Source organism: Eschrichtius robustus, chromosome 2 (genome assembly GCF_028021215.1).
Source record: "Eschrichtius robustus isolate mEscRob2 chromosome 2, mEscRob2.pri, whole genome shotgun sequence".
Classification (NCBI taxonomy): Eukaryota; Metazoa; Chordata; class Mammalia; order Artiodactyla; family Eschrichtiidae; genus Eschrichtius; species Eschrichtius robustus.
Genome location: NC_090825.1, coordinates 47,293,839 through 47,415,734, shown reverse-complemented (window position 1 = coordinate 47,415,734; position 121,896 = coordinate 47,293,839). Strand labels below are relative to the sequence as shown.

Below are 121,896 nucleotides of genomic sequence, written 5' to 3'. Positions count from 1 at the left end.
ATGGGGCTCTTTTCCAGCTCTTTTTTTTTTTTTTCCAGCTCTTTATTGTTCTTACACGCTGTCGACACTCCCTGTGGCCAAGGGCTCTTATCTAGTTTTTACAAGTCCCTCCACTTGAGGAGGCTGTCCCCTCGCTTCCTTTCACTACCCACTTCTCCCAATCTTCGCCGCACCACCAGGTTCACGGTGCACTTGGAAGGGCGGACAGGGATTTGCCTCTCCAGTCCAACCGGCTTTCGGTCACTGAATTACACACGTTCATCGACCCTTCTGCGGAGACTGCTTGCGTGTGCGCGGGGTGGGCGAGGGTGGGCGGCGGACTCTACCCCTGGTGGTTGTGAGCCCATTGCCGCTCCGCAGCAGGAGCTCTCGGAGGAGACGCCCACCGGCCCCTCCCTGGGGCCCCGGCGGCCCCGCCCCGCAGTTCCCGTCACGTGCCGCCGCACCGCCCAATCAGCGCCTGCAGCGCGTGGGCTCGGGATTCAAACTGCGGCGCCTCGGACTCTCCGGGATCTGCGCTGGTGTGGCCGCGGCTGCCGCTGCGTGCGGGCCATGGAGCACCGCATCGTGGGGCCGGGGCCATACCGGGCCACCAAGCTGGTGAGTGTGCATGCGGGGATCCGGACGAAGCGAGGCCCCGGCCTGAGTGCCGACCGCGTATTCGTCAGTCCTCGCTTCTCCAGGGCAGGCCGGGCCCGGGTCTGGAGGCGGGACGTGTTTCGGGTCGGGCGGCGGTATTCTGGACGACGCTCAAAGAAATGTTAACCGGGCCTGGGGCCCAGCCCGTCCAGGGTGGGAGCAGCTTCGATCCCGAGACGTTGGCTGGGTTCTCGCCAGTCAACGGCGCCTCCCTTTTTAAAGCGCCCGGAAGACCAGGGTGACACCCCTCTCTCCTAACCTGTCCTCCGGAATCCAACGCCCCAGTCCGTAACTTTAGGGCCACCCGCCGCCTGGAGCGTGTCTCTGTCCCGAGTGTCACTTGTGGTGACACTTGAGGTTCTTTCTAACGGTGCCCAGAACAGAGGTGGATCGCCCTGACTCCGTTTCCGGCTCCTGACGTTTCTTTTTCTGTGAGCACCGACCTAAATAAGGAGGGTGGGCCCGGACTTATGGTTTGAAAGAGCCTTTGCAGACCCTGGTCCAGGGTGCTGCCTGTTTTCCTGGGAGAAGAGCTTTGGTAATCAGAGTTCTAAGGCGTACTTGATTTCTTTGTGACCTGGAGCAAGTGATTTTAGCGATTTCATAATGGAGTAAGTGGCGATAATTTGGTAATGTCTAGAGCAAGTTTTAGACGACTTTCTATGAAAGCTTAAAGGTGATTTGGGAGGAAAGGACTGCTCCCCTTGGTCTGTCAACACTTCTGGCCACAGCTAACTTGGGAATTAGGCTCATTGTTCTATGCACCCCAAGGGATATCCAGGAAAAGATGAGAACAGGATGGAAGGAGTTACTGTACTCATCTTTGCAAACAATGCACTACAGACACCCATAATGATTCATTCATTGAAAAAAAATTCAACACATATAAATTTAGGTTTTCCTTTGGACCTGCCTCTAAGAGGTATGGATGCTGGTAGCAGGGAACAAATAGGATTTTAAAAAACCTCTTTTCATATCTGCTTCCACTTCACAATTGCCTCTACCACTTGAAACCATCTGGGGTCAAGGCTATTGGTAGGTCCATCTTTAAGGATGAGATACAGGTTGTGCTTTATCAGGGACTTTCAAAAACTTTACTATTCTTTGTGGAGGGAAAATAACACTCCCCTACTGCCAGTTTATTCACAGCACTAATGCAGGGGAAATAGAGAGAGACTCTGGATCTTGGGGTAACCAGTTCTCATTCTTCCAGCTTTAGACTAAAAAAATAAATTACATGATAATTGGAACTGTTTTTTAATCTCATTCACAGAATTGTGTGAAGTACCACTTTTTAGAGATGCAGAGCGCCTATGTGAAAGGCATTCTTGATTCTGAGTCACATTAAAATATTATCAAAGGAATTTACAAGGAAAAGTACCCTGTTCTTCAGAAGTCTTCAGCCTCCAAGAAGTGATATTCAAGTCAGATTTAGCCAAGACTGATCAAGTTAAGTAGGAAATTAAATTATGTGAATAATTAATGAAAATACCTAAATATCACCAGAATTTCCTAGGTAGTCAATTCAGTTCTCAACTTTATTCTATTTGAGAATCTTGATCGTAAACTAAGATTTTTGAAAACACAGAAAACAATAGCCATTTTTTTTTTAAGTGAGTATTACTGATTTATCAATGATCTCCGTAGTCTTTACAGGTACTTTCCCCTCATTGTAAAATCTCTGTTTCCCTGAGCATAATTCTGTTGTGCTTTACAGCTTTCATCAGTTAAATCATAAAGTTTGTGATTAGTCCTCTCTTTATTTACCTGCCCCAGCTCGCCTTTCCTCCCTGGCTCCCAGCTTAGCATTTCCATCTTCTCCCAACATCATCCTGAACCTAATCTTCAGGAAAAGCTTGGGAAAATCCTATTGGTACACAAAGAGCAGGCGTTTACTTCCTCCTTTCATGGCTCACTATACTTTCTCAAACCATGTACAGCTCCATTTTCTAAGGCACCAAAGTCTTATCTGAAAATAGCATTTTATGGACTAGGTAAATTTCTATGGCCAAAATAAAATGACAGACTCTGTAAGTCAATTCATGGTGAATATGGAAGCTAATTAGCAACTTATTCATCTTCACTGAAATAGCTTTCATTTTAACCCACATATTAAATAGTTCATTAGTTAAAAAGAAATAATGAGAGGGCTTCCCTGGTGGTGCAGTGGTTAAGAATCCGCCTGCCAATGCAGGGGACACGGGTTCGAGCCCTGGCCTGGAAAGATCCCACATGCCGTGGAGCAACTAAGCCCCTGTGCCACAACTACTGAGCCTGAGCTCTAGAGCCCGCGAGCCACAACTACTGAGCCCACATGCCACAACTACTGAAGCCCATGCGCCTAGAGCCCCTGCGCTGCAACAAGAGAAACCACGACAATGAGAAGCCCTCGCACTGCAACGAAGAGTAGCCCCTGCTCACCGCAACTAGAGAAAGCCGCGCACAGCAATGAAGACCCAACACAACCAAAAATAAATAAATAAATAAGTTAAAAAAAAAAAAAAGAAATAATGAGGAGAAAGAAAATTGCTTTTTCTGAAAACTGCTTAAATCTACTGATACTTTCTTTGAACTTAATTCTGAGTTGTCTGTATCTTCTGATGCAACTAGTGAACTTTAAAAGACTTACAGCCATCACTGAATCTGAGAGTTTGAATGGACTCTAAAGATTATCTAGTCCAATTCCCTCATTTTATTGAGGCATAAAGGGGTGAACTGACTTGATCAAGTTCACACTGCCAGTATGTGGCCAGTACATCTAGATCTAGCGTTTGTTTGCCTCTGAAGTCCCTGGCCAGGTGCTATATTATAGCACTACTATCATAATATTTTTGATATTAAGAAGTAAAGGAATGGAATAAATATTCAAGAGAAAAGAATAGGAAGCACATTTCAACACTCAGTATTTGTCATGTTGTTAAGCAAAAACAGTTGTATGATTTTTTTTAATATAAATTTATTTATTTTTATTTATTTTTATCCTTGGCTGTGTTGAGTCTTTGTTGCTGCATGCCGGCTTTCTCTAGTTGCGGCGAGCGGGGGCTACTCTTCCTTGTAGTGTGCGGGCTTCTCATTCTCTTGTTGTGGAGCACGGGCTCTAGGCACGCGGGCTTCAGTAGTTGTGGCATGTGGGCTTGGCAGTTGTGGCTTGCGGGCTCTAGAGCTCAGGCTCAGTAGTTGTGGAGCACGGGCTTAGTTGCTCCGTGGCATGTGGGATCTTCCTGCACCAGGGCTTGAACCCATGTCCCCTGCATTGGCAGGTGGATTCTTTTTTTTTTTTTTTATTTATTTTATTTTATTTTTTTAAAGGAATTCCTGTGTTATTATTATCATTTTTTATTTATTTATTTTATTTTATTTTTGGCTGTGTTGAGTCTTCGTTTCTGTGCAAGGGCTTTCTCTAGTTGCGGCAAGCGGGGACCACTCTTCATCGCGGTGCGCGGGCCTCTCACGATTGCGGCCTCTCTTGTTGCGGAGCACAGGCTCCAGACACGCAGGCTCAGTAGTTGTGGCTCACGGGCCTAGTTGCTCCGCGGCATGTGGGATCTTCCCAGACCGGGGCTCGAACCCGTGTCCCCTGCATTGGCAGGCAGATTCTCAACCACTGCGCCACCAGGGAAGCCCGGCAGGTGGATTCTTAACCACTCCGCCACCAGGGAAGCCCCAGTTGTATGATTCTTTATGCCTTAAACTAGGGGTTTGAAATAAACAAAAAATGTTTTTTAATCACAAAACAAACCTGTTTTGTCCCCTTTGCTATAAAGATTCTCTCGTAATATGTCATTGAAACAATCACATTCTCAAGCTTTATCTAGTTCTTTGTTGACGAAGGATATTTTCTTTCTAAATGTTACTGAGGATAGTGAGTTATTTTAAAGACAACTTTTTCCTTCTTGGCAGAGTAGCCAAATAGCCACTGAATTATATTTGGAAATACGTGGGAGCAGAGATCACGGTCCTTGCTAGGTTTTGAAAATCTAAAGTGTCTCATGGATTGAGTAAATATCCTAATGTTAAATGCTATTAAAAATCAAAATAAATAAATTCAAAATTCTTTTTATGAATTTTTCTAAAAAAGAGATATGAGTCTTTGATAAACATGTCTTCTTAGAAAATTTCTAGTGTAAAATGAAAACTAGCTATCACCAGATTAGCTAAAAAACCAATCAGAATCCTAATAGATTTTTTTTCCCCCTGTGTGGGGGTGCATTGAGTAGAAAGCTCATACAGAAGAGTAAAAGTGGAGGAATTAAAAGGTTTTAAAAAAGATGAGTATAGGTGACTTTGACCTACCAGAAATCTAAATTTAGTATTAATAGACTGTAATCACACCAGTGTAGTATTGTTCAGGAATAGACAAATAGCTCAGTGGGATTAAAGAAAAAAAGAGTTCAGAAACAGAATCAAGGACTTCCCTGGTGGTGCAGTGGTTAAGAATTAGCCTGCCAGTGCAGGCGAGCCTGGGTTCGAGCCCTGGTCCGGGAAGATACCACATGCCGCGGAGCAACTAAGCCCGTGAGCCACAACTACTGAGCCTGCGCTCTAGACCTCATGAGCCACAGCTACTGAGCCTGTGTGCCACAACTACTGAAGCCCGCGCACCTAGAGCCTGTGCTCCGCAACAAGAGAAGCCACCGCAATGAGAAGCCCACGCACCGCAACAAAGAGTAGCCCCTGCTCGCCACAACTAGAGAAAGCCCGTGTGCAACAACGAAGACCCAATGCAGCCAAAATAAATAAATAAATAAAAATTAATTAAAAAAACAAACAAAAAAAAACCAAAATAAAAAGTTAAAAAGTTAAAAAAAAATAAAGTAAAACATTAACAGTTTCAAAGTTCTTTCATAGCTGTCTATTAAAAAAAAAAGAAAGAAACAATCAAGAAAGGTAGTATGTAAGGTAGTTTACTATTTCAGTTTAGTGAGACAAGGGAGCATAATTGACTCTCCATTTGGGAGAAAATAAAGTTGGAGATCTCCTCCCTCCTACCATAAAAAATTTCAGTTGAAGATTCAAATATTAAAATCCCTGTAAAATATTAAAAGAAAAATTTGATAAATATTTTTAATATCTCAGGATAGGGAAACTTTCCTAATTGAGGGAGTAAACCCTGAAGCTATAAAGATAAGAAGATATATTTGTTTTCTTAAAACAATATAATCATCAGCGAAACCTTTATATAGCTAGACGCCAAATAAACAAATTGATAAGTCAGGAGAAAACATTTCTAATATATTTGAAAAAGGATTAATATTCCCTATTTATATTCATTCAATACATACTTATTAAATACATGTACTGTATGTCAGGCACTGTCCTCAGTTGTGGGGATACTGAACTGAGCAAAATAGAGTAACTTTCCTGACTTCTATGCACTTAGATTCAAATTCTAGATTTAAACAGTTCTTAAAATTAAGTGAAAGAGAAAGACAACCCAGAAGAAAAATGGCAAGTCTCAAATGAAGAAATAAAAATGACTGAAGATAAAGGCAGAAAAATACAAACAAAATATAAAGATACCATTTCTTGTATATAGATTGGCAGACACAAGAATGATAATATCTAGGAATGGCCAGAGATAAGACAGTAGGCTCATACAGCATTGGTGGGAGTGTGAATTGCTACAACTGGTTTAAATAAGCTGATACCCTTTAGAAATGTGTTCTATCAAAAATAAATAAATAAAAGGATTGATACGTTAGGTTATGTAAACAAGGATATACTTGTGAAACAACAAACTGGAAACAGCTTCATGCCCATTAGTTGGAAAATGGTTGAATAAATTATGGAACTCATTCATCATAAAATGGGCTGTATCTATAGGTACTGACACAAATATATCCTGGTATGTTTAATGCAAAAGCAAGTTGTAGGATAACATGTACAATATGGTTGATCTCATTTCTTCAAAAAGGAAGCAAACAGCGACAGTGGTAATAAACAATACATACATACAAAGGGAAGGATTCTATATATGTGTGTGTATGATTAATAGATATGTGGGATTGGAGAGAGACAGGGCAGACTCTTTTGTATATATTTCTGCATTTAATTTGTTACAGTGTGCATTATTCTGTAATTAAAGTGACAGTAGAGGAACTGCTAACCAGCTTGAGTCAAATAACAGGCATATTTACTTATATTTTGAAATATTGGGTCCCAGAGAGCCGTATCTTCATTCTTTTATTAAGTAATGCATAAAGTACTATGCATTAAGTTTATCAATCAACCTAAAATAAATAAAACTCTTTTTTATTAACTCTTCTTGCCTCCCCATCTCCCAACATATATTAATCAGGACTGAAATGCAAGCTTGGTGTCAGCAGAGAACTGAAAAAAAGACCCAAACAACCAATGTTTAAAAATATGTGGAAATGGGGGCTTCCCTGGTGGCGCAGTGGTTGAGAATCTGCCTGCCAATTCAGGGCACATGGGTTCGAGCCCTGGTCTGGGAAGATCCCACATGCCGCGGAGCAACTAGGCCCGTGAGCCACAACTACTGAGCCTGCGCATCTGGAGCCTGTGCTCCGCAACAAGAGGGGCCGCGATAGTGAGAGGCCCGCACACCGCAATGAAGAATGGCCCCCACTTGCCACAACTAGAGAAAGCCCTCGCACAGAAACGAAGACCCAAAACAGCCATAAATAAATAAATAAAGGAGTTCCTTTAAAAAAAGAAATGTGGAAATTGTTTAAAGCTATGTTGAAGTTCATAGGTTCTTGTTATAATGAAATGACCACTCGAGAAGGAGAGCATAGAGCAGGTTTCCAGATCTTATTATGAGGCTAAATACCTGAGTGACATGTGCCAACTTGCCTGTCCTCTTTGGATCTTGATTTTGCCCCACAGTTTTCTTCTAGCTCCAGAATAGATTGAACCTGTAATTTGTTTTAAGAGATTATCCTGGGAATTTTATATATTATCCTTACGCTTGAGGAATGCCTTATCTTTCACAGAGGGCTTTCGTAAGCATGATCTCATGAGACGTCACAGTAACCTGGTGAGGGAGGTGGGCAGAGAGTGAACTTAAATCAACGTTCATGGGCTCTTCCTGGGCTCTCTTTCTGCTGTTCATTATTTCATTCTAGCCAGTTTGCCCTGCTTCTCCTCTGTTTACATTCAAGTCCCTCTTTCATCCACTCACTTCGTTTCTTCTTCAGCTACCCTTCTGAATCTCTTCCACATTCAGTGTACCAGTACAATCAGCTAGTTCATATTTATCAACTTTCAGGTTGGTAATTTAAAATTGTGGATTGCTCTCAAGGAGGATTTTAATATATGAGCATGTGTGTGTATGTGTATGTATATGTGTGTTTTGTTTTTAGCCCTTTATTCTGCTTAACACGTACAGAAAAGCACACAAATTATAGGCGTACAACTCAGTGCATTTTTACAATGTGAGCGCCCCATTTAACCAATGCCCAGAGCCCAGATCAAGAAATATGACATTACCAGCAGCCCAGATGTCCCTCTGCCCCTCCTAGTCTCTACCTCCATACAAATTAACCACTACTTTGATTTCTAATACCAGGGATTAGCTTTTGTCTGCTTTTAAACTTTATGTAAATACAATCATATAGTACTTTTCATATCTGGCCTTCTTATATCAATTATATTTTATCTATGTTATTCATCTATGTTATTGCATGTAGCAATAGTTCATTCTCATTGCTGTGCAGCATTCCATTGCATGAATAAATCAATTTGTTTATCTGTTCTTATGTTGATGGATATTTGGGTTGTTTTTGTCTATTAAGATAGTGCTATTATGAACAGGGTGGCTTTTGGTGAACATATTTCTGTGGCATATATACTTAAGAATGGAATTGCGGGGTTATACAGTGTGCATATAATTTCCAGTTGTTCCACGTTCCCTTGATAACACTTAGTATTGCCTGTCTTTTTCATTTTAGCCATTCTGTAGGCATGTAGTGGTATTGCATTATAGATTTCTTTTGCATTTCACTGCTAATTAATGAGATTGAATATCTGCATATGTTATGGTAAATTTGGAGATTCTTTTATGTGAAGTGCCTGTTTAAGTGTTTTTCCATGGGCTCTAGGCGTGCAGGATTCAGTAGTTGTGGCTTGTGGGCTCTAGAGCGCGGGCTCAGTAGTTGTGGTGCATGGGCTTAGTTGCTCCATGGCATGTGGGATCTTCCCCGACCAGGGCTCGAACCTGTGTCCCCTGCATTGGCAGGCGGATTCTTAACCATTGCGCTACCAGGGAAGTCCCCTTAAGGCAGTCTTTTACGGAAAAACTGCATTCATTGTCTTAAATATTTGGGACGTAATAACCTTGTAAAAAACTCAATCGATCACTAAATGCATTCCTCTCTTTTTGCCCCTAGTGGAATGAAACAGTTGAGCTTTTTCGCACCAAGATGCCGTTACGGAAACATCGCTGTCGTTTCAAAAGTTATGAACGTTGCTTCACGGCGGCCGAAGCTGTGGATTGGCTACACGAGCTGTTGAGGCGCAGCCAAAACTTTGGTCCCGAAGTGACCCGCAAACAGACGGTCCAGCTGCTAAAAAAATTCCTGAAGAATCACGTTATTGAAGACATCAAGGGAAAATGGGGCCAGGAAGACTTTGAAGACAACCGTCACTTGTACAGGTAATGGCAACAAGTCAGCTCCGAAAGGGAGGAGTTTGGGGAGGACCAGTGGATCTGGTCAGTCTATTGAAACTTCCTCATGTGAAAGAACTTACTTGTCCGTGGGCGTGATGCTTCTACTTGTGATTTGTTGGGTGGAGAACTGAATCTGCTGCTACAGTAAAATTGATTGCAGTTTTTCTTGGTGCTCTTTTCTTCATAGAGCACCCCTTAAGTAGTCTTTTGTTGCAGTGGCTTTTCAGTAAGGAAGCCTTTTTGTGCCTTTTGCACGCTGGGAGGATGGCTATAGTAGCTTAGTACCTCTCCTGGGGAACCTGAAATGGTGAAACAGTAGTTCTGGCTTGCACTTTTCTGAGCAGTGTGAAGGTGTGTGTTCAGGGAGTTAGTGGCAGAGGCGTCTGATCTTTAAGCAAAGCTCAGGCCTATAATGAAGAGTTGTACTAGAATTCCCCGATGTCTTAGATTAACCCTGCAGTGCGTGTCTGCTTTTCCCTAAACATTTTTGCTCATGTTTTAGTGCTGTTTTATGATTGCTCACTTACTACCACCCAATAATCTGAGGGCAAGGATGTCTCTCTGCTGACACTTCTGTCCTCACTGCATGCTAGACTGTTCTATTGCTGGAGGTGGAGGAGAGCTGCCTAGGATTCAGGGAATGGGAGAACACTAAAGAGGAATGAAGTCACACGAGTCCAGAAAGAGGAATTGTTGAGCTATCTACAGAGAGGGCTACCAAAGTACTAAGAACCTGAGAGGTATTAAATGAAGAAACGAAGATATTTGCTGCCTTTTACTGCAACAGAAGAATAAGGAATGCTCTTACAGCACATTCAGTGAGGCATTTTGGGGTCACTGGGACAGCTGGGTTTGAGCAGAGAAAACGTGACTGTCTCCTACCTGAGTCATTTCTTTGGTCCTTTGGGGACTAGGAGCTGAGAAAGGCCGCAGAGCAAGGTGAGGGTGGTCACCAGACCAAGGCGAAGGCCAGACAACTTCGTATGTCTAGGATCTAACTTCATCACGGAATTTCATCAGCAGTCTCCCTCTTCTAGATGTCAAGATTGTCAGCTGGGCAATTAATTGTCTCTCCATTTGGCAGTTACTTCTGGCTTGCTGATCCAACTTTTAATTAGAATCTTGGGTGATTTTAGCCTGTTCTGAGACCATAGTGCTTATTAGTATCAGGCAGTGGAAACTCTATCCTTGGTTCCACATGCCATACTTCATTGGGGATTCTTTTTTTTTTTTTTAAATTGCCTATGTTTTTTTAATTGAAGTATAAGTTGATTTACAATATTATATTAGTTTCAGATGTACAGCATCTTACTAAGTTCTTACTTAGAACTTTCTTAGACCTTAGTTCTAAGGTCTAAGAAAGGAACTGATACCAACACCACCGGTGATGTGCCAGACTCATTGCATAGTCGTCATTGAACTCAGCACATGTAGATGTTGGTGGTATTATCTTGATCTTAAAGATTAGGAAATTAATGAGGCCAAAGTTACTGACTTGTCCAAAGTCACTCAGGTAGTAGTAAGAGTCAGGATTTAAACTGAGGTCTCTATCTCTGAAGCCTGTGTTCTTGTGGCGTGTCAGACTGCCTCCATTGCCACGGCATGAGGTTGACTAGCTTATTAAATAAACTAATAACTGAATGAGTAAACAGAATCATAAACAAGAAACATTTAGTGTAGTCAACACACGTTCATATATTCACAGAATTCCAGTAATGTATTAAGTACTATGTAATACATATTAAGTGATCAGCTGTCTTCTCAAGTAAAGGAGGTAAGGTAAACATAATCAGCTTAAACACTTACATAAATATAGCAGGGGATAGGTGGTTTCCTGGGTCTGTGAATTACAGAAAGGCATAGTTAGAGAAAGCAACATGAAATATAAAGACTCTTAAGAGTATTTTTTAAAGACAGAAATTACATACACACACACACCACAGGAGAATTTTATAACAGAAATGATGAGTGAAGCTTTTATTTTGGAATGTGTCAAATCTTATTTTTAGTTTAAAAACATGTCATATTTGCTGTGTGACTGCATTTACATTTGTTAACTATGATTTTATTTTTCAAGAATCCAAGAGTTAAGTATAGAAATTAGGGGGAAATAGTGAATTTTTGTGTGTAAGAAAGGAAAGTAAGATCCTAATATCTGAATGTCCCTAACAGAGGAGATTTTGCAGAGAAGGGCCCAGAGCTATTTACTGAACCACTCTTTGCTGTTAGTAACGTGGGTGACTAGAAAGAGAGCTGGACTGGCTGCCAGAGGAGACAATTTTAGATTTCACTAAAGGGTCCTCATAGTCGAGCCATATGCTGTCATCTGTGTCTTACAAAGCTTCGTGGCCCCAGACTTTGGATGAAGAGAACCAGTGACACTACCTTGTATTTTTATAAGAAATTTCAGTTTATGAAGCAATTCTTTATGATCTCATTTGATCTTTGTGACAACCCCGTATGGTAGACAGGGTGGATAGTTCATCCTCAGAGAACTAGACAGTTGTCTCTTTGAAACCTCTAAACAAAACATCAGTAAATTCCATGGTGATCATTGAATCGGCCCATTTATGTATGGGAACAGACAGTTCCATAGGATTATTTAAACCTAATGAAGTGGGTTATATAGAAATAGAAGTGTGCATTATGATCATTGCTTGTTTTGGACTATTAAATGAGGAAAGTGTTTGGCCTATTTTAGATCTGTAGCAGGATGGGTCCTTGGTCTGGAGCCGCCACCGGGCCCTTGCCCTGTTCTTACTACTGATGCTAGCTCTGGTATGCAGTTGTAACCAAGGTGTTCATGGCTTACAGATAGAAATTCACTGGCTCGGGTGTAGTGCTTGTGATCAAATGTGCAGGGAACCATTTTCTTTTTATTTTCCTACTTCTTCCTGTTCCTTTTTTTCTTTCCTTCTCTTTTTCTTTCTCTGTTTATACCACTTAATGTGTATGACTGGCATGTTCCCACTTCTTTCCCCTTTTCTTTTTCTTCTACTTCATTTCTCTCTCCTTTTCTTTCTGTCTTTTCCCTCATATTTGCTTTTTTTCTGGCTTATTTCCAAAATGTTTAATTTGAACCTAAAATTTGTTACGTAGATTTTGTCAGCTTTCTTGAACGTGACTTTCACTGTTCTTTATTTAAAAAGCAGGAGTCGTGCTACCCAGTTTTAAAACTTACTCTATAAAATCACAGTAATGAAGACTGGTGTTGGTGAAGGGCTGGATGGACGCTTGGGTCAGTGGAACAGAACAGAGTCCAGAAACATACACAAACATGGCCAGTTGATTTTTGACGAAGATGTAAAGGTAACTTAAAGGAAAAAAATTAGTCTTTTCGGCAAATGATGTTGGAACAATTGGAAGGCAGCTATGCTTACCAATATACCACCAACGCTCACAATGTTGGGACAGTTGGACATCTATTCATCTACATGCAAAAAAATGAACCTCAACCTAAACCTAATTTTTTTAATACAGAAATTCATTCATAGAATTCAACGTAAAACTAAAAAAATTTTAGAAAAACAGGAGAAAATCTTTATGCCCTGGGGTTAGGCAAGGAGATTTTAGACATGACACCAAAAGCATGATTTATAAAAGAAAAAACATGATAAATTGGACTTCATCAAAATTGAAAACTTTTGCTGTGTGAAAGGCACTGTTAAGAGGATGAGAGGACAAGCGAATGTTGGGGAGAAAATATTTGTAAACCGCATATATGACAGTGAACTGGTATCAAGAATATATAAAGAATTCACAAAACTCAACTGTAAGAAAACAAACAACTCAACAAATAATAGATTTGAAAAGACACTTCATCAAAGATATAAAGATGCTTCATCAAAGATATACAGACAGCAAGTAAGCACTTGAAAAGATGTTTAACATCATTAGCACTAGGGAAATGCAAATTAAAACCATGGTGAGATACCACTACATATCTAGTAGGATGGCTAAAATAAGAATACTAATAACTCCAAAATCAAGAGAGGATGCAGAGCAATTGGAAATCTCCTCCATTGATGGTGGGAAGCCTAGATTGATAGTCACTTTGGAAAACAGTTTGGCAGTCTCTTTTAAAGTTAAACCTGTACTTATATATGACTTCGTATTCCTGCTCCTGGGCATTTACCCTGGAGAAATGAAAACTTATGTTCACACAAAAACTTGTATGTGAATATTTTTTTTTTAAACATCTTTATTGGAGTATAATTGCTTTACAATGTTGTGTTAGTTTCTGTTGTATAACAAAGTGAATCAGCTATATGTATACATAAAGGCCCATATCCCCTCCCTCTTGCGTCTCCCTCCCACCCTCCCTATCCCACCCCTCTAGGTGGTCACAAAGCACCGAGCTGATCTCCCTGTGCTATGCGGCTGCTTCCCACTAGCTATCTATTTTACATTTGGTAGTGTATATATGTCAATGCTATCGTCTCACTTCGTCCCAGCTTACCCTTCCATATGTGAATATTTATAGCAGCTCTGTTAATTCAAATGTTCCTATGGGTGAATGGATAAACACTGAACATCTATATGGAACGCTTCTGTGCATATCCAGTGCAGTGGGAGGTGTGACTAAGTCAGAGCAGGAGGGAGGTTTTTTGTGAATAATTGAACTGTTCTGTTTGCTGATTGTGATGGTGGTTTTACAAAGTGTATATGTGTGTTAAAATTGATAGAGCAGTACACACACACACAAAAGAAAGAAAGAATCAATTTTACTATATGCTAATAACATTTTTTTAATGCTGGAGATTTGAAAAGTCTCTATTTGTACCTCTAGTGAAAGAAATCCGAATTTACATTGGTTGAGGTATATGGCCCTTTAGTCATTTTCTGTGGCTCTGGGAAAAAGTCTTTATTTTTACCCTGTAGGTCTTTTGAAGGGGCCAATAGGAACTTCTTCAAGTTAATGGACTATTGGCTCCCTCTAGTGGACACCTTCTGTTTTTATAGTAAAGCTTAAAATTGTGAGTTTTGTTTTTCTTTTGTTTTTATTCATTTCCTCAAGTCCTGAGTTTTTATCCTGTGATAGTTGGATAAATTTTGTACATTTCCTATGCATCAGTTTTTTTCATCTATAAAATGACAGGGCTGGACTAGATCTTTAAGGTCTTTTTCCATTCTAAACTTTTATGGTTCCAAATATTGATGTACTTATCATAGGTGTTTTCCAAGTCCTAGGCGATGAAGAAGATAAGAAAGAAATGTAACATTCTTTTCCTCCCTAATTTTGCAATCTCTTTTGAGAGAGAGTATGCATATATAAAAAAGATATGTAGCAGAACCAAGGCAGTATTGAATTAATTAACCAAAACGAACCTGTAACAAAAGCTTAGAGGTACTACACTGGCAGTCCTTGGGTTGACACAGCTGTTTGTTTAACTGGCATTGTGTTTTTAATCATTGAAATTTTTTTCTCATTTTTGTTTTTCAATTTTGTGTATTTTGTGAAGGTAATACATTCATGTGTTTCAAAATTTACGAAGTACAAAAGAGTATATTATATACAATAAAAATTTCCCTTCTACCTTGCTCCCCCAAGTGGGGTTCAGGCCTTGAACTTGCATTGAAGCTTTCTTATTTTTATTATTTATTCTCAAGGTGTATTGTTTTTTTTATACCTTAAATGCTAGTTTGTCCTGGATGAGAAGAAGCTAAATAACTTTCAGATGCACAATAGAAATAGAGTGGGGGGTAGAGGGGGGAGAGCAGGATAGAAAATAGTTTATTCTTACTTTTTCCCATGTAAAGGCTTAAGCAAAAAAATATAGAAAAGTCACAATGTTAACAGTAGTTATTTCTGGATAGAGGGCTTAAAGACAGCATAAATTATTTTATCTCTTCTTAATTTTACACATTGAGTACATATTGCTTTTATTTTCCATTTTTAAAATCATTCCAGTAAAAGAGTAATCAATACATTGTATTGTTTGGAAGTTTACAATGATAGGATGAGTTCTTTTAGGCACCTCTGCTCCATACCAGTATCCCACTTGCTTCTGGATACTGTGGACTAAGAATGCTGCCTGCCATTATCAGTAAACAAAGGATGTTGCAGCCATCAAGAGATCAGCCACTGCAGCCACCCCCAAAGTTGCACCCCAAGGGGACTCAGGATGGGAGAGCACAGGATACTGGCCCCAGATAGCTAAGGTGCATGTCAAAGGGATGATTTCAGTGAGCCCAGACTCTTGCATCTCCCCATGCATATAAAAGCGCTAAGTTAATTAACTTGAGATATGTGGTTTTCTTTAATTAATCTTTTGATGTTCCCACTATCTGGACTTCGTTACCAAACTCCTATATATCTTGGCTCTCCCCTTACCTCTTCAGAGCAGTTTCTCAGAGCTATCTGAGAGGCTGCCTTCCAGGCTTGAAGTCCTGAGAAAGTTCGCCAAATAATACATGAGTCTGAAGTTTTAGGTCATCCATTTTTTTCAGTCGACAGTAATAAAAATTCATCTGGAAGAGAGAAGGCACAAAAGTAGCCAAAAAAATCTTGGGCAACGAGACCTTTTGCTTTATCAGAAACTAAAATGCCATAGGGCTAAACAGTGTGATAATAGACCTGGAATAAATAAATATGGAACTGACTAGAGTAGAGAAAAAACAAACTCTCCACCCAGTTCCCTTCCCCACAGGCACCTAATGTTATTAGCTTGTAACACAGCATCCTAAAAAATTGTGAACCTGCAGGTCTTTAATTGGAGCAAATTCCCCCCTGTTGCCGCCCTTCCCACCACTTCACTACATCATACCAGACTGTATCATGGTAATGTTGTCTGTCTTGGTCAGTGCAGGAATTGTGTTTGTGACCCAGTCGGTGTGGACTGGAGTTTTGTGAGATCTCCTGGAGGAGGGAGGTGGAGGACGTCCGTCTGGGTCCTGAGAATGGGATAGGGTCTGGATGATCAGATGGGATGGGAAGGGGGAGCATATTTCAGGTGACAGGACCACGGCTCTCAGTCAGATATACCTAAGTCAGCTTCACTGGGAGAAGAGGGAGGAGACTAACCTGGCTGGAGAAGAAGTTTTAGGTCAGGAAGTCATAGGGCTAAATTTGGTGGTGTTTCTTAAATACCTGGCTATGGAGTTGACATTTATGTAAAAGGAAAAGGCAGCCAAGGTCCGTGTTTTGAGTAGGAATGAAGTCTGTGTTCTAGAATAAAGTTAATTGGACTTCCCTGGTGGTCCAGTGGTTAAGGCTCTGTGCTTCCACTGTGGGGGGGCATGGGTTCGATCTCTGGTCAGGGAACCAAGATCCCACATGCCACGCCATGTGGCCAAAAAAAAAAAAAAAAAAAGAAAAAGGAATAGAATAGAGTTAATTGAATAGTAGTAGTAGAATAGATTTTTTTTTTTGGCTGTGTTGGGTCTTTGTTGCTGTGTGTGGGCTTTCTCTAGCTGTGGCAATGGTGGCTTCTCTTGTTGCAGAGCACGGGCTCTGGGTGCGCGGGCTTCAGTAGTTGTGGCACGCAGGCTTCAGTAGTTGTGGCTCTCGGGCTCTAGAGTGCAGGCTCAGTAGTTGTGGCGCATGGGCTTAGTTTCTCCGCGGCATGTGGGATCTTCCCGGACCAGGTCTCGAACCCATGTGCCCTGCATTGGCAGGTGGATTCTTAACCACTGTGTCACCAGGGAAGTCCTAGAATAGATTTTTTTTTTTTTTATAATTTTTTTTTTTAATGAATTTATCTATTTATTTTTGGCTGCGTTGGCCTTTGTTGCTGCGCACAGGCTTTCTCTAGTTGCAGTGAGCGGGGGCTACTCTTCGTTGTGGTGTGTGGGCTTCTCATTGCAGTGGCTTCTCTTGTTGCGGAGCACGGGCTGTAGGGGTGCGGGCTCTAGAGCACAGGCTCAGTAGTTGTGGCGCACAGGCTTAGTTGCTCCGCGGCATGTGGGATCTTCCTGGAGCAGGGCTCGAACCCGTGTCCCCTGCCTTAGCAGGCGGATTCTTAACCACTGCGCCACTAGGGAAGCCTAGAATAGATTTTTAAGGCAGTGAAACTGGTGAGGTTTTTAAGGTAACTGGCGGGGGTGATGTTGCCTGGATGAGAATGCCAGCCATGGGGCTGAAAAAGAAGGAAGGGCCCACATTTTATAGCCAAATTCCAGGCTAGACCCTAACTGCTCCATAGGCCTTCAGGTTTGCCTGAAGTCTGACATTTTTTTAAATGTATATTCATTAGTCTGAAATTGCTATTTTCATTTAGAATCTTTGTTGATGTTTGGCATTTTCTTTTATTGAGGCCTGGAATGTAACTCAAGTCTTTTTCAAGGCGACTGTCAATCCATAATACCTTGCAGTTCTTCAGACACATCTACAGTGTTTAGTGGGTGTTTAAATCTTCGGAATGGCTTTGTTCCTATTTAATGTCTCAAGGAGTTTGGAGCCTCCGGAGCTGGAGCTGGGTGAGTGTCTCAGAGTCTCTGTCCCCATACCTCCCACAAAGGTCAAGAATGAATGTCCAGGTCACAGTGTCATAGCTGTGGGATAACAATGGAAAAATATATAGTAGAGGGGGCTTCCCTGGTGGCGCGGTGGTTAAGAATCCGCCTGCCAATGCAGGGGACACGGGTTTGATCTCTGGTCCGGGAAGATCCCACATGCCGCGGAGCAACTAAGCCCGTGCGCCACAACTACTGAGCCCACGCGCCGCAACTACTGAAGCCTGTGCGCTCTAGGGCCCGTGTGCCGTAACTACTGAGCCCGCGTGCTGCAACTACTGGAGCCTGTGTGCCTAGAGCCCGTGCTCCGCAACAAGAGAAGCCACTGCAATGAGAAGCCCGCGCACTGCCACGAAGAGCAGCCCCCACTCGCCACAACTAGAGAAAGCCCATGCGCAGCAGTGAAGACCCAACGCAGCCAAAAAAAAAAAGAAAGAAAAAAAAATATATAGTAGATGTTTGGCTTTTATTTGCTGCCACACCTTCTAGACTCCTTTTCTAGTTTGTGGGATCCCTTGTTGGTGTGAGCCTTGGTGGGAAGCAGGGCCCCCCCCCAGTGGAAGCCTAGGCAGATGAGACGATCTCTCCCTGCCCCTGAGCAGTTACGGTGCAGGCACACGTCCTACCCTTGGCTGTTGGTATGTTCCTACCTAGGACTTTGGACAGCTTAGAGTTTGTTGCGATAGCAGTGGTGGCCTGCAGGAGCAAGGACAAGCAGCCCTGGTGCCAGCAGTGGCTTTCACACTAGCCTGTCACCTGTGGTTCCTGCTGTGTGTGCTGTGGGGCTTCCTTTTGTCCCAGCTTTTTTTTTTTTTTTTTTTTTTTTAACTTTCTGATCCTGGTTTTCCAGCTCTCCTATTGATTTTGTGACCTACTAGGATATCTTCAAACCTCCTTTCTGGTTATATTAGCCAGAATTGGTTTCTGCAACCGAGAACTCAGACTGATATAACAAGCAATGCCTATAGAGGTTGCAAAACTGGGGCAGCTCTTTGGGCCTAGGAAGTAGTGCCACAATTTCTGTGTGTATTGGGACTGCCTGAGAGCTAAGCACCAGATCAGATTGGCCTGTAGCAATCAGAGAAAAGGAGATGGAGCTCAGGATCCCTGAGGCACAGGAATGGAGTCTACTAAGAATAATGGCTACACATGGCGGGGGGCTGAAAGTTCTGTACTGGGCTGTTTAGTCTAACTGATTCTAACTGAGGTTGCATTGTAACTGCTGTCTTTGGATGTAGAAGATGCCAGTATGGTGCGTTAAATAGAAGGTTGAAGTAGATTGCCGTCACTCACAAAAGGCAACTCCTGGTAACTGATAAACTTTTGTTTTGTAACATCCTTTCTTAGGCTTTTTGGTGATTAACTTGTGAAAATTTCAAACTTGTGATTTATCTATCTTGGTCTTTCATTTGTGGTCATAGTTACACGTTCCCTATCAGGTTACTTTATCCTTCCCTTTATATTTGTTTGTTTTATCCACTTGGTCTTCACCAATTTGCTCTTGAAATTCTTTTTTTTCTTTAATCCTTACCCAGCTTTCTTTCCTATGAATTTATGATACCTGGTTATTATCATTAATAGAGAATGATGCATCATTAGTAGGGAATGGGGCAATGGAATTCAGAAAAATCAAAGGAACTTGGCTTACTGAATGCTCCCATTTCAGATGGAGAGAAAGCTCTTTAGGCCAGAGAAGGTAGATTGAACAGGGGTAGTTCTCAAATACTGTTGACCTTGAAACAAAATATAGTTGACCCTTGAACAATGCAGGGGTTAGGAGCGCCGACCCCCTGCACCGTCAAAAATCCGAGTATAACTTTTATTTTTGCTCTCTGTATCTGCACATTTGCAGACTCAACCAACCGCAGATTGTGTTGTGCTGTGCTTTGTATTTTTTTTCTTTTTTTAGTGTGTATTTTATTTTTTTGACGTTTTGAATTTTATTTATTTTTTTATACAGCAGGTTCTTATTCGTTATCCATTTTATACATATTAGTGTATACATGTCAATCCCAATCTCTCACCGCCCCCCCCCCCGCTTTCCCCCCTTGGTGTCCATACATTTGTTCTCTACATCTGTGTCTCAATTTCTGCCCTGCAAACTGGTTCATCTGTACCATTATTTTAGGTTCCACATATATGCGTTAATATACGATATTTGTTTTTCTCTTTCTGACTTACTTCACTCTGTATGACAGTCTCTAGATACATCCACGTCTCTACAAATGACCCAATTTCGTTCCTTTTTATGGCTGAGTAATATTCCATTGTATATATGTACCACATCTTCTTTATCCATTCGTCTGTCGGTGGGCATTTAGGTTGCTTCCAGGATCTGGCTATTGTAAATAGTGCTGCAATGAACATTGGGGTGCATGTGTCTTTTTGAATTATGGTTTTCTCTGGGTATATGCCCAGTAGTGGGATTGCTGGGTCATATGGTAGTTCTATTTTCAGTTTCTTAAGGAACCTCCGTACTGTTCTCCATAGTGGCTGTATCACTTTACATTCCCACCAACAGTGCAAGAGGGTTCCCTTTTCTCCGCACCCTCTCCATCATTTGTTGTTTGTAGATTTTCTGATGATGCCCATTCTAAGTGGTGTGAGGTGATACCTCATTGTAGTTTTGATTTGCATTTCTCTAATAATTAGTGATGTTGAGCAGCTTTTCATGTGCTTCTTGGCCATCTGCATGTCTTCTTTGGAGAAATGTCTATTTAGGTCTTCTGCCCATTTTTGGTTTGGGTTATTTGTTTTTTTAATATTGAGCTGCGTGAGCTGTTTGTATATTTTGGAGATTAATCCTTTGTCCATTGATTTGTTTGCAAATATTTTCTCCCATTCTGAGGGTTGTCTTTTCGTCTTGTTTGTAGTTTCCTTTGCTTTGCAAAAGCTTTTAAATTTCATTAGGTCCCATTTGTTTATTTTTGTTTTTATTTCCATTACTCTAGGAGGTGGATCAAAAAAGATCTTGCTGTGATTTATGTCAAAGAGTGTTCTTCCTATGTTTTCCTCTAAGAGTTTTATAGTGTCCAGTCTTACATTTAGGTCTCTAAGCCATTTTGAGTTTATTTTTGTGTATGGTGTTAGGGAGTGTTCTAATTTCATTCTTTTACTTGTAGCTGTCCAGTTTTCCCACTTATTGAAGAGGCTGTCTTTTCTCCATTATATATCCTTGCCTCCTTTGTCATAGATTAGTTGACCATAGGTGTGTGGGTTTATCTCTGTGCTTTCTATCCTGTTCCACTGATCTATATTTCTGTTTTTGTGCCAGTACCATATTGTCTTGATTACTGTTGCTTTGTCGTATAGTCTGAAGTCAGGGAGTCTGATTCCTCCAACTCTGTTTTTTTCCCTCAAGACTGCTTTGGCGCTCCGGGGTCTTTTGTGTCTCTATACAAATTTTAAGATTTTTTGTTCTAGTTCTGTAAAAAATGCCATTGGTAATTTGATAAGGATTGCATTGAATCTGTAGATTGCTTTGGGTAGTATAGTCATTTTCACATTATTGATTCTTCCAATCCAAGAACATGGTATATCTCTCCATCTGTTTGCATCATCTTTAATTTCTTTCATCAGTGTCTTCTAGTTTTCTGCATACAAGTCTTTTGCCTCCCTAGGTAGGTTTATTCCTAGGTATTTTATTCTTTTTGTTGTGGTGGTAAATGGGAGTGTTTCCTTAATTTCTCTTTCATATTTTTCATCATTAGTGTATAGGAATGCAAGAGATTTCTGTGCATTAAATTTGTATCCTGCAACTTTACCAAATTCATTGATTAGCTCTTGTAGTTTTCTGGTGGCATCTTTAGGATTCTCTATGTATAGTGTCATGTCATCTGCGAACAGTGACCGTTTTACTTCTTCTTTTCCAATTTGTATTCTTTTTATTTCTTTTTCCTCTCTGATTGCCATGGCTAGGGCTTCCAAAACTATATTGAATAATTGTGGTGAGAGTGCACATCCTTGTCTTGTTCCTGATCTTAGTGGAAATGGTTTCAGTTTTTCACCATTGAGAATGATGTTTGCTGTGGGTTTGTCGTATATGGCCTTTATTATGTTGAGGTAGGTTCCCTCTATGCCTAGTTTCTGGAAAGTTCTTATCATAAATGGGTGTTGATTTTGTCAAAAGCTTTTTCTGCATCTATTGAGATGATCGTATGGTTTTTATTCTTCAGTTTGTTAATATGGTGTATCACAATGATTGATTTGCGTATATTGAAGAATCCTTGCATCCCTGGGATAAATCCCACTTGATCATGGTGTATGATCCTTTTAATGTGTTGTTCGATTCTGTTTGCTAGTATTTTGTTGAGGATTTTTGCATCTATGTTCATCAGTGATATTGGTATGTAATTGTCTTTTTTCTGCAGTATCTTTGTCTGGTTTTGGTATCAGGGTGATGGTGGCCTCAGAGAGTGAGTTTAGGAGTGTTCCTTCCTCTGCCATTTTTGGAAAAGTTTGAGAAGGATGGGTGTTAGCTCTTCTCTAAATGTTTGATAGAATTCACCTGTGAAGCCATCTGGTCCTGGACTTTTGTTTGTTGGAAGATTTTTAATCACAGTTTCAATTTCATTACTTGTGACTGGTCTGTTCATATTTTCTATTTCTTCCTGGTTCAGTCTTGGAAGGTTATACCTTTCTAAGAATTTGTCCATTTCTTCCAGGTTGTCCATTTTATTGGCATATAGTTGCGTGTAATAGTCTCTTAGGATGCTTTGTATTTCTGCGGTGTCTGTTGTAACTTCTCCTTTTTCATTTCTAATTTAATTGATTTGAGTCCTCTCCCTCTTTTCTTGATGAGTCTGGCTAATGGTTTATCAATTTTGTTTATCTCCTCAAAGAACCAGCTTTTAGTTTTATTGATCTTTGCTATTGTTTTCTTTGTTTCTATTTCATTTATTTCTGCTCTGATCTTTATGATTTCTTTCCTTCTGCTAACTTTGGCTTTTGTTTGTTCTTCTTTCTCTAGTTCCTTTAAGTGCACGGTTAGATTGTTTATTTGAGATTTTTCTTGTTTCTTGAGGTAGGCTTGTATTGCTATAAACTTTCCTCTTAGAACTGCTTTTGCTGCATGCCATAGGTTTTGGATCGTTGTGTTTTCATTGTCATTTTTTTTTTTTTTTTAATGAGGATCTTGAATCAGATGCGTACGTTTGATTTATTTATTTATTTATTTATTTAGGCTGTGTTGGGTCTTCATTTCTGTGCGAGGGCTTTCTCTAGTTGTGGCAAGCGGGGGCCACTCTTCATCGCGATGCGCGGGCCTCTCACTATTGCGGCCTCTCTTGTTGCGGAGCACAGGCTCCAGACACGCAGGCTCAGTAGTTGTGGCTCACGGGCCTAGTTGCTCTGCGGCATGTGTGATCTTCCCAGGCCAGGGCTCAAACCTGTGTCCCCTGCATTAGCAGGCAGATTCTCAACCACTGTGCCACCAGGGAGGCCCCCTTTTCATTGTCATTTGTCTCTAGGTATTTTTTGATTTCCTCAGTGATCTCTTAGTTATTTAGTAATGTATTGTTCAGCCTCCATGTGTTTGTGTTTTTTACGTTTTTTTCCCTGTATTTGATTTCTAATCTCATAGCATTGAGGTAAGAAAAGATGCTTGATATGATTCTAATTTTCTTAAATTTACTGAGACTTGAATTGTGACCCAAGATGTGATCTATCCTGAAGAATGTTCCGTGCGCACTTGAGAAGAAAGTGTAATCTGCTGTTTTTGGATGGAATATCCTATAAATATCAATTAAATCTATCTGGTCTATTGTGTCATTTAAAGCTTGTGTTTCTTTATTCATTTTCTGTTTGGATAATCTGTGCATTGGTGTAAGTGAGGTGTTAAAGTCCCCCACTATTATTGTGTTACTGTTGATTTCCTCTTTATAGCTGTTAGCAGTTGCCTTATGTATTGAGGTGCTGCTATGTTGGGTGCATATATATTTATAATTGTTATATCTTCTTCTTGGATTGATCCCTTGATCATTATGTAGTATCCTTCCTTGTCTCTTGTAACATTCTTTATTTTAAAGTCTATTTTATCTGATATCAGTATTGCTGCTCCAGCTTTCTTTTGATTTCCATTTGCATGGAATATCTTTTTCCATCCCTGCACTTTCAGTCTGTATGTGTCCCTAGGTCTGAAGTGGGTCTCTTGTAGACAGCATATATATGGGTCTTGTTTTTTTATCCATTCAGCGAGCCTGTGTCTTTTGGTTGGAGCATTTAATCCATTCACGTTTAAGGTAATTATGGATATGTATGTTCCTATGACCATTTTCTTAATTGTTTTGGGTTGTTTTTGTAGGTCCTTGTCTTCTCTTGTGTTTCCCACTTAGAGAAGTTCCTTTAGCATTTGTTGTAGAGCTGGTTTGGTGGTGCTGAATTCTCTTAGGTTTTGCTTGTCTGTAAAGCTTTTGATTTCTCCATCGAATCTGAATGAGATCCTTGCCGGGTAGAGTAATCTTGGTTGTACATTCTTCCCTTTCATCACTTTAAATATGTCATGCCACTCCCTTCTGGCTTGTAGAGTTTCTGCTGAGAAATCAGCTGTTAAACTTGTGGGTGTTCCCTTGTATGTTATTTGTCGTTTTTCCCTCGCTGCTTTCAATAATTTTTGTTTGTCTTTAATTTTTTCCAATTTGATTACTTTTTTTAAAAAAATTTATTTATTATTTATTTATTTATTTTTGGCTGCGTTGGGTCTTTGTTGCTGCATGAGGGCTTTCTCTAGTTGTTATGAGTGGGGGCTACTCTTTGTTGCGGTGCACAGGCTTCTCATCGCGGTGGCTTCTCTTGTTGCGGAGCCTGGGCTCTAGGCACGTGGGCTTCAGTAGTTGTGGCGCGCAGGCTTAGTAGTTGTGGCTCACGGGCTCTAGAGTGCAGGCCCAGTAGTTGTGGTGCACGGGCTTAGTTGCTCCACGGCATGTGGGATCTTCCTGGACCAGGGCTCGAACCCGTGTCCCCTGCATTGGCAGGCAGATTCTTAACCACTGCGCCACCAGGGAAGTCCCAATTTGATTACTTTTTATCTTGGCATGTTTCTCCTTGGGTTTATCCTGTAGGGGACTCTCTGCGCTTCCTGGACTTGGGTGGCTATTTCCTTTCCCATGTTAGGGAATTTTTTGACTATAATCTCTTCAGATATTTTCTCGGGTTTTTTCTCTCTCTCTTTTCCTTCTGGGACCCCTATAATGCGAATGTTGTTGCGTTTAATGTTGTCCCAGAGGTCTCTTAGGCTGTCTTCATTTCTTTTCATTCTTTTTTCTTATTCTGTTCCATGGCAGTGAATTCTACCATTCTGTCTTCCAGGTCACTTATCCTTTCTTCTGCCTCAGTTATTCTGCTGTTGATTCCTTGTAGTGTAGTTTTCATTTCAGTTATTGTATTGTTCATCTCTGTTTGTTTGTTCTTTAATTCTTCTAGGTCTTTGTTACACATTTCTTGCATCTTCTCAATCTTTGCCTCCATTCTTTTTCTGAGGTCCTGGGTCATCTTCACTATCATTATTCTGAATTCTTTTTCTGGAAGGTTGCCTATCTCCACTTCATTTAGTTGTTTTTCTGGGGTTTTTTCTTGTTCCTTCATCTGCTACATAGCCCTCTGCCTTTTCATCTTGTCTTTCTTTCTGTGAATGTGGTTTTTGTTCCACAGGCTGCAGGACTGTAGTTCTTCTTGCTTCTGCTGTCTGCCCTCTGGTGGATGAGGCTGTCTAAGAGGCTTGTGCAAGTTTCCTGATGGGAGGGAGTGGTGGTGGGTAAAGCTGGCTGTTGTTCTGGTGGGCAGAGCTCAGTAAAACTTTAATCCACTTGACTGGTGATGGGTGGGGCTGGGTTCCCTCCCTGTTGGTTGTTTGGCCTGATTCGACCCAACACTGGAGCCTACCTGGGCTCTTTGGTGGGGCTAATGGCGGACTCTGGGAGGGCTCACGCCAAGGAGTACTTCCCAGAACTTCTGCTGCCAGTGTCCTTTGTCCTTGTCCTCAGGGTGAGACACAGCCACCCCCCGCGTCTGTGAGAGATCCTCCAACACTAGCAGGTCGGTCTGGTTCAGTCTCTTATGGGGTCACTGCTCCTTCCCCTGGGTCCCAATGCACACACTGCTTTGTGTGTGTGCCCTCCAAGAGTGGAGTCTGTTTCCCCCAGTCCTGTCGAAGTTCTGCAGTCAAATCCCACTAGCCTTCAAAGTCTGATTCTCTAGGAATTCCTCCTCCTGTTGCTGGACCCCCAGGTTGGGAAGCCTGACGTGGGGCTCAGTACCTTCACTCCAGTAGGTGGACTTCTGTGGTATAAGTGTTCTCCAGTTTGTGAGTCACCCACCCAGCAGTTATGGGATTTGATTTTATTGTAATTGTGCCCCTCCTCCTCGCTCACTGTGGCTTCTCCTTTGTCTTTGGTCGTGGGGTATCTTTTTTGGTGAGTTACAGTGTCTTCCTTTTGATGATTGTTTAGCACTTAGTTGTGATTCAGGTGCTCTCGCAAGAGGGAGTCCTAATATAACTTTTGATTCCCCCCCAAATTTAAGTGCTAAGAGCCTACTGTTGACTGGAAGCCTTACTGATAATAATTAACTGTCAGTTAACACATACTTTGTATGTTATGTGTATCACATACTGTATTTTTACAATGAAATAAGTTAGAGAAAAGAAAATGGTAAGAAAATCATAAGGAAGAAAAAATACATTTATAGTACTATACTATATTTGTTATATTCATTCATTCTTTTTTTTTTTTTTAAGATTCCACATACAAGTGAAAATAAACAGTGTTTGTCTTTCTCTGTCTGACTTATTTTGCTAAGCATAATACCCTTCAGGTCCATCTATGCTGTTGCAGATGGCAAAATGTCATTTTTTTTATGACTGGGTAATATTCCATTGTATATATCTACCACATCTTCTTTATCCACTCATCTGTTGATGGACACTTAGGTTGCTTCCATATCTTGGCTGTTGTAAATAATGCTGCTATGAACATTGGGGTGCGTATAATCTTGAATTGGTGTTTTCATTTTCTTTAGAGATATACCCAGGAGTGCAATTGCTGGGTCATATGGTCGTTCTATTTTTAGTTCTTTGAGGAAACTCCATACTGTTTTCCATAGTGGCTACACCAATTTACCTTCCCACCAAACAGTGTACTAGAGTTCCCTTTTCTCCCCATCCTCACTAACACTTATATTTGTTGCCTTTTTGACAGTAGCCATTTTGACAGGTTTGAGATGGTATCTCATTGTGTTTTTTTAAAAAATTTATTTATTTTAATTAATTGTTTTTTGGCTGCATTGGGTCTTCGTTGCTGTGTGCTGGCTTCTTATTGCAGTGGCTTCTCTTGTTGTCGTGCGGGCTTCTCATTGCAGTGGCTTCTCGTTGCGGAGCACGGGCTCTAGGTGCGCAGGCTTCAGTAGTTGTGGTGTGCGGGCTCAGTAGTTGTGGCTTGCGGGCTTAGTTGCTCCACGGCATGTGGAATCTTCCCAGACCAGGGCTTGAACCCGTGTCCCCTGCATTGGCAGGTGGACTCTTAACCACTGTGCCACCAGGGAAGTCCTTCTCATTGTGGTTTGGATTTGCATTTCCCTGATGATTAGCGACGTTGAACATCTTTTCATGTGCCGGTTGGCCATAAAACTCCTAGAAGAAAACATAGACAGTACACTCTGACTTAAGTCTTAGCAGTATTTTTTTTGCATCTGTCTTCTAAGGCAAGGGAAAGAAAATAAAAAATAAACAAATGGGACCTAATTAAACTTAAGAGCTTTTGCCCAGCACAGGAAACCACTGACAAAATGAAGACATCCTACTGAACGGGAGAAAATATTTGGAAAGCATATGTATGATAAAGGGTTAATACCCAAAATATATAAGCAGCTCATACAACTGAATATCAAAAAAACAAACAACCTGATTAAAAAATGGGCAGAAGACCTGAATAGCCATTTTTCCAAAAAAGGCATACAGATAGACAGTATATATTGATACTGTAAGTTTACATCATCTGTTTACAAGATGAATTGTCTGTCAGTATGTAACATCAATATTGTCTTATATGGTACAAAACACTATAGATGTTATATGTATCACTAACACTAGACATCACAAATGAAAAGATGATGTGATAACTCTTAAACTCTCCCTTCAAGTGTTTCATAAATTTAGGATTTAAAAGAATATCTTAAAAAAAAAGATAATGTGAAAAAGAAATTCATATTTATTTACAGGTATAACGATCCATGCATTGATAACAAAGAAGCAACGATATGATTGCTCCATAGTAGACTACCCTATATACTAGTGAATTAATTCTTACAAAATTTTTATGGCATACAGTATTACAGTCATATAACACGGTTACATGTAAGAAAAAAAAGCCACTTACCTGTGATGATAGGCTGATATATGGTTTCTCCAAACACAAGAGAGAGAGGCATATGGTATGGTAATATAATTCTTTGAAAGCAAGGTTATGAAATAGTAAGAAAAGTAACACAGTAGTAGTTTTATATTAAATATCACTCATCTTATGCCTATGTAAGGATAGGCTATTCACTTTGAGTCTTGCACAGGATGTTCTACACAATGAATACTTAGGTGATGATGATGATACTGATGATGATGACACAAAAATGTCTCATACAGTCCTTCTGTACAGTTATGAGATTTTCACATGAAGACACACACATACACAACAGATAAGCTTATTAACTGTACGGGATGATGATTATTTACTATTCATTAGGTATAAGTGGATCATCATAAAGGCTTCATCCTTGTATTCACAATGAGTAGGCTGAGGGGGAGGAGGGAGAGGAAGGGTTGGTCTTGCTGTCTCAGGGGTGACAAGAGGTGGAAGAGGAGGAGGAGGTGGAAGGGGAGGGAGGAGAGGCAGGCACACTTGGTGAACTTTACAGAATACATCATAATTTCTGACTGTTTTGCTTTTTCATTTGTCTAAAAATGTTTCTATATGGTATCAATCCTTCTTCTACCATTTGCTTTAGTTTCAGTGCCTGTATCATAGAAGGGTCCATGCTGTAAAAGAAGTCAAAAGCAGTCTTGAATAATTGGAATCCTCTGCCAGATTGTCTAATGTCAATTTGTTTTCTGACACTGCTCCTTCTGTATCTTCTTCCTCATTGTCTGGCACTGGTTAGGAAGCACCCATCTCCATCAAGTTGTCTTCTGTTATTTCTTCTGGTGTGGTGTCTATTAGCTTTTGAATTTCTCCTAGATCCATGTCTTGAACCCTTCAACCTCCACCTTTTTTGTCATATCCACAATATCTTTCATGATTTCCTTGATTGGCTCTTTAGTAATAACTATGAAGTCATGTACAACATCTGGGCATATTTGTCTCCAGCAGGAATTTATTGTTTCATTCTTGACAGCTTTCACAGCTTTTTCTGTAACAACGATGGAATATTCAGTGATGTAATCCTTCCAGACTTTCATGATGTTCTCTTGATTAGGGTTCTCTTCCATAATGTGACAGTCCTTTCCATAAGGTACTGGGTGTATTAGCCTTAAAGGTCCTTATGATCTCCTGATGTAGAGGCTGAATTAGAGACGTTGTGTTTGGGGGCAAGTAGACCACTTTGACGCCTTCAGTGTTGAACTCATGGGGTTCCGGGTGGCCAGGGGCATTGTCCAATATCAAAAGAACTTTAAAAGGCAGTCCCTTACTGGCAAGATATTTTCAGGGACAAAGCATCGATGGAACTGGTCCAGAAAAGGGGTTCTCGTTGTCCAGACCTTCTTCTTGTACAACCAGAAGACTGGCAGCTGGTGTTTAGCTTTCCCTTCAAGGCTCATGGGTTAGCAGCTTTTTATAGATAAGGGCAGTCCTGATCGTAAACCCGACTGCGTCTCCACACAACAATAGAGTTAGCCTGTCCCTTCCTGCCTTAAATCCTGGTGCTCACTTTTCTTCCTTACTAATAAATGTTCTTTGTGGCATTTTGCCCCCAGAATAGGGTACTTTCGTCTGTGTTAAAAACCTGTTAAGGCAGATATCTGAGTTTCTCCTCATTGATTTTCTTAATGGTGTCGGGGAACTCATGTGCTGCATCTTGGTCAGCAGAAGCTGCTTGTCCTGTTATCTTGACATTTTTTAAGCCAAACCTTTTTCTGAAATTACTAAACCATCCCTTGCTGGTATTAAATTCTCCAGTTTTAGATCGTTCACCTTCCTTTTGCTTTAAGTTTTCATATAATGATTTTGCTTTTCCTCGAATCATATTAGAGTCTATATGCCTTTCTTATAGCAATCCTGTACCTACCTAAAAACTGCATTTTCAATGTGAGATAAAAAGGTGTTTCTCAAAAAGTGCAAGGTTTTTGCACCTGCTGGATTATTAGCAGCAGCAACAGCTTCACGAATTTTTTTTTTTTTTTTACAATGTTCCTTACACTGAATTCATTTGTCTTGAACTGGTGGACAACCACAGCTTCCTACTTCAATCTATGGAACATTTCAAGGAATTCCACTTTTTCTTGTCATGTCATGACTTTTCTCTGCTTCTTGGGAGCACTTCCAGCATCACTAGTGGCACTTTGTATGGGTCCCGTGGTGTTATGCAAGGTTTACGGCCCTAAACATGACGAAAAATACATGAGAACAGTGAGAGATCACTTTTTACCTCAAAACGCAATTTACTGGAGATATGAACTGCTCCCGTGGAGATGATTAGCGTCACAGGGCATTTTAAGCAGGTATTGGCAACACTTGAGCTCACTGTAATGGCAACAGGAAGTGGCTACCAAATTACTAGTAGTACATTGTGTACACTGTTAATTCTATGCAGTTTTAATACTGCATTTTTATGTTTGTTTACCTTTTTCTCAACTGCAAATGGTGCCATGTACAGTCTGTAAGAGTTTGTGTGTAAGTTTTGACCAATTTTAACTTTTTATAATAGATTTGTATATATTTTATGGTAGTAAATGATAAAATAGACTAGTCTCTACATATAGTTTATGCATTCAGGACATACCTAACTTTTTCTTAATTTTTTTTGATAGTTCTAGGCTACATCGTTTGTCTGTTAGTTTTTTTCAAATTGTTGCAAATCTCCAAAAAAATTTCCACTATGTTTATAGAAAATAATCCGTGTGTAAGTGGACTCACGCAGTTCAAACCCATGTTGTTTAAGGGTCAACTGTGATATAGATCATGTGGGCATCCATCAGTTCTTCTCAGTTAATCCTAAAACTGTAACTTTCTGAGAAGAGTGGGAACTTGCCTTGAGTTGCAGTTTATAAGACTAGACTTATAAAAGTCGTTGAAAGATGCCTGATACATAGCATGCACTTACACTGTTTGAATTGATTTGAAGTCATCACACAGAAAGGAGTACAGATTAATAGAAGATTCTGTTAGTTCAGGTCCTCTGAGAAGAGAAGGAGATGCCAGGAAGGGACTAGATGTGCAGGCATTATAATGCTAGGGTTGGTGAGGCGGGGCGGGGCACCTGGAAAGGATAAAGGGAAGGCAAGAGGAGTTGAGGTGAGCCTTCAGACTGTGGTGCAGATCTGACCTCTGTGGAAAGCAGAGAAGGAAAGAGGAATCGGGAAGGAAGAGCCTAAGCCCACAGGGTGCAATTCTGAGAAGGTCTCGGCCGGGCCGATGTGATGGGGAGGCCTTGGGCAAAGGTTGCCTGCTGGAGGAGTCCTGTGTCTTCTGGTGGGATTGGCCTGCCTCCATATCCGCACTGTGCTCACTGATGTGCTGGAAGCATCCTGGGGGAAGCGTGAAATGTGCAGCAGCTAGAGGCTGGAGGCTGTCCTGGAGGCTGCTGCTCTTTTTTTCTTAATTTTTAAAATTTATTTATATTTATTTTTGGCTGTGTTGGGTCTTCGTTTCTGTGCGAGGGCTTTCTCTAGTTGCGGCAAGCAGGGGCCACTCCTCATCGCGGTGCGCGGGCCTCTCACTATCGTGGCTTCTCTTGTTGCGGAGCACAAGCTCCAGATGCGCAGCCTCAGTAGTTGTGGCTCACGGGCCTAGTTGCTCCGCGGCATGTGGGAATCTTCCCAGACCAGGGCTCGAACCCGTGTCCCCTGCATTGGCAGGCAGATTCTCAACCGCTGCGCCACCAGGGTAGCCCAGGCTGCTGCTCTTGAAGGGAGATATGAGCCGTGCACCTCCATGGCTGGCACTGTCCATTTCTGGTGCTGCACAGATCTGCTTCTCCACATGTGTTTATAGGCCTTTCTTCCTGGGGCAAAATCTAGGAGATGGAAATTACTAGGAAGAATATGTTCTCTGCTGCTGTGGCTGATCTCATGGATGCAACTGGTGCTGATTCTTTCCCTTCTCCACTCTCCATTGTAGATTCTCCCACCCTCAGCTGTCATGTTGACAGACTTTGGGTGTATTACCTAGAAGTGTGACCCAGAAGTTCATTCTGAGACTCTGGACCCTTGATAGCCGTGAACTTCTCAGGTGTGATGTTGGTGCACATGCCCATTCATGGTACAGTGGGGCAAGGGAGTACAAGAGGTGCACGGGTATTCATTCCTTCCTTCCCCCCGGGGGCTGAGAGCAGGCCTGCCTCGTCCTGCTGGTCAGGATCAGTTACCCCTGCTATGACAGGGGTTCCTATTCTTGCCTGTTGCTCCCTGCTGTGACTCCTGGCAAGAGTACTTACTTCTCTTTGGGGGACAGAACTTCTAACTGCAGAGCCCAGGGTTGTAGGGATGGGAAGCACAAAGTCCCCCAGTGGGTCACTGGGAGGGATGGTAAGAAGGGCTACTCCTACTTCCACCCCTTGGTCCCAGGACGTGTATTCATGTGTATATTGGACCCAGCACTGTATAAAGCCCTCTGACTTAATTCATACACTATTCCATTGTCCTGTATGTCCACCTTGTCTCCAGTACCGTCTCGATTACAGTAGGTTTATAATAAATCTTGAATTCAGATAATAACCCCTAACTTCTTTTTTTTTTCCAAAATTGTTTTGGCTATTCTAGTTCTTTTGTCTTTTCATATAAATTTTAGAATCAACTTGTTTATTTCTATAAAAATTTCTTTTGAGATTTGGAATGAAATTGTGTGGAATCCATAGATCAGCTTGGGGAGATTTGATAACAAAACTGAGCCTTCCAAATCATCATGGTGTATCTCTCAGTTAATTTAGGTTTTAAATCTCTCAGCAGTGTTTGTAGCTTTAAGTATAAAGATTCTGCACAAGTTTTGGAGATTTAGATCTACGTAGTTCATGTTTTTTGGTGCTATTGTAAATGGTGGTAGTTTTCCCTATAGATCTTGTGCATTTCTTTTATTTTTTTGTCATAGGTATTTAATATATTTTATTTTGTTGTAAATGGAATTTATTTTCTAAATAGTTATTGCTGATCTAAAGTAGGAATGTCTTTCAGATCAGATCGTATCTCTCCCCTTCTTGAAAATACTCATTTGATTCTTTACTCATAGAGGAATCTTTATTCATACAGAATACGGAATGATTCTGAGCTTGTAGTTCAAAGAGTTCCTCAGTTTATCAAGTAACTTTTTCTAGCTTCATCCATCATTGTCCTTCCCTCAGATACTTTTAGTTCCTGATGCACCTTTAAGCAGTATCGTGAGATGTAATCATTGGCAGTTTTTCAACATTTAAGTGATACAGTACTATATACCACTATTGGGCTCGAAAAATATGTTGAATGGGTTTACAGAGCATAGTGAAACCCAGAAAAATACTATAAATTTGCCTAACCCATGGGTTTCTGGGAAACAGTGGTCTCAGAGAGATCAGCTCCTATAATAATCACTACTGGATTGCTTTTTTTAATACAAAGGCTTTAGGCTACTAAGGCAGAGAGGCAGGGTGGTAAAAGTTGTAGATGCTGCAAATTTCTACAGATGCTAAAGGAAAAATTTTAGTATATATTGTGGAAAGGACTTTAAGTCATTCCGTCCTCTGTCATTTATGAGTGAAATTTATTAAGATTTATAAACTTTGTTTTCCTTGGGGTTTAGATGCCCTAGAATATTTTTATTGATTGATTAGGTAATGAATTCTGGTTTGTTTCAAGTACATTCATCAAAGGATAGTAGCTTTGGTATGGATTATTTTTTAATTGCTTTTTTCCAACCAGTATTTGGCAACAGAGGTGGCAGTAGGAGACCTGGATTGTTTTGTTGAATGATTAGCTGTGGCCAATTCCTTTCTGGCCTCACATTTTTCAGTGTGCAAATGTGGAGTTTGTGCTAGATCATTCTAAAGGGACTTTGTAATTTTGGAATCCATGATCATGTTGGGATTAAATTTATAGTTGGTGTTTATTTATTTATTTTTTGGCCATGCCTTGCAGCCTGCAGGATCCCAGCTCCCCAATTAGGGGAGCGAACCCGGGCCCTTGGCAACGAAAGCAAGGAGTCCCAACCACTGGACCGCCAGGGAATTCCCTATAGTTTTTAAAGACAAATGTTGCCCACTAGAGAGAGCTCTGCTCTATTTGAATGTCCTCAGTCTTGAGAAATACATGTTTCATGCAAGAGTGTATAAACTATATTTGAACAATTTATATAGGAATAACAAAGCAAACACCTAACTACCCACAATTTATTTCTTCTCTAGAGAGGTCATCAATATCCTGACCTCATTTGTTAATGTGTTAATAATTTCCTTGCTTTTCTTTATTGTTTTAACACTTAGATTTGTATCCTTAAACAATATAGTATTTTTTAAAAAAATATTTTATTTATTTATTTATTTTTATATTTATTTTTGGCTGTGTTGGGTCTTCGTTTCTGTGCGAGGGCTTCCTCTAGTTCCGGCAAGCGGGGGCCACTCCTCATCGCGGTGCGCGGGCCTCTTCACTACCGCGGCCTCTCTTGTTGCGGAGCACAGGCTCCAGACGCGCAGGCTCAGCAGCTGTGGCTCACGGGCCCAGTTGCTCCGCGGCATGTGGGATCTTCCCAGACCTGGGCTCGAACCCATGTCCCCTGCATTAGCAGGCAGATTCTCAACCACTGCGCCACCAGGGAAGCCCCAATATAGTATTTTTGTTTGAAACATTTTTCTTTGTTTTGAACTCTATATTAAAGATATCAAAGAGTGTATGTTCTCTGACTTATTCTTTTGTTGCTCATGATTTTTGAGATTTCATCCATGTTGGTGTGTTTAATTATATTCGTGGAATTTCCTCAGCTATATTATGTTCTATTATATTGATATAATCTCTGTAATCTGTCTCTTCTCCTGTCAGTAGAGATTTGGGTTGCTTTGAGTTTTTTGCTATTATAAACAATGCTGCCACCAACATTTATGAACATGTATCCTTTGCACATGTGTGTTTCTTTAGGTTACCCAGAGTTACCGAGGAATGGAGTTAGTATACAGGATATGGGTATGTTCATATGTGCATGTTCAACTTTACTAGGTCATGCCAGCTGTTTTCCGTAGTGAATATGCAAATTTTTATTTCAGTAGTAGAAAATATTTGATATTGGCTGACTCTACCTTTTGCCGATCTGTGAAATGATCTTTCATTGTGATGTTATTTTGAATTTCCTTGATTGCTAATGAGATTAAGTATCTTTTTTTTAAATTGAAGTATAGTTGATTTGCAATATTGTGTTAGTATCAGGTGTACAACAAAATGACTTGGTTTCATATATTCTTTATTTTTTGATTCTTTTCCATTATAGGTTATTTCAAGATATTGAATGTAGTTCCCTGTCCTATACAGTAAATCCCTGTTGTTTATTTTGTACATGGTCGTGTGTATCTGTTAATCCCATACTCCTAATTTATCCTCCCCCACCCCGAGATTAAGTATCTTTTTATATGTTTATTCATCATTCCTGATTCCACACCTGGAAGTGCCTGCTTCATGTCTTTGTCTTCTCTACAGGGTTTTTTTTTTCTTATAAATCCTTAGCAGTTTAAAAAAATATTCTGGATATTAATCCTTTGTCAATTATATAGATTACAAAATCTCACTTTTTTTACACCTTATGGTGTCTTGATGAACAGAAAAGTTTTTAATTGTGATATAAGTGAATGTATCAGGCTTTTTTTTTTATACCGTGTGGTTTTTATGTCTTGCTTAAAAAAATTCCTTTATTGCCCAAGGTCAGAGAGATATTTTCTTATATTGTGCCCTGAATTTTATGGTTTTGCCCATGATTCTTATTCATAGTGTGATTCTGGGATTGTTCTGGTTTTCTACTGCTGAAAAACAATTTACCCCAAACTTTAATGGCTGAAAGCAACCATTTTATTTAGCTCATGGTTTTTGTGTCAAGGATGTAGAAAAAGCTCAGCTGGCAGTTTGCCCCTTACCCACAAAGCATTAGTTGGGCTAGAAAATTCACTTCCAAGACGGCTTCTTTCTCTGCTCACAACAGTGGTGTCTTTGTGCTTCCTGGCTCCTTTCTCTTTCTACATGAGCTTTTATCCTCTAGGGCATCTCCCATGGCTTGTGCTTCTTGCAGCATGATGGGCTTAGGGTAGTTGCTATTCTTATAGCAACTATAATAGCAAGGGGTTGTTGGCTTCTAAGAGGTATGTTCCAAGAATGAGCATCCCAAGAGCAAGTATTTACAATAGGCAAGAAGAGGAAACTGCCAGGCAGCTAAGATCTATGCCTGGAGTTGGCAAAGCGTCACTTCTGCTTATTCTATTTATTCAAAAGAATCACGGCGCTCACTCACGTTCAAAGGAGTAGAGAAATAATCTCCTCCTGTTGATGGGGAGTGTTAAAGTCACATTGTGGAAGAGGCACAAAGAATGGGAGATAATGTCGTGGCCATCCTTGAAAAATACAATCTGACCACAACAACATTCGTTTGCAAACTATATTCACCCCCTTCCTCAAGACTCCCAAAATTCATCCTGTTATGGCATCACATACAGGAATCAGTAGCCCACACATTGCACTTCTAAAATGCAGTTGAGGGACTTCCCTGGTGGCGCAGTGGTTAAGAATCCTCCTGCCAATGCAGGGGACACGGGTTCGAGCCCTGGTCCGGGAAAATCCCACGTGCTGTGGAGCAACTAAGCCTGTGCGCCACAACTACTGAGCCTGTGCTCTAGAGCCCGCGAGCCACAGCTACTGAGCCCACGCCCCACAGCTACCGAAGCCCACACACCTAGAGCCCGTGCTCCGCAACAAAGAGAAGCCACTGCAATGAGAAGCCTGTGCACTGCAATGAAGAGTAGCCCCCACTCGCTGCAACTAGAGAAAGCCCGCATGCAGCAATGAAGACCCAACACAGCCAAAAATGAATAAATAAATAAATTTAATAAATTAGGAGGAAGCCATTTGATGCCTAAAAAAAAAAAAGTAAATTAAAAAAAAATGCAGTTGAACATATGTCTGCCATTCCTTGATTAGGTCACAGTTCTGCTTCCTGGGAGTGATTCTGTGTGGTTCCTGCCTACACCCTTGTACTCTTAGCTATAATTTCTGAGTCATTCTGGCCCATGACTGCAGTGGAAATCTTTCTCAGATGCTTCCTGCTTATAGAAGCTTGAGATTCTTGACTGTTCTTTTAATTTTCAATTGTTTCTTTTTTAGTCCAAGTGGCTGGTGATTCTGTTAGTACTATTATCTTTAAAATGCTGTGGCTTTTCTATGAATTTCATTGTGCTTTAATCCATTAGACAAAAGTCACACTCATAAATCTCTTTGAGATAGACTCTCCCCTGCCTTGGGCTGTTATAAGTCTGCTGTGGTACAACACTATTAAGATTCTTAAAGTACTGCTTTATAAGGTACCACCTTAAATTTTCCTGAAGTTATAGCAAAAGTTTTATAGCCACACACTTGTGACTGCTCTGAGACAGTAGTTTACTGGAAACATCTTGAATTTGATATTTGTTATAAGACCATTTTTACTCTGAGAACCTTTTGCTGGGAGAGATTAGGGATGAGAAATAGCTTTGTTTTCAAATCATTCACGTCACGACTCCTTTATATTGCCTCTAAATTCTGCTTAAAAACTAAAAAGTTCCTTCTTCAGTTTCTCTCTCTTTGTCTATATCTTGTTATCAAGGCTAAAAGAAACAAGTCGGCACTTTGAACATTCATCCTGGAAAACTCCTTAGATCCATCTTTTGTATTTTCCTTGTTACCGAAGGTGCCAGTTTTAACTGAACTTTATGCCACTATGTAACATGGGTCTTTCTCCATCTTCCAATAACAACTTCCTCGCTGTTCTTCCAGCCTCCACTAACAAGTCTCTCTGAGCTCCTTCAGACCTCCACTCACTCCCTGGCCCTGATGCCACACACTTCTGTTCTGGTTATCTATTGTTGTGTAACAAAGCTATGCCCAAACCTAGTGGCTTAAAACAATCATTGTAATTTTTACGTAATTTTGTGGGTTGGGAATTTGGAAGGACTTAGCTGGACATCAGCTGAGGCTGCGGAATCCACCTCTATGATAACTTCTTCATCCACAAGTCTGGAACTTTGGTGCTCCTTGACCTCAATTTCTTTCCATGCAGGGTCTCATCTTCTAGGGCCTCTTCCTGTTGCTTAGGCATCTCACAGCATGCTGGGCTCAGGGTAGTCGCACTTCTTACGTGATGACTGGTTTCCAAGAGGGAGCTTTGCAAGAATGAATGATACAAGAGCAAGAGTTCCAAGAGGCAGGAAGAAAGTTTCAGGCTAGTTAAAGGCTAGTGCCCAGAACTGCCACACTGTCACTTCTGCCATCTTCTATTTATCAAATCAGTTAGAGAGGGCTCACCCTAACTCAGATACACTCTGCCTCTTGTTGGGGTAGTGGCAAGATCACATTGCAGAAGCACGTGTAGGTGGGAGGTAATGTTGCAAAACATCTTTGGAAGTGCAGTCTGCCACCGGGATGCAATATCACTGTTCCCAAATGGATAACCAATTGGATCAGACTACTTTATTGAACAGTCTGTACTTTTTCATTGATCTGTAATGTCTATTCTGTCATAAATCAGGTTTCTAAACATGTATGTATTTGTTTTAGATTGCCTGTTTTTACTCATGGTTTACAACTGGGGGCCATTCTGCAGGGGACAATATTTGGAGACATTTTTGGTTGTCACGCTTGGGAGAACGTGCTGCTAGCATCTAGTGGATCTGCACAGTGTGCAGAACTGCCTCCCACGACAAAGAATTATACAGCACAAATGTCAGTAATTCTGAGTTGAGGAATCATGGTCCATGCCACCAGTATCATCCTACCGTATTATCTTAGTTAGCTTAATAGCTGGTACAGTAAGTCACCTCACTTTGCTTTTCTTCTTTAAGAATGTCTTGATTATATTTGGTCCCTTGCATTTCCGTATAAATTTTAGAATCAGTTTATCTTGGGTCATGGAAAACTTTATATGTTGACTGGAATTTCGTTGTAACTATACATCTTCATGATGAAAACTGACATTTTATGATATTGAATCTTCTTATTCACTAACATGATATCTCTATCAATTTAGTTCTTTGATGCCTTTTAATAAAACTTTATAATTTTCTTATTAAAGAGCTTGCAAATCTTTTGTGCAAGATTTGCTCTCTTGGCCAGGTAGCTGCTGGGCTTTTAATAAGTTGTGTTCCTCTTTTGGGCCTTAATTCCCCTAAATGAAAAATGTGACATTTGGAATAGAGATGACATGATGAAAACGTTAGAAATTGAACACTGTCAATGCACAAAATACAGGTGGTCCTCTAGAGGGAGCTCTTCTGCATTTCATCTCAGGTCAGGTTGCCAGTCGGCTGTGAAGATACCGCATCAGTACTGACAGCTGCAGATGTTACAGCACAGACCTCATTTTATCGGGGCAGAGGAAGAAAGTGACTCCCTAGTATCTCATCAGTCACAGTTCTCCACATAAGAAATTCTGCTTTGGTCTTTGGAAGATATTACTTGTTTCTGGGTATGGGAATACAAGAAACGTATTTTGAACCCAGGAGGAAATTTATGGATCATCCAATTTAATCCCTTCATTTAACAAGTAAAAAAGCTATGATTTAGAGACGCTTTCACTTTCCAAAGGACAAACAGTTTGTGAGAGAGCCAAGGCTGGAACTCGGGTCCATGCTTTTCACACTGTAGTTGAAGGAATGGGGAAAAGAAGTAAGCAGTGGGTATTAGTGATGGGGTGGGGGTAGGGATTATGTTTAATTTTTAAAGGATTGAGAGGTGGGTGGTCTGTGAATTCCTGAAACTATACGCAATATTGTATAGTGAATGTGAGAGTGTACGTGTGTATGCAAGTGAGTGTGTATGTGTGTGCATGTGTGTGCATACACATGCTATACTTTGGCTGGAAGTAGGACTTTTGCTGAGATTGCTGGTTTCTGAGAAATAGGATTGGATTTTGGTAAGCCAGCCTTTACTTACAAAGTAGAATAACTCACTGACTTTAGAGATGCATTTAATTTATAGTTTGGAATCATTTGGAAATACCTGCGTTGGTAACTTGAGTACCAGAAATTTAAGCTGTCTTTCGCTTTATTTATCCTTAATTTGATTTAATGGTTTCAAGACCTCTTTTTTTTTCTTACTGACTCAAAACTGACTTTTCAAGTAAACTGCAGTTATTGGATGTTCTTTTCAGAGAAGGTGAAGCTCAACTTCTCTCTGTTAGTCATCCTTTTTGAAGTCTATTGTGACTGTTTTTGAAATGTTTCTCCATAGTTCTCTTTATTATTTATGATTCTTCTGATTCACCTCAATACAAACTTTCCTTGTAAACAGTAGACATTTTAAAATTCTTTATTTCTGCAGTTGCCTTATGAATAAGATCTTTATAGTTTATTTGGATTATTTTTCTGTGGATATCATGGACAAGATTTTAAGCCTTTATTTTGGCTTAAATAAATAAAAAACGAAGATAAAAAGTCATTACCTACTAACTTCTATGTCTACTTTTTAATTTTTTTTGTTTTATTTTTGGCTGCATTGGGTCTTAGTTGCAGCACTCAGGATCTTTGTTGTGGCATGTGGGATCTTTCATTGCGGCGCGTGGGCTCTCACTTGTGGTGTGTGGGCATGTCTCTAGTTGTGGTGCGCAGGCTCAGTAGTTGCAGTGCGCGGGCTCTCTAGTTGTGGCGTGAGGGTTCTGTAGTTGCAGCATGCAGGCTCTCTAGTTGTGGCTTGTGTGCCTCAGTAGTTGTGGTGTGTGGGCTTAGTTGCCCCGCAGCATGTGGGATCTTAGTTCCCCGACCAGGGATCAATCTCGCATCCCTTGCATTGGAAGGCGGATTCTTAACCACTGGACCACCAGGGAAGTCCCTAAGTCAACTTTAAGAACTAGAGTCCTTGCATTGCTTTTTCAGTGCAATGCAATATATCCTTCTCCAGCAAGCTAACAGAAAAAGATGCTCTGAGAAAAATATGTATTTAATTGCCTCTATTGTTCTTTAGACTTCTATGTATTCATCCAAGGAATGATGATGTTGATTCCCAGGGGGAATAAAAACAGAAAGGAGTATAAAAGGGCAGAATAAGGATATTGGGAAGTTTTATATCTCCTCCAAGATGGATTTTTAGACTGAAGCTTCAGTCTCATTGTGAGGTGTTGGATATTCAAGGAAAGGAGGATTAATCTTTATTAGAAATAGTTATGAAAATGAATTTTAGGCCAAATGATGTTTGTGCTAATATTAGTTTCCTCAACAAGTTTTACTGAAGATTTATCTGTCAATAATTTCTATTTGCATACTTAACACCTAAAAGTTTCAGCAGGAGTTATGAGGCAGTAAGGATTTTGAGCTGGGTGAAAGAAATGGCTTACCCTAGCATCCCATTAAGAGCATGTTTAATCATGAAAATCAAGCGACAGACCAAGGTTTATTTATTTATTTATTTAAAACTACGTCACATGTTTGATTCCTGTTTTTCTTCATAAATGTTATTTAATGGGCATAATGAATGGATGATTTTATTTAAAAAATTAAAAAAAATTTTTTTGCTTCTTTAACAACTTTATTGGAGTATAATTGCTTTAAAGTTGTGTGTTAGTTTCTGCTGTATAACAAAGTGAGTCAGCTATACGTATACATATATCCCCATATTTCCTCCCTCTTTCATCTCCCTCCCACCCTTCCTATACCACCCCTCTAGGTGGACACAAAGCACCGAGCTGATCTCCCTGTGCTATGTGGCTGCTTCCCACTAGCTATCTATTTTACATTTGGTAATGTATATATGTGATGTCACTCTCTCACTTCGTCCCAGCTTACCCTTCCCTTCCCTTCCCCCCACTGTGCCCTCAAGTCCATTCTCTATGTCTGCATCTTTATTCCTGTCCTGCCCTTAGGTTCTTCAGAACCCTTTTTTAATTTTTTTAAATTCCATATATATGTGTTAGCATATGGTATTTGTTTTTCTCTTTCTGACTTACTTCACTCTGCATGACAGTCTCTAGGTCCATCCACCTCACTACAAATAACTCAATTTCGTTTCTTTCTATGGCTGAGTAACATTCCATTGTATATATGTGCCACATCTTCTTTATCCATTCATCTGTCGATGGACACTTAGGTTGCTTCCATGTCATGGATATTGTAAATAGAGCTGCAGTGAACATTGTGGTACATGACTCTTTTTGAATTATGGTTTTCTCAGGGTATATGCCCATTAGTGGGATTGCTGGGTTGTATGGTAGTTCTATTTTTAGTTTTCTGAGAAACCTCCATACTGTTCTCCATAGTGGCTGCATCAATTTACATTCTCACCAACAGTGCAAGAGGGTTCCCCTTTCTCCACACCCTCTCCAGCATTTATTGTTTGTAGATTTTTTCATGATGGCCATTTTGACCCGTGTGAGGTGATACCTCATTGTAGTTTTGATTTGCATTTCTCTAATGATTAGTGTTGTTGAGCACCCTTTCATGTGTTTGTTGGCAATCTGTATATCTTCTTTGGAGAAATGTCTATTTAGGTCTTCTGCCCATTTTTGGATTGGGTTGTTTGTTTTTTTGATATTGAGCTGCATGAGCTGCTTGTAAATTTTGGAGATTAATCCTTTGTCAGTTGCTTCGTTTGCAAATATTTTCTCCCATTCTGAGGGTTGTCTTTTCGTCTTGTTTATGCTTTCCTTTGCTGTGCAAAAGCTTTTAAGTTTCATTAGGTCCCATTTGTTTATTTATTTATTTATTTTAAAATAAATTTATTTATTTATTTATATTATATTTGGCTGTGTTGGGTGTTTGGTGCTGTGCGCGGGCTTTCTCTAGTTGCGGCGAGCCGGGGCTACTCTTTGTTGCGGTGCGCGGGCTTCTCATTGTCGTGGCTTCTCTTGTTGCGGAGCACGGGCTCTAGGCACGCAGGCTTCAGTAGCTGTGGCACACGGGCTCAGTAGTTGTGGCTTGCGGCCTCTAGAGCGCAGGCTCAGTAGTTGTGGCACATGGGCTTAGCTGCTCTGCAGCATGTGGGATCTTCCCAGGCCAGGGCACGAACCCATGTCCCTTGCATTGGCAGGCGGATTCCTAACCACTGTGCCACCAGGGAAGCCCCCCATTTGTTTATTTTTGTTTTTATTTCCATTTCTCTAGGAGGTGGGTCAAAAAGGATCTTGCTGTGATTTATGTCCTAGAGTGTTCTGCCTATGTTTTCCTCTAAGAGTTTTATAGTGTCTGGCCTTACATTTAGGTCTTTAATCCATTTTGAGTTTATTTTTGTGTATGGTGTTAGGAAGTGTTCTAATTTCATTCTTTTGCATGTAGCTGTCCAATTTTCCCAGCACCACTTATAGAAGAGGCTGTCTTTCTCCATTGTATATTCCTGCCTCCTTTATCAAAGATAAGGTGACCATATGTGTGTGGGTTTATCTCTGGGCTTTCTATCCAGTTCTATTGATCTATATTTCTGTTTTTGTGCCAGTACCATACTGTCTTGATTACTGTAGCTTTGTAGTATAGCCTGAAGTCCAGGAGCCTGATTCCTCCAGCTCTGTTTTTCTTTCTCAAGATTGCTTTGGAGTCTTTTGTGTTTCCATACAAATTGTGAAATTTTTTGTTCTAGTTCTGTGAAAAATGCCATTGGTAATTTGATAGGGATTGCATTGAATCTGTAGATTGCTTTGGGTAGTAGAGTCATTTTCACAATGTTGATTCCTCCAATCCAAGAACATGGTACATCTCTCCATCTGTTTGTATCATCTTTAATTTCTTTCATCAGTGTCTTATAGTTTTCTGCGTACAGATCTTTTGTCTCCTTAGGTAGGGTTATTCCTAGGTATTTTATTCATTTTGTTGCAATGGTAAATGGGAGTGTTTCCTAAATTCCTCTTTCAAAAATTTTATCATTAGTGTATAGGAATGCAAGAGATTTTGGTGCATTAATTTTGTATCCTGCTACTTTACCAAATTCATTGATTAGCTCTAGTAGTTTTCTGGTAGCATCTTTAGGATTCTCTATGTATAGTATCATGTCATCTGCAAAGAGTGACAGTTTTAATTCTTCTTTTCCGATTTGGATTCCTTTTATTTCTTTTTCTTCTCTGATTGCTGTGGCTAAAACTTCCAAAACTATGTTGAATAATAGTGGTGAGAGTGGGCAACCTTGTCTTGTTCCTGATCTTAGTGGAAATGGTTTCAGTTTTTCACCATTGAGAATGATGTTGGCTGTGGGTTTGTCATATATGGCCTTTATTATATTGAAGTAACTTCCCTCTATGCCTACTTTCTGGAGGGTTTTTATCATAACTGGGTGTTGGCTTTGTTGAAAGCTTTTTCTGCATGTATTGAGATGATCATATGGTTTTTCTCCTTCAATTTGTTAGTATGGTTTATCACATTGATTGATTTGCATATATTGAAGAATCCTTACATTCCTGGGATAAACCCCACTTGATCATGGTGTACGATCCTTTTAATGTGCTGTTTGATTCTGTTGGCTAGTATTTTGTTGAGGATTTTTGCATCTATGTTCATCAGTCATATTGGCCTGTAGTTTTCTTTTTTTGTGACATCTTTGTCTGGTTCTGGTATCAGGGTGATGTTGGCCTCGCAGAATGAGTTTGGGAGTGTTCCTCCCTCTGCCATATTTTGGAAGACTTTGAGAAGGATAGGTGTTAGCTCTTCTCTAAATGTTTGATGTTATTCTCCAGTGAAGCCATCTGGTCCTGGGCTTTTGTTTGTTGGAAGATTTTTAATCACAGTTTCAATTTTAGTGCTTGTGATTGGTCTGTATATATTATATTTCTTCCTGGTTCAGTCTTGGAAGGTTGTGCTTTTCTAAGCATTTGTCCGTTTCTTCCAGGTTTTGCATTTTATTGGCATATAGTAATTTTTTGGCTTGTAGTAATCTCTCATGGTCCTTTGTATTTCTGCAGTGTCAGTTGTTACTTCTTTTTTATTTCTAATTCTATTGATTTGAGTCTTCTCCCTTTTTTTCTTGATGAGTCTGGCTAATGGTTTATCAATTTTTTCTATGTGCTCAAAGAACCAGCTTTTAGTTTTATTGATCTTTGTTATCGTTTCCTTCATTTCTTTTTCATTTATTTCTGATCTGATCTTTATGCTTTCTTTCCTTCCGCTAACTTTGGGGTTTTTTTGTTCTTTTTTCTCTAATTGCTTTAGGTGTAAGGTTAGGTTGTTTGTTTGAGGTGTTTCTTGTTTCTTGAGGTAAGATTGTATTGCTGTCAGCTTCCCTCTTAGAACTGCTTTTGCTGCATCCCATAGGTTTTGGGTCGTCATGTTTTTATTGTCATTTGTTTCTAGGTATTTTTTGATTTCCTCTTTGATTTCTTCAGTGATCTCTTGGTTATTAAGTAGTGTATGGTTTAGCCTCCATGTGTTTGTATTTTTTACAGAATGTTTCCTGTAATTGATATCTAGTCTCATAGCGTTGTGGTCAGAAAAGTTAACTTGATACGATTTCAATTTTCCTAAATTTACCAAGGCTTTTTTGTGACTCAAGATATGATCTATCCTGGAGAATATTCCATGAGCACTTGAGAAAAAAGTGTAATCTGCTGTTTTGGGATGGAATGTCCAATAAATATTGGTTAAGTCCATCTGTTTAATGTATCATTTAAAGCTTGTGTTCCCTTATTTATTTTCATTTTGGATGATCTATCCATTGGTCAAAGTGGGGTGTTAAAGTCCCTTCTTCCTATTGTGTTATTGTCGATTTCCCCTTTTATGGCTGTTAGCATTTGCCTTATGTATTGAGGTGCTCCTATGTTGGGTGCATAAATATTTACAATTTTATCTCTTTTTTGTTGGATTGATCCCTTGATCATTATGTAGTATCCTTCTTTGTCTCTTGTACTAGTCTTTATTTTAAAGTCTGTTTTGTGTGATATGAGAATTGCTACTCCAGCTTTCTTTTGATTTGCATTTGCATGGAATATCTTTTTCCATCCCCTCACTTTCAGTCTGTATGTGTCCCTAGGTCTGAAGTAGGTCTCTTGTAGACAGCATATTTATGGGTCTTTTTTTTGTATCCATTCAGCCAGACAGTGTCTTTTGGTTGGAGCATTTAATCCATTTACAATTAAGGTAATTATCAATATGTATGTTCCTATTACCATTTTCTTAATTGTTTTGGATTTGTTATTTTAGGTCTTTTCCTTCTCTTGTGTTTCCTGCCTAGAGAAGTTCCTTTAGCATTTGTTGTAAAGCTGGTTTGGTGTTGCTGAATTCTCTTAGCTTCTGATTGTCTGTAAAGGTTTTAATTTCTCCATCGAATCTGAATGAGATCCTTGCTGGGTAGAGTAATCTTGGTTGTAGGTTTTTCTCCTTCATCACTTTAAATATGTTCTGCCACTCCCTTCTGGCTTGCAGAGTTTCTGCTGAAAGATCCGCTGTTAGTCTTATGTGGATTCCCTTGTATGTTATTTGTTGCTTTTCCCTTGCTGCTTTTAATATTTTTTTGTATTTAATTTTTGATAGTTTGATTAATATGTGTCTTGGCTTGTTTCTCCTTGGATTTATCCTGTATGGGACTGTCTGCGCTTCCTGGACTTGATTTGACTATTTCCTTTCCCATGTTAAGGAAGTTTTCAACTATAATCTCTTCAAGTATTTTCTCAGTCACTTTTTTTTCCTCTTCTTCTTCTGGGACCCCTATAATTCGAATGTTGGTGCGTTTAATGTTGTCCCAGAGGTCTCTGAGATTGTCCTTAATTCTTTTCATTCTTTTTTCTTTATTCTGCTCTGAAGTAATTATTTCCACTATTTTATCTTCTAGGTCACTTATCTGTTCTTCTGCTTCAGTTATTCTGCTATTGATTCTTTCTAGCGAATTTTTAATTTCATTTATTGTGTTGTTCATCATTGTTTGTTTGCTCTTTAGTTCTTCTAGTTCCTTGTTAAACGTTTCTTGTATTTTCTCCATTCTATTTCCAAGATTTTGGATCATCTTTACTATCATTACTCTGAATTCTTTTTCAGGTAGACTGCCTATGTCCTCGTCATTTGTTTGGTCAGGTGGGTTTTTACCTTGCTCCTTAATCTGGAGCATCTGTGTATTTCTCTGTCTTCTCATTTTGCTTAACTTACTGCGTTTGGGGTCTCCTTTTTGCAGGCTGCAGGTTCTTAGTTCCCGTTGTTTTTGGTGTCTGCTCCCATTGGGTAAGGTTGGTTCAGTGGGTTGTGTAGGCTTCCTGGTGGAGGAGACTGGTGCCTGTGTTTTGGTGGACGAGGCTGGATCTTGTCTTTCTGGTGGGCAGGACCACGTCCAGTGGTGTGTTTTGGGGTGTCTGTGGCCTTATTATGATTTTAGGCAGCCTCTCTGCTTATGGGTGGGGTTGTGTTCCTGTCTTGCTAGTTGTTTGGCATAGGGTGTCCAGCACTGTAGCTTGCTGGTCGTTGAGTGGAGCTGGGTCTTAGCATTGTGATGGAGATCTCTGGGAGAGCTTTCGCCGTTTGATACTACGTGGGGCTGGGAGGTCTCTGGTGGACCAGTGTCCTGAGCTTGGCTCTCCCACCTCAGAGGCTCAGGCCTGACACCCGGCCAGAGCACCAAGACCCTGTCAGGCACACGGCTCCAGGAGTCATCATTATGACAGCCCTTCACTCCCCCACAGCGAACTCAGCAGCCGTACAGACAGTGTGCTTCAAATTGCCAATCTGGCAGGCTGCCTGCAGAATCATTCCTCCTCCTCCTCGTCCCCCTTGGGGGGAGCTGGCGGAGCCAACCTGGCCAAGAAGACGAGGAAAAGGTGGGGGGTCTGCGTGCCCTGCAAGAGGCTCATCAGCTGTGGCCGAATGAATGCTTTTAAAAAATCATACATTGTTGGGTACTATTAGCCATGTGTAATGATTTAAGTATGAATTCATTACCTGAAGTTTGGAGTTATATAAACTCTCAAGGATAAAAGAAGTGGGGACTATTGTTAAAATATCTGTGTTTCCCACTGACTGCAATAATATTTTCTTCTTGGTTTTTAGATTTCCTCCTTCCTCACCCCTGAGACCATATCCAAAGAGGCCCCCATATCAAAAGGATGTTATTAAATTTCCAGAATGGAAGGATCCCCCACCAGGCACTTCACAAGAGAATATCCCAGTGAGGCCAGTTGTGATGGTAAGTGCCATTATAGAAGCTGGAGGACTAGCAGAGGGAAAGATAAGAAATAGTCTGTGAACCATCAGGCTTAGTCCAGTTTTTCTGTCGGTCCCTTGGAAACAGTGGTCTGAAAGCACTTTAAAACAATATCTTATCCGTTAATAGCTGAGAGACTAGTAACACAGGAAGATTGGCTTTTGCATTTTTTCACTCTTGCCTATTGACACTATGACTGAATATACGGTAGCTGTTTTCATATGTTTAGACTGAGCAGTTTTCTCTTAAAACTCCCTTATAATTTCCTTTTCCTTTCTATTCTATAATTTTTCTCTTCTCCCTCCTTCTCTTCTCTTCCTGAACTTTGTTATAATTATTGCCAGTTGAAAGTGTGAAGTTTGGGGCATGGAAGATTGTGGAGTGAGTCCTGACACAATATGAACAAAGGTAGGTTCTGCTAGTTTTGGGAAACCTAAGCACATTGTAGAATAAACTACCTTTTTTGGGGTGTACTTTTTCCTTGAAATATCCTCAGTAGAAAACTATTAAGATTGCCATAATGCTAACAAATAAAATGCAGACAAAAATTTTATACGGCAGTTTTTAAGAATTGTACTAACACCAATGTTTTAAGTTAATCTAGTCTTATAGGACTGGATGTCCAGTTCATACGTTTGCAAAGATATGTTGTAAACATTTTTAGGTGATGTGATTGAAAAGAAAAAAAGTTTTTTTAAAAGAGGTTATATTGTATCTCAGTTTGGAGAGAATAATTAAGCAGCTTAAGCTTTATCAAAAATAATTTAAGAAAAAGAGTGGCACCAGTGACAGAAATGGGGACTCCATATGAACTTGCAGATTTGTCAGGGACAGTGATGAATGTAGTTTTAAATATGTTTGATGAGAAAGGTGGGTTGTATTAAATGGAAGTATCTAACAGGCAGGTGGAGGTAAAAGCTCTGGAACTTAGATGAGAGGTCGTATTTGAAAGTCATTAACATTCATTCAGCAAAGATTTGTTGATTGTCTACTGTGTGCCATGCATCCTGCCAGGTTCTACAGATGCAGTTGTATGTAATACGGTTTTTCCTCCAAAAGGGCTCATAGTCTAGTGAAGTATTCAATACGATGATAGATTATTAGGAAACAAAGTGGAACTACTCTGAAAGAGTGAGCACAAAGGGTATTTGAGGACTATTTAATTCATTACTAATGAGGAGAACTTAATTAAGGTCTAGCTGATAGTTCCTGTACTTAAGAAAGTTAAAATATCAGCTCCATGAAATCAGGTTCATTTTTTTTAGCATTTGTGTTTGAACACCTAATATGACCCCATCAGTAGAGTGGTTATTCAACAGCCATTTTTTCATTATAATGTCATCTAGTATTGTTTATACAAAAGAGGTAAAATCCCATATTAAACTAATGTGTATTTATGTCATCGATATAATAACTTCCTTTTTTGTTCTTTTTGGTTCTGTGAACCTTTAGGAAGACCAGCTGCTCATTAGCACACTTTCATGCACCAATGAAGAAGACAGTGTCGTCTCTCTTCTCTCTTCTGTTTTCAGTTTCTAATTTTTCATCAGCCCTGAAGTGGTGGTATACCAGTGTCTCAGATTCATCAAGCATTTCCCCCACAGCTTGTCATGTCACTGGTCGTCTGTGTGTATATTTCTGATAATGTTGCTCTTGCCTTTTCTTGTACTTCCCCCTAAATCAAGTGGTGGAGGTTTGAGCTCCTCACTTGCTACAGTTCCTCTAAAGCTTGGGCTGTCCGGAGGAAGAGGACTGTCCAGAGGAAGAATGGCAGAGCAGGATCTGTTTCCCCAGTTGGGCCTTATGCAGGTTTTAGGTTGATGAGGTTAGTAGTCAATAGAGAAACAGTCCATCTTTCTTAAAGGACCTGAGCTCGTATTCATTTCTTCTATCTTACTTTCCCTCTTTGTATCTCTGCCTCCACTTTGCTTGTTTGTTTTTGTTTTTGTTCTGTCCTACCCTCTCTCTTGCCTAGCCATTTTATAAAATAAAATGAAGTGAGGCAAATAAAATGATTTGTTGTGTTTGCTGAGGGGCAGTGTAATGTGGAGAGTACAAGTGTGAGCTCTGGAGACAGACTGCTGGATTTGAATCTTGGCTCCTTCATTTACTAGCTGTGTGATCTTGTTTCTCTGTTTTATTCACTGTGTCTGTGTCTCAGTTTTCTTTTTGGTGAAAGTGGGATGAAAACATCCCCCTGGGGTAAGGTTATTATGAGAATCAAGTGACTTCCTTTCTATAAAGTGTTTAGAAGGTGCCTGACACCTAGGTTTTCAGAAACTGTTAACTGCTATTGCTGTTATTAACAGAATTGTTCATAGGCAGAGACAAAAGAAAAAAAATTACTCATAATATCATCCAGAGAGAATTAATATTAACGTTTTTGTTGTGTTTTATTTTTTCCACGCATGTTTTTAACAACAAAATGAGATCGTGCTGTGCTGTTTTGGTAGCCTATATTCTTCACTTAGAACAGTGTATTGTGTCCATTTTTTCATGTTATTCAACATTCAACATCATTTTTAATATCTGTATCATGTCTATAAAGGATTATGGTTTATTTATCCAGTTCTTTACTGTTAGATATGTACCATGTTTCAGTATGTGTGTAAACAATGCAATGAACAGTATCTTTACAGATAAATAGTTGAGTATTTCTTTAAGATAACTTTTAGAAGTGAATTTGCTAGGCAAATGCAACAACTGATATTCCTGCCTTTAAAAGAGAACACCTAATTTGGATACTTTAAAAAAAAAAAAGTCACAAATCCATGTGAGCTTCAAGTTTCTTTTGTAGTTCAGTAATGCTCCAAAAACGAAACCAAAAACCACATCAAAAAACAACTTTCCAGTTCATTTTTTCCAATTAATAAGATATTTTCTATAATGACACTTCTGCAAAAAACTATTATAAAAACCCTTTGTAGGTGATTTCTTATATGTTTTGCCTTTAAAAATTCATAGTTCCTCTCTGTGATTACCAAAAGGAAGTTTTAAGATTTTTGTCTAGTAGCCTAAATGTGAGAAGGGAGGTGCTAAGAATGTTGAAGCGTTAAAGCTGTGTGACTTTGAGCAAATTACTTAACCTCTCTGGGCTTTAGTTTTTCTTCCCGGCCATCTCCAGCTGTCCTTGTGGAGCTCTTTTTTTCCCTGCCTTCTTCAGATGCCTAAGATCTGGGGCCTGCTATCTAACATTGTACTTATTTGATCTTTCCTTATAAAAAACAGAGAATTCTTGAAAGTGATAGACTTTAATGTTATTTTTAACAATCACTTAATTTGGACAGTGTGTGAATTTGCATAGATATTCCTCAATATTAATTAATTTGAATTAATGAAATTTTATTTTACTGCTACTTCACTGATTAGTTGGAACTCCCACAGGGAAAAATAGCTAATGTCATGCTTATTGCCATAGCTCTTTTGCAATTCTTGAATATTCATTTATGATATGACCTGATCTTTGAGTCATACTTTATTACTCTGCAGTCCATGCAAAGAAAGTTAATATTTCAAATTATTATTTTAAAACAAGTTAAAAATAACCAAATCACAGAAATTTCTCATAAAATCATACCTCTGTCTATTGAAATACTTATTCTCTCTCTTTCTGTCTTACTCTCCTCCCCCACCCCAATTAGAATTCTGAGATGTGGTACAAGCGTCACAGCATTGCTATTGGAGAGGTGCCGGCTTGCCGTCTCGTCCACCGCAGACAGCTGACAGAGGCCAATGTAGAAGAGATATGGAAGACTATGACATTATCATAGTACGTGCATTTGGTATTAATGAGAACTTTAAGTATTTTTCTTTTTTTTTTCTGTTTTGCTTCTCTACTGCTCTCTGCATATTTAATTTTCTGAAACTGTGTATAAAACTCTCAAATTTGATTGCATTATTTGCAGCTATGCTGCTTAGCAAACAATTTAACTGAATTCTGGGAATTTTCTATTGTCATTTATATACTAGTTAAGAATAGAACTTTAAAAGTTCTTTTTTTTTTTTTTTTTTGCCACTGGTCCAAAATCACCTAATGTTTAATTATTTTGTTTGTTTGGTTTTTTTTTAAATATATGTTTTTTAAAATTTATTTATTTATTTATTTTTGGCTGTGTTGGGTCTTCGTTTCTGTGAGAGGGCTTTCTCCAGTTGCGGCGAGCGGGGGCCACTCTTCATCGTGGTGCGCGGGCCTCTCACTATCGCGGCCTCTCTTGTTCCGGAGCACAGGCTCCAGACGCGCAGGCTCAGTAGCTGTGGCTCACGGGCTTAGTTGCTCCGCGGCATGTGGGATCTTCCCAGACCAGGGCTCGAACCCGTGTCCCCTGCATTGGCAGGCAGACTCTCAACCACTGCGCCACCAGGGAAGCCCTGTTTAATTATTTTTATTTTTGTTTTTTAAAATTTAACTATAGTTGATTTACAATATTGTGTTAGTTTCAGGTGTACAGCTTCAGATTCTTTTCCATTATAGGTTATTACAAGATATTGAATATAGTTCCATGTGCTATACAGTAAATCCTTGATGTTTATCTATTTTATATACAGTGGTGTGTATCTGTTAATCCCATACTCCTAATTTACCCCTCCCCCTCCCCTTTACCCTTTGGTAACCATAAATTTGTTTCTATGTCTGTGAGTCTATTTCTGTTCTGTAAATAAGTTGATTTGTATTATTTTTTTAGATTCCACATATAAGTGATATCATATAATATTTGTCTTTTTCTGTCTCACTCACTTCACTTAGTATGATAATCTGTAGGTCCATCCATGTTGCTGCAGATGGCAATATTTCATTCTTTCTTATGGCTGAGTAATATTCCATTGTGTATATGTACCATATCTTTATCCATTCATCTGTCGATGGACACTTAGGTTGCTTGCATGTCTGGGCTATTGTAAATAGCGCTGCAGTGAACCTTGGGGTGCATATATCTTTTTGAATTAGAGTTTTCATCTTTTCCGGGTATATGCCCAGGAGTAGGATTGCTGGATCATATGGTAGCTCTATTTTCAGTTTTTTAAGGAACTTCCAGACTGTTTTCCATAGTGGCTGCACCAATTTATATTCCCACTAACAGTGTAGGAGGGTTCCCTTTTCTCCACACCCTCTCCAGCATTTATTATTTGCAGACTTTTTGATGATAGCCATTCTGACCAGTGTGAGGTGGTAACTCGTAGTTTTGATTTGTATTTCTCTAATAATTAGTGATGTAAAAGTCTTTAAACTTTCTAGTTACACTGAAATCTTAAGCTTAATGAAACATGTAATGGAAAATTTGGTCTCCTAGATTAAAGTTAACAATGTCATAGCAAGTTTTTTTTTTTTTTAATTCTTATAAAGATGTACTCACAGCAGTTTCTCATCACTGGATAAGCTAGTTTTTGTTATTATAATATTTTACTTAGAAAGTCATTTTCTTGACATTCAGTGTGTTGTGTTTTTAAATTAGTGAAGTACTATGTTAATAACAAAATGATCTCTTTTAAGTTTGTTTTATATATGCAATGTCTAGCCTTTTTGCCCCACAAAGATTGGGTGAAATGTATGAAAACAGCACATTCTAAAGATTGATCTTTTACAGTGCCAGTTCTTGGGCAGATAATGATTTTTAAAAAGTAACTAATTAATTTAATCATTATTCATCTTTTTTAGTTTACAGAAAATCCTTGGCCTGGATTCCTTAGAAGAAGTTTTAGACGTTAAACTTGTCAACTCCAAGTTCATCATCCATAATGTATATAGTGTGAGCAAGCAGGGAGTTGTTATCCTTGATGACAAGTCAAGTAAGTGCGTAAAAGCCATTTTGGGGCTTCCTTGGTGGCGCAGTGGTTGAGAATCTGCCTGCCAATGCAGGGGACACGGGTTCGAGCCCTGGTCTGGGAGGATCCCACATGCCGCGGAGCAGCTAGGCCCATGAGCCACAATTACTGAGCCTGCGCGTCTGGAGCCTGTGCTCTGCAACAAGAGAGGCCACGATAGTGAGAGGCCCGCACACCGCGATGAAGAGTGGCCCCCGCTTGCCGCAACTAGAGAAAGCCCTCGCACAGAAACGAAGACCCAACGCAGCCATAAATAAATAAAAATAAATAAATAAAAATTAAAAAAAAAAAAAGCCATTTTGTTCCCAGTTGACCCAGTACGTTGGCTGTACAGGTCCATCAGCTTCTATTTGACCCTTCCCTAAACCTTACATATGTTTACCCCCTCATTACGTATAGCCTTAGCTCACTTCCAGAGACCTTTACACTAATTGTTTGGAGTCAGGAAATGTCAAAGAAAGATGAATACCCAGGAGTGAAAGCCTCAACAAGATCCATCCAGATGCTAGTTCAGTGTTAGCCACACAGGGCATTAAGTGGTTCTTTATCATCCCCAGAAAATCCCTGAGACGTGAGTAAGTTTCATGCCTAACAGAAAGCTTGAGTCAGTTTTTACGTGGGTCCTGGGGTCTGACTGATTTTTTTGGAGCTCTCACTGACCTTTTCATTATGGTGTCTCTGTGTCAGATTTTCTGGGATAGTCTTGGTTTATGGCATTTTTTTTTTTCCTTTTTAATAAAGGTAGCTTTCCAGATGTTGAAGGTGCTTTAATTTTTTTATACTTTTTCCTCCAAGCCAGTTTACAAATTGGGAAAAAAGACATTTAGCAGCCACCTATCCTGGTTTTTGATTAGGAAAAATAAGGTCCTGGTAACTGTAGTGAGCCAGAATCCCCAAACTGATTTAAAAATTTTCTTCCCCTGGATAAGGGATAGACCAGAATTGGATGGACTCTTCTTTTACTTCAAACAGTTGATCCTAGGAATTAGCTGGAGCTAGAATGACGTTTGGATGTGGGAAGATGGTATAGTACTTTTGGGCTTTTGTAAATTATTATTAAATGTAGGGCTGGAGGCTCCTGGGCAGCAAAGAAACCTGGCCTAGATGGAGCCTGAGCAGTGAGAGAGGAAGAGGTTTTTCTAGGCCGTGTTTCCTGACATGAGCAGAATGTGTCTTTGAAACCTGAAACACTTCCCCTTTAAAGCTCCTCTATCAGGAATGAAGAACGTTAGGATACAGAAATAAACAGATTTGTGACTTCATGAGTTGTCAGATTAATATCAACATATAAAATTAAATTACATAGAATGGGGGGGTAATGTTGCCTTTGAAGTACATCTAAAATCTTTCCGCATTCTCTGAGTACAGCAAACATGAATACTTTCAGCTACCAGTTGGATGATCAGTCGTCTTTTTTTTTTTTTTAATTTATTTAATTAATTAATTTTTTATTTTTGGCTGTGTTGGGTCTTCGTTGCTGTGCGCCGGCTTTCTCTAGTTGCGGTGAGCGAGGGCTACTCTTCGTTGCGGTGCTTGGGCTTCTCATTGCGGTGGCTTCTCTTGTTGCAGAGCATGGGCTCTAGGTGCGCGGGCTTCAGTAGCTGTGGCACGTGGACTCAGTAGTTGCTCTAGAGCGCAGGCTCAGTAGTTGTGACACACGGGCTTAGTTGCTCTGCGGCATGTGGGATCCTCCTGGACCAGGGCTTGAACCAGTGTCCGCTGCATTGGCAGGTGGATTCTCTTTTTTTTTTTTTTTTTTTTAAAATATTTATTTATTTATTTTTGGCTGCGTTGGGTCTTTGTTGCCGCGCGCAGGCCCTCTCCAGTTGCAGCAAGCGGGGGCTACTCTTCGTTGCAGTGCGCGGGCTCCCCACTGCAGTGGCTTCTCTTGTTGTGGAGCACGGGCTCTAGGTGTGCAGGCTTCAGTAGTTGTGGCATGCAGGCTCAGTAGTTGTGGCTCGCAGGATCTAGAGCACAGACTCAGCAGTTGTGGCACACGGGCTTAGCTGCTCCGCGGCATGTGGGATCCTCCCGGACGAGGGCTCGAACCCGTGTCCCCTGCATTGGCAGGCGGATTCCCAACCACTGCGCCACCAGGGAAGCCCCTGGCAGGTGGATTCTTAACTACTGCACCACCAGGGAAGCCCTGATCAGTTGTCTTTTATTTTATTAAGTACATTCTTCAGAAAGAAGAGAGCACTTTACAAGCCTCAGGTTCATTAGCTCTAATACAAGTCAACCAACCAGTGTCTGTGCAGTTTCACAGACTGTGGAGAAGGTGAGAAGTGGAAGCGTGAGTGCTGGCCCCACTCATCAGATGTCTGTGGCAGGGCCAGGGGAAGAGACCCTGTACCAAATGGCTCAGTTGGGTTTTTTTGTAGCAATGCTAGTGATTATTATTTTAAGGCTGTCCTAATACTACTAACCTATATTGATATGTCAGTGGAACTTCCTTGCCTTAAAACATTTTGAAAATTGAAACATGTAAAATGATACTTATATTGGACATGGGACATACAGAGTTTAACTTTTTTTTTTTTTTAAGGTATCTGGTGAACTGGTTTCATAAATGCATTTGATGACTCATACTTTTGCTTTTTATGTTTTTTTCTTCTCTTTCTAAAATTCTTAGGATAATTGATTTGCTTGTTAGTGTGTTTCTTTGGAACAAACTATCAAATTTCTTCTTTTCCCTAAAACTTACACAAGTGCATCTTATCTTTAGAGAAATTTATAGTTATGGTTTATATAATCATGTGATGTAACATCGCTGCTAAGGAAAAATTATCTTTTAAATGTTCTGATACATAAGCAGGTGGTTTGTGATTAGCAGGTATGTTTCATATTACTTGGGCAAGTATCATTCTTATGATACCAAGTGTGTATATAATCCCTTGAGTTATATGCAATTGAATAAAACATCTTTTTATTTTCCTTTTTCTGCAGAAGAACTTCCTCACTGGGTACTCTCAGCTATGAAGTGTTTGGCAAATTGTAAGTACTAAGTACCTGCCATTTTTATGAAATTAACAGAAATTAGTGCCCTAAATTAGAAAATTTTTTTGCTCAATGGCCTGAACACTGATTTGAGACCTTTGAGACTGGCAGTTAATTGTTTGGGGATTACTGTGCTTTTAATGATAAATTTGTGACTTAGTGAAAGGGCTGAGTTACAGAGCATTTTTAAAGGGGTTTTGTGCTTCCATTTTCTTGTGGATATAATCACACTACAGATAAGGTCCATAGTGCTTCTTCTGAATGCTTCATCACAGGAAAGAATAATTAGTAATATTGAATGCAATATTGTAATAGGTAAATGCCTGTTAACAGTTTATAGGTTTTTATTCCTAAAACCTAAATTTTTATTCCTAAAACATGTATTCCTAAGTATGCCTTATATTTACCTCATCAGTTTACTCAGCAGATCCTGTTTCCCATTGGTTTTTTATAGGGCGTTGGTTTAAGTTGGAGAGAAATGTTTTAGAAAACTAATCTAATTGGTATGCAGCATGGTTTGGAAGGAGAAGAACATGCATGCAGAGAAACAGAAAAGGCCGTTTCAGCAATTTGGCTGTAAAATGAGGGGGCCTGGACCAGGGCGGTCCCTCTGAAGTTTTTCATAAGCATATGAAATCTCCTTCACTGGATATCATAGGCACTGTGAAGAAATGAGTTATTATGGTATCTCATTAACACTACTATTTTTCTGGGATTTTCAGAAGGCTTAACCCAAAGAAGGGATTCTAATGGTTAATGGCTTAACCCAAACAAGTGATTTTAATGAGAAGAATTCTAGTTATTTTAGCTGACTAATAATGGTGATATTTGTTCTGTAGGGTCTTTTGAGTCTCAAAGATCACCTCAGAGAGGTGGTTTCTTTCTTCCCTTTTGGGTAAGACTAGCATGTACAGAGATACGTGTATAAATTGTTGAATTAGTAGGCTCTGAATTATTAATTTCACTGAAGTTAGTTTTGTTTGATTATAGAATGAAACTAAAATAACTGTTCAGCTCACTGTGGGTGATCTCAGTGGTATTATGTAGAAAATGATTATATACTATCATCCTAAATATAAATAGCAGTGTTAGTTTTTGAGAAGCCCAAAGTTCTCTGTGTTTAACTATTAAGATTTTCATAGGTTTTTGGTTCATGTTTTGGAACCCCTCTGAGATGTAGAGTCCTTTGGTTTTTAGTTTGGGGGAGTGCTTTTTATTCTTGCTCAGTCATTTGAAGTAAATTAATCTAAATTATATCTTTGGCCGGAATGACAAAATAGAAGGTATAAATGGGTTAAATGACCCATTTATGAATTTTTGGAAAACCAAGGATTTTGGAAGTTGATCAACTGGAAATGAACAGAGGAAGCCAGTCTAACAAGTCTAGGCTATAATACGTTGTAAAGTGTATATTAAGGTGTGGTTATGATGTTGAATTCTCAGTGGTGATCAAAATGTAATGAAGAGTATAATTTTCCCTCAAGCAAGATTTATACATAATGCCACAAAACTTCTGCAGAAAGGTTAGAATAACTGGAATTATCAGTGGAGAGGAAAGATGTGAGGATCGACTTAGTAATGTTCTCCACATTAATGTTACGTTAGGTGGAAATTCTTGGGAACAGGGACGCCTCTCACACGTATCAAGTGCAGTGCTTTACAGATGGTTGGCACATCCATAAACATGCTTGTTTACACGTCAAAGAAAAAAAGGTGGCCGAAGGGAGAGGTCAGCCTTTTGAATAGTTGTATAAAATTATTAATTTTTCCAAATTCTCATTGGCCTCCCCAAATTTACTTTGAGTCTTCTCAAAGTCCTGGTCTGTTCCTTATCCTTCTTATCCTTAACGAGTCTAGGTTCCCATTACAGTCCTCTAATAGGGAACAGAAAGGATAGGCTGATTATATGAGATTTTGAAGTCCCTGTGCCTCTTTTTCTGTAGGTTTACTGCTCATCTCTTCCCTTTGGGCCCATCTGCATTTATTGCAGACCATCGGCCTGGGTGCTTTCGTTGTTGGCCAGCCTCATGGTGGGCCACAGAATGAGGGACTGATGCTAAATAAATACAAAACCAGGTTAACTGTTTTTCTTCCTTGTGCACGTAGATTGCACGAATCCAATAAAAAGTGGATGTAAACAGTTCTTTTCCAAAGTCTTTCAGGAATAACATTTATAAAAACTAGATTAAAAAAATATTCTGAAATTCAACATGATAGAGAAACAAAAGATCTTAGAACTATGGCCTCCTCTCATAGGGCTTGCCATGCACTGGCATTTTTAGGGAAACCTTTTTTTGGCTTGTTTTTGCATATTTTTATCAAGAATGATGAAGTGTTCACAAAGGGGTACAACTGCTTAGAATGAACTGCATATTTTCCTGGGAGGGAGTAATTCAAGGCACTGTGCATTGCTTGCTGAGACATATCCCACTATTTCAACTGACTAAGCTTGGGATATTATAGAGGAGGAAGCAAGTAAAAATGGCTATGTTTGCTGCTAGGTTAGCGAGGTACCACACATATAGATATTTAATAATTTTCATTATTTTAGTCAATTTTAGAACATTAAAAGGTAAGAGAATTTTAAAGGAGACCAACAAAAAGCTGTTTCCGCAATGTCCCAATGGCCTTGAAATGTGAAGGCCCACAATACTTAACTGTTCTTTCTTGTTTGATACTTTCTCTTTAGTTACAGTGATTCTGTAGGAAGAATTTCCTTTCAATTTTTACTGGCTTCTCCGGCTGTCCTGAGAGTAGAGATCTGTTCCGGTACAGTTGTTAGTCTTGTGTTCTGCTGGCCCAGAACTGGCCAGTCCATTTGCGTCCCTTTCTTCCACACTGTGATGGAAATAGACAAGGCTGGCCAAGCAGCTCCTCGTGAACCACTTACCATTCCCCTCAGGCATGGGCAGATCCAGTTCTTCTCTCCACTTGGCGATGTAAATCTTGCCATCTGTGTACGGATAGTTGGGGGCGTTTGCTGCCAGCTCTGTAGAGAGCTAAGAGTTTCTTGTTCCTCTTTGGTCCCTGATACAAGGGGATCTCTGCCTTACTTGTTCCAGGCTTCTTGGTTCCTAGGTTGTTCCAGTTTCTTAGAGTTACTTTGCAATATGACTCTGCTTGATAAACTATCTTTTCTATTTTTAAACTTGTTTTTAGCAGAAACATCAGTTTGTTTCTGCTTTGGTGTTATTTTCTATTATAATTTTGTTTAATAAAAATTCATTCAATGCCACTAATCACTCAAAAGCATTGTTGGGGAAATAAAACCTAGACTCTTAGATCAAAGAATTCAATAGGAATTTAGAGGTCATTTTATCCAGTCTCCCATAGTCTTTGTTTGAGCAGCTTTAAAATTTTTTTTTTAAAATTTTTTATAAACTATCTTTTGATGGTTGGTGATCAAATGGAGAGTTCTGTAATCAGAATGAATTTAAGACACAATGTAAAATCTCCTTTTCAGAATATCTTTAGGAAAAATAGTATACATTCTTTTTTTTTTTTAACATCTTTATTGGAGTATAATTGCTTTACAATGGTGTGTTTGTTTCTGCTTTATAACAAAGTGAATCAGTTATACATATACATATGTTCCCATATCTCTTCCCTCTTGCATCTCCCTCCCTCCCACCCTCCCTATCCCACCCCTCTAGGTGGTCACAAAGCACAGAGCTGATCTCCCTGTGCTATGCGGTTGCTTCCCACTAGCTATCTATTTTACGTTTGGTAGTGTATATATGTCCATGCCACTCTCTCACTTTGTCACATCTTACCCTTCCCCCTCCCCATATCCTCAAGTCCATTCTCTAGTAGGTCTGTGTCTTTATTCCCGTCTTGCCACTAGGTTCTTCATGACCTTTTTTTTTTCCCTTAGATTCCATATATATGTGTTAGCATACTGTATTTGTTTTTCTCTTTCTGACTTACTTCACTCTGTATGACAGACTCTAACTCCATCTACCACACTACAAATAACTCCATTTCGTTTCTTTTTATGGCTGAGTAATATTCCATTGTATATATGTGCCACATCTTCTTTATCCATTCATCCGATGATGGACATTTAGGTTGCTTCCATGTCCTGGCTATTGTAAATAGAGCTGCAATGAACATTTTGGTACATGACTCTTTTTGAATTATGGTTTTCTCAGGGTATATGCCCAGTAGTGGGATTGCTGGGTCGTATGGTAGTTCTATTTTTAGTTTTTTAAGGAACCTCCATACTGTTCTCCATAGTGGCTGTATCAATTTACATTCCCACCAACAGTGCAAGAGGGTTCCCTTTTCTCCACACCCTCTCCAGCATTTATTGTTTCTAGATTTTTTGATGATGGCCACTCTGACCAGTGTGAGATGATATCTCATTGTAGTTTTGATTTGCATTTCTCTAATGATTAATGATGTTGAGCATTCTTTCATGTGTCTGTTGGCAATCTGTATATCTTCTTTGGAGAAATGTCTATTTAGGCCTTCTGCCCATTTTTGGATTGGGTTGTTTGTTTTTTTTGTTATTGAGCTGCATGAGCTGCTTGTAAATCTTGGAGATTAATCCTTTGTCAGTTGCTTCATTTGCAAATATTTTCTCCCATTCTGAGGGTTGTCCTTTGGTCTTGTTTATGGTTTCCTTTGCTGTGCAAAAGCTTTGAAGTTTCATTAGGTCCCATTTGTTTATTTGTGTTTTTATTTCCATTTCTCTAGGAGATGGGTCAAAAAGGATCTTGCTGTGATTTATGTCATAGAGTGTTCTGCCTATGTTTTCCTCTAAGAGTTTGATAGTGTCTGGCTTTACACTTAGGTCTTTAATCCATTTTGAGTTTATTTTTGTGTATGGTGTCAGGGAGTGTTCTAATTTCATACTTTTACATGTACCTGTCCAGTTTTCCCAGCACCACTTATTGAAGAGGCTGTCTTTTCTCCACTGTATATGCTTGCCTCCTTTATCAAAGGTAAGGTGACCATATGTGTGTGGGTTTATCTCTGGGCTTTCTATCCTGTTCCATTGATCTATATTTCTGATTTTGTGCCAGTACCAAACTGTCTTGATTACTGTAGCTTTGTAATATAGTCTGAAGTCAGGGAACCTGATTCCTCCAGCTCCATTTTTCGTTCTCAATATTGCTTTGGCTATTCGGGGTCTTTTGTGTCTCCATACAAATTGTGAAATTTTTTGTTCTAGCTCTGTGAAAAATGCCAGTGGTAGTTTGATAGGGATTGCATTGAATCTGTAGATTGCTTTGGGTAGTAGAGTCATTTTCACAATGTTGATTCTTCCAATCCAAGAACATGGTATATCTCTCCATCTATTTGTATCATCTTTAATTTCTTTCATCAGTGTCCTATAATTTTCTGCATACAGGTCTTTTGTCTCCTTAGGTAGGTTTATTCCTAGATATTTTATTCTTTTTGTTGCAATGGTAAACGGGAGTGTTTTCTTAATTTCACTTTCAGATTTTTCGTCATTAGTGTATAGAAATGCAAGAGATTTCTGTGCATTAATTTTGTATCCTGCTACTTTACCAAATTCATTGATTAGCTCTAGGAGTTTTCTGGTAGCATCTTTAGGATTCTCTATGTATAGTATCATGTCATCTGCAAACAGTGACAGCTTTACTTCTTCTTTTCCTATTTGGATTCCTTGTATTTCTTTTTCTTCTCTGATTGCTGTGGCTAACACTTCCAAAACTATGTTGAATAATAGTGGTGAGAGTGGGCAACCTTGTCTTGTTCCTGATCTTAGTGGAAATGGTTTCAGTTTTTCACCATTGAGGACGATGTTGGCTGTGGGTTTGTCATATATGGCCTTTATTATGTTGAGGAAAGTTCCCTTTCTGCCTACTTTCTGCAGGGCTTTTATCATAAATCGGTGTTGAATTTTGTCAAAAGCTTTCTCTGCATCTATTGAGATGATCATATGGTTTTTCTCCTTCAATTTGTTAATGTGATGTATCACGTTGATTGATTTGCGTATATTGAAGAATCCTTGTATTCCTGGAATAAACCCCACTTGATCATGGTGTATAATCCTTTTAATGTGCTGTTGTATTCTGTTTGCTAGTATTTTGTTGAGGATTTTTGCATCTATGTTCATCAGTGATATTGGCCTGTAGTTTTCTTTCTTTGTGACATCTTTTTCTGGTTTTGGTATCAGGGTGATGGTGGCCTCGTAGAATGAGTTTGGGAGTGTTCCTCCCTCTGCAATATTTTGGAAGAGTTTGAGAAGGATAGGTGTTAGCTCTTCTCTAAATGTTTGGTAGAATTCGCCTGTGAAGCCATCTGGTCCTGGGCTTTTGTTTGTTGGAAGATTTTTAATCACAGTTTCGATTTCAGTGCTTGTGATTGGTCTGTTCATATTTTCTATTTCTTCCTGGTTCAGTCTCGGTAGGTTGTGCATTTCTAAGAATCTGTCCATTCCTTCCAGGTTGTCCATTTTATTGGCATAGAGTTGCTTGCAGTAATCTCTCATGATCGTTTGTATTTCTGCAGTGTCAGTGGTTACTTCTCCTTTTTCATTTCTAATTCTATTTTTTTTAAAATTTATTTATTTATTTATTTATTTATGGCTGTGTTGGGTCTTCGTTTCTGCGCAAGGGCTCTCTCCAGTTGCGGTGAGCGGGGGCCACTCCTCATCGCGGTGCGCGGGCCTCTCACTATCGTGGCCTCTCTCGCTGCGGAGCACAGGCTCCAGACGCGCAGGCTCAGTAATTGTGACTCACGGGCTTAGTTGCTCTGCGGCATGTGGGATTTTCCCAGACCAGGGCTCGAACCCGTGTCCCCTGCATTGGCAGGCAGACTCTCAACCGCTGCGCCACCAGGGAAGCCCTCTAATTCTATTGATTTGAGTCTTCTCCCTTTTTTTCTTGATGAGTCTGGCTAATGGTTTATCAATTTTGTTTATCTTCTCGAAGAACCAGCTTTTAGTTTCATTGATTTTTGCTATTGTTTCCTTTATTTCTTTTTCATTTATTTCTGATCGATCTTTATGATTTCTTTCCTTCTGCTAGCTTTGGGGTTTTTTTGCTCTTCTTTCTCTAATTGCTTTAGGTGCAACGTTAGGTTGTTTATTCGAGATGTTTCCTGTTTCTTGAGGTAGGCTTGTATTGCTATAAACTTCCCTCTTAGCACTGCTTTTGCTGCATCCCATAGGTTTTGGGTCATCGTGTCTCCATTGTCATTTGTTTCTAGGTATTTTTTGATTTCCCCTTTGATTTCTTCAGTGATCACTTCGTTATTAAGTAGTGTATTGGGTAGCCTCCATGTGTTTGTATTTTTTACAGATCTTTTCCTGTAATTGATATCTAGTCTCATAGCGCTGTGGTCGGAAAAGATACTGGATACGATTTCAATTTTCTTAAATTTACCAAGGCTTGATTTGTGACCCAAGATATGATCTATCCTGGAGAATGTTCCATGAGCACTTGAGAAAAATGTGTATTCTGTTGTTTTGGGTGGAATGTCCTATAAATATCAATTAAGTCCATCTTGTTTAATGTATCATTTAAAGCTTGTGTTTCCTTATTTATTTTCATTTTGGATGATCTGTCCATTGGTGAAAGTGGGGTGTTAAAGTCCCCTACTATGATTGTGTTACTGTCGATTTCCCCTTTTATGGCTGTTAGTATTTGCCTTATGTATTGAGGTGCCCCTATGTTGGGTGCATAAATATTTACAATTGTTATACCTTCCTCTTGGATCAATCCCTTGATCATTATATAGTGTCCTTCTTTGTCTCTTGTAATAGTCTTTATTTTAAAGTCTATTTTGTCTGATATGAGAATTGCTACTCCAGCTTTCTTTTGATTTCCATTTGCATGGACTATCTTTTTCCATCCCCTCACTTTCAGTCTGTATGTATCTCTAGGTCTGAAGTGGGTCTCTTGTAGACAGCATATATATGGGTCTTGCTTTTGTATCCATTCAGCCAGTCTGTGTCTTTTGGTGGGAGCATTTAATCCATTTACATTTAAGGTAATTATCGATATGTATGTTCCTATTCCCATTTTCTTAAATATTTTGTGTTTGTTATTGTAGGTGTTTTCCTTCTCTTGTGTTTCTTGCCTAGAGAAGTTCCTTTAGCATTTGTTGTAAAGCTCGTTTGGTGGTGCTGAACTCTCTCAGCTTTTGCTTGTCTGTAAAGGTTTTAATTTCTCCATCAAATCTGAATGAGATCCTTGCTGGGTAGAGTAACCTTGGTTGTAGGTTTTTCTCCTTCATCACTTTAAGTATATCCTGCCACTCCCTTCTGGCTTGCAGAGTTTCTGCTGAAAGATCAGCTGTTAACCTTATGGGGATTCCCTTGTGGGTTATTTGTTGTTTTTCCCTTGCTGCTTTTAATATGTTTTCTTTATATTTAATTTTTGATAGTTTGATTAATATGTGTCTTGGCGTGTTTCTCCTTGGATTTATCCTGTATGGGACTCTCTGTGCTTCCAGGACTTGTTTAACTATTTCCTTTCCCATATTAGGGAAGTTTTCAACTATAATCTCTTCAAATATTTTCTCAGTCCCTTTCTTTTTCTCTTCTTCTTCTGGGACCCCTATAATTCGAATGTTGGTGCGTTTAATGTTGTCCCAGAGGTCTCTGAGGCTGTCCTCAGTTCTTTTTATTCTTTTTTCTTTATTCTGTTCCGCAGCAGTGAATTCCACCATTCTGTCTTCCAGGTCACTTATCCGTTCTTCTGCCTCAGTTATTCTGCTATTGATCCCGTCTAGAGTATTTTTAATTTCATTTATTGTGTTTTTCATCGTTGCTTGTTTCCTCTTTAGTTCTTCTACGTCCTTGTTAAATGTTTCTTGCATTTTGTCTATTCTATTTCCCAGATTTTGGATCATCCTTACTATCATTATTCTGAATTCTTTTTCAGGTAGACTACCTATTTCCTCTTCATTTGTTAAGTCTGGTGTGTTTTGACCCTGCTCCTTCATCTGCTGTGTGTTTTTCTGTCATCTCATTTTGCTTATCTTACTGTGTTTGGGGTCTCCTTTTCACAGGCTGCAGGTTCGTAGTTCCCGTTGTTTTTGGTATCTGTCCCCAGTGACTAAGATTGGTTCAGTGGGTTGTGTAGGCTTCCTGGTGGAGGGAACTAGTGCCTGAGTTCTGGTGGATGAGGCTGGATCTTGTCTTTCTGGTGGGCCCGTCCACGTCTGGTGGTGTATTTTGGGGTTTCTGTGGCCTTATTATGATTTTAGGCAGCCTCTCTGCTAATGGATGGGGCTGTTTTCCTGTCTTGCTAGTTGTTTGGCATAGGGTGTCCAGCACTGTAGCTTGCTGGTCTTTGAGTGATGCTGGGTCTTGATGTTGAGATGGAGATCTCTGAGAGATTTTCACCGTTTGGTATTACGTGGAGCTGGGAGGTCTCTTGTGGACCAGTGTCCTGAAGTTGGCTCTCCCACCTCAGAGGTACGGCCCTGATGCCTGGCTGGAGCACCAAGAGACTTTCGTCCACACGGCTCAGAATAAAAGGGAGAAAAAAATAGAAAGAAAGAAAGAAGGAGGATAAAATAAAATAAAATAAAGCTATTATAATAAAAAATAAGAAGAAAAATTATTAAGAATAAATGTATTCAGAAAAAATTTTTTTTAATTTTTAAAAATTGATTTATTAATTTTTTATAGTAAAAAATAAGAAAAAAATTATTAAGAAAAAAATTTATTAAGAAAAAAATTTTAATTTTTTAAAATAAAAAATATGAAAAAACTTATTAAAATTTTTTTAATTTCTAAAAATAGAAAATAAGGAAAAAATTATTAATAAAACATTTATGAGAAAAAAAATTTTTTTAAGTAAAAAAAAAAAAAAAAAAAAAACCACGGACGGACCTAACCCTAGGACTAATGGTGAAAGCAAAGCTATACAGACAAAATCTCACCCAGAAGCATACACATATACACTCACAAAAAAAGGAAAAGGGGAAAAATTAATATATCCTGCTCCCAAAGTCCACCTCTTGAATTTGGGATGATTCGTTGTCTATTCAGGTATTCAACAGATGCAGGCACATCAAGTTGTTTGTGGAGCTTTAATCCGCTGCTTCTGAGGCTGCTGGGAGAGATTTCCCTTTCTGTTCTTTGTTCGTACAGCTCCCGGGGTTCAGCTTTGGATTTGGACCTGCCTCTGCATGTAGGTCGCCTGTGGGCATCTGTTCCCCACCCAGACAGGACAGGGTTAAAGGAGCAGCTGCTTCGGGGGCTCTGGCTCACTCAGGCCAGGGGGGGAGGGAGGGGCACGGATGTGGGACGAGCCTGTGGCGGCAGAGGCCGGCGTGATGTTGCAGCAGCCTGAGGCGCGCCGTGCGTTCTCCCAGCGAAGTTGTCCCTGGATCACGGGACCCTGGCAGTGGCAAGCTGCACAGGCTCCCGGGAGGGGCGGTGTGGAGAGTGACCTGTGTTTGCACACAGCCTTCTTGGTGGCGGCAGCAGCAGCCTTAGCGTTTCCTGCCCGTCTCTGGGGTCCGCGCTGATAGCCGCGGCTCGCGTCCCTCTCTGGAGTTCGTTTAGGCGGCGCTCTGAATCCCCTCTCCTTGCACGCCGCGAAACAAAGAGGCAAGAAAAAGTCTCTTGCCTCTTCGGCAGCTGCAGACTTTTTCCCGGACTCCCTCCCGGCTAGCACCGAAGCCCAAGCCTCAGCTCCCAGCCCCCGCCCGCCCCGGCGGCTGAGCAGACAAGCCTCTCGGGCTGGTGAGCGCTGCTCGGCGCCGAGCCTCCGTGCGGGAATCTCTCCGTTTTTCCCTCTGCGCCCCTGTTGCTGTGGGATCCGCGCTGATAGCCACGGCTCGCGCCCGTCTCTGGAGCTCGTTTAGGCGGCGCTCTGAATCCCCTCTCTTTGCGCGCCGCGAAACAAAGAGGCAAGACAAAGTCTCTTGCCTCTTCGGCAGCTGCAGACTTTTTCCCGGACTCCCTCCCGGCTAGCACCGAAGCCCAAGCCTCAGCTCCCAGCCCCCGCCCGCCCCGGCGGCTAAGCAGACAAGCCTCTCGGGTTGGTGAGTGCTACTCAGCACCGATCCTCTGTGCGGGAATCTCTCCGCTTTGCCCTCCGCACGCCTGTGGCTGCGCTCTCCTCCGTGGCTCCGAAGCTTCCCCCCTCTGCCACCCGCAGTCTCTGCCCGCGAAGGGGCTTCCTAGTGTGTGGAAACCTTTCCTCCTTCACAGCTCCCTCCCCCTGGTGCAGGTCCCGTCCCTATTCTTTTGTCTCTGTTATTTCTTTTTTCTTTTGCCCTACCCAAGTACATGGGGAGTTTCTTGCCTTTTGGGAGGTCTGATGTCTTCTGCCAGCGTTCAGTGGGTGTTCTGTAGGAGCAGTTCCATGTGTAGATGTATTTCTACTGTTATCTGTGGGAAGGAAGGTGATCTCCGCGTCTTACTCTTCCGCCATCTTGCCCCTCCCTCTCAACTCTGATTCTTGAATTTTATAATATAGGAATGATGAAATAATGTAAAGCTTTAAAAATTGCTTTATAGCTTATCTATTACATATATGAGGTAATTACTATGTTGGTTAACTGTGTCAAGACTAGGAAAATATCTGGACTTCCTTGGTGGTCCAGTGGTTGGGACTGCGTGCTTCCACTGCAGGGAGCGTGGGTTCCATCCCTGGTAGGGGAACTAAGATCCCATATTACACGTGGCGAAAAAAGACTAGGAGAAATATTGACTATTTCAAAGAGAATTATCACTGTTTACATTTAATAAAAATGTCTTTCAGAACGTCATAAAAGAAAGAGTCGGTTTCTTTGAAAATGGAAGTAAGCCAGTGATTTTCCTCATTGTTTTATAATAGATTTCAATTTAGACATAAAGTATATTTATATAAGCAGAATGTATAGTATCAGTTTTCTCCTTGAAAACTTTTCTGATCTTAAGTATCTGTACACACCACACCTATGCACAGAGACTAATACTTAAAGATGATTGCCCCATTAATGTTTCTCTTTCTTTCTCTTTCCCTTTTTTAACAGGGCCTAATTGTTCGGATTTGAAGCAGCCTATGTATTTAGGATTTGAAAAAGATGTCTTTAAAACTATAGCTGATTACTATGGTCACTTGAAAGAGCCTTTGCTTACATTTCACCTTTTTGACGCCTTTGTCAGTGTATTAGGTAAGTTGGAATATAATGAGCGTATATCTTCACTACTGATATGGAATCATTTCATTTTTCACTATCTTGAGACTTCCATAGCTTTTTTGAAATAAAAACAGATGGGATGCTTGCCTAGTTGGAGTCCTGCTCTATAAAGGAGGAAAAGAAAATAGTTAAGCTCTGTTATGAAACCTAAACAAGGACCAATAGTTTTTATTTCTTAGGGAGGAGTAATATGTTCTATGTCATTTCTGTACAAAAAAGTATGACTTTATTGGTAGAGAAGAATGTAAATTTGACATTTACTCTTCATGAGTAAATCTACTACTCTGGATATGACTTAATGAATAGTCAAGTGTGAGAGAGACATTTTCATATAGAAATCTTATTTCTTTTTATAGAAGTAACAGGTTTTTGTAGGACTATTTGTTATCTGTGACATGTAAAATATAGTAACTACTGTTCTCTAAAACTTGTTGCTACTTCTCACGTAGATTTATATTTCAGAATTTACACTGTCAAAGAAACATGGTAAAAAGGAAAAAGAAATCAATATTATTGGTATAGGTTTTTCTGATATTGTTCCTTTCTTCTTGGAAATCAGATTTTTCTGTTGATGTTGTGATTGCTCAATAAATATTACTGTTTTCTTGTCCAAAAGTTTGCTTTAGTGACCAAATCACTGTGTGGGTATCATACTCTGTTATGTAAATTTGTAGGAATTAGCATCCTCTTGGTTTTGAGTGTTGTGGGCTTAGCAGTCTTCGCCTTCCCATTCCTCCTTCCCCGTCTCTTCCCTTTCTACTATCTTATTTTCTTGTCGGAAAGTAGGGATGCAGCCATAGTATCCTAACAAAATAAAGTATCAGCAATATGTGAATAATGTACCTGATCTCTTAGCACAATACTTCAATTTTAAGATTTCATAGGATTTCTGATAATAAGAAGCAAAATGGAACAATTATAAATCATGTACATAAGAGTGAGTTTGTTCTCAGAGAGACCAATATTGAGAAGAAATGAAGGGATTAGACCTAGTACTGTGTTTTGAGACCACTGGGTCTTCTTGGTATTTTGTTTTCCACCAAGGAGAATTGGGGGCTTATGTCCTTGTGAATATCATGCTTAATGATGACTACTTGCTGTTATTTAAGATGCATAAAGACTAATTGAGTAGATTCTCATTATAGCCACTTAATGCCATTATGCGACTGGTAAAAGAAATTCTAAAGACAGGATTAAAAACCACTTCTTAGATTTTCTTCTCATTTTCCATTTTCATAATGTTTTACGGTAGAATTTAGAAACAAAAGAACTTGGAACTTAAAAAAAAAGAATTCCAATTTTTAAAAAATTTTAATTTTTTATTGGAGTATAGTTGATTAACAATGTTGTGTTAGTTTCAGGTGAACAGCAAAGTGATTCAGTTATACATGTATCTATTCTTTTTTCCATTTAGGTTATTACAGAGTACTGAGCAGAGTTCCCTGTGCCATACAGTAGATACTTGTTGGTTATCTATTTTAAATATAGCAGTGTGTACATGTCAATCCCAAACTCCCTATCTATCCCTCCCTCCCAACCTTCCCCTCTGGTAACCATAAGTTCATTCTCTAAGTCTGTGAGTCTGTTTCTGTTTTGTAATAAGTTCATTTGTATCAATTTTTTTAGATTCCACATATAAGTGATATCATATGTTATTTGTCTTTCTCTGTCTGACTTACTTCACTTAGTATGATAATCTCCAGGTCCATCCATGTTGCTGCAAATGACATTATTTCACTTATTTTGATGGCTGAGTAATATTCTTTTGTACATATGTACCACTTCTTTATCCATTCATCTTTTGGTGGACATTTAGGTTGCTTCCATGTCTTGGCTATTGTAAACAGCGCTGCAGGAACATTGGGGTGCATTTATTCTTTTGATCTATGTTTTGTTCTGGATATATGCCCAGGAGTGGAATTGTTGAATCGTGAGGTAGGTCTATTTTTACTTTCTTAAGGAATCTCCATACTGTTCTCCACAGTGACTGTATCAATTTACATTCCCACCAACAGTGTAGGAGGGTTCCCTTTTCTCCACACCCTCTCCAGCATTTATTGTTTGTAGATTTTTTGATGATGGCCATTCTGACTGGTGTGAGGTGATATCTCATTGTAGTTTTGATTTGCATTTCTCTAATAATAAGTGATGTTGATTATCTGTTCGTATGCCTCTTGGCCATCTGTATGTCTTCTTTGGAGAAATGTCTATTTAGGTCTTCTGCCCATTTTTTGATTATGTGTTTTTTTTTTTTTTTTAATATTGAGCCACATGAGCTGTTTGTAAATTTTGGAGATTAATTGCTTGTTGGTTGTATCATTTGCAAATATTTTCTGTCATTCTGTGGTTGTCTTTTCATCTTGTTTATGGTTTCCTTTGCTGTGCAAAAGCTTTTAAGTTTAATTAGGTCCCATTTGTTTTTGTTTTTATTTCCATTACTCTAGGAGATGGATCAAAAAAGATCTTTCTGTGATTTATGTCAAAGAGTGTTCTGCCTATGTTTTCCTCTAAGAGTTTAATAGTATCTGGCCTTACGTTTAGGTCTTTAATTCATTTTAAGTTTATTTTTGTGTTTGGTGTTAAAGAATGTTCTAATTTCATTTTTTTACATGTAGCTGTCCAGTTTTCCCAGTACCACTTATTGAAGAGACTGTCTTTTCTCCAGTGTATAGTCTTGCCTCCTTTGTCGTAGATTAATTAACCATAGGTACGTGGGTTTATTTCTTGGCTTTCTATCCTGTTTCATTGATCTATATTTCTGTTTTTCTGTCAATACCATACTGTCTTGATTACTGTAGCTTTGTAGTATAGTTTGAAGTCAGGGAGCCTGATTCATCCAGCTCCATTTTCCATTCTCAAGATTGCTTTGGCTATTGGGGGTCTTTTGTGTTTCCATACAAATTGTGAAAGTTTTTGTTCTAGTTCTGTGAAAAATGCCACTTGTAATTAGATAGGGATTGCACTGAATCTGTAGATTACCTTGGGTAGTATAGTCATTTTGACAATATTGGTTCTTCCAATCCAGGAACATGGTATATCTTTCCATCTGTTTGTGTCATCTTCGATTTCTTTCATCAGTGTCTTAACAGTTTCCAGAGTACAGGTCTTTTGTCTCCTTAGGTAGGTTTATTCCTGGGTATTTTCATCTTTTTGATGCGATGGTAAATGGGATTGTTTCTTTAATTTCTCTTTCTGATCATTCATAGTTAGTGTATAGAAATGCAGCAGATTTCTGTGCATTAATTTTGTATCCTGCAACTTTACCCAATTCATTGATTAGCTCTAGTAGTTTTCTGGTGGCATTTTTAGGATTCTCTATGTATAGTATCATGTCATCTGCAAACAGTGACAGTTTTACTTCTTCTTTTCCAATTTGTATTCCTTTTATTTCTTTTTCTTCTCTGATTGCCATGGCTAGGACTTCCAAAACTATCTTGAATAATAGTGGTGAGAGTGGACATCCTTGTCTCGTTCCTGATCTTAGAGGAAATGCTTTCAGTTTTTCACCATTGAGAATGATGTTTGCTGTGGGTTTGTCATATATGGCCTTTATTGTGTTGAGGTAGGTTCCCTCTATGCCCACTTTCTGGAGAGTTTTTTTTTTTTTTTTAATCATAAATGGGTGTTGAATTTTGTCAAAAGCTTCTTCTACATCTATTGAGATGATCATATGGTTTTTATTCTTCAATTTGTTGATGTGGTGTATAACACTGATTGATTTGTGGATATTGAAAAATCTTTACATCTCTGGGATAAATCCTACTTGATCATAGTGTATGATCATTGTAATGCAGTGTTGGATTTGGTTTGCTAGTATTTTGCTGAGGATTTTTGCATCTGTTCATCAATGATATTGGCCTGTGATTTTCTTTTTGTGTGGTATCTTTGTCTGGTTTTGGTATCAGGGTGAGGGTGGCCTCGTAGAATGATTTTGGGGGTGTTCCTTCCTCAGCAATGTTTTGGAATAGTTCAGAAGGGTAGGTGTTAACTCTTCTCTAAAAGTTCGATGGAATTTGCCTGTGAAGCCAACTAGTCCTGGACTTTTGTTTGTCGTGAGTTTTTTTTTTTTAACATCTTTATTGGAGTATAATTGCTTTACAATGGTGTGTTAGTTTCTGCTGTATAACAAAGTGAATCAGCTATACATATACATACATCCCCATATCTCCTCCCTCTTCCGTCTCTCTCCCACCCTCCCTATCCCACCCTTCTAGGTGGACACAAAGCACCGGGCTGACCTCTCTGTGCTATGCGACTGCTTCCCACTAGCTATCTGTTTTACATTTGGTAGTGTATATTATGTCCATGCCACTCTGTCTCTTTGTCCCAGCTTACCCTTCCCCCTCCCTGTGTCCTCAAGTCCATTCTCTATGTCTGCGTCTTTATTCCTGTCCTTCTGTTGAGAGTTTTTTTTTATCACAGTTTCAGTTTCAGTACTTGTGATAGGTCTGTTCATATTTTCTGTTTCTTCCTGGCTCACTCTTGGGAGATTGTACCTTTCTAAGAATTTGTCCATTTCTTCTTGGTTGTCCTTTTTATTGGCATATAGTTGCTTGTAGTAGTCTCTTATGATCCTTTGTATTTCTGTGGTGTCCATTCTAACTTCTCGGTTTTCATTTCTCATTTTATTGATTTGAGACTTCTCCCTCTTTTTCTTAATCTGTCTGGCTAAAGGTTTGTTAATTTTGTTTATCTTTACAAAGAACCAGCTTTTAGTTTCATTGATCTTTTCTATTTTCTTCATTTGTATTTCATTTATTTCTGCTCTGATCTTTATTATTTCTTTCCTTCTACTAACTGTGGGTTTTGTTTGTTCTTTCTCTAGTTGCTTTAGGTGCAAGGTTAGGTTGTTTATTTGTGATTTTTCTTGTTTCCTGATGTAAGATTGTATTGCTATGAACTTCCCCCTTAGAACTGCTTTTACTGTATCCCATAGGTTTTGGATTTTCGTGTTTTCATTTTTATATGTCTCTAGGTATTTTTTGATTTCCCCTTCTGATTTCTTCAGTGATGCATTGGTTGTTTAGTAGCATATTGTTTAGCCTCCATGTGTTTGCGTTTTTCACCTTTTTTTTTTTTGTGGTTGATTTCTAATCTCGTAGTGTTGTGGTTAGAAAAGTTGCTTGATATGATTTCAGTTTTCTTAGATTTACTGAGGCTTGCTTTGTGGCCCAGCATGTGATCAATCCTGGAGAATGTTCCATGTGCACTTGAGAAGAATATGTATTCTGCTGCTTTTGGATGGAATGTTTTATAAATATCAATTAAGTCCATCTGGTCTAATGTGTCATTTAAGGCCTGTGTTTCCTTATTGATTTTCTATCTGGATGATCTGATAGAAATGGATGGACCATCTGGACGGTCCATTGATGAAAGTTTGATGTTAAAGTCCCCCACCATTATTGTGTTACTGTTGATTTCTCCTTTTACCACGGTTAGTATTTGCCTTAGATATTGAGGTGCTCCTATGTTGGGTGCATATGTATTTACAATTGTTATACCTTCTTCTTGGATTGATTCCTTGATCATTATGTAGTGTCCTTCTTTGTCTGTTATAACAGTCTGATATGAGCATTGCTACTCCAGCTTTCTTTTGATTTTCATTTGCATGGAATACCTTTTTCCATCCCCTCACTTTCAGTCTGTATGTCTCTAGATCTGAAGTGGTTCTCCTGTAGACATGATATATACGGGTCTTGTTTTTATATCCATTCAGCCAGTCTGTGTCTTTTGGTTGGAGCATTTAATCCATTTACATTTAAGGTAATTATTTATATGCATGTTCTTACTGCCATTTTGTTAATTGTTTTGGATTTGTTTTTGTAGGTGTTTTTTCATCCCTTCCTCTTTTATTCTCTTGTGATTTGATAACTAACTTTAGTGTTGTGTTTGGATTCCTTTTTCTTTCTCATGTGTATCTATTGTAGATTTTCGGTTTATCGTTACCATGAGGTTTTGATACAGCAGTCTATATATAAACAAGATTGTTTTAAGTTGCTGGTCTTTTAATTTCAAGTGCATTTCCAATATCCTGCATTTGTGTTCTCTTCTTCTCACAGTTGCTGGTTTTGATATCATATTTGTGTGCAGATGACTTCCAACCTTTACTGTATGTTTGCCTTTACCAGTGAGCTTTTCCGTTTGTTATTTTCTTGTTTCTAGTTGTGGCCTTTTCTTTTCCACTTAGAGAAGTTCCTTTAGCATTTGTTTTAAAGCTGGTCTAGTGCTGCTGAATTCTCTTAGCTTTTGCTTGTCTGTAAAGCTTTTGATTTCTCTGTGGAATCTGAATGAGAGCCTTTCTGGGTAGAGTCAGTTGGAAGCTTAGTGGAAGCTGACTGAAGAAATTCTCATTTGAGCACTGGCTTCTAGGAAATCAAATGGAAGGTGTTTAAAAATGTATGAGTTCCAATTTGCATCGGTTACATTTGTGATGTCACTGGTCTATTCTACCCCCAATTGTTCATTTTGATCTCATCTAGGAATTAAAGCTGGTTGTTTCCAAATTGATGTTAGAGTCAGCCATCAGCTAAAATACTTTCAGCAGAGGCTTTGAGGTGGAAAAGGATGGATAGAATGGAGAATTTATTATTCTTAGGTGTCAGCAAGAATAGACTAATGTGTATAGATGGTGACATATATTAACCTTCCCTGATCAGTCCTTCTCAAGTGAATATATTTCAGACACCCTGCATTGAAAACCATAGTTTTTAGAACTTTACACAGTGAAAGAAGAAAGTCTTCTAGGTTATGGAGGACCATAGTTTGTTTATATGAATAACAAAGATTATCTAATATACCAATCCTGTTAGAATCTGTGGGAAAGCGTATCATATCTAGGTCTGTGCAAACTAGATACATAGGTTGAATCCCAGGAAGAATTAGTCATTCCTTAAACCTTACTGTGTCTCTCTGTAGGCAGGGAGTTCTTGCTAATTGACATATAGTTTGAATTCTTTCCGCTTAGTATAAACCGTTTCCTTTTTATACCTTTTCTCAGTGAAAATGAAACTGTGGCATAGCATATTTTTTTATTTCTTTGGTTGTTTGAAAACTACAATGAACACTTCTCGAGTCTCTTATCCTCTGTCTGAACAGACGTAGTCCATTGACTTTTTGGGAACTCCAAGCCTTCTCAAAAGTCTTCAAATTTCACTTCTGTTTTGAAGCTCCCATAAGGAATAGCTTATTGTTAACATTGTATATGTTAGTGGAATGATCAGGTCTACTTTGCAAAAATGAAAATTTGTGTTTCCAGTGATTTGAAAATAGAAATCTAATGTCACCTTTGGAGAACGGGAAGGAGGGTGCCAAAAGTAAGTGTCACATAAAGCACTGAAGAATTCTGAACCTGTCACATGGTCATTATGGCCAAAGTGTCACCTAACTTCTAAAACACAGAACATTACAAATTCCCTTTGATTTTGATTTTATTACTTTCATAAGGAACAGTTGGGTTTCTTTGAGATTTAATTATTTATTCACTTACCCTTCCTTAATTCAGCTAAATAATGAAATGTTTCTCTGATTGAAAAAAGTCTCATGGATGAATTGCTTAAGTAATTTCGTGGATAGTTTATTATCTTTTCACTATTATGTTCTTTTTTCACCAGTGGAAACATCACCAAGCTCAGGTAACTTGGTGGTTTGTTGACCTAGTTTTACCCATTCTGATAAATCACTCTGCCTTTCTGGGCCTGTTTTCACATTGATAAATGGCAGTAATGCCTGTCATACTCATAGATATGAAAACATGAAACTTAAAGTGATGGGTAATAATTCCTACTAAGTATCTATTTTGTTTTGTTTCATTTTGAAAACTACAAAAAATTGGAACAATGTGTAAGTTGAGCTAGGATGATCATATGTTGCTATCTAGCCATTTCTTCTCTCAAAAGATAGGAAGATTTTTTTGTGTAAAACTATTTGTGATAGATCTTTACAATCTATAATTAGGATAAGCACTATTATATCATTCTGAAATGCAAGAAACAAGTTACTTCTGAGGCTACAGAAGGCCCTTGTCATTTTCTTAAGAGAAGGAGGATTCAGTATCTTTGTGATGATGTTGAGATTGTAGAAATGGTGGAAGATAAAAAAGTTACTCTTTTAGCTTTTGTTTAGCAAAATGAAATGAATCCAAAGAATAAAAGTTAAAACACTGAAACTCTTTTGTTATAAAATAAGGATAGAATGCTAATGTCCTTCAGGAGTTCTTAAAACAGAACCTTAAACAAAACCAAGAAGCTCTTTAAAATCAGTGAGGAATCTGCAAGTACTTGTTGAACATGTCTTGAGTTCAACTGTAGACTGTCATGGATATTTGAAAGCTAAATTCTCTTGCAGTCATTTTTTTTTTTTTTTTTTACTGAATCCTGTAGTGTGCTTTTGTCAGTAAGCTTTTAATGAAGGGGAAGAAAAAGATTAGGTAATGGTTAGCAATGAGAAAGAGTTAGGAAATAGAAACGGAGAGCTCAAATTAAACTGTTTTTTGAGAATTTAAGTATTCCTACGTGTAATTTAACTGAGGAAAGCAATATATAGCACTCCAAGATTCAAAGGCAGAAAGAACTAAAAACGAGTCCTGCTCTGACATTTGAACAGTTTGAAAAATAACAACATCCTTGGAACAGGATGCCAAGAGGGACTTAGGTATTACAGATATATCAGATCTTCTCTTTGATGACATCATACCACTTCATGGATCACCCATATGCTGAGAATTTTCAATTCTTATCTTCATCTCAGATCTATCTCCTAAACTCAAGACTAGAATATCTGTTTGATTTCTGCCTGTGTATTCCTGGATGTTTGTTATGCGAGAGCCTTGGTTCAAACTTAGTAGTCCCTAAGCCATTGTTTCAGAAGCTACGTGTTGGATGTGAATTCTATGTAGTAGAACAGCATTAAAAAACAAACAAACCCATAGAATAGTGTACAAAATATCAGAGTGCATTGTATATAATAACAGTAGGTATTTTTATAAACTTTTTTGTTTTAAATCCCTGTGTATTTGTATATATATTATTGTGATAAAAAATGTTTCTTAATTTTAGCTGTAAAAAATTTTTGAAAAAAAAAGAGTACTCTAAACTTCGTCTCTACCTTCCTACATAGTAAGATGATTGTGAGGATTTAATGAATGTGAAGGTTTTTCAGAAAGTCTTCTATTATTCAAATATTGCTAGTAACAATAGGTAATTGTGAAAGATGCTTACATTACACGATTTATCCTTTATGAATAATTAAAAATCACATGACTTGTCCTTTAATTTAGATAAAAATACCTTTTACCTATGGCTCATATGCTATAGAGTTATATTCAGTTTTTCATCTCTACTTGTTGTGAAATTAACATTTTAAAGTAATTAGAGAGTTTCTTCAGGGATAAACTACATTGTATTTTTACTTTGTGGGAGAGAAACTGGCAGTAGTTTTCATTTTGAAACCTGGCTTTCATTTTGAAATCTCAAGAAAATGGTTTTGTGTGCCCTTGTTGGTGTAAAGGAGCTAGTTTCAAATTTGAGAAATTCTCTGTTCTTTTTACTCTCTAATCCTTGCCTCAAGTTGAAGAACGCAGAATGACATTTTATTTGCCTATCTGCTTATTGAATATTTGTGCATACTCTTTGAACCAACATTTCTACTTCTATGAATTTATCCTTAGGAAGTAATTGGCCTCTTGGTAATTCAGCATGCTATTTAGAGTGTGCATGGCCTAGACTGTGTGGACTCAAATCCCCTTCTACCACTGACCAGCTATGTGATTTGGGCAAATGATATAATCTCTTTAAGCCTCACTTTTCTTTATCTGTAAATGGAAATTATAATAGTATCTATCTCATAGGGATTGTTGTAAAGATTCAGTGAGATACTGTTAGTGTTTAGAATACTATTAGATACATAATGAAATGCTTAATAAATGCTAGCAATTTTCATAATCATTATAAATTAGGTTTATCATTATAAATATTAGCTGCTATCCTTAGTTTTAATTTTGAAAGAAGGAAAAATAGCTCCAAAACCACTATCAAACTTCTAAAATTCTTTTCTGCTGTAGTGGAAGATCTTCTATTCAAGTTCTAAAATATTTTGTGAAATTCACGTACTTTTACAAGTAATATAACAATTTTCTCCCGTCAAGATTAATAGCATGCAGATCTCTACTTTATGCAAACATAGCTTGTATTTTACTTTTAATCTGTTTTTCTGGTTTTATTTGGTATGTACGACGATGTGATAAACTGGAGCACAGCTAAGTATCCTTATGACCCAATTTCCCCTGCTGTCTGTAGCATCTGTGTTCCTAATACCAGGGGAGTTATAGGATTGTGACTTTTTACATTACTGCCTCTTTAAACATTCAAAAATATTAAAGAGGAAAAATTTATATTCACCCGGCAATTTTCTAAACTTTCTACCAATTAATATTTTTGTGATTTCAAATTGTAGCCTTGGTGTGGTTGAAAAATTCTATTAGTTTATGTCTGTTTTATACCCTAGGTTCAATCTCTTTTAAAATAAATACGTATTTACTTAATAGCCACTAGAGCTTTTTTTGGATTCCTGGAGATTTTGCCAAAAGATTACTTAAGACATAATACAGTGGTGATAGGTTGCTGATGGATGAACTTTTTAAATATAATCTAAGATTAAAATGGTTTTTATCTAGGACACATATAGTAATCCAAGAAAAGTTTGCCTATGAGTGTGTTAATATGTATATAGAGTATGGTAGTATGGTATTAAGTAGAGAGTGTAATCTTTTAATTGATAATTAATAATTGCTGACCATTCACTTCTTTAAATTTTATTTTATTTATTTATTTATTATTTATTTTTTTGGCTGTGTTGGGTCTTTGTTGCTGTGCAAGGGCTTTCTCTAGTTGTGGTGAGCATTGAGGTGCGCAGGCTTCTCATTGCGGTGGCTTCTCGTTGCGGAGCTTGGGCTCTAGGTGTGTGGGCTTCAGTAGTTGTGGTTCGTGGGCTCAGTAGTTGGCGGTGCATGGGCTTAGTGGCCTATGGGCTTAGTTGCTCCGCGGCATATAGGGTCTTCCTGGACCAGGGATCGAACCCGTGTCCCCTGCATTGGCAGGTGGATTCTTAACCACTGTGCCACCAGGGAAGCCCCTGACCATTCACTTTTAATACCAAATTAAAACCAAGTAGGATTTATTGAGAGGAGGTTCCTAATTATGTGTTGTTAATTATGTATGTAAGGATTTCATAGGTTTGAATCTCAGCTAAGGGAAAACTCTCGAAGTCTTAACTACTTTGGGCTTTGGTTTCCTTGTATATAAAATGGGGCAGTACTTCCTACTTCATAGAATAGTCAAAATGATTAAATGTGAACAGATACAATTGCTTAATATATAGTAACTTGGGCCTAGAAGGCATTCAGTACTGTTGTTCAGACTTCCAAGATGGGGGAGCAGGATTTTCAAAATCTCATTTGATTCATAAGCAAACAAAATGGTGGTATGAATGATCTCCCAAGTCTTTTCAGTCACTCAAGACATTAATTTAGCACCTATAGTGTTCTAGGCACCAGAGCAGAAAATAAAAATTGTATGCTTGCCAGAATCAAGGGTTGAAGTATATAAAATATTCCTGTATTAATTATGTATTTAATTTTAATAAACATACAGGTATTCTCTTGTGCATTGTGAATAAAAAGAGTATTGTTCCAAATTTTGGGCTCACTTTAATATATAGTATTATTTTTATAACCTTCACAATACCCTGTGAGATTGGTGCTAGTATTATTTCCATTTCCAGATGAGGAAAATCTCAGTAGACCTGAAAAGAAGTTGAGTAGTTTTTCCAGTCATTTGGTTCTATACCATCTTACCATGCTCCTAGTATTTCTACTTTCCTAATGCTGAGTGTATGAATGACATGCCCTTTTTTTTTTTTTTTAATAATTTCTCTTTGATAACTTTGGAGAAATTTTACAAATTCAAGGTATTATAGGAAATTATTTATATAAGAGTTTCTATGATTTTTAAATCTCATTTCTACAAACATAGCAAACAGAGCTGATATCATTATGTAATCAGAATGAAGAATAGTTTTTTCTTGTCAGTAACAATATAATATAGGGGTTAAGAATGCAGACTCTGCAACTGGTTCAAACTCCAGCTTCTACGGTTACAAGCTGTGTGATTTGGGCTTAGTCCAATATGACTGGTGTCCTAATAAGAAGAGGAGGTTAATCCTGGACACAGATCGAGGGATGACCATGTGAGGTCAGAGCAAGCAGGCAGCCATTTGTAAGCCATAGAGAGAGACCTCGGGAGAAACCAACCCTGCTGACACCTTGAGCTCAGACTTCTAGCCTCCAAAACTGTGAGAGAAAAAATTTTTGTTGTTTAAGCCACCCAGTCGGTGATATTTTGTTATGGAAGCACCAGCAAACTAATATAAGGCAATTATACAGAGAAAAAGCTCCACAACTCTGCATGGGGATCCCCTTGAATCTGTTGCTGAATATACTCTAAGCTGTACATCTCTAGGGTGATACTCCTCAAAACTGGGCAAATCATAACCACAATGAGATACCACTTAACACCCACTAGGATGACTATATAAAGAAGATGGTTAACAAGTATTAGTGAGACTGTGGAGAAATTGGAACCCTCATGCATTACTGGTGGCAATGTAAAACGGCATGGCCATTTTGTAAAACAGTTTTGCTGTTCCTTACAAAGTTAATCATAGAGTTACCATGTGATTCATCAATTTCACCGTTAGGCATATACCCAAGCCAATTGAAAGTGTGTCACCACAACTTGTACATGAATGTTCATAGCAGCATTACTCAGAATATTCAAAAAGTCCATCAAATAATGAATGAAAAAAATGCAGTATATTTATACAATGGCATGTTATTCAGCAATCAAAAGGAAAGTACTGTTAACATGCTACAACATGGATGAATCTTGAAAACATTATTTTAAATGAAAGAAGCCAGATACAAAAGATCACATATTTTATGATTCCATTTATATGAAATGTTCCGAACAGGCAGATCTACAGAGACAGAGATTAGTGGTTTCCAGGGAATTGAGGGGAGGAGAAAATGGGGAGTGATTGCTAATAGGTATGGATATTTCTTTTTGGAGTGACAAAAACATTCTGGAATTAGATAGTGGTGATAGGCATAACTTATTGAATATACCAAAACCCACTGAATTGTATACTTGTAAAAAAAAAAAAAAAAAAGATTATCTCATAAAAAACGAACAGAGAGAAAAGAACCAAATTGGACTTCAGGAGTTAGAAAGACTGTGGATAGAGGGAATTAAACTGAGCACAGCCCCTGAGACGTATAGTGTAATATTAGGCAGTCTAATATGCATGTATTTGGAATCCCTGGAGGGGGTCCTTTAAAATGGCTCATGTATCCTTTCGCCACATCCCCAGCGTCCTTGAAGCACTGTCTTTACTTTTGCCACTAGAGGCTCATCTTTTACTTTCTGTCACTACCCTGGAATCAGCCATTTCTTTAAGGATTCTTGGTTCCTTTCTGTAGAGAACAGTATTTAGAAGACGAGATCTAGTGCTCGATGTGCTCATTGTTATAGGTGGTATTGTTCATAGAAAGAAAACAACGTTTTCAAGTAGCACGTTAAGGAGTAACCCTGCAATTTAATTTCCAAATTTTCACCAAAAGTACTGTTTGGAAGGAGGATGGTTTTTAAATTGGCAGAATGGAGAGTAATAAAACAGACATCATGTGCCCACCACCCTGATCCAACACATAACATTTCGCCATGTTGCAAAGATATCTATGTGTTTCTCTGTATCTAGAAGCAGAATTGCTAAGTTGTTTGGTATTCAGGTCTTTACTGGTTCTAGCAAATTGCTTTCCAGAGTCGCTCTAGCAATTTATACACTGGTTAGTGATATATTCCTATTTGCCTGTTTCCTTACCAATACTTGGTTTCATCAGGCTTTTTAATTTTTCTAGTCTGATGGGTATGAAAATGAATCTTATTGATGTTTATTGGTCATGTGGGTTTCTTCTTGGGTAAAATACTTTTTCTATCCTTTACCCATTTTTTTTCTTTTGGTTTTTCTTTTTTGTCTTTATAAAAATACATTCTGGATACTAATCCTTAAGTCTGGCAAATATCATTTCATAGTCTGTGGCTTGTCTTTTGATTGTAATCACAAGGTAAAAAACTTCTGTGCCTTACTTTGGTCAAATTACTTTGTGTGTCTCAAGAAATCTTTTTGTATCTTTAAATCACAAAGAGATTCTGTACTAAGATTTTTGAGTTTTACTTTGGTTATGCTTAGGTCTCTTAGATCATTTTCTTAAATTGTTTATTTTTTTATTTTTAAAATTTTTTTTATTTTTAAAATTTTCTTTATTTTTTTGGCTGTGTCGGGTCTTCATTGCGGGGTGTGGGCTTCATGGTCTTCTCTCTAGTTGCGGTGCAGGGGCTCCAGGGCGTGTGGGCTCTGTAGTTTGTGGCACGCAGGCTCTCTAGTTGAGGCACGCGAGCTCAGTAGTTGTGGCGTGCAGGCTTAGTTGCCCCACAGCATGTGGGATCTTAGTTCCCTGACCAGGGATAGAACCCGTGACCCCTGCATTGGAAGGCAGATTCTTTACCACTGGACCACCTGGGGAGTCTCCTTAAATCATTTATTTTTAAATTAACTTTATTGAGGTATAATTAACAAAATTAAAATGCACCCATTTTAAGTACAGTTTTGGTCAATTTATACTAGTGTAATTACCATTGCAATTAAAATATAGGCCATTTCCATTCCCCTTAAAGGTTCCCTTGTGCTCTCTTTTAGTCCTCACCCCAACGCTGGCACCAGACAACCAGGAATAGAAGCTTCCTATCCATATAGATTAGGTTTTCTTTTTAAGAGTTTCATACAAGTGGAATACATACAGTGTGTACTTCTTATCTGGCTTCTTTTGCTCTGTAACGTTTTTGAGATTTTTGTTCATGCTGTCGCATGTACCAGTAGTTTGTTACATTCTATTGCTGAGTATTCTGTTATATGGATATGCCACAATTTATTTATCCATTCATCTGTTGGGATGCGAAGTTTTTTTGTCTTGAGCTATTATGAATATACCTGTTTTGAATATTTGTGTACAAGACTTTGTGTGAATATATGTCTTTCTTCTTTTGGGTAAGTATCTAGAAATGGAATTGCTGGATCATGTGGTAAATGTGTGTTCACTTTTATATGAAAGTGACCATCTATTTTCCAAAATAATTGTGTATTTTTACATTCCCATCAGTGATGCGTGAGAATTCCAGTAGCTTTTCCTTCTTGTCAACACGTCACATTGTTAGTCTTCTAAATCTTAGGCAGTCTAGTGGGCGCATAGTGGTATATATTTTTGGTTTTAATTTGCATTTTTCTCATGACTACTAACATTGGGCATCTATTTATTTGCTCAGTGGCCATTCATATATCTTCTTTTGTAAAGTGTCTATTGAAATCTTCATTTCTGTCATTTTTTAAATTGGTTTGTTTGTTCTCTTATTACTGAGTTATTGGTATGTTTGAAAACAGAAATAGACTCACAGATATGGAAAACAAACTTATGGTTTCTAAAGGGAATGGGGGGGAGATAAATTAGGAGTTTGGGATTAACATATACACACTACTATATATAAAATAGATAAGCAACAAAAACCTTCTGTATAGCACAGGGAACTATATTCAATATCTTATAATAACCTATAATGGAAAAGAATCTGAAAAAGAATTATATATATATATATATATATACACACGTATAAATAAATCTATATGATATAGTAAATATATATATAACTGAATCACTTTGCTGTACACCTGAAACTAACACAACATTGTAAATTAATTATTCTTCAATAAAAATGGTTATTAAAAAAAGAGTTATTGGTATGTTCTTCATGTAAATCCTTTGTTAGATATATTTATTGCAAATATTTTCTCCTGGAGTGTGGTTCTTTTCCCCCCTTTTCTTAACAATGTCTTTCGAAAAGCAGAAGTTTTCAGTTTTGAAGTCTATTTTATCATTTTCTTTTATGGTTCATGCTTTTTGTATCTCAAGAAAATTTTGCCTACCTTTAAATATTGTACTATTTCATTTATAATGTTACTACCTTACAACAGTATTCTTTCATTTTTTTCCACTGCCCTTTGTGCTATTGTTATCATACATTTTAGTGCTACATATATTTTTAATAACGTGTTATAACCCTCCTATATATTGTTGTTATTTTTTCTTTAAACAGATGATTTTCTTTCTTTATTTTGTTTCTGTTTGCTTTCTTTTTTCTTTTTTAATATTTTTTCTTCCAGTTTTATTAAGATATTATTGACATACAACACCTTATAAGTTTAACATAAACAGCATAATGATTTGACTTGCATACATCCTGAAATGATTACCAGAATAAGTTTAGTGAACATCCATCATGTCATTATAGATGCAGAATTAAAGAAATAGACAAAAATGTTTTTTTTTTTTTCCTTGTGAGGAGAACTCTTAGGATATACTCTGTTAACAATTTTCACATATAACATACAGCAGTGTTGATTATATTTATTTTGTTGTACATCACATTCCTAGTACTTATTTACCTTATAACTGGATGTTTGTACCTTTGATTGCCTTCATCCAATACCCCCAACCCCTGCCTCTGGTAACCAGAAATCTGATCTCTTTTGCTATGAGTTTGTCTATTTGTTTGTTTTCGATGTATAATTGACCTGCAACACTACGTTAATTCCTGTTATACAGCATAGTGATTTGATATTTCTGTACATTTTAAAGTGATCACCAAGATGAGTCTTTTTACAATATGTCACCATACAAGATATTACATAGTTATTGACTATATTCCCCTAATGTACTAAATGTATGTATATGTAATTTCATGCCTGTGGCGCATTTATTTTGCAACTGGAAGTTTGTACTCTTAGTCTCCCTCACTTTTTCTTTCCTCTCCCCACACATCTCCCCTCTGGCAACCACCTGTTCGTTCTATGTATCTATAGCTCTGTTTTTGTTTTATTATGTTTGTTCATTTCTTTGGTTTTTTAGATTGCACATATAAGTGAAATCATACAGTATTTGTCTTTCTTTGACTTATTTTACTTAGCATAATACCCTCTAGGTACATCCATGTTGTTGCAGTGGCAAGATTTCATTCTTTTTAATGGCTGAGTAATATTCCATTGTGTGTGTGTGATATATACATACACACACACACACACACACACACACACACACCTTCTTTATCCATTCATCTATTGATGGTCACTTTGGTTGCTTCCATATCTTGGCTATTGTAAATAATGCTGGAATGAAATAGGGGTGCATGTATCTTTTATAATTAGTGTTTTTGTTTTCTTCAGATATATACCCAAGAGTGGAATTGCTAGATCATATGGTAGTTATATTTTTTAATTTTTGAAGAATCTCTATAATGTTTTCCATAATGGCTGCACCAATTTGCATTCCCATTAACAGTGCACAAGAGTTCCCTTTTCTCCACACCTTTGCCAACCCTTACTTGTTGTCTTTTTGATAACAGCCATTCTGACAGGTGTGAGGTGGTATCTCACTGTGGTTTTGATTTGCATTTCCCTGATGATGAGTGATGTTGAACATCTTTCCATGTGCCTGTAGGCCATTTGTATGTTTTCTTTGGAAAAACGTCTGTTCAGATCCTCTGTCCCCTTTTTAATCAGGTTGTTTGGTTTTCTGATGTTGAATTGTATGAGTTCTGTTTTTTTTGTGGGGGGGTATTAACCCCTTATTGGATACATTGTTTGTAAATATCTTCTCCCATTCAGTAATTGGCCTTTTCCTTTTGTTCATAGTTTCCTTCACCATGCAAAAAGCTTTTTAGTTTGATGTTGTCCCATTTGTTTACTTTTGCTTTTGTTTTTTTGGATACATATCCAAAAAATATTATAAGACCAGTGTCAAAGAGCATGCTGCCTGTTTTCTTCTAGAAGTTTTATGGTTTCAGGTGTTACATTTAAGTCTTTAATCCATTTTGAATTTATTTTTGTGCATGGTGTGAGAGAGTACTCCAGTTCGATTCTTTTATGTGTAGTTTTCCAGTTTTCCCAGCACCAATTATTGAAGTGGCTGTCTTATCCCTATTGTATATTCTTGCCTCCTTTATTGGAGATTAATTGCCCATATTAGTGTGGTTCACTTCTGGCCTGTCTATTCTGTTCCATTGATCTGTGTGTCTGTTTTTGTACCAGTACCATACTGTTTTGATGACTGAAGCTTTGTAGTATAGTTTTAAATCAGGGAGTATGCTACCTTCAGCATTGTTTTTTCTTCTCAAGATTGTTTTGGCTATTCAGGGTCTTTTGTGTTTCCATAAAAATTATTTAGAATTATTTATTCTTGTTCTGTAGAAAATGCCAGTGGTGTTTTGCTAAGGATTACATTGAATTTGTAGATTGCCTTGGGTAGTATGGCCATTTTAACAATGAGCACGAATGCATGAGCACTGCACATCTGTCCAGTTGTTTTTGTCATCTTTGAATTCTTTCATTAATGTCTCATTGTTTTCAGAGTACAAGTTTTTTATCTCCTAGGTATTTTATTCTTTCTGATGCAATTGTAAATGGGATTTTCTTAATTTCTTTTTCTGATAGTTCATTATTAGTGTATAGTAATGCAACAGATTTTTGTATATTGATTTTGTATCCTGCAACTTTACTGAATTTGTTTATTAGTTCTAACAGTTTTCTGGTCCTGGACTTTTGTTTGTTTGGGCTTTTTTGATTACTGATTCAATTTCATTATTGGTAGTTGGTCTGTTCAAGTTTTCTATTTCTTTTGGATTTAGTCTTGGGAGACTGTACATTTCTAGGAAGTTATCCATTTCTTTTAGGTTGTCCAATTTACTGGCATATAATTTTTGTTTGTGGTAATCTCTTATGATCCTTTGTATTTCTGTGGTATCTGTTTAACTTCTCCTCTTTCATTTCTGATTTTATTGATTTGAGCCCTCTCTCTTTTTTCTTGATGAATCTAATGATTTATCAATTTTGTTTATCTTTTTAAAGAACCAGCCTTTAGTGTAATTGGTGTTTTTTATTTTTTGGTTTGTCTTTTGTTTTTAGTCTTTTTTTCATTTGTTTCTTCTCTGATATTTATTTCTTTCCTTCTACTAACTTTGGATTTTGTTTGTTCTTCTTTTTCTAGTTCCTTTAGGCGTAAGTTTAGGTTGTTTGAGATTTTCTTGTTTCCTGAAGTAAGCTTGTGTCACTTCCCTCTCAGAACTGCTTTTGCTTCATCCCATCAATTTTGGATCATTGTATTTCCGCTCTCATTTGCCTCCAGGTATTTTTTGATTTCTTCATCTTTTTGTTTTGTGTATCCTTTGACTACTTATTGTGGATATAGGTGAATTTTACTACTTTTGCCTTTTAAACTTCCTATTAGCTTTATAACTGGTTGATCCACTACCTTTACTGTATGTTTGCCTTTACCAGTGAGATTTTTCCTTTCATAATTTTTACATTTCTAGTTGTGGCCTTTTCTTTTTTGCTTTGAGAGGTCCCTTAACATTTTGTGTAAGGCCAGTTTGGTGGTGCTGAAGTCTTTCTAGCTTTTGCATATCTGTAAAACTCTTTATCTCTCCTTCAAATCTGAATGATAACCTTGTTGGGTAGAGTATTCTTGGTTGTAGGTATTTTTCCTTTCATCTCTTTGAGTATATTGTTCCACTCCCTTCTGGCCCACAAAGTTTCTGCTGAAAAGTCAGCTTGTGGTTTTATGGGACTTCCCTCCTACCTAACTAGTTGATTTTCTCTTGCTGCTTTTAGGATTCTCTCTTTACATTTAATTTTTGCCATTTTAATTATAATGTGTCTTGTTGTGGACCTTTTGGGGTTAATCTTGTTTGGGACTCTCTCTACTTACTGGGCCTGGATGTCTTTTTCCTTTGCCAGGTTAAGGATATTTTCAGCTGTGATTTCTTCAAATAAGTTCTCTGCCCCCTTCTCTCTCTGTTCTCCTTCTGGGACCCCTGTAATTCAAATGTTAGCATACTTAATGCTGTTCCAGAGGTCTCTTAAACTATCCTCATTTTAAAAAATTCTTTTTCTGTTTTTTTTTGTTCAGCTGGGTGAATTTCCACTACTCTGTCTTCCAGATTGCTGATTTGTTCCTCTGGGTCTACTATATCTAGTCTACTATCGATTCCTTCTAGTGTATTTCAATGATTGTATTCTTCCACTTCGTTTTGTTCTTTATGTTTTCTAACTCTTTGTTGAAATTCTCACTGTGTTCGTCCATTCCTCTCCTGAGTTCAGTGAGTATCTTTATTGTCATTATCCAGAACTCTTTATTGGGTAGATTGCTATCTCCACTTTAAGTTTTTTCCCTGAGGTTTTGTATTGTTCCTTCTTTTGGAATATATTGCTTCTTATCCTCATTTTGCGTAATTCTCTGTTTTTATGTCTATGTATTTAGTAGGTTGGTTACATTTCCTGATCTTGGAGAAGTAGCTTTGTATAGGAGATGTATTGTGGGACCCAGAGGCACATCACCCCCTTCTGGTCACCAGAGCTATATGCCCTGCGGGTGCTCCCTATGTGGGCTGTGTTTGCCCTTTTGTTGTGGTGAGGCCATCTACTGTGGGTGCACTGGGAGGTGGGGCTGCTCCCCTTCACCCCCAGCCCAATTGACTGCAAGGCCCTGAGTCGTGTGGTGGATGTGGCCTTGCTGGAGGGCGGGGTAGGCTTCACACATGGCTGGCTCTGTGATCTGGTGGTCCATGGCTGCTGTGGACCCGCTGGTGGGTGGGGCAGGCCCCCTGGCACTAATAGATTAGAGGGAGGATTCCAAAATGGTGCTTGCCAGCACTGGTTCATCACGGTACAATGAGCTCCCCAAAATGGCTGCTGCCAGTGTCTCCACCCCCAGGGAGAATCCCAGTCTCCTCCTCCCTCTCTGGGAGACTCTCCAAGATGAACAAGTCGGTTTGACCCAGGCTCCTTTCAAACTACTGCTTCTGTGCTGGGACTCAGAGTACATGAGATTTTGCACATGCCCTTTAAGAGTGGAGTCTTGGGGCTTCCCTGGTGGCGCAGTGGTTGAGAGTCCGCCTGCCAGTGCAGGGGACATGGGTTCGCGCCCTGGTCTGGGAGGATCCCACGTGCCGCAGAGCAACTGGGCCCGTGAGCCACAACTACTGAGCCTGCGCATCTGGAGCCTGTGCTCCGCAACAAGAGAGGCCGCAATGGTGAGAGGCCCGCGCACCGCGATGAAGAGTGGCCCCCGCTTGCCGCAACTGGAGAAAGCCCTCGCACAGAAACGAAGACCCAACACAGCCAAAAATAAATAAATAAATAAATTAAGAATGCAAATGAAAAACAAAAAAAAAGAGTGGAGTCTCTGTTGTTTCCTCCAGCCCTCCAGCCCTCCTGAATGTAAGCCCCACTTGGTTTCAAAGCCAAATGTCCTGGGTGCTTGTCCTTCTGGTGCAGGAACCCCAAGCTGGGGAGCACCATATAGGATCTGACCCCTCGCTTTCTGGGGAGGACCTCTGCAGTTGTGATATTCCTACCATTTGTGGGTTGCCCACTCATTTATGTGGGTTCTTTAATATTGAATCTCTGCTCCTCCTACCTGTTTCATTGTGACTCTTTCTTTATATCTTTAGTTGTGGAAAATCTTTTCTGCTAGTCTTCAGGTCATTTTCATAGCTCTGTAAGCAGTTGCAACTTTGGTGTGCCCATGAGAGAAGGTGAGTTCAGGGTCTTTCTACTCTACCATTTTGTCCCTCCCCCAACCCTTGAATGTTTACTTTTATGCTTTGTACCATATACTAGGAAATCGGGCTTGCCAAAAGAAATGCATTATGATTTCAATTATCTTGAAGTCTTATTTATAAAACTGTGTGTGTGTATATATGTATATGAAACATATAAAGTTAAGGTGAAGTTTGACTCTCTGCAGGTGTTTATAATTTGGTAGAAGAAGAAGGGATTTGTGGCCTAATGTGATAGAAGCCTTTGTTGCAAAAGTAAAAAACTTCGTGGAGAAATAGATCTAGAATTTAATTGGTCTTGACCAGATCCAACTGCTACCAGTTCCAACCTCATACAGACTGCAATCATGCCTTGAATCTTCCTTCCTGCCTCCCTGTTACCCCCTTACAGTCTATTCTCTATACAGCTGCCAGAGTAAAAATAATTCAAATTAAATGGCTCTCCTGCCCAGAATCCTTCAATGGCTTCTTGGGTCACTTACAGTGAAAACCAGAGCCCTTAATGATGGTCTACAAGGTGCTACATGATCTGGCTCTTGGCTTCCTCTGTAACCTCATTTCTGACTTGAATATTCCTTGCGTACTCCTCTCTCTTCACACTGCCCTCATTGCTGTTCCTCAAACATTCCAGACATACTCCCTTGTCACAATCTTTGTAATTGCTATTTCCTTTACCTTGAAAATTTGTCTCTGTGATATTTGCCAGGCTTACTCTCTGAATTTTCTTCAGATTTCTGCTCAAATGTCCTTAGCGAGTAACTTTCCCCAAAACTCTAGGAGTATTTTCTTATCATTCCCCAGCTCGTTTCCTTTTTTTTCTTCAAACCCAAAGTCCTTAGTCTGGCATTCAAGGCCTTCTAAGATCTCATCTCTGCTAACCTTTTTCGCTTCATTTCTATTGGACACTCACAGCCTATGCTATAGTCTTATTGAGTGACTTACGGGTTCCCTGATATGCCTGTTGCACATGTCTCTTGCAGCACCTCTCACATTTTGCTACTTACTTTTTTATGGGCCTCTCCTCCTCACAGTGCATAAGCTCGTTAAAGGAAGGTACCTGGCATATTTTTGTATTTCTGAGACCTAGCGTTGTTCCTGGCATATCGTACATGGCCAGTAAATATTTACTGAATATAAAAGATGGTTTTGTCTCCAAGCAGAGACTAGTTGGAACTTGAAAAAGTTGGATATGAACCAATAAATCGGTGAAAGCAGTCTCATCTCTTCAGAAGGCTTGGAGGTGTGTGTGTGTCCAGAGACAAATATGGTTGAAGAGAGCACAATATTAGAATACCCTGATTTTTAGCAAAATCATATTGGGTGAGGAGGGAAGACATGCGACACGATTGAATCATCACACTTGGCTAGAAAAAGTAGCTTAAGTGGGAGGAAGGTATTATTTAGAAAGAAGCAGAGCCATGAGGCACCAGAACGACTCTAACAGCATTAATCCTATTATTTAGTCTATGAGAGTCCTACAGGATGGTGAACATGCTCCTCACGAGGAAATAGTACAAAAGGGGAAACTTCAGGGCAGTGATGGCACATTCACGGTCTTGCTCATGCTGTCTTGGACCTCTTACAGAGTGTTTAGAGTTAAGTTAGGCTTAACCTGACTGCTCTTGGTTCAGAGGGAAAAAATGCTATGAAAATTTAGTTGTGTCTGTCCAGGGTGTGGGAGGGGGAAATGGCTGTATTTGTTTTACATATTTGCCAACGCTAGTTGGTGGTTCGTGTTTTCTATGCTTATTTGTGACAGTGGATCTATGTAAGTTAGCCCAGTGTAAGTGCACATGCAAACATGCTTTATATAATTTTAGTAATACATGTTTTGTAAAAATGTGAACATAATAGAGTCAGGTAGGCTATAGGTTTTCAAAGGATTAGAACCTTTTTTTTTTTTTTTTTTCTAAATCAGGTTTGTTACAGAAAGAGGAAATGGCCATTGAAGCATTTCAGATTTGCTGCCTCCTCCTGCCTCCTGAAAATAGAAGAAAGTTACAGCTGTTGATGAGGATGATGGCAAGGATCTGCTTAAATAAGGAGATGCCACCACTGTGTGATGGCTTTGGCACCCGAACACTGGTAGGTTGATTTCTGACATCTACGAGGACTGGAGTTTTGGGGTTAAAATTCACTTGAGTAAAGTTTACTAGCTTGGCAACCAGAGGAAGGTACAAGGCAGGCTCGCTTAAAGAGCCATGGCTTGGAATCCTCCCAGACTGGTATTGTGCTTTTGGTCTTAGTGACTCAAAGAACATAATGAAAAGTAAAGAGTGAGTAGAGGTAGACACTGCGTGTAGAGATAGCTGCTGCATCCTGCCTGCTGTCAACACAAAGAGAAGGACGCATGGACAGAAAGGATTACTGGCCTGGCAAGAAACAGCATTCTCTCCTCCAGGACAAAAAGGGTCGCAAAGCCTTTGTTACTATAACCAGTAAGAGAAGATGCAGCATATATCATGGATTAAAGAGGGAAGAAGTAAAATATGGAGTTAGACCAGACAACTTGGAAGGAAAGAATGTGTATCTTTCAGGGTATGATCTAAGGGTCCATGAGTGAGGATATTTCTTAATATATTCTCAGTTTTGCTTAAAAACATAGGCTGATTTTGAATTCTACTTTGTCATGTCAGCATGTGTTTTAAAATAGGGTCTAGGTTTAGAATTATTTACTAGCAAAATTTATTAATTTTCCTCAAAAAATATCTTAGAGCAAAATTGATGTTTCATTGGGATGTACATCCTTTCCATATGTTGGTGAACCATTGTGTATGCCTGAGGGTCCACTGTTCGACCTTTAGGGGTGTGGCATAAGATCAGAGGACAAATCAGCACCCAGTAGAGTGATTCTTGACCTTTTTTGGGGGGTGGGTGGATGGGTAGGTGGGCTAATGGACCTTTTTGAAAAGCGAAGAAAACTTTGCGCCTATTCCCCAGAAGAAAGCGTGTGTAAAATTTTCTATACGATTTCAAGGCACTCACAGATCCCCTGGGGTCCCTAGTCTCCAAATAAAGAGTCTCTGTGTGTGTCTCTCCCTCTGTACATATATGTGAGTGAAGAGAAAGTATCATCTGCAGTATGTTGATGAAATGAAGTCTTATTAAACAGAATTACATGATGTCATGCTTATAGGTTTTTTAAAATTGTAGTTGATGTACAATATTATATAAGTTGCAGGCGTATAATATAGTGATTTACAATTTTTGAACGTTATGTTCCACTTATAGTTGGTATAAAATATTGGCTATATTTCTTGTGCTGTATGATATATCCTTGTAGCTTATTTTATACATAATAGTTTGTTATTCTTTTTTTTTAAATTGGAGTATAGTTGATTTACAATGTTGTGTTAGTTTCTGCTGTACAGAAAAGTGGGTCAGTTATGCATGTACATATATCTACTCTTTTTTAGGTTCTGTTTCCATATAGGTCATTACAGAGTGTTGAATAGATACAGTAGGTGCTATACAGTAGGTTCTTATTAGCTATCTATTTTATATATAGTAGTGTGTATATGTCAATTCCAATCTCCCAATTTATCCCTCTGCCCCTTTCCCTTCTGGTACCTATAAGTTTGTTTTCTACATCTGTGACTCAATTTCTGTTTTGTAAATAGGTTCATTTGTACCATTTTTTTAGATTCCACATATTGTGCCTCCCCTCTTCACTCTCCCCACTGGTAACCACTTGTTTGTTCACTATATCTGTGAGTCTGTTTCTTTTTTGTTATATTCACTAGTTTCTTGTATTTTTTAGCTTCCATATATAAGTGATATCGTATAGTATTTGTCTTTCTGTGCCTGACTTGTTTCATTTACATGCTTATAGATTTTGAAATAAGATTGTCAACAATAAAATTAGCAGGAAAAGGAAAAAAAAGTCCATCCAAAGGATTGCATTAAGAATGGATTAGTTCGAATGAATTCTATGGAAACAACTGCTATAATATTTTTTGTATTTCATCGCCTAATGCACTTCTGATGGTTTTGTTCAAAGGTGATTGTCAAATGTACATACAAAATCCTGAAGAAAATAACAATTAACTAGGAAAAACTAATCGTTGAGGCACATAGATTGTGCTAGCAAAATTTTTTTTTTTTAAAAAAACAACGAAATAAGACAATAATGAAATTAGGATATTATTAGACTAAATGGCTATAAAGTACTTTTAACTTAAAAGTGCTACATGATCCAAGTTGTGATGGTGATAATAATTTTCAGAATTTGTTTAAATATATATATTTAAAACCATCTATAAAAGGGGGTGCCTTTAAAAACTGCTCAGACAAGCATCTCTGCTAAGTCTCTGTGAGATGTGACGCACATTCTCTTCATGCTGGTTGATGAGAAGATCAGCCCATCTGAGATGACCACATGTGGCCAGGTGCCAGGTGAGATGTGCACCCTGTGCTGTGGGCCATTTCTCACTAACTGGTCACATTTGCTTTTTGCAAATTAGATGGCATTCAGTTCAGAGTAGGGAAAAAACCTCATCTGTGTTTATTTAAAAATTCACCCTCCCTACCCCCTATTTTTTTTTTTTTTAGATGGTTCAGACATTTTCCCATTGCATCTTGTGTTCCAAAGATGAAGTGGACTTGGATGATTTATTAGCTGCTAGGTTGGTGACGTTTCTGATGGACAATTACCAAGAGATTCTGAAAGTCCCTTTGGCCTTGCAGACCTCCATAGAGGAGCGTGTGGCCCATCTACGAAGAGTCCAGGTAAAGGAAGGGATATTATAATTATATAATTATGCATATTATTTAATATAACTAAATATATTATTATAATTATATAAATATAATTTTATAATTATAAAATTGCCAGTAGAAAGTTATGTAAGTTTGCTAGGCTTCTTGGCATTTTTTGCTTTGAAGATTGAGTGAGTTAATTTGTGCAAAGTGCTTATAACCGGGCGTGGCACATAGTAGGCACTGCACGTGTTTGTTATTATCTTTGAAAATTTGTGGAATGTCCACTAGGTTTTGTTGTGTTGATCAATGCTGCATACTTTTGGTTGCAAATTCCTAAAATGAGTTTGTTCAGAATCTACATATACTTCCTGATGGAAGTGATTTATGTGCAATAAAGTCTTGATTCATAATAGCCCTGCCACCTAGGTACTATTTTTTGAATGAGAAAGCCGAGGCACAGAGAGCATAAGTAATTTGTCCAAGGTCACAGAGCTAGGATTCAAATTGATAAAATCGTTTTCCAGAATCAGTGCTCTTAACTACTATGCCATACTGCCTCACTGTAAAACATGGTGTGGTAGAAGAACCCTGCTTCAGAGCCATAAGGACCTGGGCCAAACTCCTGGCTCCCCACTTTCCTGGTTATGTGGCTTTGGGCAAGTCCCTTAAGCCCTCTGGATTTTAGTTTCTGCAAGTGTTAAAATGGTCAACACCTACTCGATGAAGTTGTTGTAAAGAGTAGATACTACATTGTAAAACCCCTGGCAAAAATGTCTGTCATATGGCAGATACTTTTTGAAAGGTATTTATTGTTTTTGTCATTGCAGTCATTATAATAAAATGATGCAAAAGAAATGTAATGTATTACTATCACGTGGGCCCCCCAGAAGGGTTTGTTGTCAGCCTGCAGGAGCAGAAACGTTGGTTAAAGGCAGGCAGGTCTGCTTGTCTCCTGAATGACTGGCCCTCTTTCCCCTTAAGCATCTTTTGAGGCTCCACAATTAAGGACCAGTGAGCTGCTACCTCCCAAAGTATCATTAAAGTAAATAACCATCTGTTTTCAGTGTGCAGTTTAAAAATTAAAATAAAAAATTTTTCTATTTTTTGGTAATTATCACCTAATACATTGAAGGAATTTGGAAAATAGAGAAAACACACATTAAAAAATATCAGAGTAACTCTAAATGTTCAGTCAGTGTTAAGTCTTTTCTATTTCGCCCTCTCCCTCCCTTCCTTCCTTCTTTCCCTCCTTCCTTTGTTCCTCTTTTATAACTTACTTTCTCTTAACAATACAACAAGAAGAAGTTTCCACATCATTAAATATTCTTGATTGACCCAGAATGGCCAGGAGCACAGACTAAATGGTGTTTGAATTTCTGATGTGCCCTTTATTAGCCATGTGACCTTGGCATGTTGTATAACGACTCTCTGCTTTAGCATCTGCCCCACCATCTCTTTTTTTCATCTGTAAAATGGGATAACAATAGTTAATAGCTACCTCCTAAGGCTATTTTGGGGATTGAATGGCTTAAGACATGTAAAGTGCTTAGAATAATGTTTATCACATAGTAAGCCCTCATTTGGTACTGCTGCTGTTATTATTATCAACATTATTGTTATATATTCCACAATATCATTATGATTGGTAACATAATATTCCATAATATGAATATACCATAATTTATTTAAATGATTTTCTTTGGTTGATATTTATATTGTTTCCATTTTTTTTCTATTTTACAAACATTATAACAGTAAATATTTTTATAGTTAGATTTTTTTTTGGTCCATCTGTGATTACTTTCTAAGAATAAATTCCTAGGAGTGGCATTTCATGGTCAAAGACCATGAATGTGTGTTAAACATTGATTGCATATTGTCAAATGTCCATTTAGAGTGATTGTTCCAAGTTACATTCCCATTGTTGGTATAAGAAAGTGTTCATTTCTTTACACCCTTGACTACTTTGGGTATTATTATTAACATACATACCTTTGCCATTTAAATGGGTGAAAAGTGTAATATTACTGTTCTTTTAATCTCCCACCTCCCCTTGATACTTTATGAGCCAAACTTAAAAAAAAAAACATAAAAATGAAAAGAAATACTTTTACTGAATTTCTGTAAGGAAAAGTGATAGCAGTGACTCCGTTGCTCTGCATCCTTGCTGGGCTTGTGTATTCACATGGCACAGGTGTGTATTGCAGGAACGTAACCCTGTGAGCCCTTCACTGTCAGCTGAAGATCAGAAGGCTGAGTGATGATTAACTTAACCGCAGAGTAGCATGACCTGTGATGGCCCTGAATAAAATCAGTAACCACCCAACTGTCCAGTTACATTTTCTGTCTTAGAAGTACACACTCATTAGAATTGCCAAACAATTGTTTGTTTTAGTGCTCAAAGCCTATAGATCTCTCTTCTCTCACACAGGGTACTCAGCCCCTCCGTCATAACACATTTAGGGTGGTACCTTTCTGAAAACGAAGTGTTACTTGGACTGTTCTGGTGAATTGTTTTGGGGCAGTTTCAGGGCTGACCCTGGGACAGATAAACAGTGAGGTCAGCATTGTTTTTGACACCATCCTTCTGTTGACCTTGTCTGTAACCCTCTTCTTCCTCTTGTACCCTTTAATCATAGATATCTCGTGTTTTTCTCATGTCCTAGGCTTCGGCTGGCACATTTTACCTGGGCCTCACCCTTTATTCTGGCCCTTTTCTACTTTTTCCAGAATTCTTGGTTCAAATAAAAATTAAGTGTTGTGTGTGTCCTCCTTTCCTTGTGGTTCTGGTCTGTTTCTCTTGGGTTGTCTCTAAATGACCTGGTAAACTGATGCTGAGACATGGAATGTTCTTCATGGAATAACCCTTCTTGGCAACACATTTATTTATTTAAAAATTTTTTTTTGTTTTTGAATTTTATTTATTTTTTTATACAGCAGGTTCTTATTAGTCATCAGTTTTATACACATCAGTGTATACATGTCAATCCCAATCGCCCAGTCCATCACATCACCATTCCCACCCCCCCACGGCTTTCCCCCCTTGGTGTCCATACGTTTATTCTCTACATCTGTGTCTCAACTTCTGCCCTGCAAACCGGTTCATCTATACCATTTTTCTAGGTTCCACATACATGCGTTAATATACGATATTTGTTTTTCTCTTTCTGACTTACTTCACTCTGTATGACAGTCTCTAGATCCATCCACGTCTCAACAAATGACCCAATTTCGTTCCTTTTTATGGCTGAGTAATATTCCATTGTATATATGTACCACAACCTCTTTATCCATTCGTCTGTCGATGGGCATTTAGGTTGCTTCCATGACCTGGCTATTGTAAATAGTGCTGCAATGAACAATGGGGTGCATGTGTCTTTTTGAATTATGGTTTTCTCTGGGTATATGCCCAGTAGTGGGATTGCTGGATCATATGGTAATTCTATTTTTAGTTTTTTAAGGAACCCCCATACTGTTCTCCATAGTGGCTGTATCAATTTACATTTCCACCAACAGTGCAAGAGGGTTCCCTTTTCTCCACACCCTCTCCAGCATTTGTTGTTTGTAGATTTTCTGATGATGCCCATTCTAACTGGTGTGAGGTGATACCTCATTGTAGTTTTGATTTGCATTTCTCTAATAATTAGTGATGTTGGGCAGCTTTTCATGTGCTTCTTGGCCATCTGTATGTCTTCTTTGGAGAAATGTCTATTTAGGTCTTCTGCCCATTTTTGGATTTTTTTTTAATATTGAGCTGCATGAGCTGTTTATATATTTTAGAGATTAATCCTTTGGCCGTTGATTCGTTTGCAAATATTTTCTCCCATTCTGAGGGTTGTCTTTTCGTCTTGTTTATGGTTTCCTTTGCTGTGCAAAAGCTTTGAAGTTTCATTAGGTCCCATTTGTTTATTTTTGTTTTTATTTCCATTACTCTAGGAGGTGGATCAAAAAAAGATCTTGCTGTGATTTATGTCAAAGAGTGTTCTTCCTGTGTTTTCCTCTAAGAGTTCTATGGTGTCCTGTCTTACATTTAGGTCTCTAATCCATTTTGAGTTTATTTTTGTGTATGGTGTTAGGAAGTGTTCTAATTTCATTCTTTTACATGTAGCTGTCCAGTTTTCCCAGCACCACTTACTGAAGAGACTGTCTTTTCTCCATTGTATATCCTTGCCCCCTTTGTCGTAGATTAGTTCACCATAGGTGCGTGGGTTTATCTCTGGGCTTTCTATCTTGTTCCATTGATCTATGTTTCTGTTTTTGTGCCAGTACCATATTGTCTTGATTACTATAGCTTTGTAGTATAGTCTGAAATCAGGGCGTCTAATTCCTCCAGCTCCGTGTTTTCCCCTCAAGACTGCTTTGGCCATTCGGGGTCTTTTGTGTCCCCATACAAATTTTAAGATTTTTTGTTCTAGTTCCGTAAAAAATGCCATTGGTAATTTGATAGGGATTGCATTGAATCTGTAGATTGCTTTGGGTAGTATAGTCATTTTCACAATATTGATTCTTCCAATCCAAGAACATGGTATATCTCTCCATCTGTTGGTATCATCTTTAATTTCTTTCATCAGTGTCTTATAGTTTTCTGCATACAGGTCTTTTGTCTTCCTAGGTAGGTATATACCTAGGTATTTTATTCTTTTTGTTGCCATGGTAAATGGGAGTGTTTCCTTAATTTCTCTTTCAGATTTTTCATCATTAGTGTATAGGAATGCAAGAGATTTCTGTGCATTAATTTTGTATCCTGCTACTTTACCAAATTCATTGATGAGCTCTAGTAGTTTTCTGTTGACATTTTTAGGATTCTCTATGTATAGTATCATGTCATCTGCAAACAGTGACAGTTTTACTTCTTCTTTTCCAATTTGTATTCCTTTTATTTCTTTTTCTTCTCTGATTGCCGTGACTATGACTTCCAAAACTATGTTGAATAATAGCGGTGAGAGTGGACATCCTTGTCTTGTTCCTGATCTTAGAGGAAATGGTTTCAGTTTTTCACCATTGAGAATGATGTTTGCTGTGGGTTTGTCATATATGGTCTTTATTATGTTGAGGTAGGTTCCCTCTGTGCCCACTTTCTGGAGAGCTTTTATCATAAATGGGTGTTGAATTTTGTCAAAAGCTTTTTCTGCATCTATTGAGATGATCGTATGGTTTTTATTCTTCAATTTGTTAATATGGTGTATCACATTGATTGATTTGCGTATATTGAAGAATCCTTGCATCCCTGGGATAAATCCCACTTGATCATGGTGTATGATCCTTTTAATGTGTTGACGGATTCTGTTTGCTAGTATTTTGTTGAGGATTTTTGCATCTATATTCATCAGTGATATTGGTCTGTAATTTTCTTTTTTTGTAGTATCTTTGTCTGGTTTTGGTATCAGGGTGATGGTGGCCTCATAGAATGAGTTTGGGAGTGTTCCTTCCTCTGCAGTTTTTTGGAAGAGTTTGAGAAGGGTGGCTGTTAGCTCTTTTCTAAATGTTTGATAGAATTCACCTGTGAAGCCATCTGGTCCTGGACTTTTGTTTGTTGGAAGATTTTTAATCACAGTTTCAATTACATTACTTGTGATTGGTCTGTTCATATTTTCTATTTCTTCCTTGTTCAGTCTTGGAAGGTTATACCTTTCTAAGAATTTGTCCATTTCTTGCAGGTTGTCCATTTTATTGGCATAGAGTTGCTTGTAGTAGTCTCTTAGGGTGCTTTGTGTTTCTGTGGTGTCTGTTGTAACTTCTCCTTTTTCATTTCATTCTATTCAATTTTATTGATTTGAGCCCTCTCCCTCTTTTTCTTGATGAGTCTGGCTACTTGTTTATCAATTTTGTTTATCTTCTCAAAGAACCAGCTTTTAGTTTTTTTGATCTTTGCTATTGTTTTCTTTGTTTCTATTTCATTTATTTCCGCTCTGATCTTTATGATTTCTTTCCTTCTGCTAACTTTGGGTTTTGTTTGTTCTTCTTTCTCTAGTTCCTTTAGGTGTAAGGTTAGATTGTTTATTTAAGTTTTTTCTTGTTTCTTGAGGTAGGCTTGTATAGCTGTAAACTTCCCTCTTAGAACTGCTTTTGCTGCATCCCATAGGTTTTGGATCGTCGTGTTTCTATTGTCATTTGTCTCTAGGTATTTTTTGATTTCCTCTTTGATTCTTCAGTGATCTCTTGGTTATTTAGTAACGTACTGCTTAGCCTCCTTGTGTTTGTGTGTTTTACATTTTTTTCCCTGTAATTCATTTCTAATCTCATAGTGTTGTGGTAGAAAAGATGCTTGATATGATTTCAATTTTCTGAAATTTACTGAGGTTTGATTTGTGACCCAAGATGTGATCTATCCTGGAGAATGTTCCATGTGCACTTGAGAAGAAAGTGTAATCTGCTGTTTTTGGATGGAATGTCCTGTAAATATCAATTAAACCTATGTGGTCTATTGTGTCATTTAAAGCTTCTGTTTCCTTATTTATTTTCATTTTGGATGATCTGTCCATTGGTGTAAGTGAGGTGTTAAAGTCCCCCACTATTATTGTGTTACTGTCAATTTCCTCTTTTAGAGCTGTCAGCAGTTGCCTTATGTATTGAGGTGCTCCTATGTTGGGTGCATATATATTTAGAATTGTTATATCTTCTTCTTGGATTGATCCTTTGATCATTATGTAGTGCCCTTCCTTGTCTCTTGTAACATTCTTTATTTTAAAGTCTATTTTATCTGATATGAGTATTGCCACTCCAGCTTTCTTTTGATTTCCATTTGCATGGAATATCTTTTCCCATCTGCTCACTTTCAGTCTGTATGTGTCCCTAGGTCTGAAGTGGGTCTCTTGTAGACAGCATGTATATGGGTCTTGGTTTTGTATCCATTCAGCAAGACTGTGTCTTTTGGTTGGAGCTTTTAATCCATTCATGTTTAAGGTAATTATGGATATGTATGTTCCTATGACCATTTTCTTAATTGTTTTGGGTTGTTTTTGTAGGTCCTTTTCTTCTCTTCTGTTTCCCACTTCGAGAAGTTGCTTTAGCATTTGTTGTAGAGCTGGTTTGGTGGTGCTGAATTCTCTTAGCTTTTGCTTGTCTGTAAAGCTTTTGATTTCTCCATCGAATCTGAATGAGATCCTTGCTGGGTAGAGTAATCTTGGTTGTAGGTTCTTCCCTTTCATCACTTTTAAGTATATCATGCCACTCCCTTCTGGCTTGTAGAGTTTCTGCTGAGAAATCAGCTGTTAACCTTATGGGAGTTCCCTTGTATGTTATTTGTCGTTTTTCCCTTGCTGCTTTCAATAAGTTTTTTTTGTCTTTAGTTTTTTCCAATTTGATTACTATGTGTCTCGGTGTATTTCTCCTTGGGTTTATCCTGTATGGGACTCACTGTGCTTCCTGGACTTGGGTGGCTATTTCCTTTCCCATGTTAGGGAAGTTTTCGACTATAATCTCTTCAAATATTTTCTCTGGTCCTTTCTCTCTCTCTTCTCCTTCTGGGACCCCTATAATGCGAATGTTGCTGCGTTTAATGTTGTCCCAGAGGTCTCTTAAGCTGTCTTCATTTCTTTTCATTCTTTTTACTTTAGTCTGTTCCGCAGCAGTGAATTCCACCGTTCTGTCTTCCAGGTCACTTATCCGTTCTTCTGCCTCAGTTATTCTGCTATTGATTCCTTCTAGTGTAGTTTTCATTTCAGTTATTGTATTGGTCATCTCTGTTTGTTTGCTCTTTAATTCTTCTAGGTCTTTGTGAAACAATTCTTGCATCTTCTCGATCTTGCCTCCATTCTTTTTCCGAGGTCCTGGATCATTTTCACTATCATTTTTCTGAATTCTTTTTCTGGAAGGTTGCCTATCTCCACTTCATTTAGTTGTTTTCCTGGGGTTCTATCTTGTTCCTTCACCTGGTACATAGCCCTCTGCCTTTTCATCTTGTCTATCTTTCTGTGAATGTGGTTTTTGTTCCCCAGGCTGCAGGATTGTAGTTCTTCTTGCTTCTGCTGTCTGCCCTCTGGTGGGTGAAGCTATCTAGGAGGCTTGTGCAAGTTTCCTGATGGGAGGGACTGGTGGTGGGTAGAGCTGACTGTTGCTCTGGTGGGCATAGCTCAGTAAAACTTTAATCCGCTTGATTGGTGATGGGTGGGGCTGGGTTCCCTCCCTGTTGGTTGTTTGGCCTGAGGCAACCCAACACTGGAGCCTACCTGGGCTCTTTGGTGGAGCTAATGACAGACTCTGGGAGGGTGCACGCCAAGGAGTACGTCACAGAACTTTTGCTGCCAGTGTCCTTGTCCCCACGTTGAGCCACAGCCACCCCCCGCCTCTGCAGGAGACCCTCCAACACTAGCAGGTAGGTCTGGTTCAGTCTCCCCTGGAGTCACTGCTCCTTCCCCTGGGTCCCGATGTGCACACTACTTTGTGTGTGCCCTCCAAGAGTGGAGTCTCTGTTTCTCCCAGTCCTGTCGAAGTCCTGCAATCAAATCCCACTAGGCTCCAAATTCTGATTCTCTAGGAATTCCTCCTCCCGTTGCCGGACCCCCAGGTTGGGAAGCCTGACCTGGGGCTCAGAACCTTCACTCCAGTGGGTGGACTTCTGTGGTATAAGTGTTCTCCAGTCTGTGAGTCACCCACCCAGTAGTTGTGGGATTTGATTTGACTGTGATTGTGCCCCTTCTACCATCTCATTTTGGCTTCTCCTTTGTCTTTGGATGTGGGTTATCTTTTTTGGTGAGTTCCAGTGTCTTCCTGTCGATGATGGTCCAGCAGCTAATTGTGATTCTGGTGTTCTCACAAGAGGGAGTGAGAGCACGTCCTTCTACTCCGCCATCTTGGTTCCTCTTCTGTATTCTCTTAACACATTTATTTTTAACTGTGGCTTCTGGGAAAAGAAAAATCTTAAACCAAAGACATGAATGTAATGGTAGGAATTTTATCCACTGCAGAAGAACAGTAGGTGCTATATTTTTGAGAAGATGAACCTCTTGGACTCTGAAAAAGTTTTTTTAACTTTTTATTTTATATTGGAATATAGCGATTAACAATGTTGTGACAGTTTCAGGTGCACAGCAAAGCAACTCAGCCATACATATGCGTGTATCCATTCTCTCCCAAACTCCCCTCCCATCCAGGCTGCACATAACATGGAGCAGAGTTCCCTGTGCTATACAGTCGGTCCTTGTTGGTTATCCATTTTAAATATGGCAGCGTGTACATGTCAATCCCAAACTCCCTCACTATCCCTTCCCCCCACACTTGCCCCTTGGTAACGATAAGTTCATTTTCTAAGTCTGTGAGTCTGTTTCTGTTTTGTAAATAAGTTCATTTGTATCATTTCTTTTTAGATTGCACATGTAAGCCATATCATATGATATTTCTTTCTCTGTCTGACTTACTTCACTCAGTTTGACAATCTCTAGGTCCATCCATGTTGCTGCAAATGGCATTATTTCATTCTTTTTAATGGCTGGGTAATATTTCGTTGTATATATTTACCATATCTTCTTTATCCATTCCTCTGTGGATGGACATTTAGGTTGCTTCCATGTCTTGCCTATAGTCAACAGTACTGCAATGAACATTGGGTTGCATGTATCCTGTTGGACCATGTTTTTCTCTGGATATATGCCCAGGAGTGGGATTGCACGGTCATGTGGTAGCTCTATTTTTAGTTTTTTTAGGAACCTTCGTGCTGTGAAGGTGGCTGTACTAATTTACATTTCCACCAAGGGTGTAGGAGGGTTCCCTTCTTTCCACACCCTGTCCAGCATTTATCATTTGTGGATTTTTTTGATGATGACCATTCTGACTTGTGTGAGGTGATATCTCATTGTAGTTTTGATTTGGATGAAATTAAGTATTTTTAATGGATGCTTTTATTTATAGATCTTGGTACCTTTTTCTCTCATATTTCACCCTTCTGCCTTTTGCCCTGTAGTGTCTGCACATTTGTTTTCACTAGTTTCATGCTAAGAACATGTTTGGAGATGGGTACAGTACTCCCCTCTACGCAGCAGCTGAGCTAAACTTGTACCTTTGTCAGTGCCCAAGGGAGGGAGGAACAGACTCTCTAGATGTGGGAAGAAACTCCATAGTTCATCGTGTGTGTTTGGAATCGTTCTAGTCAATATGTTCAGTTTGTGTATAAATTTCAGATCTTATTAGAAGGGAGCACAAGGTTTTTTGTTTATGAAAATGGCTTTGGGGTTTAAAAAGGCAAAAACTCATATGCGAAACTGTGGCTTTACATGAATTTTTTTTGAAGTTGTGGAAACACTTTTTACTTTTCAATATAGTTTTCCCCAAATTGAATGTCATATCATTCCTGCTAGGAGATCTACGATGTGAATTAATTTTTGAAATTTATTTGAAAATGCGCTTTCACTAATAATCCCTTTGCCCCAGATAAAATACCCAGGAGCTGATATGGATATCACTCTGTCTGCTCCATCATTTTGCCGTCAAATTAGCCCAGAGGAATTTGAATACCAAAGAGCATACGGCTCTCAGGAACCTCTGGCAGCGTTGTTGGAGGAAGTCATCACAGATGCCAAACTCTCCAGTAAAGAAAAGAAGAAAAAATTGAAGCAGGTAAAAAGGATATTCTTCACAAGTCATTTCTTCTCCCTACCATTCTTATGTTGTTTTTTTTTTTTTCTTTTTATTCTCTATTTTAATAGGTTTCATACGAATCTCATCTTCTGAGACAGAGCAGTTTTGAAAGTAAATTATTTATTTCATATATTAATTTACACAATTATGGTCAGTTTTCCAGATCTTTATTCTCCAATGTAGATCTTTTACCATTATTGATCTCTTCACTTATGAAGCTATTCTCTAATATTTGTCCTTGGTTTTGATGTGTGGTATGATGTGAGTTAGTGGAGCAATTACTTTAAATTCAGAGAAGCTGTCAAATGAGGACAGTTTCTCTGGAGTTTTTTGGAAGGCAAATGAGACTGAATTCACAGGTGTAAAATGTCCAGAATTTAATAAGAGTCTTTGGTTTTACATAGCCACTATCAAATTGACTTCTTGCTGCAGGCATCACTAAAAGTTTTTAGTTCTCATTAAACAACACAGCCTAGGGTTTCAGAGAAGAGTTTTCAACTCAGCATAGGTTTAACTTGATCTTTTTTAAAACTTGAAGTGTAATTGATTTGCAATGTTGTGTTAGTTTCAGGTATACATACCTTGATCTTTTTTTTTTGTTTGTTTGCTTTTGTTTTTGTTTTTGTCTCATAAGTCTCTTTTATTCAACACACCCACCAGTTTCTTTCTTTTTTAAAAATTGTTTTTAACATCTTTTTTTTTTTAACATCTTTATTGGAGTGTAATTGCTTTACAATGGTGTGTTGGTTTCTGCTGTATAACAAAGTGAATTAGCTATACATATACATATATCCCCATATCCCCTCCCTCTTGTGTCTCCCTCCCAACCTCCCTATCCCACCCCTCTAGGTGGTCACAAAGCACCGAGCTGATCTCCCTGTGCTATGTGGCTGCTTCCCACTAGCTATCAGTTTTACATTTGGTACTGTATATATGTCCATGCTACTCTGTCACTTCGTCCCAGCTTACCCTTCCCCCTCCTCGTGTCCTCAAGTCCATTCTCTACATCTGCGCCTTTATCCCTGTCCCGCCTCTAGGTTCTTCACAATCATTTTTTTTTTTTTTTTTAGATTCCATGTGTATGTATTGGCATACGGTATTTGTTTTTCTCTTTCTGAGTTACCCCTCTGTATGACAGACTCTGGGTCCACCCACCTCACTACAAATAACTCAATTTCGTTTCTTTTTATGGCTGAGTGATATTCCATTGTATATATGTGCCACATCTTCTTCATCCATTCATCTGTCGATGGACACTTAGGTTGCTTTTAGGTTGCTTCTATGTCCTGGCTATTGTAAATAGAGCTGCAATGAACATTGTGGTACATGACTGTTTTTGAACTATGGTTTTCTCAGGGTATATGCCCATTAGTGGGATTGCTGGGTCATATGGTAGTTCTATTTTTAGTTTTTTGAGAAACCTCCATACTGCTCTCCATAGTGGCTGTATCAATTTACATTCCTACCAACAATGCAAGAGGGTTACATTTTCTCCACACCGTCTCCAGCATTTACTGTTTGTAGATTTTTTGATGATAGCCATTCTGGCCGGTGTGAGGTGATACCTCATTGTAGTTTTGAGTTGCGTTTCTCTAATGATTAGTGACATTGAGCATCCTTTCATGTGTTTGTTGGCAATCTGTATATCTTAGAAGAAAGTGTGTTCTGTTGTTTTTGGATGGAATGTCCTATAAATATCAATTAAGTCCATCTTGTTTAATGTATCATTTAAAGCTTGTGTTTCCTTATTTATTTTCATTTTGGATGATCTGTCCATTGGTGAAAGTGGGGTGTTAAAGTCCCCTAGTATGATTGTGTTACTGTCAATTTCCCCTTTTATGGCTGTTAGCATTTGCCTTATGCGTTGAGGTGCTCCTATGTTGGGTGCATAAATATTTACAATTGTTCTATCTTCTTCTTGGATTGATCCCTTGATCATTATGTAGTGTCCTTCTTTGTCTCTTGTAATAGTCTTTATTTTAAAATCTGTTTTATCTGATATGAGAATTACTACTCCAGCTTTCTTTTGATTTCCAATTGCATGGAATATCTTTTTCCATCCCCTCACTTTCAGTCTGTATGTGTCCCTAGGTCTGAAGTGGATATCTTGTAGACAGCCTATATACGGGTCTTGTTTTTGTATCCATTCAGCCAGTCTATGTCTTTTGGTTGGAGCATTTAATCCATTTACATTTAAGGTAATTATCGATATGTATGTTCCTATTCCCATTTTCTTAAATGTTTTGGGTTTGTTATTGTAGGTCTTTTCCTTCTTTTGTGTTTCCTGCCTAGAGAAATTCCTTTAGCATTTGTTGTAAAGCTGGCTTGGTGGTACTGAATTCTCTTAGTTTTGCCCATCTGTAAAGGTTTTAATTTCTCCGTTGAATCTGAATGAGATCCTTGCTGGGTAGAGTAATCTTGGTTGTAGGTTTTTCCCTTTCATCACTTTAAATATGACCTGCCACTCCCTTCTGGCTTGCAGAGTTTCTGCTGAAAGATCAACTGTTAGCCATATGGGGATTCCCTTGTATGTTATTTGTTGCTTTTCCCTTGCTGCTTTTAATATTTTTTCTTTGTATTAATTTTTGATAGTTTGATTAATATGTGTCTTGGTGTGTTTCTCCTTGGATTTATCCTGTATGGTACTCTCTGCGATTCCTGGACTTGATTATTTCCATTCCCATATTAGGATAGTTTTCAACTATAATCTCTTCAAATATTTTCTCAGTCCCTCTTTTTTTCTCTTCTTCTTCTGGGACCCCTATAATGCAAATGTTGGTGTGTTTAATGTTGTCCCAGAGGTCTCTGAGACTGTCCTCAGTTCTTTTCATTCTTTTTTCTTTATTCTGCTGTGCAGTAGTTATTTCCACTGTTTTATCTTCAGGTCACTTATCTGTTCTTCTGCCTCAGTTATTCTGCTATGGATTCCTTCTAGAGAATGTTTAATTTCATTTATTGTGTGGTTCATCATTGTTTGTGTGCTCTTTAGTTCTTCTAGTTCCTTGTTAAACATTTCTTGTATTTCCTCCATTCTATTTCCAAGATTGTGGATCATCTTTACTATCATTACTCTGAATTCTTTTCAGGTAGACTGCCTATTTCCTCTTCATTTGTTTAGTCCGGTGGGTTTTTACCTTGCTCCTTCACCTGGAGCATCTGTGTATTTCTCTGTCTTCTCATTTTGTTTAACTTACTGTGTTTGGGGTCTCCTTTTTGCAGGCTGCAGGTTCGTAGTTTCCGTTGTTTTTGGTGTCTGCTCCCATTGGGTAAGGTTGGTTGAGTGGGATGTGTAGGCTTCCTGGTGGAGGGGACTGGTGCCTGTGTTCTGGTGGATGAGGCTGAATCTTGTCTTTCTGGTGGGCAGGACTGCGTCCGGTTGTGTGTTTTGTGGTGTCTGTGACCTTGTTGTGATTTTAGGCAGCCTCTCTGCTAATGGATGGGGTTGTGTTCCTGTCTTGCTATTTGTTTGGCATAGGGTGTCCAGCACTGTAGCTTGCTGGTCATTGAGTGGAGCTGGGTCTTAACATTGAGCTGGAGATCTCTGGGAGAGCTTTTGCCATTTGATATTATGTGAGGCTGGGAGGTCTCTGGTGGACCAATGTCCTGAACTCGGCTCTTCCACCTCAGAGGCTCAGGCCTGACACCCTACCAGAGCACCAAGACCCTGTCAGCCACACGGCTCCGAACTCCGGAACTCCATGCTCCAGTGGCCCTCCTTTGGAGGTGCTGCCTCTCCCCTTCTGCACAGGTCCTACCTTGATCATTTTTAAAGTATTGATTCAAGAGCAAGTGAATGGTGTTTATTTTTAGAGACTGAATCCTGTATAGCTTGATATCTGATCACACCACATAAGATTATACACAAAGCACAAGGGTTCTAGATTCCCATCATGTTTTTCTCAGAGTAATTTTGGAGAAGAGTTCAGTGGTGATGATCAAAGGAAAAACATATTGCTTCTCTGTAAGCTTTTTGTAAAGTAATGTATACCAGCATGTTTTCTTTCCATTTGGGTAGAAGCAGGGGGGGCTAAGCTGGAGAAGCAAGGAGATGGGGAAATGTTGTTGGGCCCAGATTTTCTTTGACTGTGTAGAACATAAGTCAGAATTACTTGTGAATATTTTAGAAGGGAGGTGTGTTTATAGTTGGCGGGGTGAAATTTTAAGAAGTATGACTAAAGTGAGTTTATTGGAAGATTAGATCAAATTAAAGATGAATCTGATCTATTGAAAGCGCAATCCAATGATTTAACAAAAAGAAATGGATTTGTGTTGAAGTGAACTTGTGATCTGTTTTCTTCTTATTTTCTTTTCTGATGAAAAGCAGTAAACATTAAAAGAAAACAAAAATAGGGAACTATTGCATCGGAAGCTTATTTTAAAATTACAGTGCCCAATTTTATTGACTTTTGTTTTTTTGACACTTCTTGGATTATTTTTTTTTTTTTTTAGTTTCAAAAGTCCTATCCTGAAGTCTACCGAGAACGATTTCCTACACCAGAAAGTGAAGCACTTCTGTTTCCTGAAAAACCTAAAGCAAAACCACAGCTGCTGATGTGGGCACTAAAAAACCCCTTCCAACCATTTCAAAGAACTAGAAGTTTTCGGATGTAATACTTGGATAGCTGTTAAAGACCTCTGTTGTTGCTGTTGTTTTTGAGTAAATAGGTGGTTAGAGGACTATGGTGTTGGAAGAAACAAGCACATAAACCACAGACTACTGAATTATAAAGATTTCCTGACTTCAAAAAATGTTGAGCCATTATCAGTATTTTTATAAAACTCAATGCTGTTTTTAAAGTGTACAAACCAATTAAAAATAATGAGACAAATATATAGTGGTAAAGTTAACATGTTTTAAATTTGTTACAAAATTTAAGGGTATTTTCATTTTTTTATTTGTTGTTTCCTATGGTGTTTATAAAATATTTGTGGGTACATCCTAGTTACTGATGTCTTTGTGATAACCAAGACTGAAAAATAGTGTATATGTTTGAATAAGAACGACACTGGATACTGTTACTGTGACGCTATTGACCTAATAGCCAGTTGTGATTTCTGCTGTGTAAATTGTTTTTCACTGTTGCACAAAGATTCTTATTGTTCTTTATTACAATGGCTGTGTCTTTTATTGCAGATCTGTTGGGTGCTATGACAGATTTTATGAAAGCTAGTTCTTTTATGATGTGTATATTAGTTAGTGTTTACTTGTAAGTGAAGTAGATTTTCATCTGCCTGCAGTGGTATAATTTCAGTCTTGGCTAAAGATGGAAAATTGAACTGGATAAATTCTTTTGGTCTCACTAGCCCTGTGATTCTAAGTCAAATCTTTTTTGTTTCATGAAAAACACAAATGGGTTAAGTAAAATGAGACTACTTCCTTTATAAGTATCAATATATTTTCTCCAGCTTCCTCATCCTTTTGAAAGTAAATGGAATGTAAATAAATACTGTTCTTTTTAATACTGTACATGGTGTTTCTTTTTTGGCATTTATTTAGGTCAGGGAGTCCCCTGGTGGTCCACTGGTAAAGAATCCGCCTTACAATGCAGGGGACGTGGGTTCAATCCCTGGTCAGGGAACTAGGATCCCACATGCCACAGGGAAACTAAGCCCATGTGCCACAACTACAGAGACCACGCGCTCTGGAACCTGTGCGCCACAACTAGGGAGAAGCCTGCGCACCACAACGAAGAGACCGCATGCTGCAGTGAAAGACCCCACATGCCTCAACGAAGATCCCGCGTGTGGCAACTAAGACCCAACGCGGCCAAAAGTAAATAAAATAAATAGATAAAATTAAAAAAAAAAAAAGAATATATATATCTAGGTCAGTCAGAGAGCATCTTCAGATGCTAAACATCATCGCCTTAACTATTGTTCTCACATCAATCATTTATTTCTATGATAAAATAAGAAGTGAGTTTTGGGCTTTTGTACTAGACTTTAGGAGGTGCTTTGTCCATTTCTTTTCCTTAGCTTTTCCCTCTTGCAAATAGTGGTACACTTAAATTATGGAGCAGGTGGAATGCTTCTTTTGAGAGTGATTACCCAAAAAGCTAAGAGCAACACTCACTAATTGGCTTGCTCTGCTCTTTGGACTGAATTTTCCTTACACTTGAGACCCCCCTCTGTTCTTTCGTAGCAGAATGCCTCCTGCAGTGAACTTCCTCTTCAAAGACGGAAAGAAGTATTCCTACTGGTATGAGTGCCCCTTATCATGCAAGTGTGGAAAGTAATGGGAGATTTTTAGTGTTTCAGGATTTTATTCTTAGGCCTTGGAATTCTGTTTAGAGCAAATAATAAATCTACTTTCTGCTCTATTTTTTCCCTGAGGTAGAATTTACTTTCCAGAGTCTCCTCTTCTGTGGCTTATCTTTGGGAATATATGTTACTGTTTTCTTTTTTTTCCCTTAAGTTTATTTTTTTATTGTTAAATATCACATACTTATAGAGAGATCATAAAACATAACCACCACCTACATGTGAAATTGAGGAGTGGATAAAACCAGTTTTTCAAAGTGGGTGTGCCAATTCACAGCCCATCAGCAGTGTATAAGAGTTCCTGTTACTTACCATCATCACCAAAACTTGCTGTTGTCAGTTTGAATTATCAGTGTGGTGGATGTATAATGGCATCTCATTATGGTTTTACTTTGTGTTATTAATATGGCTGAAGACTTTTCCCACATTTTTTTGGACTTTTTTCACTTTTGTTCTATTTTAATATCAGCTTGTCAGGCTACACACACACACACACACACACACACACACACACACACACGCACACACAGTTGAGATTTTGATTTTGATTGTAGTGAACTTATAACTCTATGTGGAGAGAATTGCAATCTTTACGATATTGAGTCTTCTAGTCCGTGAACATGCTTTATCCCTCCATTTGTTTAGAATAAATGAGAAAAAAATTTAAATTTCTCTGTAAACGTTTGCAAATCTTTTATTAGATTTGTTTCTAGATATTTGATACTTAAAAAAAAAGTTAATATCAAATTTTTCTTTTTTTTATGGCCGCGCTGCATGACCTGCGGAACTTCCCCGACCAGGGATTGAACCTGTGCCCCTTGCAGTGGAAGCGCGGAGTCTTAATCACTGGACCACCAGGGAAGTCCCAAAATTTTCAAATATATGAAAAGGTAAAGATAATAGAACCCATCCCTAGCGTCAACAGTTATTATTTAACTGTTTGCTCCTATGGTAAATGGGGTTATTTATTTTTTTCTATATTTATTTTATTTTTTAAATTTTTATTTATTTATTTAAGTTTTGGCTGCATTGGGTCTTTGTTGCAGTGCTTGGGCTTCTCATTGCGGTGGCTTCTCTTGTTGCGGAGCGTGGGCTCTAGGCGTGCAGGCTTCAGTAGTTGTGGCATGTGGGCTCAGTAGTTGTGGCACGTGGGCTTAGTTGCTCCACGGCATGTGGGATCTTCCCAGACCAGGGCTCGAACCCTTGTCCCCTGCACTGGCAGGCGGATTCTTAACCACTGCACCACCAGGGAAGTCCAATGGGGTTATTTTTAAATTTCCATTTTCTGTTTGTTGCTTATATATAGTAGAAACTGATTTTTGTGTGCAGATTTTTGTACCCAATAAACTTGCTAGACTTTCCTATTCACTCTAAATATCTAGTGTGATTCTTCTGGATTTTCTGCATTCACCACATAATAAGCAAACAATGACACTTTTTGTTTTTCATTTCTGTGGTTGACAGCATCTAAAATGTCCCCAGTGATCCCTGCCTTTTGGTGTTTATGCCCTTGTGTAATCTCCTCTCCTTGAGTGTGTGACCTTGGATCTCATGACACACTTTTAACAAGTAGAATATGGCAAAAGGGATGGGATATCACTTTTGAGATTAGATCACAAAGACTCTGGCTTCCATCTTGCTGGCCCTCTCTCTTGTTCTCTTCCGGGCTTCCTCTGAGGGAAGCCAGCTTCCCTCTTGTGAACTGCCCTATGGAGAGGCCCCTCAGGCAAGGATCTGACATCTCTGCTGAATAGCCAGTGAGGACAGAAGGCCTGCCAGCAGCTGTATGAGTGATCTTGGAAGTGGATCTTCTGACGCCTGCCAACAGCCATGTGAGTGATGTTGTTTCGGTTTTGATTTTTTTTGGCTGTACCACGCAGCACGCGGGATTCTTAGTTCCCTGACCAGGGATCCAACCCACGCCCCCTGGAGTGGAAGCGTGGAGTCTTAACCACTGGACCACCAGGGAAGTCCCCATGTGAGTGATGTTGGAAGTGGATTCTCCCTTAGTTGAGCCTTGAGATGAAGGCAGCCTTAGCTAACACCTTGATTGCAGCCTGTGAGAGATTCAGCTAAACTGTTTCTGGATTCTGGACCCACAGAAAATATGAGATAATATTTGTTGCTTTAAGCCATTTAATCTAGGGTGATTTGTTATGAAGCAATAGATACAATACAGTTTATACTTCTTTCTTCCCTACATCCCTGCATGCTTCCCTCTTTTGCTTTTTTTTAAACCACTGTGAAAAGTCACTCCTTATCTTTAGTGATGCATTTATTTGCAATCTTTGTGCATTCTTATATTTTAGTTTTGTACCTTATAAACAGTATACAGTTGGAATATTTTTTTTTAAGAAGCCAACTTGATAATCTTTATTTTTAATTGTAACATTTAGACAAATTGTATTTAATATAATTACTTTATATTTTGGTATAAATCTTTATTGAATTTTCTAACACTTTGTCTCCACTTTCTTGCCTTTGTTTGGAGTTAAAAAAATAATTTCATGTTTTCTTCTACTAATTTGAAACTTAAACACTCTGTTTCTAATCTTATTGGATCCCTAGAAATTACATCTTGCATGCTAATTTATCAAAGTTTAAAGTTAGTCATTACCTTTTAACCCTCCTCAGACTCTTCAGGGACTTGAAAGCACTAAGAACACCCTCCCAAATTAGGTATTATTGTTGTAATATATTTTAATTTTGTTGTTTTTAAACCTCATAACGTGTTATTACATATAGTCCTTGTTTAATAGGCTTATCTACATACTTTACCACTTTTTTTCCTTCTGAAAGTACATTCTTTAGAATTTATCTTTAGTAAGGGTTTGTTGGTTTTTGTTAGTCTGAAAACATTTTATTTGCTATTATTCTTTTTTAAAACAGCTTTATTGTGATAGAATTCACACACCATACAATTAACCCCTTTAAAGTGTGGTTAGCACCATAATTAAATGGTTTTTGGTATGTGACATTTAAAATTTTTTAAAGTTGTGGTAAAATATATATAACGTAAAATTGGCCATTTTAACCATTTTTAAGTGTACATTCAGTATAAGGAATGCCCTCGTTCTTTAAAGGTATTTCTGCTGCATGTAGAATTCTAGGTTGATAGTTATTTTATTTCAGTACATTGTAGTTATCATTCCTTTGGTAGCTGGTTTCTGTCGTTATGGTGAGAAGTCAACTGCCACTCTAATTGTCATTCCTCTGCAGATATTGTATCTTTTTTTGGCAGGCTGCTTTTTCAGATTTTCTCATCGTCTTTGGTGGTCTGCAGTTTATGATGCTGTATCTAATTTACATGATGTGCTTTTTAAACAGTTATTCTACTTGGGATCTGTGGGGCCTCTTAAGAGGATTGAAGTCTTTTATCACTTTAAATATTGCCTTTGTCACAATCTCAACTCTGCTTTTGAATCTCTAATTAAACTATTTTAGATCTTTTCTATCCTCTGTTTTAACCTCTAGCTTCCATAGTTTTGTCTTTCTGTGCTGCATTATGGATAATTTCTTCAGTCTTTCTTCCTTTTCAGCACTTTTCCCTTTAGGTATGTCTAGTTTCCTATTAAATGCTTATATCCGCTATTATGGAATTTATATCCATTTACAGCTCAGGAAACAGAGACTCAGTTAAGACTGGGTAACTTCCCCAAGATTACCCATCTTGTAGGTAGTAACATAATAGGCAGTCACAACCAGCTCTTTCTGACTGCACAGCCCAGGCTCCTTGCTAAGATGTCTTATTGTCTCCCAATGAGCACTGTTTTATATATATATATATATTTTTAAAATATTTATTTATTTATTTTATTTTTGGCTGTGTTGGGTCTTCGTTTCTGTGTGAGGGCTTTCTCTAGTTGTGGCAAGCGGGGGTCACTCTTCATCGCATTGCACGGGCCTCTCACTGTTGCGGCCTCTCTTGTTGTGGAGCACAGGCTCCAGATGCGCAGGCTCAGTAACTGTGGCTCACGGGCCTAGTTGCTCCGTGGCATGTGGGATCTTCCCAGACCAGGGCTCGAACCCGTGTCCCCTGCATTGGCAGGCAGATTCTCAACCACTGCGCCACCAGGGAAGCCCACTGTTTTATATTTTTATGTGCACTTTTTTGATCTTACTTATAAGCTCACATGTTATTTTTCAGCCTATACTTTCTAAAAATTTAGTATCTCAAATTTCTTTTTGATTTGCAGTGTTTTCATTGTCTTGACCTAGCATTTTGCCGAATTCACTTCCAGTTTCTTCTGGTCACTGTCTACAGATATCTGCTGAAGATTTTTTCATTGCATTTCCCACAAATTCCCACAAAAAATTTGCAGCAGTGATGAAAACAAAGTATTTCTTTGAAGCTCTGTGGATGCAGTCATGTATTTGCTTTACTTGTAGGTATGATTTTTAAGGTATTTTTAATTTTTATGTGTAATTGCTTTTATTTGTAGGTATGATGAGTAGAAAATATCCTATAGATTATCAGTGCTCTGAGAGACTATGATAAGGAATTTATCAAGTGAGTGTTCCGTATAGAAAATCTGAGAGCAATACAGCAATTTTTTAAGGTTGAATATACCACATGTATGAGCATGGTGATGAAATTCAGCCATTCATCACTCTGATTTCTCACACATCTTTGTGTTCCTGCATCTGCCTTTGGGGAAGTCATATCTGGGGTCTAGCAAATGTAATAGACATATGGGTCATGACTTAACATTTGTGTTGTCCAGGAGCTTGATTCTGGTTCCCACCTCTAGAAGAGAGTCTCTGTACCTTTTTACAGGAAATATAACTTAAAAAGAGCCAGTATTTGTGAACTGTTTATGTACAAGAAGAGGAAACTAAATATTCCCATGTTTGGAATGTCACAAAAATCTTTTATCATGATTAAAAGAGGAATCAGTTAAAATGGCTCTTTACTAAATGGGCATGGCTGTATCAACTTATATCTTTATTTTTACCCTCAAGAGCAAAAACCTGCAAATGTTAAAATCCTGGAGTAAAGTAAGAGTGTTATTACCTGCTAAAGTAAGTATTAAGAGGCAATTCAGCTGTGTGTCTAGCCATCATCATAGTATTTGCCTAAATTTGAAGTATTCACTTCAGAATGAGACATAGGATATTCTAATTTTATGGCATTTGGAATCATTCTTGCATTTCCTTTCTTCTTAACACTGTATACCTGCAAAAAAGTATAATACCTTGACATCATTGCATATCAGGTCTTCCACACGAACAAATTACTGTAAAATATAAACTATGATTATCAAGCCTTAGAGAAATTATTTGCTCCTGGGTATTCAAGTTGAAATTTGGGATCTGGTACCACATTCATAAACAGAGAATTTGCTTATTTGTATCAACTTGGGAATGCATTTATTATTGAATTTCATAGAAAAAATACACTGCCTGGAATAAGTGGAGGATATATTCACTAATTTAACGATGTAATGAGTAACTTCTGATGGACTTTTTTGTGTTTCAGTGTCTACTTAACCTTAATGCTCAAACTTTCAATTTGAGGAAATAAAATGGGAAGAATAATGGGATAAAAGGGTACTAGCCTAATAAAAAATGTCACTTTCAGTTGTTTAGTACATGTTTGTGTTGCTACATAAGTTCCATCACTTCTAGTGAATTTAAGATTTAGTTAAAAATCTATTTACAGTTTTTGTAAATTCCATCTTGGAGAACTGTTATGTGAATCGTTTGCTTCAAGGATCTAGAATATATTATATTTTCCATAAACTGTGCCTGTTTCAAAATAAAAAATAATATATGTATTTGGCTAGGTCTACTCACTTTATAATACCTCTTTTGGGGCTCCTGGCCAGAACTGAGAACGCTCATAGCATTCGGAGCCTCTTGTAGAGAATGTAACGGAAGTTATTTGCTCTCCCAGCCCCCGCAAGTTTTACATATTACTGCCAGCATCTCTCTGATGGTAATAACATGGTGGTCTTCTTGAGTAGTCTAGTAAAACAAAGACTTACTTAAAAAAAAAAAAAAAAAGGACTAAAGATTATTTTCATAAGAAATAAGTAAACTGTAATTGATTTTTTAAATTGAAGTACTTTTATTTTGATCAGTTGTAAGGCTAATCCAACATGGGAATAAAGAGGCCTTTTGCTTACTGTTTCCACTAAGAACTTGTGACCTTTTGAAGGATCTTGGCAATGGTGATAACTTACCATGATAGCAGAGCAGTTTATTGCTAAAAATAGTTAGGCTGGGATAAAATGCAATCTCTGACTTTCTGAGAGCCCATGAGTCCAGTTTATCTCTAGTTAACTGATATCTTTATTTATGTATGTATGTTTTAGAATCAGGTGTATTTGACTCAGTTATTAAGAAAAAGAACAACTAAGTCAAACCATGGAAAGCTGTTTTGAAGATTAGAATCACGTGACTGAAAACTACTTCACATGAGATCTGAAAACAGACCATAATATGAGGCACAGAGGAAAATATAAAATGAAATCAGCCTTCTTGCTTACCGATTCTGCATAATTTATTAAACCTGGGTTTTTGTGCATATGCAAGTTTGGCCTAAAAGACTCCAATCCTTTAAAAGCTTTTTGTTACTTAGAAAAGATTTTAAGACTTTTCTAAAGAATGTACAGGGTGGTCAAGTCTGACTGGGTAATATTGCTTCAGTGTTTGAACTCTTAATAATTATCTGAAGCAATAATTAACATTTACTGACAAATTAACATTTAATTAACATTTACTAATAACAAACATACACTGACATCATTTGTAAATTTCTTAAAACTTTCTGCTATTAAAATACCAAGTATAATTAGACACAATAACTGCTTAAAGACGATTTTGATTTCAAAAAGTTTTGATTTCAAAAAGTTCTCACTCTTAACCTTTTCACAGAGAATTGAATTCAATAATCTATTAAGGCCCTAGAAGTGGCTAGTTTAGGCTGTTTCACTTCTCCCAAGTAATGATCCATGTAACAAGGACAGATATTCCCAGTAGGGGTCAGTCTTGTGTTGGTAATTATTGTACCAAAAGGAAAAACTAAGGATTTTATTTAAAAGTCAAGTATATTCTGTATAATTAGTAAGCCATTAATTGTGGGAAGAAGAAACTTAAAAATCAGTCATCTCTGTTGCAACAAAAGTATCTGTGGGTAATATTTTGGCTCCTCTATTACCATATTTACCCCCAAAGCTGCAGAAGGCTTCTGTTCAGAAGGCTTGCTAAATACTCTCCAAAAGTGAGCTATAAATGGTAAAAATGAGAAGTTATCTAAATGCAGCAGCAGATAATTTGGGATAAATGTCAGATTATTAGACTTTAAAGTGAAAAAAATACTGCCTGCAAAATTGAGGTTGAGGAGAAAACCCACAGAGGTAGGATAATTTTGTGCATGTCAGTCGCTTGCCTTAGCTGCCTTCTGCAGTGTGGGGATAACTGTGCCTGTCCTCTTTCCTTAAAATAAATCTTGTTTTACTCTCATTACTGAGATTAAGCTAATCTTTTGATCTCTAAACCAAGCTCTTTATAATAGATTCAGAGATGGAGATCTGGGATAAAACGTGTGTTTTCAATAATGCCTTTGGAGTTGCTGATGTCAACATACTATAAGCAGCCAAACAAGCATAGCCCAGAAAACATCTTAGAGGTTACTGAGTTAATCAGTGTGTTGGCAACAGCAGTGATGGCACAGGATAGCTTGGGGAGGCTTTCATTTCCCTCACCTGAAACAAATGTGATTAAGCAAGATGCTCAGTCCCTTCTTTCCAACTAAATTATTACCCAAGGGTCCTTCCTGCTAGAATTTGTAGCACCAGTATTGGTTAGAAATGAGAATATTTGGATTTTATTTATTTATTTTTTTAAAATTATTTATTTATTTATTTTTGGCTGCATTGGGTCTTTGTTGCTGCGCGCGGGCTTTCTCTAGTTGGCGGCGAGCGGGGGCTACTCTTTGTTGCGGCGCATGGGCTTCTCATTGCGGTGGCTTCTCTTGTTGCGGAGCACGGGCTCTAGGCGCGCGGGCTTCAGTAGTTGCAGCACGCAGGCTCAGTAGTTGTGGCTCACGGGCTCTAGAGTGCAGGCTCAGTAGTTGTGGCGCACGGGCTTTGTTGCTCCGCGGCATGTGGGATCTTCCCGGACCAGGGCTCGAACCCCTGTCCCCTGCATTGGCAGGTGGATTCTTAACCACTGCGCCACCAGGGAAGCCCAATATTTGGATTTTAAATTCTAGCACTACCAGTAAACAGTTGGGCAAGTGACCTTGAGCAAGTCACTACCTTTCTGGGCTTGGGTTTGCTCCTCAGTGAAGGGAAGGGATTACATTTCGGAGGTCACAGACTCCAGCGTCTTCCAGGGACAGGAAGATATCTGTTGCTGAGAGTGGAGGAGCCAGTGGAGTGTGCAGGTCCTACACTAAGTATTGGGATAACCAAAAAAAAAAAGAAAAATGTTGAATGACCCATGTTAGTGAAACTGATCCTATGGGTAGAGATGACGGTCTTTGGATTAGGAGATTTTGTAATAGGGAAGAAACTTTGTATTCTATTACAAGTTAATCACTAAAGGGATGTTGCCTATAAGCTTAAATTATACATACTGGCCCGTCTCTGGGAACACTGCCTCCCAGGTAATAAAGCATTAAGCTAAAATACCTTTGTTTAGCTCACAGGAAACACCAGGCCCACCTGTGAATGAATGTGGGAAGAAAGAAATTAACACATCCCCTTCGGAGGCTGGCCTGAACCAGGAAATGTTTGACTTGACCCCCTCCCCTTTTAGTATAAAAGAAGCCTGAATTCTAACTCAGGCAAGATGGTTCTTTGGGATATGAGTCCACTATCTTCTCGGTCTGCTGGCTTTCCAAATAAAGTCACTATTCCTTGCCCCCAACAACTTGTCCCTTGGTTTATTGGCCTGTAATGTGGTGAGCAGTATGAGCTTGGACTCAGTAACAATTTGTAAGGTCACTTCCATTTCTAGTGTTTTGTGATTTTTTTTAAACCATTTTCCACACTTGGCCCCTTATTGCCTTGTGCTTATTTTCCTATCTACATCTCTTCTCTTTTTCTTCTGAGTGGAACAGCTTCTCGTATCAGCAAGCTCAGTTCTGTATCAAATAGGATAAAGCTGATCAGGGTGGATTTAAAGTCAATGCTAAGTCAACATTTTCTGAGAAATGTTATCCTCATCCTTAGGCTTATCATAATGTGCCTAACTTAACTTGAACTGCCGTCTGCCTATGTTTATATTATTACGCCAGTTGGTTTAATCCATGATAGCTAACGAAAGTTTTCCTTCATTAGTGTCGATATTTGTGTGTTATATGTCTGTACCTATTTCATCAAAGTTGTTGGTAAAATACTCAAGAAATTTTGGTAGGCATTGTGCCCACTAAATTGCTGGAGCCAACCTTCGGTCTCCTTACACATGTTCATTGTCACTAGCAGGTGGCTCTTCACCGACAT

The 121,896-nt window shown here is 38.6% G+C and overlaps 1 protein-coding gene across 2 annotated transcripts; it reads left to right on the top strand.

The window, feature by feature from the left end:
• The first annotated feature begins 502 nt into the window (after positions 1 to 502).
• DEPDC1B (DEP domain containing 1B) lies at positions 503 to 111,513 on the top strand. 2 transcript variants are annotated; one of them, XM_068533018.1, is made up of 11 exons: positions 503 to 600; positions 8,991 to 9,256; positions 48,047 to 48,182; positions 51,842 to 51,969; positions 53,854 to 53,984; positions 56,967 to 57,014; positions 68,970 to 69,110; positions 92,829 to 92,995; positions 95,462 to 95,638; positions 105,977 to 106,162; positions 110,633 to 111,513. In XM_068533018.1, the coding sequence occupies exons 1-11, from the start codon at positions 553 to 555 to the stop codon at positions 110,792 to 110,794; spliced, it is 1,590 nt and encodes a 529-aa protein (XP_068389119.1). In that variant the 5' UTR covers positions 503 to 552; the 3' UTR covers positions 110,795 to 111,513. The 2 variants fall into 2 exon arrangements, with proteins under 2 accessions (XP_068389119.1, XP_068389128.1); XM_068533027.1 differs by lacking the exon at positions 105,977 to 106,162.
• The last annotated feature ends 10,383 nt before the right edge of the window (positions 111,514 to 121,896 follow it).

What these genes read in the sequence shown, in the direction of transcription:
- DEPDC1B (XM_068533018.1), top strand. Translation starts at nt 553, where the DNA reads ATGGAGCACCGCATCGTGGGGCCGGGGCCATACCGGGCCACCAAGCTG. An exon ending in CAGTGAGGCCAGTTGTGATG is followed by an intron (nt 48,183 to 51,841) that starts GTAAGTGCCATT and finishes CACCCCAATTAG; the next exon opens with AATTCTGAGATGTGGTACAA. An exon ending in TATGAAGTGTTTGGCAAATT is followed by an intron (nt 57,015 to 68,969) that starts GTAAGTACTAAG and finishes CTTTTTTAACAG; the next exon opens with GGCCTAATTGTTCGGATTTG.